Here is a 144,179-nt window from a genome sequence, read left to right as displayed (position 1 = left end):
AACCTCCTGGATTCATGCTTCTCAAAGGAGCCAGGCTCACAACCAGGCCTCCTGAGATGATGTGTTCCTGGTGAAATGGGTTTGGTACAGTCCTTTGAACGAGAGAGTTTGTTTAAGGTCATACTTTGATAGCTTTCTACAGGAAAGCAGCTCTTGTGAAGTGGAAACATTCTCTGTTTACCAGTCAAAAGAGCACAGAAACATACTACTTTTTTCCCCTGCTTCAAATTCCACCAATACTACTGATCTCACTCTATCACCAAGACCTTGATCTCATCCCAGTACTGCAGCAATGCCATTCCCACGCCATGTGACCACATGGTGTTTGGAGCAGTAGGCTCCTTGCCGGCTGAGCAGGCATGTGGCAGCAGGGACATTGCTGTTGTACAGCAAGGACATGGGCACGAGCACAGCTACACTGCACAAGCTGCTGCACCAAGAAGAGCCCTGTGCCTCAGTGCCACCTCTTTGTGACCCAGCTAGTGACATCAATTAGTTCGTATTAACACCGATGAGAGTAGAGCTCTTCATGCTGCCCGCGTACTGCATGCAGTGTCAATGCTGAACAAGTGCTTTCAATATCCCAGCATTATACACAAGGTGACACAAAGTCTTTTTTTCCTGGAACCAGCAATATTTGATGCTAGTGCAGAGTCGTTAATTCTGTCTCAAATTATATTCTGCAGCTTCTGCACTTTTCACATACGCAGGCTGACTCCGGTTGATCTGAACAGATTAGTTACTTACAAATGTTAAGGTAATCCATGCAAATAGATTGCACTGAGGCTGTTTATTACACCCTATTTTCTTCCCCGCACCTGCTATGGGTTCATGATTTGATTTCTCATTTCTAAACAAATTTTACAAGTAAGTGGAAAAAGTAAATAACAATATTCTATGCATGTTTAAACTAAATTTTTTGCATCTGTGTTACACTTTGTGAAGGCTTTAGAAGAAACAAGCATTTCCCCCAAGCCTTGGCAACTGATTACTTTCAGAGAACAAACTCCCCCTGCCCTTCTAGTTCAGAAGTACCCTCACTGGATCGCAGGCATACAGAGGACACTGTATATAGATAGGATCTTCAGAAGAGCTGAAACATTATTGTCTCCTGGAAAAGAAACGGCTCATACTCGCCCTGTGCAGGGCATGGAGCTGGGTGCTCTTTGCTTAGAGGCAGGGCAAGAAGCAGTGCTGTTCCAGGGCAATGCTTTGTTGCACCTGGCCAAACAGGACAGCAGCTGCCTGGCACTCCTCCTCAGCTGCCCAAGTGTGAGGAGGAGGAGGAAAGAAGGAGATGATTTCTAATCAGGTTTGAGGCCCACGCCTTGCAAACGCTGGGTTTCCCCAAGCAATCTTCTACTGTTTGTTTATGCCTAAAGCCAGCTCTACAGAGAGGAGCAGGCTGGATCAGCAGCAACACTAATCCACTGCTTTATGCATGTGTGGGTCCCACTGCTGGGCGCCTGCCGATGTCCCCAGAACCACTACTGAGCCACCCAGCCAACAGGCACTCACTGCTGCTGCTGGCCAGAGCCAGCTGAGATGAACCACTGCTAATGAGCAGCCCAGGGCAAGGCATCCAACACAGGAACACCCCCTTGCCATCAGAGCCCCCCTTATTCACGCATTCACAGCCAAAGCACAAAACATCCTGAAGCTGGCATCAAACTGCACATGCCTAAAGCCTCACGGCCACTCCCGCTCCAGAGTCCAAGTCAATGGACAGAGCAAGAATCATCCAACAGAGCACCTCCAGAAGTGAGAAATCAAAACAGCACACCAGAGCTGGTGATGAAGTCACCCTGTCCAGACTGGGGGTGGCAGAGTTTCAAGCCCCTTTCCTGGAACACATATAATGTCTCATATGTGTGCTCTAAGCAGTAAGGCACCTGGAAATACAGAGCACACAGGAGGACTCAGAGCAGCTTGGAATCTCTAAATGCATAGCAGCCTAACTACCTGCACCACAGAGCATTTCAGCTAGCAATATTAAAAGCTTCTCTGTTAGAATGAGGGGAACCTTAACAATTGTTATTATTAATTTTAGAATAATTAAGTGAGAAGCTGTAAGGCTATCATTTTCTCAGCAGGACGACAAAATCTTTCAGCTCTGTGAAATGTTTTACTGTGCCCATATGTTTGGCTACAGCTGAGTCCGACTATAAAAGTATGACATCTTTTAATTACATTTTAATGAAAGCTGTAACTAATCCAATAGCTCATTTGTTAGTACCTTGTGGGAGAAAGAAAAGCTCAAGAATGACCTCAGAATTCTTGTTTTTGGAGTCTCTGAAAAGATACAGGATGGCAGTCATACCAAATTCCTGCTAATAGCCTACAGCACTAGATTTTATTTACATATGACCACTAAGAACATCTACGTTTAAGCAAGCATTTAAAGGTGCCGTCCAGTGTGTCTTAGCAGGACAAATGCTCTCCACCATTTGTCAGCTTTCTCAAATATTGAAGGCAGCATAAGTTATTCAGGGGGCACATGTTCTAGGAGCAGGTATGGTCTGAGGGTCTGCCCACTGACTTAATGGAGCTTTGAATCAGAGCTTTACCAAATCATCTCCTGTTGAGACCTTTCACAATCCCTTCTTCAACACAGAGAGCAGGATCATTTGGGCTATTACATATATTGGGAAAAAATTGGTTTTGAGCCTTCAATAGGCATAATTTCCCCCAACTCTGAAAACTGACATCTCTTTTAAGATCATCAACAATAACCTGACTTTTAATACCTTGCCTGCCATCCCTATAGACAAATATGGTCATAATATTCATAATCGTTACATATTTCTCTAGAATGAGTGAACTGTACTTTAGCCTTACATTTAGAAGCTCAAGGACAGTCTGGAATTGAATACATCAAGTAGTGGGCTTAAAAAAGGAAGAAAAAAAAAAAGCCAGAAAACCTTGCAATTTCAACTACTAGGAGAATAAAAATACTTCAGAAAGAAAATCAAGCATTTGGTGGGCATAGTTTGGCCCCTAGTGGATAGTAATTCTCATTGTCACATTGAATTGGTAGACTATACTTAAGCAAAAGCCAGGACAAAATAACCGTGGACACTAAATTGCTTCAGCTTTGGAGATGAAGCTTGTTTCAAGCCATACCTGAGATGAATTTGCAGTCTACTGACAGAACTGGAAACTAAACAATGTTTGCCTCCTCAGCAGGACTGCCAATATATTGAAAATCCACATCCAGAAAATGAATCCTCTCCTCTTAAGCTACAAAATGTCCATCTGAATTGAAAGGTCAGTGAATATTTTCCTATTGCTTTGCTAATTAAGAGTCAACTAATGTTCTTAATATGCCAAAAAACAAGGCCCTTGTGCTTCTCATGTTTAGCAAAAAGCTCCAACAAATACTCTTGATGTACCAACATCCATAGCATTTTTGTGGATACGTGCCATCATTCACCCCAATGAAAATGATGCCGTTTGCTTGCGATTATAGACTCCTATTGATTTCCAATTTTCACCAGACATGCTCGAGCCCCTTGGGATCTACGCATTTGTAGATCCCTATCAGTCTTGCACTGAAGAAACAACGTGGTGATATAATTGGCACAGTGTAGCAGTAAGACTCTCCCATTCTGCTTTCAATTTAGTCCCTTACTGCTGTTTCTTGACAGTAGATTTCTTCTTGGCGTTAATGGCCTCATAAGGTTCTCAAGGACCAGATTAAACTTTAAAAAGAAGTATATGTATTAGGTCTTTTTAAATTTAATAGCCCTTCTCCTAATAGGAATGCTATATCCAGAGCTGACTTTGCAACGTAACATTGGCTTTGTTTGGTTTTCTTTTACACTGGCAATAGCAATTAATGTTCTGTGTGTTCCTTTGCTGCTCAGACACAATGTCTAGTGCACTTTTGATCAAAGCATTTAACATCAGTAAAGCATGCTCATAACAACTGCATATTTGTAGTATTAAAATATGGCATACATAGCCTGAGGTTGTTGCAAGAATGATATTTGCACAGACTACAGTAAAACCAAGGTGATGCATAAATAATCTTCTTCAGTAAGGTGAAAAGGGAAAATGCATCAGCAGTATTTCTGTTTAAAAAAGCTCTTTCAGCACAGAATTAATTCTAGCCCTCCTCCACTGATTCTCCTCCATAATACCTGTGCTCCAACCTGACAGTTTAAATTGCTAACAGCGTAGGGAACTTTAATCATGCTGAAACAATGAATAACAAAGCATTTGCACAGAATTCTGGAGAAATCAAAGCAGATATGTTTGTAATTATCAGCGGAAAGTGGAGTAACATTTATTGTTGATGTAGGGCTCCCCTACATGTAGCAGATAGCCCTGTGGAATGGTGCTGGTTTTACATGAGTGAAGTAAAAACAGTGCTTTTAGCATCTTTGCAGAGCAGTGCTATTTACAATGCAATAAGGATTTCCACCAGGAAATGAAGCCTGATTTCATGAAGGCACAGCTAAATACTTATTTGATTCAGAGTATTTGGAAGTTTAGATACCTCAGAAACATCTCAGAAAGGCAGCCTTTGCAGAAATTATGACTGAACCACTGTTTCCCCAAGTAGAATCTGAAATTGACTGTATGCTAAACCAACAGCGCTTGATCAAACCATCTGATGCACGGCTTTTCTTACAAGGCAAACCCACCTGAGGGACACACAAGAGATGCTTGTCATCTACTAAAGGTGGAGGAAATGCAAATACCCTTAGAGCCTGTGTGGTTCTAAAGCATACATATTTCCCTATGTGGGCAGGAATGCATTTAAACAAGTGTCAGATGCTGATTCCTGGGAACAGATGATTACGAATGTCTCACGACTGTGTATTCAAGCGTATGCAAAGTTTTATTACATGTTGTGGCCACTGTTAGAGCTAAAATAAACAAAGTGCCTAAATATAGCAATGAGAATCATTATAACCATATCGACCTAAAAAAATGCAAGCAAAATGAGGCCTGTATGTCAAAGTAGCATTTTATGCTAGATGTGCGAATAGAGATGATGGATAAAAGCAGTTTGGCTATACAAATCTTTCTTCAAGCAAGAAACAATTCAGAGATTGCTTTGTTGCTTTTTTTGTTTGTTTGTTTTTAAAATGTGTAAGTATATCTCCCTACAAATCTCATTTAGCTGAGTTGTGACTGACCGCTTGGAAAAACTTGTTCCAAAACAAGGTTCCTACAACACAAGATGATGGAAGGTAAGATCAGTTATTAAGATGAAGATAACATAGTACGTGTGGTCTTCAAAAACTATCCAGATAGTAAGGAAGAGCTGAAAGAAGAGCATACAGTCAATTCCTGTATTTTTAAACTAAGTTTTAATTGAAGAAAGGACTAATATAGAAAACTTAATGAAGTTACTTTGAAAGAGCGTATCACTAATGACAACCTGATTTACTCTTCTGTTTTTGTGGTTTTTTTTCCTCCCCAGTAACAGAGTAGGGCACAAAGAGAGATCTTTATGACACTTAAGTAAGAGCCTTATGCAACCCCCCACAGTCTGAAGAAGCATTCTTCTTCCACTGAAGTTCATCAAGATCAAATTAAACTTAAAGAAGTGAGATTGAGTAGGAATAAGGCAGCAAGGGCCAGGACTTCCATATCATTCCTGAAGGCTGGAACATTTTGGTGTTGTTTTTTTTTTGTTTGTTTGTTTGTTTTGTTAAGACATATTTAGAAAGAATTCTAGCTAAAAATATTGAGAAGGAATGATTTCCTAAGATAGAACCTGACATCTTGAGCACTTAAATAGCAAAAAGCTCAGATTTAGTACCAGTAGTAGCAGCTGGTATATTTATCCAAGAGACTTAATACTCAGCATGGAGACTTGAGGATCATGCATGCTTTCTCTGAATGAAAAAGAGTAATTCCTTCACTTGAAGCACTAGAAAAATCACAAAGAAATACAAGCTCACATTGACTATAGCATGTGACCTTACTGAGAGACTGAAGAAAACAGTTATAGGATGCTCATCCTGTACTCAGTTTCACGGAAATAGTTGCTCTGATGTAAGAGCCAGTTTCAATCAAAATACGAATCATTAGTTTTGAAAGATCTTATTTCAGTAGTTGGTTTGAAAACCTCTGAAAAGGATTTTCTTGAAGCATGTATCTGAAAGTTCAACCAAGTCAGAAAAACATGCTCAAAGGCTCTAAGTTCAAAGGCAAGCTCGAAAACAGATCAAAAATATCAAATTATCAGGTGAAAGCATAATGAAAGTTTCTTATTATAAAGAGAAGACATAAAAGATCACAGAATCTAACTTGAATCTAATCATGGTGATGTGCTAAGAAAGGAGAGTCTTGAGGGATGCACTGAAGATGATGACCGGCTGGTGGTGTGTATGATACATCCTCACATCCCGCAGGCACCACATGTCCCCACCTGCAGGTTCAGCCCACACCACCACTATCAGAATTACAGTAAAATAACTTGTTTCAGACTCGGGTCTTTTGAACAGCAGCTGAGTTTTAGAAACAAATAATTTTTCTTGATAAGAACAAATGATCATGACATTTTAATTTATTTCTTTGAAGTACAGAGGGGCCACTTGGTCAACTGTGCTGCGTTCAGGAGTGAGGAAAGCAACATTAACAGGTCAGTGCCATACAGCCCTCATATTTCCAGCAAGACGGGCTGATGGTAGTCCTTGGCTTCATCAAGGTGACATAGGTGGCGGATAAATGTTAATTTACAACTAACCCTGTACTCCTAACACAACAAAACCAGCAGAGTGCAATTGCTGCTGAGCAGAGGCAGTGTCCTACATAGTAGATACACACAAGATGACAGCTCTCAAAGGGGAAAAAAGACTGAATGTGCTACCCTATAGCACGGTGCTCCACATTAGCCACAGTGCTGGCAGAGCAGCTAAGCCAGAAGCTCACATTTCACATTCAGATGAAAAACAGCTCTGGTGAACACAAGGTGGCTGAAAGTTCAGCTGGGTGTACAGACAGGCCATGCTTGCCAGGCTTGCTTTGACTGCTGTTGCCTACCTCTACAGAACAAGGATCATGCAGAACTGAAGCATGCTGAAGCACCATGTGAGCCTAGCACCTCAGCAGCACACCACAGCCACACTGCAGCATGGCCCTTCTGCAGCCTGTGTCCCTTCACACTGCAGCTTGGAGCCAAACCCCTGCTTAACACATGCTTGATCTTCTTCAAGGCTCAGCACGTTCAAACCTCACTGCTCACATTGCATTCACTCAGAGTGAGAGGGATGCTGCGCTTGTTGGAAAGCTGAGATAGGCAAACTGCTACAGACATCCAAGTTAGAATTCTAAGCGTAACAGCGCAGTACACTGCCAACCTGAAATCTGATTTAAAAAAAAAAAATCCAATTTATAGCATTTCTAGGTGTTGCGGCTGACTGAGTTCCAATGAACTCTTAAGAATCATTTTACAGTTGTATTTTCCTCTTCTGAAGATACTTTCCCGCTCTGCTGAGGTGGTACACACAGAGGGAAAAGGACCCGCTCCATCACGGGGTGCTGCTGCCAGGCTGCACAAAGCACATGGTTTGCAAGAAGCAGAAGGGAAACGGCCTCTAATCTCTCTCAATTACATTTGTCCCAGATTTAACTACAGTATATTTCAGACAGAAGCCAATTTCATATTCTTTACCCAGCCTATTACTTACATTAATGTATAGATAAATGTATGTGAAACATATGTGTGTATATACACATCAGTGCACACACTTCAGTTGCACAGGGAAAACAGCTTTACCAGGTGAGTGCCACATGACCTTGGTGTTAGAGCTGTAACTTCTACTCAGCAGCAGCAAAGCTCAGAGCATCTCACAGTCATTCAAAACAGATCCAGGTAGTTTTGAAAATCCTTAAGTGGCCTTACTCGTGCATTAACATGTAAAACTCAGTGATATAAATAAGGTGCTTTAGGAATCTGTTCCTACATTGCTCTCAACTCTGCTTACCTGTGATAACCTTCTTAAAGAGCCTTAGCAGAGGAGTTTTAATAAAGCAAAGTAAATGAGTTTGGATTGAGATCTTTATGAAGTACATAGATGATCTGTGTGAGAATTTTATCATTCTAACAATAGCAGATGTGAAATTACGGAGATACCTGAAATACAGCAGATAGTTGTTCCCCACCCCCACCTTACCAGTAAGGAAAGGCAGGACCTTTCCTTTACAAAAGGTTCGTCATGAATGTTTCAATTTGATATTTCAAATCCCCCTTATGCAAAGACGACTCCCATGAAATTAACTCCTCTCCGTTCACTGCTGCGTAACATCTCCGTGACAACTCTGGTAATTGCTTTCATGGGGTAAGCAATACTCAGAAAGCATGAATATTCCTTTGTGAAATTCAGCAATTACAAATAACTTGGAGGCATGAGCCCCAGTACTGTGCAATGGGTCATGATGCACAGTCAGCCCTTTTGAAACAATGCTCTAGCCCCACTTCTGAGCAGGAAAGCAGGGCTCCAGCTCATGAGCCCAGAGCCAAAAGGGATGCTCATGGGTAGGGGATGCTGCAACCTCTGTCAGAGAGTACCCTGGACAGCCAGGCATTGCCCAGGGAATGCTGCTTCAGTCCCATCCATCGCTTCAAGAGTGCCGTGACACAGTGCAGTGAGAGCTAAGAGGACAACGGATGCCATGCAACAGGCACACTGAGCATCAGCTAGGCTCCAGATAGAAACAACAGATTTGCATCAGTATTGTGAAATGGTTTAGGAAATTAAAACAGTTCTCATACCTCCAAGGAAGAAAAAAAGAAGTACCGCTGCCTCTGATGGCTCACACAATACAGCAATGCCCGGATCATCTCAAAATTAAATATGAGTTGATATTTGAACTGTTTGGGCTTCAGAGCCTCAGCCTCTGGCATTTCATAATACTTAGGTAATAAGCGAACAATCTTATTTTATCAAAAAAGGAAAAAAGAAAAGATAGATGTGAGGGGGTGGGGAAGAGTGCAGAGGAAATAGTGGCTGCAAAATGGAATCCACAGTTTCAGACACCAGGTCTCATTAATCTTGCTGATGAATAGGATATTTATGAAAGGAGACCCCGCAGTTGGGAGAATTGAAAGGAAATAGTATGGAAAGTGAAGCAGCAGTTTCTTATGCTAGTTCTTATATGTTTTAAATTAAGTGGCTTTTGTGGAGGCTCAAGAAAAAAAAAAAAGAGATCCAAGTAATTTCTGCTTTACAGGAGGAATGCACGTGGAAGCCACTGATGCTCCTTTTGCTGCAAGCCTTTTTTGGCAGAGATTAGATCAAGAATACAGCCAAAAAAGGAATGGAAATGCACTGTTCGGTGATTAGTTTATGACATTCTACCCTATATATAGTGCCTATTTGGCAAACCTTCCTGCAGCTCTGTGTTTTTCATTGCAAGTGGCTTATATCAGTACTGACATCTTGCAGATGTTAGTAGCTTTGATTTTTTTCCCCCATGTTGCAAATGAGTTGGCATGGAAACAACTCTTTTCTGGCAACATGACATATGATTCAAGGCAAAATGCATTTAACACAGATGAATAGTTCAGGAATATGCCTATAACAAAAAGTCATCTTGAAAACTGCTTTGCATTTGTTGGTGTTTATGACAACTTTTTCAAGACAGCCTCAAAAAAATAATAATAATAATAAAAAAATCAAGTGTTTAAGACCACATACCAGATGAATTTTTCACTGATGCTGCATGCACTACTCTGTCCTTGATGAATCTGTTTTAATAACAATAGGATAATATTAACAGGAGGGGGGGGGGGGAAAAGGTTGTGTGGTTATTTTCCTGTTTTTGAAGTGCCACTGCTGCATTGGTTGCTCTATTTTGCAATGGGTCCCTCAGCCAGGACCACCTACAACATAGGGACAGTGGCACTGACATGAGCGCATGCATGGGTGGCTGCTTATGGCGTAGAAGCTGGGGCCAGGTTCCTCCAGACACCACCCCACAATGCCCATAGAAAACTGCCCCCTCACCTGTCACTGTCAGCTCCAGAGCAGCCGTAGAAAAGGACTGAGTGTCCCTTTTGGCTCTTATTGTGCTTTTGTGTCTCTTGTTTCAAGCAAGAGTTGAACAAACACTTGATGCAGCTAAGAAAAACACAGGGAGCCAACAGCTGCTCCCTGCAGCATGCACAGGCTTTACCTTTTAAGTAAGTGGAAGTGTGCAAGTCTCCAGCACAGTCCAAAGCACCCACATAGAAGCACAGAGAAGGCCTTTAGTGCCAGCAAGAGATTTTCAAAGCAGTAGGTAAAGCAGATGAGCCTGTAGCCGGGAGGAGAAGGGCTTGTGCAGGAGGCCAGGGGAAAATACAATGGGAGAATCCTTGTAGGCCACAGTAACATTGGGTGAGCAGGCAGCCTTTCCAGTCCCTGTCCAAACCTACTCCAAACTTCAAAGCTTTTGAAATATTATTATTACCGAAGGAGCCTGGCAAGAACTCACCTCAGTGATTTAGAGGAGTCTGAATTCAATAAAATTAGCATTTAAATGAACCCAATTAAGAAATGCTTTAAACTGAGCATGCAAGAAGGGAGTATGGGCGGCTTGCCTGTTAGAAAGCTGCGGAGTGCTAATGCACGAAGCGGCAAGCCCTTGTGGGGCACGGCAGAGAGGGGAGAAAGCACCAGGCTCTGTGGGAAGAATGCACCACCCATTAGCATACATAGATGCGTTTTTCATTTCATTGTCACGGGGAAAAAAATATTTTGCCTTATTTTTAAGAAGTGTAGAAATTAATTGCCAAGGTTGGCGTATAAAAAGATACTATTATCTGTTCGGCATCTATCAGAATGCTCAAAAATGGCAGGTCAGATTATTTTGCAAAAGCTACATAATAAATGCAAATGTCTGCCATGTCACGAGCATGCACTGAATCATCTTCTACTTAGTTTCCATAGCATGGAACAGTCCAACTGCAAGAATAAGAAATCTGAACAGACTCCATTTATTTTACTGGTATTTGAATGCAATTTTTCTCCTAACGAATGCGTCTGTTTTGGATGATAAATTGTCCATTAGAGAAAGCTCAAATGTAGGGTGTTTTTTTTTTTTTGTCTGCATGCTTTGATTTTGCTGCCATTAACTCAGTGTTTTGTTTACTCTTTGAATTTTATCATTGTTTCTGCCATCAGCCATGCAGTACCTAAAAAAAAAAAAAAAGCTAGAGTGGGCTTATAATCACAAGTATTTTAATTTATTAAATAAATGACCTAATTGCTTGCCTGAGATCTATTTTTCTTCTTTCTCTTGACCCTATTGAGAGTTAATCAGTTTCTTGGTGCTAATTAGATGTCAGCTTTAGTAGCCAGCTAATACATAAGAGATAATGACACCATCGTGCAAGACACAGTGTCCAACACATGACCCTGTTTCCTTAAATTATACCCTAAGGATTCATGAGGAAGTCTAAACACTTAGCAGTTCTGCAGCAGTAGCTCCTTCTGAACACCAGTAGTAGTAGAAAGCCAAGACAGCAGTGGAGAATTAGATACAAAATGCAGCTTTTCAACACGCAGTGCTTTTACAGAATTTACAGTTGCTGTGCTCTTGTCCCACTTCATGATTCCATCATGCAGTGTTTGCTCAGTATAAAAACAATGACACGAAGAAGGCTTAAATAGTAATTCAGTATTTCAGTTTTAGATTAGTGGGTTGCTAGATGGAATGGAATCACAAAGCTTCCTCAGATGCCTCTCTAACCTGCAACACTCCCCTCACACAAGGGAAACGTGTCCCCAGGGTGCCCGGGACATAATGACAGATAAGGTGAGAAGAGTGGCAGCATCAAGGACATGCAGCATCACAGGACTCATGAAGGGGAAATCTTCCTTACCCAATCTGATAGCCTTCCACAATGGAATGATTTGCTATGCAAATGAGAAGAACAGCTATCTACCTCGACTTCAGCAAGGCTTTTGAAACTGTCCTAACATCCTCATAGGTAAGCACAGGAAGCATCAGTTGATACTATCGCATGGCTGTTTTCTGTAGAAAATGCATAGGCCACAGTCATCACAGCACAGAGAGCCAGATCGAGGTGAGCAGCACAACCAGGCCTTCTGTAGAGGATGCTGTGAGAATAAGTAACTTCAAAAAATTCTGGAGAGCCTTTTCGCTGGTCTTCTCTTCTACCAAATCTTGCAGCCCAATCCAGGAGGGCAAACCCCAGCTGGTAAGAGCCTGATATCCTCTGAAAGGGCCTCCAGAATTCAGACACATCTTAGTTACTTAAGCAAGCTCCTGCATTGCCCACAAGCTTTTCAGCAGCTAAAGGGGAGCACAAACTTTTGCAGCAAAACATCTACAGATCTTACCCTCCACTGGGACAACCTCCCCAGCCTCTCCACCGTGGTGCTCAGATTCACAGTGCAAAGCAACAGCTCTTAATCCAGTCCTTTGGCATCAGAAGAAGAAATTACCTTATCCCTATAGGTAAGGATTCCCTAGTAGAGCAAGGATCTCAGACCTCTTCATATAAACTCAGTGAATAGGCCAGTAAAAAAACCTGCCAGTATGGAAATGCTGATCAGAACTGGAGTTTTGAAATAACATTTCTGGATCAACACAAGCTCTCAAAATGTAAAGCACATAAAATATATATTTTTTAAGTTAGCTGTCACCTGATAGGTTATGATGGCAAAAATCTTCCAGAACTGAGTTGACCTTAATGCATAAATGTAGAAAGCAGTATAGGGGAGACGCAGCAGAATTGTGAGCTTTTTGTGACTGTTTGCTCTCAAAACACTGCGACTGGTTCTACACCTGAAAGTCACTAAATGTATTTGCTGTTTGATATTTTTTAAGTGCTGTTATGCCTGAGAGGTGTTAATGGCTCATCCATTAGTTGTGACCCAGACTTCACAGCTTCACCCCTGACTTCATTAGAGCGATTGTGTGGGTTAATGCACTCTACTTTTATCTGGCAGTTACACCTCCCAGGTTCATTTGTATCAAAGCTGCTGTACAAAGGAAGGGTCCCCTTTGAAGAGTCGTGGCCTTGCAGAAGAATCTTTGAGCTGAGGACAATTCCTAGGGGGAAGGATGGAGTAAGATAGAAAACCTTGTTTTGGTGTGCAGAAAGCAACACGAGCTGCAGAGATGCACGATGTTCAGAGGTGGTCATATCTGACAGGAAATCAAGGGGCTCTATCATGGTTTCTGCAAGAGGTTTGTCCACATTTCTCAAATGACAAAAATATACTACTACCATCCCCTGCAGCAGACAAGATGGTACACAGCATCACCTTCAGTGCAGAAACACAACACGAATCTGGAATTTATGGACTAATAACTAAAATAACTGTACCCTTCAGGCACCACACAGCAGGTAGCTTTGGAAATGCCAAGTTAATAGCATGCAGTGCACAAGACTGGCTAAAGTACTCACTAGCTCTGCAAGAGCCTACATGCACCGATTCCTGTGACCCGGGAGAAGATGCTTTACAAATAACAGTGTGGTCCCAGGGATATGGAGTGCTGAGCTCACTGTGTAAGGCAAGCACCCAGAAAGGTCAAGGGGGAAGTAAATGAATTAGGCATCCTGGCTCATCTGCAGACATCTGTGTAGACACAGCATCTCTGAAATATTTGCACCGCGGCAAACCATCCACAGTATTGGAAGAAGAAATCTGTCTTGTTGATTACAGATATTTAACTTCTCTTCAGTCATGCTTTAACAATCAAATAGCATAGCACTCTGTTTCCTACCAACTTTCATAGGCAGCATAATGACAGAAGCAGTAATCCATCCCTTCACAGTAGATCAGCATCCCCAACAAGCCCTGAGCATAGGCACAGGCACATATCCCACAGAGACCCAAAGGACACCAAGCAGGGAAAGAGAAAATGAAGACAACTGTTCTCTCTTTTTTAAAAAATTCTGAGCACATGAAAATGTGGATCCTTAAACTAGATTTGCAGTAGCTGCTTGAAAAATGCATGTAAAATTCTCCATGTGAGAGAAAGCACTTTAATAAAGAAATATTGCATTGTTGAACTCACTGTCCCCAAATGAGCAAAATGGAGATTTCTTGCATTTAAGAAAAACAGAAATATGGTGACCCTGTTGCCCAGTGGTAAATTCAGCAATTGAAGGAGTTGAAGCACATCCCTTACTTTGTACCCAACTCCCTGAAGGCAGTGAGCAGAGCTGCACATCCCATGGATATGTCTTGGGGATAGGTATGTGACTGCCGCTGTGCTGCAAATCGGGGCACAGCAATGCATTGTGCTTAATGTTTCACTCCTAGGTCTGCTTTCCACTCAACTCAGGTCATACGTGCACACGTCAAGGAAGTATGCAAATATAACCACAACACATTTTATTTCTAATGTATACTAGAGACTCTGTTTCACACATTGCAGTGTAAATGTTACAGAAAAATTTAATAGAGACCTTAATTTCACTTGCAAGACTAGAACTGGGAGGACAGGAGTTAGATTACGGCTTAAGGATAAGCAATCTTCCATGGAGGCATGAGAAAAAAAATATCACTTAAGAAATGTGAACTGTATCAACATTCTGTGGGCAAATGAAAGGTAGCTCCACAGGAGGACTCTCATCCATGGTAAGACGAGGCATGTGCCATGGCTGTCTCATGCTCAGGGGCTTTCTGTGAGTCCAGGGGCCATTGTCCATTTGTATGTCTCCTAAGATGCCTCCCATTAGCCTTGCCCACACCAGACTCACATTGCTCTAGCAAGGGATTTTCTGCAACGAACTGGGGGAGGAGGTATAGCACCTAAAATTATGTTACTTGTCAGGGAGAAAGTTAATAACTGCACAAGAAAACTTTCTACTTGGTATTGCTAGAAAGATGCCCAAGATGCAGTATTACCCCTGAGTAGCTCAAACTATTCAGGACCACACGTAGCTCTGCTATGAATTATTCTCTGTAAATATCTACTATATTTAACCAAAAGAAAAACCTGAAATGGAAAGAAAAAAAGAGCAGCAGATAACATATTTGCCAGCAGCCATGGGAAATAGGAACCAAAAATATAAAAATTAACCCATAGCCAAGTAATAGATTGCTAATTAACAAGTTCTTGTGTTTATTTACTGAATAGCCGATAAGTTAACCAATACATGCCTGACCTTTTTAGTCATATTTCCAGCTAGGAAAGTCATGGCTATTAACTGCTACCAGGGTGTCATGGGATTCGTGTTCAGAGGCTTCCTTTCCACTTTGTTGTTGTAGCCTCTCATCTTTTACTGACATTACACACCACTCATCACGATCAGTGTCAGAAGCTATAACAGCATCTGTTGCAGTGGCAGCTTCTGCTGGATGAAGAGTCTCCCTCTTTACCTTAAATAATGTCAATCATTTTTCATTTTCAGCATTCAGACTTGCTCATCAGGTAGTAACAACACTTCCAGCTACACCAAACGTGATTTTTGAATAAACACTGGACTGAGATCATTGGAAATGATTGACAGCTTATAAACCACACTTTTCAGAAACCAGCAAGGAAAGGGGAAAAAAAAAAAAAATAAAAAAATCCTTCTCTCCTTCTAATGTTTCACTGTCATTTGAAAGAGCTTCTACCTGAGGGGGTGGTGGACAGAAACTTGATTTGTGACATGTGAAGGCCTTGCAGGTGGCTTATAGAATCCCCTGCCCCCTTCCCGCTTGAAGCCACACTGGAGAGAAGGGTAGTGTCAGCAGTTACTTAATGATCTTCATTTTCCTTAATTATCAGGCACCTAAGTATCCAGTTAAGTTAGTCCCTATGGAGTAGCTGATATTCATTATTCTTAGCACAACTATCCTCTTGTAAGCATTGTCTGTACATTCTCTAGGGATCATTCTCAACAACAGCAGTCTCGGATGCACCTGTGTCTCCAAGTGCTGATATCACATGCCAAAACGCCACCCAGACCCACCCTGCCCTATGGGTGCAAGCGAGGACCCTAGGGTGATGAGCTGCATGCATAAAAATGTTATTTCTGAAAGCAAGCCAAGCAGAACAGATCAATATGAGCACCAGAGAAAAAGAACCTACAGAAATGAAAAATGTTGGCAATCTGTTATTTCCAAGGAAATAAGACTCGCCCCTGTGGGCAGATGTCTATTAGTCTGCACAGGAGGCTGGTGCTGTGCTGCCTTACAGATCCACCTGCTGCTCCTGCAGGTCAGGGGCAGCTGCTGGGGCTGCTTTAACCCCAGTCCTCAGCCACTGCACTATGCCTGCTGCCACCTGAGGTCCAGATGTGTAAGTGGGCTTGCAGCCTCTCTAGAGGAGAGCATGAGTATCCCAAGGAGATGGTATGAACGTGTGAAACACAACTCAGAGAGAAACTGCAGACAGTTCAGCAATACAGAAAACTGAAGGTATTTGCACTTCTCTGCTTCCTGCACCTGAACTTTTAACTCAAAAAAAAAAAAACCTCAAAAAAAAACCCCAAAACCTCATCATTGTTTTCCAAGGTTTTCCTTAAATGAGCTGGGTATCAGCAGCTGTCATCTCACAAGCAAACCTCAAGATCAGTGTAGTTCCCCAAAGCTGTACTCAGTTTACATAGGATTTGTTTTGTCTCTTTTGTTCTACTAGGGATTAATCAGCCACTTCCTCAGAAAGCGCTTTCTCCTCCCATCGTGCCATCCCTGCTGTGGTAGGAGGGTCTCACTCAGGGCTGGGCACAAACCCAGGAGGAGAGAGAACCTGTGGGAACCATTTCTCTCCTTTGAGATTGCTCCTCAGTGGAAACTGCTTCAGCATTTTCCAGCAGACTGAAGGCCTCTATTGGGGGAGTCTTTCCTTTAAATAACCTTTTGGATACTTATCACCACCTCTCTCATACCATCTTCACATTATTGTCACTATACATCACTGTACAGATGGTGATATTTGCTGAAGGGGAAAGATAGAGGATATTTCTCACAAAAGAGATATTTTTCTGTTTCAAAAAAAGCTTTTGAGGAAAAAAATAAAAAGGAAAAACTATCTCCATAAAACTTTCCATATATTAGAAGACTGACTGTTTTAACTTTGATAAGCACACAGCAAATTACAGTACTTCCAGTCTTAAAAATGACAACATTAAGCCATAATGTGTACTTACCCCATTGATGGCTTTTCCCTCCCAGTTCTTTTAGCTCAGGAATAGGTTGTTGAGTTACAAAACCATACATTCAAAAAAGTAAACCAAATCCTCTTCTTAACCCTTCTGTAGAGTAATACAGTCTACAGGTAATGAGATCTGGGAGATCTCTCACTTCTGGTAGCACAGCTGAATTACCTTCACCTGTGCTCCCACAGCTGACTCATTGCTTGCTGGTTCTGGCTGTAATCAAGTTTCCCATACACCTTCTCACCACCAGAGATCCTTTTCACCTCAGGGATCAGTGGGGGAAGGAAGGGAGGAACAGGAGTTCATCAGTGCATCAGGTGAATGTAATTTCTAAAAAAAACTATTTCCATCCATCTTGCTCTTAACAGAGCTTCTAGTATGAACTTTACTGATAGTATCCATTGCTTCCTCCAGTCATAGCAATTTTTATCTCTGTTCGCCTTTCCAGTAGCTCTTGAGAAGTCTTCAGCCTGGAGTCAGGGATAGGAGTAGTGCCTTAGGTGAAGTTCCTCACCCCTGCCTTACATAAAGTTACAGTGTTAACACAATAGGGAGAACTTTAATCCCTAATATGGATCCCCATGTCAGTGTCAACAGATGCCATACAACCCACTGCTACTTCATGTGAATGTAATTTCTAGAAAAACCTACTACGGAAAAGGTTTAGGCTTCTTCAGACTGAAGTCATATTAAAATGCAAGGCTGGATTTTGCTGTTAGGTGGATGCAGTTTGTGTTCTCCGTTTTTGAAAACAGGCCTCCATTTCAAAGTGTTCCTTCTTTAGAGTGACTCTGAACGTCAGATGCAGGGCAAACAGAAATCTTTACAGTTTATTAAAGTGGACAGAAATTCCAAATCACCACTTTTTTGTTGCTGGTTAGAAAGAAAATTTGGATACTATGACTTCTGTTAAGGGCTGTGACTCAAAACCAGTGTGCCTGGACTTATATCAGTGACACAGAATTACAGGGTTATACTGTCATATCATAGAGTTATACTGTCTATTGATATTATTGAGCTTTTGAAAGTACACATGCAAATGCTCATTTTTTAAAATAGAACTTGCCAAAGAGCAAGCTAACCCTCAGCAGCTTTTCTGCAAAGTTCATCCAGTCTCAGAACTCTAAGTTTCATGGTTTGTTTGCCAGTGTTCAGTGTTCTTGGTTGTGTGTAAATGCAGTGAACATCTCTGTTCTCTAAAGTTTGGCACTGCAATTTTGAAAGTGATTGTCTGAAGAGCTGCTCATTGCATATAAATGATGAGAATGGGGCTGATAAAGACAAGAAAGGCCAGCAGAGAGTAACAGTAGTTATTACAACCTGTGATTTGCCAAATCTCTTAACTAAGCAATTTTCAGAAACAAGATAAGTAGCTTTACTCAAAACAAGTGTTGCAGAAAACAAATAAAAATAGTCAAATGTGAGATAATCTTAAGAGAGAAACAGAAGGTAAAATCAACACCAGTCTAGAATGACAATGTATTTTATAAACAAAGGAAGGGATGGGTTAGCCAATTCCACTTTTTAAAGTATTTTCTTTATTTTTACCAATATGCCACTTTTGCATTTCCAAATTTAAAGTTCAGAGATAGCATCTCCATAAATACTATTCAAGTGTTGCTTTATGAGGATTTCCCTTCATTTATTTTGTATTTATGCTTTATCAGCATTTTAGTATAAAATAAGTCTTTTAGGATGGATAAGACTGCCATAAGGAAAGCATAGTCAAAGCAACAATTAAAATTGATGAAAATTAGTCATTTTCAGTGAAACAGTTTTCCAGGTCAAGGATTACTAGCTGAAGAAACACTAGCTGAAGATGTAGCATTATAAATGGCCTTCTCTCAGCCACTTGTGTCGCTGGTCAAATAATTCATTTCTTAGTAAGAAATATGATGGTCTATTAGCAGAAAGAAAGATTGGGTGCACATTTATCAAACATTTCAGAGATGTATAAACATGCATATAGCATCCAGGAATATCCCATTATCCTATTCCAGAAGATATATGTAATCAATATTTCAAATATATCTAGTTAGTTTCATATGATTGAATTTTAAGTATTTCCTCTCTGTAAAATAGGCAGGGCTTTCAAAGCAGCAATGGTAATTTCCTGAAGTGTTTATTGACCAAAATTTGAAGTAGGTTTTCAGTGCTATCTAAATGGACCAGGCCAAAGGACAAGAAAAAAAAAAAAAAAGAAGTGATCTTCCACCAAAAGATGGAGACAAAAAAATCTTTCTAGTTTGTGTTACCCAAGTTCTGTTTAGGATCATTGGCTGTTTCACAGCAAGGAGAGCTTCCAAAGTATTAGCTTCCCTGTCCTTCTCCCACCAAAAGTAAATAAATAAACAAAAACCACCACCAGAAGCTTCTCTGCCAAAAAAGGGTAAAAATATATTTGGTGAAAATCAGTCTATCACAGGCAACAAATTGTACTGCATCTGGAAACAGAAGGAGGCATTTGCAAACATCATCTCACTGCTGTTTGCATCAAGTAAATATGCTTCTATTTGGTAGTCATCTGCTTGTTTCAAAAAAGAACTCTAGGGACAGGGAAAGCTCTTGGGCCCATGGCAACATTTGCCTGGTACTCCGCCGACAGCCCTCTTATTAGTCCATACTTCTTGCAGGAACAGGAGTGGTTTAGGGTAGAAGACTATCTTCTCTGTGAGTATCAATCATTAGAACTCACTGAGCTCTGAGCTTCGGGATGTATTACATTCCTTTCATAAAAAGACATTTTTCATAGCCCAAAATTCAAATATGCATTTTTTCTCCCCAATATCTCACATCAAACAGTGGATCTTTCAAGAGGGCAGTACAAGCAGTATGTAGTGGGAAAGGAATGCCTGTTGCAAAACCAATATTGCCAAAACATTTCTAATCATCAACAGCTGAAAATTTAAAGAAAATCTCTTAGCATGAAATTGTCCCACCAGAATTAGAGCTATTATTTAGTTATTCATTAGTATATTTGAATCAGGGTTTTCATGTGTGTGAAAAAGCTGCGTGTGAAAAAAAAAAATCAAATATTATTTCATGTTATGATCTACAAAGCTTGGAGTATGCAGCATTCCTTTCATTAATTCTGTATCTTGCCTCAGGCTTACACAATGTGTACTTCAACACCTTTAAGATGGTGGCTCTGTGTCAAAGAGTACATCTCTGAGTTCAGTCTGTGAAACGTCTGTAGGCATTCATATTGGACTTACAATATATGCAGAAGTATTGCTGGGAGTTGGCTTCATCCCAGCCATAGGGGTTTTGACTTCACTCTAGACAGCTTCAGAAGGGACTCAGGGATGAGTCACGTATTTTCCTTGAAGCAAGTGTAGATTCCTCTTGACAGCACTGCTAGATGTTTCTAAGCACAGAGTTTACCAAGAAGCAGTTTGTGTTTGCACAGAAATAGAAAAATAGAGAACCAGTTACTTTAAAGGTGGTGAAGTTATTGTACAGAAGGTGGCATAAACAGCAGGGCCTTCCCATCCTTTCTGGGAGACATGGGACCCTTTGCTGAGGTGCACTCACCCAAACAAGGCTGTAAGACCTCCTCAGGGCAGGCACACTTCAAAACATGCAAGGAGCACCTTTTTTCCTGGACATTTTCAAGTTCTTAAGACTCCATGTGATGCCTCTGGGGACAGAGGAGAGTTGCAGTGAGAGCCTGAAACCATGAATTGATGGAGAAAAAGGAGACTTTTTGGAAAGTCTTCCAGAAGAAATTGTCAGTACTTCTGTTCAGTCTCTCACATGAGACGTGCATGTGAAAATCTTTGGAAATTCAGGCAGGGTACCCAGGAGGAATAGTTCAGGTAATACTTTTGGATTTGTTCAGCAGCAGAAGAAAAACCAAATGAATGAAGGACACTGTGTTGCTCTAGCTTGAAAACCAGGCGAAATTTCAAAAAGAATAGGAAAAACATTTCAAAAAGAATTGGAAAGAGCATAGCTGCCATAGTTCATACCTGCAGAACTGCAAGCAGTAGCAGTGGTAGCAATGATCTCAGCAAAAAGTTTTAAGTTACTTTTCTGAGCAAAATGAGAGGTAAATCAAAAAGTGAAACATTACCATAATGTTTGCTCTTGAACTGAGACATTCCCATCTAATGAGTCAGCTCCTCTTGCTCCATTTGCCCAATGCTCCACCGGAATTTCTGCACTGCTCCATCAGTCACCTTCACATTAATTTGGTGCTGCTCAGCTCAGCTACAGCTGGACTGGAGGGGCATGTCTACCTGGTTGTTGCTAGGCCCATGCTGCATGTGGCCATGAAAATCAAGCAAACAAAGAATGGTAAATAGGAGCACAGGACCTGATAAACACTGTTGGGATGTGGCCCCAGCTGTCTGCACAGGAGGAGGTGGACATTAGAACAACAGAGGGAAGCATTTCTGGGTGTCTCTCAACAGAAATCAACAATGTACCTTCAAGGGCTCCATCTGCACACCCTTCTCCAAAAGCAAGAGTCCTTCTTCCTTTGTGCTTTGTGTGACCATCCATACATTCATGTCACAGCAGGAAGCTGATGCACATTGCTACTGATAGCGCAGTAGAAACTTTAATGGGGTAACAGTGTGAACTCAGTATGTATTGGAGGAGTATTAGGCTGGTGTTTCAAAGAATGTTTACCTGACTCCTGTGAAAAAGGTATTCTTTTGGGATCAAAGAAGACTTTTTGTCTTTGCACGTGCAAGTAGCTAATGGATGCTGTATTTTGCCTTAAGAATTTTACTCCTCACATTAGCTCTAAAAGGGCCAATAAACAAGAGAAAATAATCAGAGACTTTTCAGTTGCTAAGGCAATGAATTAATCAGTATATATGTGTTCAGCATATTCACACCATCCTGCCAAGGTCTACAGTTCTAGGTGTCCTGCTATATTTTTGCCAGCAGGAGAGAAGGGAGCAGAAGAATTGGCAGAGAAAGGAGTGTCATTTAGGGCTGTAACAAAAATTTTGGAAGGAGAAACCAGCACCTACACCACATTCATGTATTATGTGATATTATAGCACGCCAGCAAAATATGGCTTTTTTCCACTGTTCTGTGTAACAGCTTCATTTAGCCTAATTATTGGGTATAAAATCCTCTTGTCCAGTAAGAGATGATTTCTCCTCCCAGAGTTGTGAATTCAGCCTTAACTGTATTCAGTGTATTTGATCAGATCTACAGACCCTGAAGCCTCCACAGCTGACAAGGCATTGCTTCACTCAAATCATTAAATTTCTGTCTATCTCAGGACTCAAGTTCTTTAAAACCTTCTTCGAGTAAAATGCAAACCAGCCAAGCAGCACCTACATCATTTCCAAACCCAAGAGCATCAGTGCATGCTCGGGAGGGCTGAGGCTAGCACAGCATAGTTGATGTGCCTAGATAAGCCCACAGTTTGTAAATGTTTTCCATGCTGATCTGGCAGTCTGGCTTAATGGCTGTAAATTAAATACTGTGATCACTACTGACACGTGCAATTAGCCAGGAAAAAAAAAAAAAAAAAAAAAAAAAAAAAAAAAAAAAGGTTTTGGGGTTTTTGTTCTTTTTTTCTGTTTGGGAGATCAAATGAAGTATTTAAACTGTGTGGTGCATTCCTGCTTACCTATTTAAACACCAGAGATGAAGTCTTTACTGAAGTCCTTCACAAAGACCAGCAGTTAGCCAAGAAGCCCTTTCTTTGTCTCTTTCTTCAGCTATGTGGTCATGGGAAAATTTAGTGAAAAGCATTTGCACAGTTCCTTCCATGAGCTGTTATGCTTCAGACCTTTCTCTTCCTCTCATGCACATAAACACATCACTCTACAAAGCAAAACCTCCAGTTCACATTTCTGAACTAATCTATGCGTGCAGTTGTGGGTGGTGGATGATACATTCCTGCTTTTTAGTTTGGAGCTGCTTTTGTTTCATAAAGAATCTTACCTGTTCTATTCCCTGAAATGAAGGTTAAACATCCAATGAGGTTTAACCCAATCTGAAACCAAAAGGAGCCTGAAAGAAGGAAATCCGTGGCCTGACCTGCAGTGTTGTGCTGGAAAAGAGCTGTACAATCTATCACCTTAAGCACACAGCAGGTTATCATCATATCTGGAGTCCTGAGCCTGGTCCTTACCCCAATTCCAGTATGGCTTTGTGTGAATGTAAATCTCCTTATCTGTGAAGTGAAGATAATACTCCTCTAGCAGAGTGCTCAGTATAGCAGAATTAAATGGGTAAAGTTTATAAAGTGTTTTATACATCAGACAAAGTACATATAAAACCTAAACATCCTTACAGAAAGCCCCAGTAGCTGAATAACAGAAAACTAATAGGGAGAAAGGCATTACCAGCCTGGAAGAGAGAGCAAGTCTAGCCCTGAGCACTAGTTCTTGTGGAAAACCAATTTAACCCCTGGGGAGAATAGCTCTGGGAGGGAGGTGCAGGGTGGCTGCAGGGAGTGGAAGATCCTGGACCAACTTTCTTCATCCCTGCATCTCTCACCAGAGAGCAGGTTCCTGGGAGAAAACCATGTGCCTGGAGAATGTAATCAAAAGCCATGTGCAGCCCATTATTCAGTCTGATGCAGAAAGCAAGCCTGTCGTCACAGACACAGCTGGGTAATGGGTGCAGGCAGAGCCACCCTGCCTGCCCTACACACACAGGGGACCACAGCCACAGCTCTGCCAGGGCTGCAGAGACATGCTGCTGGGAAGCAGGGGTTTGATTTACACACAGCATTAAATGCCAAAGGCATTCAGAGCTCCCAGTTGTTGGCTGAAAGTGGAGTGGTTGTGAGCGCATGCTTGTGCCACATGGATAACTGAAGCTGTAGCTCTCTCTACAGGCTTCACGCACAGTCACTGTGCAGCCAGAGCCAGCGTGGCAAAAGCAGAAAGCCTGTCCCGTGCAGTAACCCACCAGTTTTCTCCCAGGGATCATGATCTTCTCCCATCCGGCTCAGCATTGTTCTCAGCATGCACTTGGGTTAAGAGAGTCTCAGTGTAGTACGTCTTTATCATTCTGCTGCGGTGAAAAGCTGCATGAACAGGTGGAAAAAAAATGAGGAGAAAGAAATAAATTTGTGGCCACTGCCTGCCCTCAGCCTGGTGCTCCCAGCAGCAGGAGCTGGCCCACACCGGGCTCCTGGCTGTGCCTGCCTGGTAAATGTCAGAAGAGCAGGACTGGGGCTGGAGTAGGGACTGAGGCTGGAGCAGGGCTGGGGATGGAGTGTGCCACAGGCCCATACTCAAGGCGTACAGGGACACAGACTGAGAGCTATCTAACCCAAAGCATCGTTAGAGTACACATAAGGCTATAAACTTCAGCACTGCTCTCTGCTGGGCCTGATGCAGAGCCCTAAACCATGCCTTCACAGGGTGTTGTGGTGCCAGGTGGAAGGCAGGCAGGCGTGGGGCTGTAGGGACCATCATTCTGGGCGATGCAGCAGTGCAATGGGGAGATTAACAGCTACTTGAGCATCCTTGTGCTCATCATACAGGAGTGAGCACTGCTCTCGGAGGGGACAGGGCGGAGGAGGCCACCGCCTCAATACAGCTGGGAGGAAGAAGAGGGCTGAGGAGAAAACAAGGCCAGATTCAGCTTCAGTCATTCATGCTATCACAGAAAGGGATTTTGATGCTTGTTGTTCAGGGCTTTTTTGCCAGGGTATTTGGGTGCTTTTGTTTAGTTGGATTTTTTGTTTGGTTTTTGTTTCTTGTGGGTCTTTTTTGTTTTACCTAATAAATTCCAGGGCTGTTATCAATATAATTCGATGATTCCTTCAGGTCATCTCATTGCAATGGATTTACTGGGAACACAAACCACATATTTAGAGCTAAAACGGACACTTTTCTTTTTTTCTTTTTTTTTCCTATTGTCCAATTATTTATAAAGTTCTCTGTGAATCTTGTAAATACATTTTTTTCATTTCCCCTCAGAGTTTGTCTTTCTCTTTGGCAAACATTGATTTTTTTTCATGTTTTTTTCCAGTGAACCTTGAAATTAAAATGTCTTTTTTTGTTTAATTTCTTTTTTGTACACTGGACTCATTGTCAGCACAGCAAGAGCAAGGTGCTTTGTTAGATTACTGCTGCTTCAAAGCTACTGAAGGGAAGAGTTGACCACATTTTCTCATATATGCGTGCTTCCTTAATAAGTTGCAATTATTCTCTTTAAAACACAAAGTCAGTCCCAAGCGCTCAGGATTTTAATGAAGCATTTACATTTTTTAGTATTGCAGAGTCAATTTTAACCAAATTATATCAGTTTTAAGAATTGCAGAGTTCTTTGTCCTTTTAGTGGTGTGCCAACATGGCTATACACAAAAATAGGAAGGATCGCAGGCAGAAAGAACATCTTTTATTAGACCAGTTGTTATAGCTGGGGGGGGGGGGAGTAAAAGCTTTCAGACACACAAGCCCCCTGAAAGCATTTCTGCTTTTTTCAACTATGTCAATTGTTCTAATAAAAAATATTACCTCTCTTTTCAGATCTTGTCTCTCTTCTACCCTTCTAGCTCTGCAGCTACAGCAACACTATTACTAGTAGAAAAATAATTGTATTTGTACAGCAGAGAATTCCTTTCATCATTTTCCATGTGTTTTTCATCAAAACTACTGTCTGTTCCCTTTTGTACAGTAGAGAATTTTTTAAAGTATTTTTAGAAAAGAACCATTTTTATGATAATTACTTTGTCATTTTATCTGCTATAGCAGAATTTGTCTCTATTACATGGTCCTGACTAAGAATGTTTTTTTTTTTTTCTTGGGCTAAATAGGCAGGGCACTATAGGTTGTGAAATTAAAGCTTAAATTATAGTAGGCTAAAGTGGTTGGACCCAGGGACACAGATACGTTTGTATCCTTAGTCTGCTCATCATGCCATCAGAAAGTTAGGAAATTCTGCCATCTTCAAAATATTCAGCTAAAATGACATCCTCCATAAATTAAAAGGGTTTGCTTTAGCTTTGTGACCTAGGGTTATACATTATGCTAAGCAGTATAACCATCTATGTTCAAAGGCTAAAGAGCAGGTAGTAAGTGTTTAAAGCAGCAAGAGTCATGTTTAAAAAAAAAAGTCTTTAAAAATGGATTGTTCTAGGCTATAATAAACTATGAATTGTAAAAGGTTAATTGACAAAATGATACTCATCTAACGCCATCTCTGTAATAGCAGTCATTGCTGAATCCATAATTCAGGGGTCTTGCTGTATTGACAATTACATTTCCTCAAAAAGTCTCTGGTTATTTCCTCAATATGTTTAACCTATGGTAATTAATTATAGATTTACAAGTGGTACACAGTCTGATACAGGTACCTGCAACCACTGTGCTACCAGCAAGAAAGGAAAATGCCTGTCTGCAGCCCAAGCTGGCCCAGGTATTGGTATAAAGATTCATGCCATGAGCTGACCTTTGCCTTGATCACCATCCGAATCAAAGAGACAGTGCGGGCTATGGTAATTAGCCTCATTTCACATTTGGCATTCAAGGAAGGGCAGCTTTGCCTCAAGGTTGCTGCACTTAGGTTCAAATCCCATTTTTGCAGAACCTCTGATCCACAAATCTGACATATTTTCCCCAAAACCGTATTACTTATTCAATGAGATACAATATGTTAACAGTGAAGAAAACTGGTAAGATTTTAAGAATAGTAATAAACAGTCAAACCTCTTCCATGTGTCGATTCTCAGCGTGACAGAGATGCCCTTTTCCTGATATAAAGATTCATTTTCATTTTATTTTCTAAACACACTACACTAAATCAGAGCTATTTGTTTTGTGTTGTCGTGTGGTTTCTTTTTAAAGCAACAGTTCTCAACAGGATGACAAATGAAGTCCCTGCTATTGCCACTCTGCAGGAAGGATTTGCCAAGCGCTGGCTAAGTCAGTGGCTTTTGTGAGCAGAATGAAGTGAAGCACGTTCACTTCTATCCCCGCCTGCTGCAGTTTGTACCCAAAAAAAAAAAAGGCACAGACTTGATAAGAAGAGGCTATTATAATGTCTCCTTAATTACAATTCATTGCTTTTATTTTTTATTTTTTTTTTACAGTACAAATTTATCAGCTATAACAAAAGATGTTTAAGAAACAAACCTTGTCAAAATAAATGAATTAAGAGCATTCATCCTTTCCCAGAGTGTGAAGAAGTTTGTAAGGTGATAATGAATTCTGTAATGCATTAGCCACACTTCTTAAAATGTGTGTACCATTTCCTCTGTAACTTGCTAAAGTTTTGTCATTCTCACTGAATTTCCAGTTATGGGCACAAATTAACAAGATTTGATTGTAATTGGACTTCAAGCAATTCAACTATTTTCCTGCCAAAGGCAGGATGTTTTCTCTGTGCAGAAGCCTGTTAAAGCTGCGTGAAATCCATATGAAATCCATAGGCATGCTACCGTTGGGCTTTGCTGTATTACTTGGCAGTGTTTTGCTGTAGAAGGTGCTGAGCATCCTTTGCTCGCCAGGATTCTGCTACAGCTTGGGTTGTCCCTGCGCTTTGCCAGGAGTCCTGCCCCAGGATCTTTTGGGCTACACTGCCAGTGGCAAGTCCATGGAGGACCAAATGCAGCTACTGTGGTGTTACCAAGTCCACCGTTACAAGTACTGATTTCTGGATGCAGCTACATCCACTTCACATCCATCATTTTGTTCCTGCACCCTTGAAGGAACAGGGTACTATGGTATACACAACAGATAAGTGGCATTTCTGCTCCCACTCCAAGTAGCACTTCCTAAACAGCCTGCAGACATTAAGCTGTTTCCCTGTCTTCCTCCTCCATGATTTCTTTCTTTTTTTTTTTTCCTGTAGAGAATATCTTCTATGCAATTCGTTGCCATGCTGGTGTATTCCTCTGTATTCTCATACTCTCCTCCTTCCCCATACCAGATAGCCTTTCCATTCATCATCAGTTCACAAACTTATGCTCATTCCTTATCACAGCCTCAATCTTGATCTTTCTTTTAAATATTAGAGCTGTTGAAGACAGTCACTCTTCTGATAAATTTTGCCTTTATGTGTGTAGTAAATGAGCATCCGGCTGTTTCTCCATGTAGTGAAATCTTTCTAGTAGCAGCATGGAATGGCTCATTTAGCATTTCATCAGATTATGCTTGTAATACTTAACACAAAAAATAGATGCTGATGACTCCTCCTCATCTGAACCCAATGGCCCAAGTAGCTGCTCAGATTCCTGGAGCCTCTTGGCACTGTAGCTTTTGTTTCTAAAGCTTGATAGTAGATCCAGCAGATCCTGTTTTTCTTTCGTAAAAAGGATGGCACTAACACTTTGTCCTTGCTCCACTGCCAGCCTCAGGCCGCTGCCTCCCTGCTGCCATACCCTGGACAGATGCTACACTGGATCCAAGCTCCTCCAGCTCCAGGTCCTTGTTTGAGAGCTTAGGTTGAGGCCTGTCCTTGTGACTGAGTGCACACATATTTGAGAGATGCCCTGTAAAACAGGGAGTGATTCACTGAGATATTCATGAATGCAGCAAACACACACACACACACACAAAATTAAGGAGCTTAGCTGTTTGCAATCCAGCTTACATGGGGCTATGGATATCTTCAATCTGTTTGTCTCTGCTGTTTAGAAACAGAGATATGCATAAATCAATACTACTGGTAGTCCAGCTAAAAATTCTAAGGATCAGAAATGTGAATTAGCAGGGAAATACAGGCCGTGCGATTCTAGACAGAGGTATCTGAGATAAAAAGTAAAAAGTGTAACGCAGTTATTAATAAAAACAATGACCCCAAACAAGCCAGGATATTGGCCCTGCTCCAGTCTTCCAATGCTCACTAGCAGGATGAAGGAAAAACAGCACACACAGAGAAGAACTCCTAGAGAAATATAACCCAGTTATTGCTGAAGTATTTTTGCACTGCACTGTGATGCAGAGACTCAGGCTACTTGAAAAGAAAAGAAATGTGGAAATCCATCCTACATGGCTCCTTCACAGCCTCACAGGGTTGTTTCTGATGCTCTGCTACAATGCACAATGCAGATGTAACGCTTCCTATTAGATATCTCACTGAAGCTGCCATATTTGCATTAAAGCATACACAATTTTTTAGCTAATAAAGTTAAAAATATTTCTTAAATTTAGCATATGTCCTACCTGTTGGCTGAGAAGCAGTAGCAGTGCACAGAGTTCATCATGCCCAGGGGTCACAGTATCTCTCCATCTCAGAAACGTGTCCCTCCAACACGTGGCAGGTGCCACTAGTAAAGGGCAGAAGGGACTCTTGTGTATGCACAAGCACAGCTCTCAGTTTCCCCATCTTGTCTTACCAGTGTGCTCCCCTGACACTGGGAGCATCTCAGGAATGTTCACCCTCAAACTTGGAATAAAATACATCATTCTTCAGCAGCAACAGTTGTTCCCATCTTATGATGATATTCAGTGGTAGCAGCAAGCATCTGGAGGTTAAGCTGTACTTCCTAAACACTTGATATTTGTAGCTATGGAACTATTCATAAATTGTTGTGTTCACTGAAAAGGATTCACAGCTATAGTTGGAGAAGACCTTCAACAGGAGATATTAGGCCATAGTGACCCATATAAACAAATTCAGTAAGCTATAAGAAACTATTGCAATCTATTTAAAATATTACTTGGGCATCACAGCACAAGAAGAGTTTTCTGACAGTTCAGTTAGTCGACTGAAGATCTGCTTCCCATCTACATTTAAAAGCTATTCCAGTGAAATAAACACGTTTTTTGTCTGCTGGAGTAGAGCCAGCATGTGCTGCTACTGTGCTTCAAGTGCCAACATTAAAAATGCATTACTTTTAGTACATATAAAGGGAACATACAAACATCTCTGAAATCCTGCAGCTCATAGGAAAACTCTCCTTTACATAAATCACAAACAAACAAAAAGTTTGGTACACAACTGAAAAATACACTAAAAACAATTCTCTCTAGCATGTTATTTATAAAGTGTATATACCAACTATAGGAAGAACTAAAATGATTTTCACTAGTGACGGCTATGTGTAATTTAATACCACCAATGAAAACTAGAAGTAGTTGAAGCAGCTGGGATGAACTCCAAGCACTGCTCATTTTTCAAGTTTTGAACACAAAAAATAGGAATTAAAAAGAGCTCTTGTGGCATCTCTGCACCAATAGCAGCTATATATTCTGGTGGAAAAGGTGAAAAAACAAAACTGTGTGGAGAGAAAACAAATGCTTCCCCACAACCACAGTATCAAGCTTCCCCTGAATGGATTCATTTTTTCAACTCAGTCTTAAAAGTAAAGTGTTGTGTACAACATAGATGTGAAGAGACACAACACACCTTAAATTTCACATCTCCTCCCCTACTCTTTCTTTGCACAGTGCTGTCCCTGGCATCTCACTCCTCATCAACTTCTTTGCTCAAAACAATGTCAAATACATGCTGACCTTGTACCCTGCAAAACCAGAAGCATCCCATAGCTCTGTGTTGATTTTTTTCTTATGAAATCTCTAGACTAGGGGAGAGCATTCACAGTGCATGACTTCTGCTGACCTTTAGAGAAACTTCTCCCAAACTGCTGCCTCTTACACTGAAAATATCATCTTTCCCTCTGCCTGATCTATATTTCTTGTTGCAAGCACAGCAGAGGTATCTTGAAGAAAGTACAGTCCTGAAGAGCACTATAAACTTTCAAGACATGACATCCCTGGACCCAGAAGAGCTCCCATCCAAGAGACTGGCAGCAGGAACCACAGCAGGCCGTCATCCTCATGTTCTTTGGGGAAGCAAAGGAAACAGTAAGCCAGCTTTGCTCTCCATGCATCACTCACTCTCAGCTTATACCCCTGTGAAAAGGAAGCTGATGGATTTGTGAAGAGGTCCTGTGTTTCTGTTTCTCCAGTAGCCTGGGGAGCTGTGTGGTTTGTAAAGTCACCAGTGCTGCATGTGATTGGAGATGAAAACATGCTCCCAGCAGAAAAGCTAGAGATAGCTGAAGTGTAAAACTGGAGTGAGAATGGAACAAGGCAGCTATCTCAACAACAGCATGCAGGACACCAGCTGCAAGCAGCAGAACAACCAGTTCTCCTATTCCTGGGCACAGAGCCAGGTGATGCTGTCTGGTTCAGTTGTTCCTCATGGGACCTTTGAAAGCCGAGTTCACACTCACTAGTTCATCACACCTACCTTTGCTCCAGGACACTGGTTTCCTAAACAGTCATTGAGATGTGGTTTATGAGCAACACATCTATATAAAACAAAGGTCAGCACAGCATTCATTAATAAATACCGTAACAGTCACACTGCAGGATACAAGTGCTGCGCTGGTTACAGGCTATTTCCTCACAAACCTTCCAAGTTAAATACATAACTTCTCATTAACAAATTGCCATTAGTCTCAGATGTCAGCAACTCAAACAGCCAATGGGATGGTGCCCCAGTGCTCAGCAGGACTCCCTGCCCACGCACCGCAGTGTGTCATAGCAGGGCTGCAGCTCAGTATGGGAGAGCTCATCTCAGCTCTGCCAGCCCTGGGACAGGTGCTGCTTGGGCAATGCCTTCACAGGGAAGCATGGCCACCCAGCCTGCTGCTGTGTGAAATGGGCAAACTGGGTCTGGTGATAAGGCAGACAGTTCAGACCAAGCTCGTCTCCTTTAAAAATAATAATAATAATAATAATAAAAAAAATAAAGGCCTGTTCATGACTTTACATTCATAAATACTCTCACAATGTCAAAGGATGGGGGGGGGGGGGGCTTCATCAATTCATTAGATCTGCTGCCATGAATTATTTATATGCAGTGCTAAAAATGGTTCTGAAACATTACAAGAATTCAATATCAGTTTTCACAGTGGGATTTCATCATTTTAGCACTGGAGCATAATAGCCTAATGCAATACTAATACGATATGGTGCTAATAGGGTACAATGAGAGTTCTCTCTAATATGCAAACATTTCCATGTTGCATTATTATTTCTTTTAAGTTAATATGATATGGTGATAATATGATGAAATGAATTAGTTTCATATCATTGTTTGCATGAGTTGCGCATATTAAAAGAATATTTCCCCCCCTCCCCTTGAATTCACTTGGAATGAGCTTGAAAATTTACCCTGTAGTTATTCTTATGCTAATGAGGCTGTTTAGTAGGAAACACTCCCGCTGTTGCTTAGCCAGCTGAAGAAAGAACAGGCATGTGTCACCTCTTGCTGGAATAAGAATTTTCCTGGCCTACTTTGAAAGCCTCTGTCCTAAACACTTCTGCTTTAACGTTTCCCACTTGTTCATAGATTCGCTATATATTTGTGATAAATTCACTGGTCAGTATTTATCAGAAGAACTTCTACATAAGCAGATATCTTCCAGTTCAGCTCCTGCCTCATGGAAGACGTGGGTAGCAATGCACTAATGGCTCTCAGAAGCACTGGCTGTGCAGATAACCACAGACACACACCATGTCTGTTCTGCTTTGGGGTTGCAAGGTGCTTGCTCCATCCTGAGGGCTGGGAAAAGCAAGGCAGCAAACCCAAATCCCAGCCCAAGGGTTGCTTGTGGCCCTCCTGTCTCCCTCTCTACATTATGTGGCATTTTTCCAAAGTTATAGGAGATATAAAAGGCCAAGTTGGCCAAAAGATTTTACTCCCTGCCTCAAAAAGGAGAATATCCAACAACCTTGGGGAAAAATCCATTCTGCTCTTCCTGGAAAAGCGTCCTCCTCCCTGGCTCATCAGAGTGACTTGAGGATCACCTAAGTTCCTGCTGTGGTGTCAGCCCTGTGGGGAAAGTATTTGGGACTGGCCCAGACATCCTACAGATACAGTGGCATCCCATGCTGGCATGAGCTACAGAGCTTGGGGCAGCTGAAAAGTCCTGTCCCGATCCTCTGCAAGCATTTTTCCATTGCACTGAAATGTAGAAAGTGGAGTAGATGTAATGCAACTATTTGGCCTATTTCAGAGGGACTCCCATGGCTCACAATACTTGTTAATAAATTAATAAAAAAGTAATTTAATAAAACTGAAGTGCTGAGATTTTCTATCTAGGGATGCCATAGCATTCCCATACAGGATGGTGAGCAACAGCCTCGTCTATCCTCACCCCCACGTTAACCTCACACACATTCAAGTATCACCTTCAAATCCCAGCAAATCCAGCTTTTCTTGCTTGAAATTCCACTGGTATGACCTTTAATTCACATGAAGTTGCCCAGGAAAATTTACACATGAGGTTAACAGTTCATGTACAACACTGAAAACTTCCACAAATGTTACAGGAGCTTAAAATGTCATAAATAAAAGAGCCCAAAGTTTTTTAATTATCAGATTTCCAAAGCTACTCTACATAATTCCCCGTATAATCCAATCTTAAACTCAGAAGACATTCATGCAGATGACATTTTCTCTCTGTTTTGAATGGGGATTATTTTTTAAGAGGATACAGTACCTGGAAATATTTCGATAGGTCTGTTATTTAAAGCATATTTAATGGCATTTATGTTTTAATCTTCTTACTGACTAAACTTCAAAGAGAGCTGCAAGTAATTCAATATGAAAGAAATAATTAGTCATTAGTTAATAACAAAACAGACATAAGTAAAGAGTCAGTTGGTTCATACACTGGACATAAATGGGAATAACAGACAGGGCACTTCGGGGTACCACGCTTCCTTTGATTAAGATTTTGAGTAAGTAATTGCATTGTCCACATCTTCCTGACACTTTGGAAGGTTTCTGCTGCTTGCGGACTTTGGCTTCACTAATCTGGCAACCCAGCAATCACAGACACTGGGCCAAATTCACCAGATTCCTTATAAACCAGCAGATTAAAGGAGCCATTGCCAGGCAGAGAAAAGAGGCAGATAAATAATTTTAATGACTTTCATTCACCACTTTCTAGCCTGAATACAGTGTAGCACAGTCCAAAATCTCTCAAGAGGTGACTACTCCCATTAACCACAGCTTACAGAAAATTGTACAAGAACCAAACTGCAGGTACTTTGGACTCAAGAGTTTTAGAAACAAACTGATTTTAGCCATACCAGTTCAAACCTGCTTCCTTGGTGCTGAGAGTCAGGTACTCAGCTGCTGTTTAGCTGTTTCCCTGCTCAGTAGTGTGGCTGATGCTCTGCTCCCTAAACTCTGTGTATCCTCATTTTCTGCTTCACCCCTGAAAGAGCCTGCAGACGGCTCCCTGCTTGTTTTTCTTCTCACATTCTGCCTAACCCTAGGAGCAAAGAGCTACTCTGTTAGAAGTAAAGGTGTTAATTAGTGGTGAACCTGTTTAACCCAAATGCTCTTTCATGCAGCTTCATTATGAATCCCAGAAAACCTCAGATTGTAAAATGGCTATGATTTGCCTGGATTAGAGCAGATACTAGTTCTTTTGGAAACAAACAAGTGCTTTACCAAAAGGCTCTTTCCAGTGGTCTCATAAAGTGGAGTCTGCTGCACCCTCCCCAGGAAGAACTAGGTGTACCCTGAGGCAATAAAACACAGGTATGGCACAGCTTTCCTCTAGCCCTCTGAAGCTGTGTCCTAAGTCAGCAATGGAAGCAAGGAAGAAGGGAGAGGCAATAGCATGCAAATAAGAGACACTGGCTCTGTCCTTTTTCCAAACTATTATCTACAGGTCCCTTAGAGAGGAAGCTCCTGGACAGCCCACTATGCTATGTGTCTACCTGAGGAATAAGCTCATGCTGATCATCACAAAGCACACAATAGAAGAGATACATTTTAAAGGTTTGGATTCGTACTTCTACACAGATCTGATTTTATAAAACAAAATTAAAAAGTAAATAAATAAAGCTTTCCTGTGGCCAAGACAAACTGACGTGATTTCTTGTAGCTGTCAGTGGAGCAAATAGGTCTCACAGAACCTAAGTACTGTAAGCCCTGCCTTTATTTTGCACTGAAAATCATTTCTTGGTGTGACCATTACCATTGCTTGGTTACTTGTAGAAAACAATTCCGACTACCAGGAAATAATTATGAACAAAGCCCAGTTAATTATACAAGACATCTCAGCTGCCCTAATTAAAGATCAGTTCAATACTGTTCACTTGGTAATTTTATTTTTAATTGTGAATAGATTTAGTAGAAGCCTGGCTGATAAACAAATAATGAGATTTGTGCTCCAGAAGGAATCTGATTAATAAAATTATTCACCAATCATTTATTTCCTCTGGCTTATATCATTCTTCCTTCTCCATTAGAACTGGAATAGAATTATAGGAATTGCTTTAATTGGTTTCAAAGACAATGTCCCTTCTCGTCACAAACATTCCACAGTCCTGGGCCTCAGAGTTGAGGCCTTATTTATGCAACTATGACAAAATCAGGAAACAATTCAGTCAGGAAAATGCTAAGTCTCAGATGCAGCAAAAAGTCCCGAGCAAGTCAGTTCCTGGATTCAACATGAGAAAATGGTCAGGGCAGGAGACAGAGACCAGGCAGAGCACCAGCTTCCAGCAGTCATCCTCACCTTTTCCTCAGGAGAACACACACAGAGCCTGCTGACTACCAGACGTACTGTCATAAACCCAAAGACAGGGCTGCAAATAGAAGAAATTAAGACTTCCTGCCATGGCTACAGAAATCAACCCAAGGATATTGTCAGAGCCATGCCTGGAGTGCACAGCTGGCATGGAGCTGCTGAAGGGCCACATGGACAGGATGGGGGGAAGAGGAAGAGCCTGATGCATGAAATGCCTGCAGCTAAAGCCCACAAACCGTTTTATGTTGCCACTAGATCAACGATGAATGACTGCAGTTAAAGTGGAAAAACAACTTTACATATGTTTCCTACTACAGTCTGCCAGCCTCATATTTTAATGGTAAACTGAAGCAATTTGCTTCCTTTTTTAATGGAGTATAGAAGGAACTCGAGCATAATGTTTCTACCCCTGTATGATCAATACCTTTAACACACTTATAAATTATTAATATCCTGCTCACAAAAATTCTTCTGAAGAAGCATAATCACTCAACACAGCACAAAAGAAAAAAGAAAATTAAAGAATTAAGGCATTTCTTTACATTTTTAGAAGTTTCCAGCAGCTTCATGGGGTAGCTGAAAAGCTATACTGTATTCAGTATAGTGTATTAGATGTAGTCTACTTATTAATTTTTCTTCCTTCCATGGCAACATAAAGGGACTTGGCATGTAACTGTTTAATCAGTCAAAAACCCATGCCATGATGACTGTCTCATTACATTCCTCCTAGAAATGAAACTCTCTTCCAGATGAGGAAGTTCAGGGTAAGAGGAAGGGGTTGAGCTGCCTTAGAAGTCAGTGTAAATCAGAGTTATTCAGGACTGGGGCATGCAACAGAATACAACATTCCCAGTTCTAACACCACAGTACTCCTCCTGACATTCCAAAACCCACAGAGAGGACACATCTTATTGCTAAATAATATCATGTGCCGTATTGACTTAGCTGCATTTCATGAGCTAAATTACCAAATCAGATAATAATCTTACAAAACATGTTTCATTTTTTAAAATCACTTCTCATTTTCTGAATCAAGAGGAGGGAGATTTTTTTTTTGTTCCCAGTAAGCGCCATTCAGTATTTTCTGCTAAGTTATAATTAGGCCATCTTAGCCAAAAACAGCAGCATCAAACTATAAAGCCCACAACTTTATTTCAATTTTTCTTCTAATGGAGAGTAAACATGCTGCCACACAAGAATCAACAACTCAGAAAGTCGCCTTAAGCTCTCAAGTGCTATTCCAGAGAGTACTAGTAGGATTATGGGGCTCTCCTTTGTGCATCTTGTCTCTTTGAACAAAAGATCCAGTAAAGGCAGATCCACTCAGATGTCATACTTGATCAGATGAAAATGAACAGTAAATATGTTCTTATCTAACCAAGAGATGAATTATTTGATCAAATGTTTTGAAGGCAGGTTTTTATGTATCTGTACTCAGCAGGCCTAAGATAACATTGCTTTGGGCTGGTAAAATAAAGCAAACAAAAACAAACAAAAAAAAATTAAATCTCACTTGGTCTTCTTTACAGTGATTCTGGGGTTGAACAGGTCCACAGTCCCTAGCAGTTACTGCTCTTGTTTCCTTAGGTCATGATAAGGCTGGAGAATACATAACCAACATTGTTTCAAAGTATTCCCTGGCTTCTTACAATCATTTCCTTAGAAAGCATCAATGTATATCTGAAAACAAATGCTGGATTTCAGCAGCCTCTTGTGTAGCCTAGTAAAATAGCAGGAAGAAAAACATAATTAGCCAGATTAACTTCTCCAACTCAGATATGTTAACAACCTTCGTCAATACAAATATGAATAGGCATTATAATGCTATAAAATGTAGCTTTATGTGTTTCATTTTTATTTTTTGTTGTTTTGCAGAGCCAGAAGGTAGTGCAGTTGCCAACACAGCCAGGAAGTCCGAGCAGAATTAAATGCAAGAAGCCCTGTCACTTCAGTGAATGCTAAGAAAGTAGCTGTTGTTATACAATTAAAGTTCAAGGTTGCATCTATAATAGGCTTTTCAGCGTATTTGAAAGTAGATTTAAATTGTTACTCACCCCTAACCTTCTTAGAGATTCATGGTGTCGAGTACATAAAACGGAACAAACTGAAAGGGCTATAATACATTTACTGAAAGAAAAGAGTCTTGTAGCTAGAGAAAGAATGTTGCACTGGGAAACAATAGGGTTTTGGAAAAGCTGTGCTTTGTGAGAGGAACTTTCCTTTTCCACCTTCCAAATTATTCTTATAAAACAGTTCTACAGAAACATAGCCAGGGTCACTTATCAGTTTTATAAAGATGGTTATTTTCTATTCATTTATGAGATTAAGTGGGAAGATGAATTTTTAGACTTGATTTAGTCATGAAATGTGTTCATGATTTCCATACAACACTGGTAAAGATATGGACAATTATTATTTTTTTTTTCCTTCCAGTAAGTTAGATAGTTAAAGAGCTGTGAACACCAACTGGTGCTCTCCATAAAACTCTGTATGTCTAGAAATGCAGCACATTCTTGAAGGCATCTCTGGGAACTCCGATAGAATAGTGACATGATTGGAGTTGTTTTTGCTTTGATTACAGGATGTTTCTCACACCATTCATCAAATACAAAATGACGCGGGAACTCTAACTGAAGAGAATAGACTGATCAAAATCCCACTTGTTTCAGAACTTGCAGAAAAGATGATAGAAAAGAGGAATAGGAAAAAAAAGAAAAAGAAATGCTAGCAGATAAGCCTTCGCATTTATAATGTCACAAAGAAAGCAACAGAAAGTGGAAGAGGACCAACAGTGGCTAATCGTATGTAATGGCATAGCATACAAATATTTGCAATGTTTTGTGTGTGGTTTTTTTTGTTTTTGTTTTTTCCAATTACTTTCCAAATTCAGGTTTCCCATTACAACTGTAGCGCCTCTGTAAGTTCCACTGCCCAAATTTTCATCCAGGAGAGGCTGAAATGATTTATCTCGAGATTTAAAAAATACAGCTTAAGAAGTACATTTCAGTCCAGTCTGTTCCCTTTATCCAGAGCATCTGGAAAAGGATGGGAGTATTTAACTGTCCTAAGAAGTTAGTCTCACAGTCTTTTCAAGAAAGTCAAGAATTTGAAACCCTACTACATCTGTGCAAATTTTTACTGTACTCAGCACATGGATTTTAGGCAGAAATCCAAAGTGCCTGAGTATTTTGTGGCCAGCAGGCTTTGTAAGCTTCCTGGATGCTTATCTTCTTAGAAATAAGAGGTTAAAATCTTTTCAGTAATTGCTTTCTAAAGAAACTTCTGTCCCACAGCTCACAGACTTGACATATCTGTCAAATGCAAGTTTACTGAAGAGGCCTCATTACTGCAAATATATTAGTGATATTCTACATTATTACCCCAAATTGGTATTTGCAACCCTTCCTGATCTATGAATTTCACTGCAAAGAAATGTTTTATATATGTGTATAAACATACCATATGTACAACGCTACAGGTTCTCAGATTTGCATATTGTAAACTTTATTATATACACTGAAAACTGACTGATGATGAGTGCTACTCTTGTAGTCTAATTTCCTTCTAATCCATGATTTGAAAATTCCAGCTAATGGGCTCATGACAAGATTAAATTTGGGGTAGTAGCAGACTTAATCAAGAAAACAAACGGGATTCATTAAAAGCTGGCACTTGTCAGATAATCTTTGGAGAGTTCTCACCGCAGTCTACACATCCCCATCAAAAAGAACAAAAAAATATATAAGCAGAAATCTTCAGCTGTTTTTATCTCAAGCTGTTAAGCCAATTCAGTGGAACTTAATAACAGAAAACAGACTTAGTTAACAACTTTAAATTCCCTGTTCCATGTCCTCTTTCCAACTCATTATACTCTTTTCATAGGTATTTGCAGTAAAAGGTTAACTAGAAGCTTCTTCTCACAGTTGAAGACAAATTGGCTATAGTTTCTATGTCCCCCTGTAACACATAGCTTAAGACTTCATTGCAATGCTGAAAGTATTTCTTGGGAAATACCACTAAGGTATCACCCACCTCCAAGAGCTATGACCTTGTTAAAATATGCATGTAATTATTAAATAACAAATAACTCATAGAAATCAGTAAATTATGCCTTTAGCCAACATACTGTCAAAGATAGTGGTAAAGCAAGATTTATACTGCAACAGGTAAACATCCGTCCTTGTTCTACTTTGAATTTAAGAGCAATGAATAAACACATACAAAGTTTCAGTAAGCCTTTTCCACTTCTCCTAAAAACACACACCATCCACTGTCACTGAAGTCTCTGTAAATTACCTGAATTCTAAGGACCAAATAAAGACATCACTGCTGGCTGCAGAAAGGATTTGACCATGCTTGGAATCAGGAATTTTTAAATGCATTCGGTCTGTTTTCTAATGTCCTCTCTCGGCAAAGGCACTTTACCTTTTGCTAACACCTGAAGTAACACTGCTAGAATAAAGGATTATCTACCATCTCTTTCCAGCACTTGCAGGAAATCTGACTCCTGGTTCATTTGCTCTTATTTGGTTCACTAATACTTCATTCTGCAAAAGCTTATTTACTCTTGCTACCACCTCCTAATTACTTCAAGGAAGCCATATTGTTCTCTCATCATGCTTTTTCCTAGTTTTTTTCTGAGCAAGACATATTTTTTGTTAGAGTATCCAAATTCCTTGCATGTGGGTTGCACCTTCTGCAGCATGCATCCTTACAGCGTGTCTAAATTTGCTAAGGCAATTTGAGCATTATCTGATTGCTAATTAGTGTGCTATAGTAATTCTGACCTTTAAAAATGGTCTTTTATCCCCACTGTTTCAGAGGCCTGCTGTGCTTATGCTTCTTACGTGAATTTTCTCCATCTATGACTTCTGTTGTCAGAGAACTCAGCTCATTTAGATGCTGCTCACTGAGGTTGAGAATAGCACTGGATAGCATTTTAAAGTTGGTTTTGAAGTTGTTTGGGTTATTTCCTCCCCCTCCCAGTTGCTTTCAAGGCTTGATTACCTCAGTTACATCCAGCAAGCATTCAGATAGTTGAGTTGTTTGCAGTATCAAAACATGCTGCCAGCTGCCTCACTCCACAGCCATGCAAGAGGCCTTCCCCTTCAGCGAGAGAGTCCTGGCATGTGTGGAGTGAGAGCAGGAAGGGCAAAGACCACCTGAGAATTACAGAAAACCTGTTCTCAAGTTCCTCCAGTGCACTGAACCAGTGTGAGCAACCCCACCTCCCCAGGGTGGCCTTTCTTCACAGATCTGAGGAGCGTCTGAGAGACGCACACTGAGCTGCCACTTCTAGAGACGATGCTTCTGTCTCCTGACAATGCATAATCCTTCTGTGCATACGGCTTCTGGCCAGTGCTCTTCCCTGACAGATATTAACAATATGGAAAAGGCTGTAAAAGGTTTATTATGAAAGCTCAACATGAGAAGTTCCCCTTTGCAGTGGTGCCCTCTAAGAGGTGCAGAACTGCATGCAACAGTGCTTCTGTAACCATAAAAATAGCTGTTAAATTAACTGGCCTTATTAGAATCCCTTCTCTCTTTTCATGATTAACACAGAAAAGGGAAACAGAAACCACTATTGCAGTGCTCACTATGATCCCACCTCAAGGAAATGCTACCCTGCAGCCCGCTTGCCCTTCCCCAGTCCTCTGAAGAAGCCACATTTCTCAGCACACTTTAACACAGCCCACATTTTTGGATGACAAACCCCATGAAACACTACAGGTTTACCTCATACTCACATCACACATGAGAAATAGGGGAGAATAAGAGCCTTGCAGGAGCCTCATCAGGCTCTAAGGCTGGGGCAGGGCAGCAGAGGTAGGCACCGTCCTACCTGCAACAGACCCAGGTCTCCCTGAAGGCCAGCAGTGGAGGCATAGTCAGCCGAGAACTGGGGGCTGCACCCAGTCCTCTTGTGCCTGGCAGAGGCTGCTTCCCCAGCTGTGTAGGGGTCTTTGCAATGAGAGAACAGCTGCAGCTGCTCACTTATCACAAAAAAAAAAAAAAAAAAGAGGCATGGAAAACTGCCATATGGGGCAGGGAGTCATCAGAATAAAATGTCAGTTTAAGCAAAACCTGTGACAAGGTATCAGTCCCTGAGAAGTTTGATATTCATTTATGTTGTCAAGGTCAAACTTTGAAAAAGATGCATACTTCATTCCAACCACTAACGTTACTGTGAGAATACTCACGCAGGCCTGCCAAGCTGTCCTTTATGAACCAAGCACCAAGGAGGTTCCTGCTATGCAGCCTCAGGAGCACTGAGGAATTCCAAGGGTTTTGCTTGTCATACTGGTACCAATCAGTGAGTTATCTGAGGCATGTTTTGCAACTGTCAGAAATCTGTACCTGTGTGACACGACACAAAACAGAAGAAAGCTGTGTATAACAGAACAGCTACAACTACATTCATCTGAAAACAAACAAGGCATATGATGAAAAAGAGACCTACTCCAAAACATGCTACTGGAGAAGACCAAATATGCTGTTGATGCTTTTTGTAGTTTCACCAGGAAAGTCAACACATAGTCAACACAATATCAAAGCCTAAAGAGTGCAAATGGTCCCTTTTTAGTCCTGAGAGATTTCTATGTTTTTGTTACTAAAAATGTAATCAGTTGTATAAATACACAGAGCATAAGAACATGCATACATGAGGCACACATCAAACACTACCCGGATATATCTTACAGCCTTTGGTTTTCATAACGAATTTCTTTCTTCAAAAGTCTTGACTGCAAGTTCAAACTACTTGTTTCAGCTAAAGCTGAAACATGATTTTGAAGATATCACATAAGACACAATAACTTTTCACAGGAACATCAAAATGGGAAACAACATACTGACCAAGGGAGATTGTGTTGGGCAAAACGACATAGCATGCAGATATCATTACGTACAGTAGGGTATTTTATTGTGCCACATCAGTGTGTAGTTCAGCATACTTCAGAGGAGGAATAGAGCAAATTAATTATAATTTACCCTTTGAATATGACTGAATATAATCAAAACTCTTGTAATGGGTTTTCTGTGGCACTTCCCAGTGGAAAGATGCTACATGAGACACCAGAACCAATGTATTTCTTGGCTAATGAAAAAATCTGTGCTGTCATAAAACATGTCCTTTCATTATCTACCCAACTTCTCTGAACTGACCTCCAGGACTTCCCTTTCAAGTAGCAGGCATTAGACGCAACATGGATAGCTGTAAGCCATAGCTTGTACTGCTGCAAAACCCTTCTGTGAGTAACAGAGCATGTACACATGTAGATATCCAATCTACATGAACAACAACATTCACAAATATTTCCTGTTATCAAATAGAAGTTTGTTTTACATCTAGCTGTGTTTTATCTATTCAAAATAAAAGTCTTCCATAAAGCAAATTAAAAAGAAAAACAAAACAAAACAAAACAAATATTTTAATCCAAATGTTAAGGCTGCTCTGCAGTGTCTTGGTTTTGGGGTGCAGGAGCAGATCTACCAGGTACCACTAAAACTAAGATCAGCTTAAAAAATACATCAGGTTTTCTTGGGGCAACAGGTTGAAATGCTTAAACACATTTTTACCTGAGTAGAGGAATGGCAGAGTACTGAAAACTGAACCAAAAAGGACTGTAGCCAACATGTCCATGCCCCTACCACCTTCTACCATACTTGCATTGGCAAGATCTGGGGTGAGATCTCCTTGTGCAGCTCTCAATAGCAGTTCCATATTGGCTTTGGTGTTAAGTTTTCCTTCAGGTGATAATGGCAGTTTTTCAGCTCTTCAAGTAGGCTAAACTCCAAGAAAGTTTACCCAGGAAATGTGAAGTAGGGAAGAGACATAAAGTTGTCCTTAGACATTACACATCCATCCTTACTGTGATAGACACTGCAGATAATTTTCCTAGCAGGGAATTTCTTGTGAGCATTTTCCAGTGAAACATTATTAAGTGTTCCTGCCAAAAGCAATTTGTTACAAAAAATGTTGGAGAGATGGAACCAAGACAAATTAGCCTCAGGATTTTAGATACAAAGATATGTTCTTTTTGTACTAATCCTATGACTGTGGATATCTTTTCCAGCACACTTGAAAGCAGCTTCACATGTGCTGAACTTACTGTCAGACATGCAGGATATCCTTCCTCAAACTTTTAAACAGAAGAAACTGCAATTAATAGCACTAAAACCATTTTAAGAGTTTTGCAGCCACTCTTGCTGCAATCAAAAGATGCATCTCCAGCAAAATTAAATAAAATATTCTTTCAATTTTTCAGGACAACACAATAAAACTTTTTCTACCATTTTGTAAGTTGTAGCATCATGAAGAACAAGTACAGTTACCTTGTTTTGAAGTTTTCCTTGTTGATTACAGAATAGTTGAGGCTGGAAGGTACCTTTAAAGTTCATTTGGTCCAAACCCCTTCTCAGTGGTGTTTTTGTGCAACACAGAAAGTGGCACTATAGAGACAAGCACACGTGCATCCATTGAGACACTCCAACAGCACCATGGGGTGGTGGCCCTGTGCCTGTGCTCAGCATGGTTCCCCCTAGTGATCTTCAGAGCAGCTTTCTTGCAGTCATTTCGAGCAGGCTAGGCCAAACCCAACTCTTCAGACAACAAACACACAGATTGCTTCGAGCAGCCTCTCTGCACTCAGCTGTTCACTCCCTCAGCCCCACTCCCACCTGTCCTTCCTACTTACTCCCTCACTGTCCAGCTTTTCTTTCACTTCCCTCATCTTTCTGTCACACTGAGGCTGCCTCATCACCCCGTGCCAATTCTTTCTCTGTTGCTTCCACCATGGTTAGGCCAGACCCACTCCACCCTCCCTGGTCTGAAGCAGGAGCTGCTGAGAGCAAGGGAGGGCTCCAAGCACAGCACAGACCTGGTTAGTAACAGCCCTATGTACTGGCAGCTCCTACCTGAGTATTGGCTCTGATAGTAGGGAAGTCTGTCAGCATCATTCTAAGGCTGCAGAGCTCTGCCACTGTGAAATGCTTTGTTTTATTTTGCATGGCTCCATTTCGCACACTGATGCAGCTGGCTTAGCCTACTGTATTTCACTTTTCTTAATTGGATTTTGCTCATTATTCCTGAAAACCTCCAAAATCACAGCAGTATTGTGCAGCCTTACTCTCCTACAGCACTGCTCCAGTGCCATCAGTCCACTAGGAGCAGAATGCTTCTGGAGAGAGAAACCCAAATGTGCATGCCAGGGGGATGCTTCACCCACCTGGGGTGGTTGGTGAAGCTGCTGCCTCTGCTGAAACAGCCCCAGGGCTGGGGAGATGGCCTGGATCCACTCAGACTGAAGGAGGGAAAGTTATATTTGCAGTGAGGAAGATGTGCAGTTACAGAGTACAGGGAGAGGCGAGCACTTACTCATCTGTAGGGCTGGGAGTCCCAGGAGAATTGTTCCCCAGCTGTACGGTGGGCACCCAGCTCCTGCCACCCTCCCAGCATGCCTCCTGGCTGCTGCTCCCCTGCTTCCTGCTCCCCCTCTCCATTTTGAATATAAGGCACTACTTTCTGGAGGAGTGAATTATCTGATACTTATCTCTGACTCCAAGGCCTGTAGGTGCAATATCCAGCTCGTGAAGCCCCTGGACCTGTAGGAATTTATAGCAGCAGATTGGCAGTGAGTTTTTCTGCAGGTTGTTTATATTATCGTAAGCTGCTTAGGAGAAAAGCTTTAACAGAACACTAGATAAAAAGAAAATGGGTTTTAAAACCCCCAGTAACTCTTTTTTTTTTTTTTTTTTTCCTTAGCTTGTTCTTGAACAAAAAGTGTGAGCCCTGGGAAAGAACCTGCAGGTACTTTCACAAGGGACTACTGCAGAATGCAACTGAGTGAAATAGGCAAAAGGTCCTCTGCTCAGCCTTTGGCAATAAAATCTGACTGAAAATTCGGGGGGAAAAGCAGGAAGAATTGAAGGCAGGTAACAAGTGCTGGCACTCAGAAATGTGAATAAATAATGGGTCTTCAGTTTTTCTGCCAGTTTGATCCCACAGTATTACAAATCTTAATAGCTATTGATTTTTTCTATATTTTGCCAGCAGTCAACAGAGAAAATTCATTCAAATGAATAACTCACAAACATGCTAGAAGTTACCATGGGTGAAGGAAAGACCAAGTGTTGGGAAGCTGACTAAACAGAATATTTGCTTAAGCATTGTGCTGAATTCCTGGTCAGCAGAGAATGACCAACAGCAAGTCTAATGAAAATTACTCAGACTTAGGGCAGAACTAGAGCAACTGTATTTCATCTACACTAACACTGAACTGTCGCCTCTTTGGAGACAAACATATTTCTACTTATCACCTTTGAACTGCACCAAAGACTTGTCCTGATGCAAGAAAGACAACACCATGAAGGATTAATGTATGGTCTCATGGGTAGCACCAAAATGGCAGCTTGCACTAACCTCTTATACCATCATCAAAGAAGGTTTCCTTTTAGGCATCAGCCATCACCTGAAGGACAGATGTTTTCTCCATGGAGGGAAAAGATATCCCTTGGCCAGACTCAGGTTCCAGCAGAAAGTTTTCCTGCAAAATAAAAAATTTAAATCAGTCATTTGCATTACTCATAGCTAAGGATGATATTGAGAGGGAAAGAGAAACCTGGGAACAGCAGGCAGCTTCCTTGAAGGGAGCCATAAACAAAAAAGTGAAAGGTCATTTGAGTCCTTGTGCAAAACATGATACAAAGCCTGGCAGTTCTCAAATGGTAAAAATAACTCAGAGCAAATTCACAGCTCATAGCAAATTGAGCAGCAACAATTCCGAGTGTACTCAATAGAAGACTACATTTTTTCAATACAGTCTAATAATTTATCATATTAGTTGCTGTATAATAGCAACCTATTTATTTATTGACAGCATGATTAGTTAGGATAGATAATTAAGACTAACTAATCAAGCTTTCAGTCATTTTCTAGGGGAAAAAGAAAAGAATGAGAGGTTGCTTTTAGTGCAGCCTTGTTAAGCTAGGTTACACTTATGAGCTCTAAACTGATCTGTTCCAGCAATGACCGTTCTTTGTCCCCATGCACAAGGCAGATGAGCATGTAAAATAATGGTCTTTGGGATAATATTGCCCCGTGCTACAAAGAGAAATGTCAAGAAAAAGTGGAGAAGCAGAAGAAAGGGTATGAACAGAGATGCGGGAAGGAGCCTGAGATGCAGGGAGCCAGGTAGAGGCTTAGGCTGGAGAAGAAAATCTATCAAAAACTTGGGAAAAGATTTTCAGTCCTCATGCTGCTGTGCTCAGCTGGAAAGTTAGAAGCTGAGCATTTAGAGTGCTACAGCTTGCTTTGGAGACAAGCAAGCAAAGGAACCTCAAGAAAAGAAAAGTGATCCTGTGACGCTAGGGCTTGGGGCGGTAGATTGAGTTCACAAGTAGTGAATTTAGGGTTAGGGTTGTAGGGTTGTATCCCAGCAGGATATGGGCTATTGCTCCGTATTGATTTAGTTAACAGGGATAGTTGAACAGCAGGCTGAAATGGAAGAAGCTGCGTGTTGGCAGTTCATACTGAAAGTTCTGATCTTTTACTGTAGAAAAAGTAAATAAACCTCCAAGTCATTGATCCCTATCATACTGTCATCCATTCACTTGAGCTTCATATATCAGGCTAGCTGACAGCATTTGTGAAAGGATGAGAGTCCCTTCGCTTCAAAGTCACTGCACAGAATTGAATGGCAGCTTCTGGGCATGTGGAATGCGAATCAGATGTGTCCTGGGAGTAAAATCTGCTCCGGCCCTCTCCAGCAGCTATGATGAAACACAAGGCTTAGGTGAATCAGTGGAGATTCTCCCTGGCTTCAGGAAAAGTGAACACAGATGGCTCCCTGCTTTCTTCAGCAGTGGCCCCAAACAAGCACCTGAAAATAGACTCTGACCTTTCTGATTATACAAGGCAAACTTTCCTGCTTTTTTAGCTGCTGATGTTGAGCTTTCCCAAGCAATCTCTAAACATAAAATAGGAGCGATTTTAAAAGAAAATGGGTTCATCAGGTCAATGGTAGTGTAATTCTGGAAAGGGTATGAAAGTAGGGAAGTAACGATAATGCACGAATTGAAAGGCTGATATAATTTGCCATGGCTGCACTGAGGTAAGGAATAGTAAATAAAACTTCCTGTCTGACTGGAACATAATGAGTTCCTTACCTTTTAACAGTGGCTACAAAATAAATTAAAAGAAAACACATACTGCTTTTCTTCTCTTGCAGATAGCATCTATTTATTAAAGTAAAAGGAACAGTGACAGAGAATACTGCTTCTACACAACAATACTTGCATTAACTCTGAAGTCCTGACAACTACCCAGAGATGGTGGAGGAAGGGGGAATGACACTGGCTTGAGAATAAAGTGATTTGAAATTGCCACTGATGGTGAAATAGGGAGAGTGATAGACAGTAAAGACTTGTCCATGTATTTCTCACAGCCTTACTTGTGTTGAAAGGAACAGTGATTTTAAGAAGGAGGAGGGAAAGGATATTTGAAGGCAATTATTGTTTCTGCAGAAGAGATATTACTGTTAACTGCATCCAGTGCTTTTGTAACTTCATAGTGCCTCAGCAAAGAAAAACTGCTATGGAATTGTGGAGTGGACTTGCAGGAAGTACGCAAACAGACAGTGGATGACAACGAAAAAAGAGCAATGTCTATAGGATGTCCAGTAGCCAAGAGGCATCAGTCTCAGCAAGCCCAATGAAGGACACACAGCGGCTCAGTTTCTGGAATATGTAGTAACTAGATGTAAAATAGCACTGAAAATATAATTTACCCAGCTGGTAACTGAAATGTGTAGTTCAAGCTTCTCTGAAGAGGAATATGACTGAAAGCAAGGAAAAAAACCAAAAAGATGATTTTTAGCTGCACACAATAGACCTCTGCATAGTTACTTCTCATTCCCTTAAACCTTACCACAGGCAGGGATCAATCAACTGATCAAGGCTTCTGCAAACTACACACTGAAATTCTTCTATTTGCCATCTAGAGAACAAAATGGAAACTATGGTAACAGAGCTAGACCTGGTAAGGTCCATCAAAGACCAAGAAGGTAACTCAGCCTCCCCCCATCTGGAGTCCTTGACCTCTCTGCTGCAACTCCCCACAAGAGGGACACTTCTTGCAGGAGTTCATACGGAGGTTCAATTAACAACAATTGCTGATTTTCAATTGCACTGCACTCGGCCTCCTGATTTAAAACACGCAGTTCAGGATACAACTCTCAGAAACTTTTATCAGGAGAGACACCAAATAATCCAAAGCATTGTGATCTTAGTTGGTAATTTTAGCTCAGTGATTTATGTTTACCTCAATCTAAATGTCTATGAAACACATCTGGAATCTGTGCCACTGCTGTAACTCAGAAATGCAGGTAAAACATATTTAGATACAGAGGATATACTTCTGAGTTTACTACTATCGTGAATTAGCATCATTTAGAGTTTTGAAGATTTCCTTTCTTCTGATACCACAGGATAAGAAATTTACCTCTCTGGCACTTTTCCCACAGGAAGCATGGCAATTTTTATAATACACTCACAGGCAACTTACTGTGACATGACTTAAAAAGTAAAGCTCGTTTTTACTGAATATAGATTTTTGCAACATGGTAGAACTCCTGTATGTCTGACGGCATAAGGAATAGTTTACAAAATGTACCATGTGGATTTAAAGAATCAGATATAAGAATCTGATTTATAATTGTCTTTTTGTTACACAATTTTGTGGGGGAGAGGGAGAAGGGTTTCAGTGAACCCCTAGAGACAAAACAGACCATGTATTTATTGATTTCAATGAGGAGGGGATACCTTTCACCTTTCCAAGCTAATTTTTTAGCTCAAACTTCAAGTGTTACAAGGATGCTTTTTTGTTAGTGAAAAAATAGCAAGCAGCGTGGCAGAGTGCTGAAGATGGTGTGAATCCGTTCCTCTCCCCAGGGGAGATGCTGACACTGGGGAGGGCTGCCCATTCTGTGGCTGAATTTAGCTGGAGCTTGGTTCCTACTAGCATCTGGCAGGACAGGGACTGTGCCTGTAGCATTGCATTTGAGCAGAAACCCACCTGCTATACAATTGGTCTAGAGACAAGGGATGAATAACAGAGTTAAAGTGAGGTATTCACACCTAACATTTTTGAAAGGCTTTTTTTAAGCAATCACGAATGTCTTAGATTGGAGGGAACTTTGAAGATCATCCATTTCCAACCCCCTCCTGTGGCAGGTCACCACCCACTAGAACAGGTTGTCCTGGGCCCATATAGCCTAATCCTAAGTGCCCCCAGGGGCACCCACAGCTGGATTGTGCCAGGGCCTCACCTGGGTACCTAGGGAAAAACACTAAGATCAGCAACATAAAAAACTTTAAATATATGCCTTTTTAGCATCAGTATAGCATATGTTTTAAATGTAACAAAGAGAGATAACTTTCAGCACAAAACTAGTGCATCGTCATTTGGAAGATTTATATGTATGAGAGACTATAAAATGAAAGAAAAAAAAATATAAATCAAATCTATTTCAGGGTTGAAAACAAAATCATAAATAATGTGGTTTTCACACATATTTTCTGATTACCCACAGCTCCAGAATTTTAAGAACTACTGTTAGAGAAAGGAAGGAAACAGCCAGATGCAATCTAAATTCCAGCTTCAAACAATTCCAGCACTTGTCATCTAGTATATCAGGCCACTAATAGACTGTTAGATGTCCTTATCATAGTAGCAGAATGATCAGCCTCACACCAAAATGTTCTCAGAACTGTCAGAGCTAGTTTCAGTCTGGAGATACCAGTATCCCATTAATTCTTGTTCTCAGTGGAGTTCTTAAAACACCGTGCAAACTGAACGTATGGATTAATTGCAGGAAGAATAGATGCTATCACTTACCACTGAAATATAACTGAAGTTGCAGAAAAGGCTTGTAAGAAGAATTAAAAGGCACAGCAATTTCCTTCAATCAGCTTTGAGTTATTACATGCTACCAATTTTCATTAAGACTTTTTGTCTGCTACCAGACCATAGAGTGCTAGGTTAATTCTAGATTAATTGTTACAGCCTGTCAGATTTCAGGTCACCAAACTTTCACAGTTCACTTATATAAAAAGGAATTTTTCTTTTACAGTTCCCAGATATGTTATTTAAAACTTTCTTCCTTTCTTGCAGCATCTGTGCAGTGACATGTGCTGGTCAGAATGACTGCAGTGCTACCACTGCATCTTTGTGAGCAGCAGTGATGTCTGGGTAACTTTGTCAGGGCTTTTCCACACATGGCATGGTCAGCAGTCATGTATGTACGTGTGCATATTAACTCTCTGACATCTCACTGCTGTTAGTTTGCAAGAGTTTTGGCGTCATGCAGAGTGTTTGTACTATGCCATCATTACCTCTTTGGGTCATGGCATGCCTCATTATATGTATGAGTTATATTCTGTCTAAATTATACATAAATAATACATACATGCAGAGTTTTCAAACCCTTGATAGAGTTGTTGGATTCTCCATACACATGCACACAAGGGGTATGTAAAACTAGTTTAGAAAGTTCTACCACACTTCATATGCTTTTTCTTGCTACCTTTTTTTGTTGTTTTTGTGGGTATATTTCAGCTTTTGTACATTTAAAATGATATAGTAGTGTATCAATTATAATTGAGCAGTAAAAAATGATTACTTATCCTTTTGCTAGATGCGCAGTATGCATGAGTCAAAGCAAAGATTTGCAGGCTGCAGAGAGATAATTTAAGAGTATAATGGCTGTTCCTGTTTCTTCATGTTACTAAGCTTGTTTTTTCCCCCCTTTCTAAATGTTTGTCATATAATTTTTACGGTGTGTTTTTCACCTCTGAAAACATTTTTAAGACATTATAATCCACCACCTTGTTCCTATTAAATGTCATTAATCCCACAAGTTGCCATTTAAACTGAATAGTAAGTTCTACAGATTCTCTGTTTTGACCTATAAGAAGAGGAAATAAGGGACCACTGCTTGGTCAAGACCAAAGCAAACTGTGAATGACACCCTAGTGGGGTTTGATGGTGCACCCAACTGGAAGGAAGCTCAGATGCTGCACCCTCACAAAAGTCTATTTAAAAATACGACTATCTCCATTTTCAAACATCAGTGTAAGATCTGAAGTGCAGAAGGACACACTAAATCTAAAATAATAGTGCAGAATTCTTCCACTCTGAACTGCTGCCTGGATAAACTGTTTAAAGCTCTTACCTGTTCCTGGACTTCAGAAAACTGAATGGTATTTCACAAACCCAGTTTTCAGGTACTGTGATTTTTTGTAAGAAGGTTCTTTCCTGTGTTTCTGAAGCAGCAGCTACAGGCACAGGGCTGAAATGTGGAAAAGCCAGACCACCACCTTTTAACATCATCGTTATAAAAATACCAGCCCCCCGTGCAGCTTTACCAGCAGATTTTTAAATGGCAGATTTGAGTGTTGAACTGTCCTTTTGTTTTTCTTTCTCCTCTCACAATATCACTTTGTCAGATTTTCATGGGAGGTGATGAGAGGAAGGAGCAATGCCATAAGGATGCTGCTTGTGGGGTTGTGATGCAGCAGGCCCAGCACCCACTCACCATTGGAGCTGCTTCCCATCACCAGGGCCTCTCACACACATGCCTAGTGCTGTGTTATTATTCTGTACCTACCTCATTCGGACTGCAGTTCATTCACACCCTTCTGCTGCAACTTTCCACTTTCAGAGGTTCTCTGCAGGACAAGGCCATTTTTGTGGCTGGAATTTTCTATTTCACTTGGAAATCTGTTTCACATCACGTTGCTCATGTCTAAGTCATTGTAAAAAAAAAGGTTTGGTGGAACATTACTGTTGAAGCCATAAATAGAATAATTTAGTCTTTGTTTTTATTGGTGCAGACCAACAGAGTTCTTAATTGCAACACTGACCTGGTACCAAAGAAAAGGCCAGCTGTGCCTAATCAGCCAGGGGCTGGACTAGAACACACTGTAGAAAGGAAGTGGAAAGTAACGCCAAAATGTTTTAAGATGTAAAATGACACAACGTTCAATGAACACTTGCCAACATCATCTCTAATTACTGCAGTGATTAAGTAGTAAAGAATTTGGTCTCTAGAGAACTGCAGTTCTGAAGGAAGCACAGTGCCATGTGTTACAGAATTTTTTCTTGCAAATCATTATGGAAATCCTGCTTTCTGTGGTTCTCCTAACAAACTCTTTCTTTGCAAAAACCATGCTTCATTTGTGAAGTGCAAAGGGAGTGTGTCTTGCCTGCCTCTGAAGATTTACGTCTTTATTGCCTTATATTCAACTTGCCTTTTTAAAAAATCCTTTTATGTCTCTAAATAAAGAAGCACAGAAAGCAGTGTGTATTTGCATACTGTAAGCGTTCCTCTCATCCTCACTGAAGAACAAACAGAGAATAGGGGAGGGCTAGATAAAAGCATCAAGACCTTAACACAGCACGGCAATGGTCTGACAAACGGCCAGAGAAACGGCAATTAATGCAAGACCAGTTTAAAATCAGAGTCCTAGGGGACACCTTAGAAGACTTCATTTAGAAGCACTTTCATTTCTTTTTTATCATAAAGCTCTTAACCATGAGATCAGAATTTTCCAGCTTATAAATACAAAGCACAACAATTAAAAAAATAAATAAATAATAAAAAACCCTGAGTTTTAGTAACAAAAGTATTTGAATTGATTATAACATATGGGTTATGTTTAAACTTTTTAGAACTCTGGATCAAAATGTCTATTGTACAGGCAAAGTGTATATTTCACTGTAGCATGCTCATGTTTATTGTGTTTTATTCTCTCTGTGGGTGCCTCTTCTTTATATTCAGTAAAAGAAGAGGAAAAATCCTCATTCTCTTGCAGAGCTGAGAGACAAAGAACAGCAAGGGAACAACCATAGTTGGTCCTCTCCTCTGTTTGGTCCTGTTTTTTTTCACATCTGATCCGTGTCTCTTCCTCCTACTCCTTGCTATACAGAGCTTCCAAACACACTATTGCCTGTTCCACAAAGAAATATTTAGCTTTCACAAAGCACTTTTATCAGTACATCAAAGAGACACAATTATCCCCATTTCACTGGTGCGAAAACTAAGACACGATCATCATCTGTACGGAATATGCACAGCAGGGATATATTCCCAGAATAAGAATACCATATGTATACATTAGAAAGGAGGTAGTAAAGAACAGGGCATCTGTGTCTGTTGGGCCATGTTACAGAGCACAAAGAGGTCAAGAGAAAGAAGGAAGAACAAGCATTGGGCTCCTAGCACTGCAGCTCATAGGCTTTCTCTTGTCCTAACGAAGATACAGAAATGTTGCTGCAGAATCAATCATAAACAATTTGAAATAAGACCAGTTGATATCACATATAATTCATAGAGAAAAATAAAAGTGATTCATGTGCAGGAGAAACATCAGCATAAACAGTTCTTGCCATTCAGCTGGACACTGCTAGGCTGACTATGCCATGTCATCGCATGTATGGTAAAATGCTTCAGTGAAGTGAAAAACAAAATGACGTTATTTTTAGCCTGACTACAGTAGCAAATTAAAGTGCTTCCTCTTGCTTCTTACTAGATATGAGTTTAGCTGGAAAGGCAACAGATGCTCTGAATTTCAGCGTTTAAAATGAGACACTGAGATGCTTCCTCCTCAGCCAAGTCGCTACAAGTCTGTGAGAAGATGCTCTTTTTTCCTCAGCATTGAATAAGATGTTAAACTTAGCTTTCTAAGCTCGTTTCATGAATCATTCATGATCAAGTACAAATCCTCACGAACTCACAAGCTTCCTGGACAAGAGCACTGAACCAGCAAGAAGAATATTTAGGAAGGTTTAATGGGAATGACAAAACAGTTAAAAATGTGACTAGAGAGATCATAAACAGTAAGTGAATTCATTGGACCAGACAGAACACTTATCAGCTGGTTCAGTCCCATTTGTACTATCAGCAACGTTGAGTATAAAAGTATTGCAGATTTTGCAAAGACCTCCAGATTCTCAAATTCTTTCTATATTTTAATGCATTTGCAGTTGTTATTTCTGTGAAGGGAATTGTGCCGTACTGTTGCACTTGTGACTCACTGAAAATCTGTTTTGAGACTTAACAGCATGATGCTGTAAGTCATGCCAAGAAAAACACTAATCTAGGATAAAATAGCACGCATTGTGTTTATGGTGACCAACTCACCTGTAGTAAGTTTTGTCTCCAAAAAATTATCTGAGAAGATAACGTAGAAATATCTGAGAGGATTAATAGATTTAGAAGAAAATGGGATAGTTGATAAACATCGAATGTTTGGGATGCACTAAAAGCAGAAGTCTCTGTGCTATTTTTACTGTTCCCATTTATGCTCTCACTCAATTATAAGGCACACACATTTCTGTGGCATCTGCTCCCAAGCCTCATTATCCTTCCAGGGGTGGCAACAAAGGGGTCATAGAGGGTTCTGGGGTGTGAACGATACGGGAAAATGAAGGTGACAAGATCTTAGAGATTGTAAAGGGAACAAAGATGATGCACTCTGCTCTGGCAATTGCTGCGTGAGGATTATGTTATAACTACCCTGCCTTCAACAAGCAGCCTGGCCAGTGTGGTGAGGCTGCTGGGCTAGGAGTACCCAGCACAAGGCAGTAAGCAGCGCTGCCTGTCCTGGGTGGGAGAGTCTGACCCTCCTTGCACTGATTCTATCTGCATAGCCTTTGTAACTTCCAAACTGGCCTTGTTGTTTTTGCTTTTAATGTCTGCTAAAAGTGCACAAAAACTTAAGGGCAAATACAGAGGTTGGTTTCAGATGGTGATATGGAAGAAAATGTGTAGAAACATCTTCACAGGCTCTAAACTCCTCTAGGGCTACAATCTTCTAATACTGGGAATTCTCGCATGTCAATCTAAGGTCTTTGTTTCTTCCAAACCACACCGGTGTTTTCTGGTAGCACTATAGCAACCTCCTAGAGGCATCAGTCAGCTGGGGACCTTCTGCAATTACCTATCAAATAGGACACGAGAGACCAGGAACACAGCATTCTGAGCAGCAGGCTGCCAATCTCTGTCCCTACCCCGATCTCTGTCCCTGTCCCAAAGGAGAAGAGAAGAGCAGTTCTCTCATTCTTTTCAAGTCCCCTAGCATCTCCATGATGCTTACAAAATACAGGAGCTACTGTAATCAAAGACCTCGACCATAGCAATTTCATAGCAACTGAGTATGCCCAAAATGCAACGAGGAGTGAGTCTCCTCTACAGCTTGCCAATTAGTGTTTTGTCCGAGGTTCAGATATATTGACAGAAATGACTTAAAATGCTCATAGATAAAAATAAAAACATTCAAGCTTAATCTAAGAAAACAGCAATGCTTACACGTCTTGAAATTAGTCAGTTATGTCAAACATCAGCTATTCATAATTTCTATTAAATCAGCTCTGCTTTTCTTTTTAATTAACCACATTAAAAGAAAGTCAGGAGGTTTTCACATTTTAAGCTTGTTCACTTCTAAAAATCAAAAATCACATGGTTCCTTAACTGTTCTAAATTGCATTTATACAGAAATGTAAGTAAACTTTCACCTTTTGAAAGAGTAAGATCTATGTATTGGTTTGAAAAGGGCACTAAATGGCTCCTGCATTTAGGACAGGATGGCAAACCCTTTTTACTGCAATGTCTGAGATTATACTGCTGGCCTTTGCTGTGATGTCAAGCATCAGCCTTTGTGGCACGGCAATTTCCATTCTAGGAAAAAAAGTTGATATTTGTGGAGCAGATTGCACTGAACAAAATTTGCAGTCTCTGATGCCTGCTAGTGGGACATTTGTTACATGCTCTGCTCTGAATGTAGTAATACATATTTCAACGTGGCACTGCTTCTTCAAAAGATTAAAAACCTCTCAGTCCTGTGAGACTTGTGTCAGCATCTGATTTCATGTGCAAGGTAATCTTTAAATATTAATATGGAGCAAGGTCACGCTCTCCTTAACCCCCAAAATGGAGTTAGTAAATCATGATCTGGCAGTAGAAATATATGGGGCACATCAGTATTTGTTTAGGGCAAAATCTAAATTTAAATTAAACTAAATTGGTTACTGGCATTTTTATAATTGCATGCATGTAATATATTATCTGTGGGCAGAGGGGCAGTATGGATAGCCTTTGAAGCTGTAGTTGAAAAACATTTATTAGAAGGATATTAATAAAATCTCCTGAATTGACAGCAGAGAAAGTGGTATCTGAAAAACCAGTTAGATAAATCTAAAGTGGGAATTCAGTAGCTCTTGGGGCAAGTCAGCTGCTGTCAGATCTCTGTTGACTGCAGCTGAACGAGTCATTTTACACCAGATGAGCGGAAGCCTTTTGGGCTCTCATCTAAGCTGAACCACTGATTTATGGCATGACACTGGTAGTCTTTTTGACCTCTTTATATGACATTCATCCTACCAAGGAGCAGGGGGGAAGGGGAATTACTGCACTTTGCTGGAAACTGGAGGATGGACCCAAACAGACTTTCCCTAGGCAAAATAAAACATTTCATAGTTTAGTTTCTTGAGAGGGGCTGATGGGTTCGCCTTGAAATTCTACATACATTGTCATTACATGTTATCTGGAGCTCAGCTCCCTATGCAGCTGAGGTTCATGCCACACATAACTAACCACATTTATTTTGCTGCCAGGGGATCTCCCTTGCTGCAGAGATGGGGAATGGCTGTATTCTACAAAAAGAGAACCAGTTGAACTCTGTGAAGAGTCAGTGTTGTGAGACCATGACCTTTCATACAAAATACTTAGAGAGCAACTGAGCAGTGGCAGAGTCTAGGGAGGGATAGAGTCTTCATCTGAGCACTGGGAAATAAAGGGAGACAAATTATTTAAATTTAAAAATCCAGAAAGTTTGTTTGTTAAATAGGGAATGAATGTGTGATCCTCATTCAGAGCAAGGAACAGCACATTTGTGCTTTAGCATTCAATGATTTGAAGTACTGAACAGGCAAGATTTTCCTTAAAGAAGTTATCTGAGACACAGGGTCTTAATCAGCTAAGTAGCTTCGTTTTTCTCTCTGCTCTGCTTCCTGAATTTGCCAATTATTTCAAATTATGAGTATAAATATTGTAGTGTGGAATGTTGTGTCCACTGGCAAATGTGTTAAGGCTTTTAAACCTATTTTTCTTGGCCCTTTTACTTTGATCTGAGCTTGAAAGTGTTTTCTGGACCTCATCTGTGAAGGTAATGGGTGTTTCAGAATCAGGTGATGCAAGCTGCATTACACCAGGCACAGGCAGGTCAGTGAAAAGCAACATGCAGTTAATTCTCTAACCCCACCAAGTGATCAAAATGTTTCAATCAGTCTCTGTCACCATTTGGGTTCCTCAGCTCAGGGAAGCCATATAACATGGGCTTAATCAAGAAAGAACCTCCCAAACCTCATCAAACATTAACCTACCTGGCTGTGGCTGCCTCCAACCTGCCTGCCACCTACGGGTGCTCAGGGATCTGTGAGTTTGCCCGAAAGGCTCTGCAACAAGAACAAGAAAAAGCCTCAGTGGACTTACGCTTGTCATACAGGTCCCCACCAGAGGGTCCCCACCTCCACACAAATCTTCCTTAGAAATCCACAAATAAAAGTTGAATTAAGACTTTGCTCTCATATATAACAATTGAATAATAATACTGTGCAGTTCCTTATTCACAGATGGATTTCTTCTTTAGGTTCAGAAATTACTTTCAAAGCACGTTTCCAATTTTCACTAAGCAGCTATTGCCCACCAAAAACTCACTGAAGTTATTTTCTAATGTTTAAACATGTATGGAAACACTTCTGCCTGGCTTTGCCTCATAAAAATCAAACTCTAAACAACAGAAGTCCTTCCTGTGAGGAATATGCAGGTGCAAAGAAACAAGCAGGAGGGCAATGAGGACACTGAAAGAGAAAAGGCAAGTTATCCAACAAAACATAAGACTTGGGAAAGAGAAGGGGGAGAGAAGAAAATGTATGGCGAAAGGAAGAGGAAAATGCAGCTAGGCTGGGCCTGGAGCACCCACAGAAGTGTTTGGAAGCAAAACCTGCTTCAGGAGATGAGTTGTCCCTTATCAGGAGCAGAATCAAGAACAAAGCAACAGCAATTAGCACAACTTTTAATATTTCTCCAAAGCACACAATAAATGTTTTTGCCCTTGGGAGAGACAGAGCAAAAGACAAGCACAAAACTGCCAGCAAAATGCAGAAGTCTTCGTCACACTGTGCAGGCAGATGAAGTTATTTAGACAATCCTGTATTGTCTTCTCTGAAGTAGAAAGAAAAAAAGCTGCCCAAAGTTTCGCTCAATATTTACCTTTTGGGTTAATAAATTGTGATCCTGACCTCAACAAAAGTCAATATCTTCTGATTATTATACGCAGGCACCTTTTATTTGTCCTCACTCATTGTATAATGAGTTACTCGTTTCCACAGGCAACTTCACTTTAATTTTGAATGTCTGAATTGAACAATCATTTATTCTCCAAGGCAAAAGACAAAATTGCTATAAACCAGAGCTGAAAAATACAGAATGGTGGTGCTATTTCTGGTGAATAAGTGAGGTTGGGCAAGGGGACAGAAGGGATCAAGGATTATGCACAAGAAATAGTCATTTTACATCCTCTTCTAAACATCTCTGAGTGACAAGGCGCAGAGAAGGGAAAGCTCTGAACTGTGCTGTTAAATACAATAAGGCTGCAAGTGCAGAAGAGAAGAAAAGACCACAATCTGGCCTAACTCATGGATCTGTTTTAACAAAATAGTGCTAGTCTTTTACCCCAGAAGATCCAAGAGCAATGCCAAAAAATATATGCCAAGGGCTGCAAGGATGGGAGCGTGTGCATGCCACACAACAAACCTGAGTGAAGGTCACCATATCTCGATTCTTCCTAAAGGCTGGGCTGGGCCAGGACCAGAGGGAGAAACTTCAGGGCGTTACTCTCACAATTATGCAATGTTTTATGCAGTAACACAAATGTGCACTGTGCTTGCCTGGAAGAAATCAAAGCAAAGCCTCACCCAGCAAGATCAAGAGTCAGCTAGAATCACATTTTTCCACTTCAACTTCTCATTTTTCTAACAACTTCCACTGAGTATAATAAAAACATCCTTTGGGCTTTCCAGTCTTGTGATACTGGAAAGATTTTCACCCACATAACTCACAGTTTTCTTTCTTTTTTTTTCTTTTTTTTTTTTTAAAGTAAGTTACTTTGCCAGTTTAAGTCTGTCTGACTTGACATTATTGTACTATTAATCACATTGGCAAACAGTGGCAAGAGCAGCATGCCTCTAGTTTAAGCACAGCACTTTCTGAACAGTGAAAAGTCAGGAAGAACAATTATGGCCAAAGCAACCATCATCTTTGTGAGCACCTAGCTAACAAATCCCATAAAGACCCATCCTAGCACATTTCTTCTAAAAGTCACTTTCTCTATCTGTGTGGTGCTACCCTGGTACCATGCTACCTTATGCTGTAAACAAAAAATGGCACTATTTAGCACTTCCATAAATATTTTTATTATTCTTATTATCTGTTAACATGATTCTTACCTTCTGTAACATTTGAAAAGAGATATTTAGAAAGGTTGGAGTTACTTTACCTGAGTTTCAGGGAAAGCAAACCATCATAGGTGGATTTTCACATTTATTTCACAAAGCCAGTTTACAGCTCACTTGCTATAAGCAACTCCCACACAGAGATCATCAGACATAAAAAAGTCCTTAGACAGCTCACAGACCAAAAAGCAGTTGATTTTCTGAAACAAAAATACAAAAAAATAAGAGGATAAAAATCTATTTTCCCCAAAGAAGTCATAACTCAGAACTGACAATGCAAAAACTTGACGTATTAAAGGTTCATTTGATATTCTAAGACCCGTTCCTACTGAATTCAAACATCTTTCACTATTAACATAGTTGAGATCCTTTCTTTCCATCTAATGACCTGTATCAACAACTGCCACCAGCATCATATCAATACCAGCAAGAAGACATGCTATTTGGTGTGCCATTAAACAGCATGTGTATCCATAGAGGAAGTTTGCAAACTATCTTATGAGCCGAAACCATTGAAGTTTCTGCAGGTTTGAATATATTGGTGGGCACTTTGTGGCCATGGAGGGTTTTAATCAACAGCCTTTATAATAGCTTAAAAATGGAAAGTGATTTTGTGCCAATAGACAGAAACAGTAAGAATTTGAGCAAAACACAGGCAGATACTGTTGTTTCTGAAAATCCAACATGCACTCAGGGGAATGCTTACTTTGGAAAAGAATTTGTCAGCACAGAACAGAGCAGATCCTGGGCCAAGGTTCTGGATAAAGTCATTCTCTCTCTGCCTTCTGTATCAAGAAGTTCTGCTCCCAGCACAGTGCCACTCTGCTAGAGGAGCCATGCACTGCATGCAGTATGAAATGCTGCATAGAATGCTGGCTTGGGTTTGTTTCTAAATTTCACAGCAAGACAGTGCAAAGAGCAGAGAATATTCTTGATATGATTATTGTAGCCTGAGCTGCTAAAGAGATTCAGTGAAGTACTCTAAATTAGCTGAAGCTTGTGAATACTAAAGAAGTGTAAGAGGGTCTTGGTGAAGGAAGGCAGTAGGCAGATGGTTTCCTCAATGGAAAATAACGAGTGGTTTTTGTTAGAGGCTTTTGGAAGGATGAAGGATCATTTCTACTGGCAGCCAAGATACTAAAAGATATAAAGGTTACAAACTAGTAATTCAGCAAACTAGTAATTCAACACTTACTTCTTCAGGCACTCTGACTATGGTTTATACGTGATTTTAATTAATAAGTTTAAAAATTTGAGCTGGATAGATTTCTGTTTTCTTCTGTGCTCTCTTTGTTTTTCCAAGCAATAAACTAAAATATAATGCACTCACCAGACCATAATTGAATGGGCTAAACAGCAAGAATCATAAAAATACTTGTTTACAATACAAAGTTTGGATTAATATTAGCAAGTGTTTGAAAGCACTGAAATAACATTTGCAGTCTCCTCCTTTCTAGTCAAGTAAATTCTTGCTTTGTGCAGAAAATAGCATTCAATAAAGAATACAATCTAAATTTTGAATTATATAAAAATCACAACACATCTTTTTGCTCCTCTAAGATTCAATAAACAGTTCAATAGATCTTCTTTATTCCTTTCACCCTTCTGGGAGAAAGAATGATTCTTAGGCAAAGAGCTTGCAGGCCAAATTTCAATCTGAAAATAATCTTTATAGCTGAGTTATAGAACAATGAGAATAAGGGTTTATGATGTGAAAGTTGATGTAGACTTTACTGCTTTGGCATGATTGGTGAAGATGTATTAAAAATAAATAAATGTAAAACAAACCAAAAATAATCAACGCACAAAGGTGTTATACCAGTTTTGACTGAATAACAGAAGCTGTATGATACCATGGTCAAATAAATCTAGCGTCTTAAACCACTCCACCCTTATTATCTCTACCAAAAGAAAAATGTTTATAATAATACATATATTGACTTTTGCTTTCTGTTCAATAACAAGATTTACTGCCCCACTCTTCAGTCAATTGTAACCTCTTTGGGTCAACAAATCTCTATACTGATCTCAATAGAAGTCAATACCTGCTTATTACTCACCTCCACATTTAGACGCCTATCACACATTCTTATGATATTCCCTTGACAAGAAGAAATGACTACTTTCTGTTTAGTTTATATACAAAATAGGCTTAAGTAGTTTTCATAGAGAAAGTCAATACAAAGCTATGAGATGGTGCTGCATTTAAGGAAAAAAGTGTTATATATTAATTTTCTGTAACCTGTAATTGAAGTTGCTTAGCTTCTGTGTGCTGTTTCCTTAAAACGTCAAAGGCTGACCCTTCTTGTAAATCCTATTTTCTTTCCACGTGAAATGCAATTGAGCAATCTGATATTTTGTCCTCAGTAACAATGAAAGGCAAATAACAGTAAAAATTAAAAAGATACTTGTAAATAATTATTCAAAAACAGACATGCCAGTTCAACAGAGAAATGTAACAACTGCCTTCTCAGCTACATTTGAACAAGGCTAGCATAAAAAAATTAGTCTTTCAGACCACTATCACACCTGAGTTTGTGTACGAATCAATGTTATGCTTTCATAGAAGGAAGCTGTCTTGAGACATGCTGTTCAGCCTCTGAAGTGTCAAATGCTGTGCAGACATTCAAAACAGGATTTCATGTCTTATATATAAATAGATTAAATGAAAATGTATTTATCATACAATCCAAAGGCTTATCTAGGAATCTTAATATTGAGCCAGCTAATAAGGAATGTCTTTTAAAGCAGTATATCATCAGATGTGGTTTTGAAAACTGGATTACTTATTCTCTTTTGCCTGTGTTGTGAATGGAAACTACGAAGAGGCTGGTACAGAAGTCTGGAACATATGGCAAGGGAATGTCAAAGGCAGCAGAAGTTACACTGAAAAGCACCTCTACGAGTGTGTCAGGCTACAGGGAACATCACTGCACTGGTCTTCTGGTCCTTTCCAGTTGCACATACAATATAATATTAGTTGTATCCAACACAGAAGACAACAGATGGAACAATGACCTTAACCTTGGGTATTAATATTTTGTTACCCTGTCTTTAAATCCTACTTTTTGAACAACACACATGCAGAATATTTGGAGGGAGGGAGATGTTGCAGTAAAGGCCAGAAGTGGATACTCAAGACTTAAGGAATTTTTTATTATTTTTTATTTTTACTTTTATCCTAGTCAGATCAATTCATGTAACATTTTTTTGGACTTGTTTAATGTTAGACATTCCCATCACTACCCCATAACCGCCTCCATTATCTGAGGTAAAATTAGACTATGCAGTTTGTTAAAGATTGTTTTCTTGCATTTGTCAGTTAAATCCTACCCTGAAAAACTGGATAAAAATTAAGAGAAAAATTTAGATGCAGGTCAAGTACAGAAGGTCCCCAGTCTCCACTTATTGATATCATTTTTGTGTATAAGCATAGGAAAAAAGAGATATGATGCAACAGAATCATGTTTGCACTTACCTGAGAACTGGATCTGACTAACAAAAAAGCTAACTCAGAATTAAATAGTTTTTCAGGACAAACAAAATCAACATTATTTGTAGGATTGGATAGTAGGCCTAGAAAAACATTCACAGCTTTTTTAAAATAGAGAAAGCTGTATTGATTAGCAAAATGTAAGGCATTAGACTGTATGGATAAACACAATTGTCACATAAAGAAATCTAGGTAGAGAAACACCAATAAAACTCTTATTCATCTAATTAGTGAAAGAGGAGAGTGAAAGGGCAAGCAAGGTTAAAGTGCTCTGTCTAGTGCCTGATATTGCTACAGGATGACAAGACATTCTTCACGCCCAGCCTTAATGATGTCTCAGACCATCAGGCGAAGGCTACATGCTCCCTAGGCATGGTGCTGCAGGAAGCACGCCCTGAGAGCTTCCCACCACCCTACCTGATAGTCCCACCAGAAAAACAGCACCCCCATTTACAACTTCACGATTAGAGATCTGGATCACAGAGACTTTTGATGCAAAGCACATGTGAGTACATAACTAGGAGAAAAGGTAAGTCCAGCTCCTCTGCTGCAGACAGCCATGAGAAGGCGGCGCACAAGCATGTCACTGAAGAACACATGGTGGGATGAAACCAGAATTGTAAACAAAAATGCATATGGCCCAGAGGAGCTGTATGGAAGCACTCCATGTATATCAGATACTGCAAAGATCCATCTAACGGATTTTTAAGAAAATGTTGACATTAGGCAACAATAGCTCCTGTAAGAAAAAAATAAAAATAAATAAATAAATAAATAAATCTAGGATTTGGTTCCTATTGTAGAAAGCAGTGAGGTTTACATTTATTGAACCTGATCTGTGATTTCCTTCGCAAGAACTGGTATTTGGTAAAACATCTCCAAATTAAAATTTGAGTGCATTTTTATGTGATAGTGATTGAAGTGGGTGGATTTCAGAATACTGTAATATGAAGAATGACAGTAATCAATGTAGATGAAGTGCTGGTAAGAACACAACAGAAATTCAGCAAAGATCAAGTGCCAGACTGAAAGAAGGTGAAGGAAAGAGGAAGAGACTAGAGAACATTTCTTGAAAGCAAAAATAAGGTTGAAGAATGATCATTAATGTACTACTGTCACAGGTTACCCTAAAATCTACCAGCACCCATGACAGGGGTATAGACGGCCTGCAGGGCCGCTATCCCAAAAGGAAAAAAAACAGGGAAAAGGAAATAAATACAGCGGCAATGATCTAAGGAGGCACACTGTTTTACTAAATACTATATTGGAATACAGAATAACACAATATAATGCAATATAATTGGAATTAAGGCTAACGAATCAAGTAAAATAAGAGAGAGTGAGTCCCGAAACCGAGAGGCCTACTGTAACTCTAGGCGAAACGGCTGGAACGCTTCCACACACTCCCCCATGGCTGGCAGGATCCGAGAGAGCGAGTCCAGCACTGAAGTGAGATTATATAGTCCTGGTCATATGACTGACCGTGGTGCTCCCTGGGACATGTAGTCTTCTTTCTGTGAGCAGCAGATTCGTCAAAATTATCTATGCTTAACATGATGTTATGATGTGGAATACTGATAGCAAAATTACAAAATTGCAAAACCATGACAACTACTGACACTCCACAGTTCCAATGAGAATTGTGCAAATGAACATATGATAAAGAATAATAATCATGGTTGGGTAGAATTAGCCAGATGGGAAGAGGCAAAGGGCCACAAGAAGATCAGTCTAATAATGGAGACAGCCTGCCCAGACTGTAGCAAAGGCCTTGGAAGATGCTCAGGGGGAAGAAATCTCCACGGAGATTCATGAAAGCTATTCCTTATTATTATTTTGCAGAGATCTCTACCCCTAAACAAGCCCTAAGGCCCTTTCAGAATCTCTGAAGGTCCTAGACTATGAAACCTGTCTTTGAAACACATGAGCGGTGTCTTACCATGCTAAAGGAAGTGAGATATCTTCATGTCTGCCTGCCACAGCCCTGCTACCATACCCAGCAATCTCCTGTGCATTTTAAATACCACTTACCTTTAAACCCATTGCGTTTCAGGTTTTGGTTTCAAAGTATCTTTATATAATTAACCAAACACATGATTATAGATCAGTGTCCTTATAGAACAGAGAGGCATACGGAAAAAAGAGGAGGGGAAAATACTGAAATGTTTGGGTTTACTCCATTCCAATGCACACACCTCTTATTTTCTGAAACAGAGCTCAGTTTGGACACATTTTATATTTTTTTTTTGGTCACTATTTGCAAAGCCTTAACTCCCTCATCTACTAATATTTATAGCTGTAGAATTAATGAGATTGATCACAGCTAGCATTTGACTTGGTAACATTTTAACAGAAAACCTTCAGATGTATTAAAGATCTCCTATCAGCCTTTCAGAAGAGGTGATGAGGCTGATGGAGCTACCTGTGGGGGTTATTGCTATAGGAACCTCTCAACTTCTAGCAGAAAGCAAAACATACCGTTGTGTTACGTATTCTGTTCAAGTTTCTTATTTTGAAATAGTTGTGATTGTCACCCTTGACCAGGTTCAAACAAGCATTTTTATCACAATGTTCCTGGCACAGTACTGCAAGCTACTTGCTTGTGAGCAGTTATCAGCTGGCAAATATTCAAAAGGAGGTTGGTTGATTGAAATTATACGCCCACAGCTACACAGAAACAACAAAATAACCAGAAGCAGCCAAAGGCAGCAAAGAGTCTCTTAAAATATATATTTTCTAAGAAAGGAAACCTATTCAAGCGGAAGATCTGTAAATCCCACATCTTTGTTTAATATTTGATCATCAAAAACTAATAATTAAAACCAGGAAGGTTAGGTTGGTCAAGTTTTACAGCTGAGTGCCCTCCCTGAGCATGCTCAAATCAACGCTTACGAGATTAATTTATAAGCTCTTCAAATTCTGAATCTCCGAGGTTTATGCTGTCTGTGCATTGTTTGCATAATGCAGTTTTACGCTGCTACAGCACTGCCTATAAAGGGATTATTTTCGAATTCAGCACATTAAGGATATAGCACAATTCACAGATATCGCACTGCGTTTATGCCTGAGATAGCAGGTAAGGTGTCTCTCGTTCTGATTATCCGCGAAGCAAACATAGGAACATGGATGTTCTGGGAGAGAGCGTACCCTTAGTGAAATTAATTCCCCAATGATTTTATTAAAGTCTGCAAATTGCATTATTTTCCCATCATATTTGAAATATTGCACTTCCTTAATGCTTGCTCTAACCCATGGCATGCCATCTTCCCCGGGGTGTCTAGACATGGTGTCTTAGATTTATGTGTATGATCTCAGTGTGTTACAACATCACTCCTGACTAATGCATTATTACAATACTTACATATATTCCCAAGTGTCACTGTATTGATTAGAAAATCACCAATCTGCATATGCACACCATCTGTGCTTCAGAGAAGCAAAACATGCAAGATAACATTTGTGTTACTCAAAGGGAAATTCACGTACTACTAAGAGAACAAATGGGTACACATTTTCTTCTGCTTTGTTTTGTAAAGTAACAAAGAAAATGAACACTGTTTTCACAAAACAACAGCCCATGTCTGACAGTCAAAAACAGAAGCATTTTCCTCAGTACACAGCAAGATCTACCTTTTGGAATGACACGCAAACAATCTACCATTTTAGAGATAGCAAATAATGCAGAAGCAAAGCATGCTGCTGCTGCAATGAATTTTAAAATCTCAGCTCAAATGCAACAAGGGGACTTTTCAGCAGAACTGGCTGTAGTCAGCAGTGAGTCCTTTCTCAGCTGAAAGCTCCAAGAGTGGTTGTAAAAGATGAATGAGGCCTTTGCTTACTGGGGTGAAATGCTTTTAAAGGACAAGAATCTGCTTATCTTTGATTGATTGCTCAGTCTGATACTTTCCTTTATAAAGTTTATTGACTACAAGCCCATAAATCAAAGAAAAACAAATCACAGGTTCAATTTTGGGGGCATTGACATCCTGCCATCTTGCAGCAATAGCTTAGAAGTTGCAGGGCAGGGAAGAGGAGGAACATGGGGTCCATTTCAGATAAACCATTACTTTAACAGTTTGTAAATGACTATTCATTTACCCCGTTATTTTTTTTTAAGTCCAGAAAAGATGCAGACAGCCATGGAATGCCAATCATTTTTTTGAAAGTCCTTAACAAGTGAATTTGCAATGGACAGACACACTTTCCAGTGTGCTGCTGTCTCTCTCCAATTCTGCTAGTTGACTATTGCATTCCCACACATCCCTCATCCTCTGTAAGGTTTCTGTGCTTACAATTTAGACTATCAAAGCAAGAGCCAGAGTTCTTTCCCAGAGAAATGAAGGTTTGAGAAGCTCAAGATCTCTATATTGAGAGCCTCCCCACTCATGTAGAAAAATATTTGCACAGAAGGAAAGCACTAGCCATAGATCTTGCTCATATGTGGCACACGGTACAATATGACAGCACAATAATATAGATTAATTTGTACTGTTGACCTTGATGCACTATTCTATTGTGTCTTCTTTTAAAGTCAACACTCAGGTCATTAGAACATCTGGTGTTTAACAAAAAATCCTGTTCTGAAGTGCTAAATGTGTTGAAACAAATGGTACTGTACTATCATTATGCAGTGCAACCTCTCTGTTAGGGGTCTAATTTCAAGGCTACCCTGACTGAACTACATTATTATTAGTGGTTTTATAATTCACATCTTGCCACAGTACATAAAATACCTCATTATCAAAAGTAGCCTTTTAAAAGCTGGATTGGGTTCCATGTAAGCAGGACTGACTGTCACTTTCCTTTCATTTTATCTTTAGAGACATCTGGAAAGGCTCAGTCTGCGCACTGCTGGGCATGCTGGCCCCAGCCCAGCAGAGCACTTTAGCACACACATGTTTTTATACACTCAAATAACCCCCTTTGTTTTAGCAGAACTTACTATTAGGTTACGTGTGTGTTGCACTACCTTGCTGAATGCAAGAAGTGGGTCCACCACACCAGCTAGAAATCGCACAGCACTCAGCATTGCCTCCTCTTCATTTCACACTCTTATTTTCAGATGGTGCTCAAATCTACACTGCACAGGAAATGGCTAGTGCAGCCTTTTAGTGGAAGACTGAAGATCAGGGAGATGGTTAGTGGCACAGAGTAAGCAGCTTTGCTTCACAGAACTATCACCAGGATGTTAAACATGCAACGAGAAAAAAGAAAAAGGTAGCTATTCCAGTCTACAGTGTCTGCCAGCACGTTGCCTCCCTAACACTGTTGCTTTCCTTACATTTCTCTCCCACCACTCAGCCTGCTCTTTGCTCCCCAGCAGAGCTTCTCCATGCAAAGAAACACTATCTCTACAACGCCCCAAGGAACCTCACCACTTTCTTCAGAAAGGACTAATGCTTTTCAGTGGTCTGCTGACCTTCACCTGACCTGAAACAGATCAAAAGCTCTATCATTAGCATTTCAGCTTGCTCAGTGGGCAGAGAGATACCTCAGCCCAGACCAAGCTCCTCCAGCTGCGCTGCATTTGTGTTATGAGTCAGGGTGAGCTGACTCTGCTCCACCTGACAAATCTTACCATCATTTGCATCCCAGCAAAACAAGCATAAAGCTCTACTTGTTCATCTGATTTATATTTTGTATGCAAGTACAAGCAGAAAGGAATTGGTCCTGAGAAGTATACCAGTAGCTGAGTGCCATGTATCTGACACAATTTATTTTTTATCAGGTGGAAAAGATCCTCATAATGAGGAGCACATAAAAGTACTACCAGCTTCTATGAACTAAAACATATGAATCACATTGCCTGAGGAGAAGCCGGTATCCCCAGCTTTTAAGGGGGACACTGCAATGGAGAATGTGTGTGTGTGCATTTATGAAGAGCTGTGCCTGCTGAGTCAAGCAAAGAGGTGGTGGGAAGCTGCTCAAGATTGCTCAGCACAGAAAAGTAACAGCCCAGAAAATACCTTTGACTCACAGCAGGGCTGGAGGAGAACTGTTTTACTGTGACTTAGGCCAAGGTGAAATCATTTCCAGTTGTTTTAAATTAGGTTTGTGCTACAAGGTCTCAGCTGATATCCATGAGTAGTTTAAATATGGTTACTAACATGAAGAAAAAAAGACTGACATTACTGAATGAGAAGACAGTATTGAGCAATCAATTGCTGTAGAGCTAATCTCATTAAGTCCTTCTAAGATGTCAGCTGTCAGTCTGCAGTTGGCAGCTGCAGAAAACTGAGTGCAATGAATTAGACATCTTTTAAACCTTTTTTTTCCCAGGCCATCTACCTGATCTTTCATACTTGTTTGTTCTGCAGTTTCTTAGAAGTTATAACTGCTGAAGGAAGTAGAGAAAATCCAGAAAAAAAAAAAAAAACCACTCTGCTCTCCCATGCAGCTCCGTGCCTCTAGGTCAGTGATTAACAAAGACAAGGTCCTACTGCAGGGAAGCTAAATGGAGTTCATTATGGACATGAAAGTTAGCAGGGCCAAAAAGGTGAGGCTTTAGGAAAGAGGATGAAATAAGAGCCTAACAAGTGTGGATTTTACTTCCTCGGTACAATAAGGACAGCTTTTAACTACCAACTACTCTTAAAAAAAATCTAGGTAATAGTGATTTTAAATAGATACCATATACTGTTCCTGCATTTGCTCAGGAAAATTAGTATTATAATGTATTACTGAGAAAGTTCTATTATGCTGCCATAATCTTTGCACTACGTGTCTTGCAGACTGAATATTTGTTGTTGCGGCTTTCTGGAAAAAACAGGAAAACGTAAAGGAAGTGAAATATCACTTCTTTAGAGTGGTATCATGTGACCCTGGACAGAGACAGCCACCTCAAAATCACCTCAAAACTATGAGCTTTTCTCACTAGCACTCACTGCTGAATTGCCAAGGAATGTCAGTGTTTCCTGGCGGTACATGCCCTCAGCAGACTTCCAGAAGGACACCATAGACAACTAAATCCTACATCCACAGACAGAGCCTTGAGCTACATCTAGCAGATACAGATCTGAGAGGATTTTCAGGGCTCTGAAATATGTGAACCACAGCCTGTGTCTCACTTGCAGATAATTTCGGACCAAATGCTGCAGTTTTGGACACCTGGGCAATGTAATGGGAACCAACATGTACTTCAACTTGCTGTATTTATCCCAAAGATCAACTGTGAGTAATTGCTCACTACTGGTCTAAAATGGACTTTTTAGATCTTTTTGTAGACAACAATTAGGAGACCACCTGTTGTCTAAGTAATCTTCAGAACAGACAGGAAGAATCAGTTGTTACAGCAAGTTAATGTGGCATCAACTTGTCTCCAACAGCCTGTCAATGGAAGGGAAGCCAACAAGGCTTCTTCCATCCTGGCAGACGGAAACTGCCTCCATTTGCACCACTGTGCAAAAAGATCCATCAGCTCACTGTTACAGTGGGCGCACAGTGAACATCCCTGGAGAACTTCAACCTTGGCATAGAAGACATGGCAAGAAACAAGGCAGGTCTGAGCACAGCAGAAAAGAAAAATGAAAATGCAAGCTTTTGGTCACCTCTAGCACTTCTTAGGACATTACAGATACTTTTTTCTTCAGAATGTGATAGGTAGTTTGAAACAGAGTTCTGTTATTCAAATATCTTAATTATTTAGGTGAAAAATTTGTTTGTAATAGAGGAAACAAACAAACAAAAAAACCATACCTGACTGCCGCATGGTGATAATCATTATAAGAACTATTGCTAAGCCATGTGAGATCTTGAAAATATCATACTTCAGCGTCGCTCCCACTGTTACACGTTCTCAGACTTGAAGAGAAAATGAAGAACTGAATTTGTTATTTTGCTCAGATAATAACAGTTATAAAAATAGATTAACTGTCAGTATCATGAATTAATATCACAGTAGTACAGAGCCTCCAATAACAGACTTATGCTATAAGTAAAGAAGCAAGAACACAGAGCGTGTGCTTTGACCTGGGAAAGGATCACCACGTTGCTGCCGCAGACAAACGTTTACATAAAATGAAATTCATGTTTAATAATTCTGAGTGCTTTCAAAATCTGCATTTTGTTTGGTTTTGTTCTACATATAGAGATAGCTTTTGATGTTAAAGCATAGCATGCCGGCTACAAAAGCTGCTACTCAAGTTAAAAATCTACAGCTTTTAGTTCATGGTACAGCTTTCTTTCTTTTTTCTTTTTTTCTCTCTTTTTTTTTAAAGAATCTCTGAACATCTAAATGATAACATGTTTCAAGTAGCTGCTCCTTCCCTGGAGTTGAACAAAATTGAAAAGATCAAAGTTAGTGCAATCTTGTTCAAAGGTGAAGAGGTGAAATCTTATGCGTGCTGGAGGATCAGAGCAAACAGAAATGTACAATGCTTAGTGTGCAACACCTGAAGCTCACTTTCATCAAGGTACCTCATTTTCATTTGAATTCAGAATGCTTTACATTTTATGGTAAAATAAGGAACGGCACAGGAACAGAAGGAGCCCTTCCCCAGCATTGAAAAGTAAACACCAGTAAAAGGTGAAAATGGCCTTTTTTTTTTTTTTTTGAATGACTAAATTCTCCATGTAAAATTCTATATTCCTTCTTTAAGTAGCATTTATATAATTGAGTAATATGAAGCCATTACACCCATGATGTTTCAAGTATCATAATGCTGTTGATAGTTGAAGAGTTTCTTGAAAAAACACTGTTTTAAGGGGGCTGCAGAGAGGGGCATCTAAAAAGGATATGTTTTTTTCCCCATAAAATCTTCATGTGACTGATGTGCCCTGACATAATGTATCGTGATGAAATACAGCTGCCAAAAAAGAACTTCAAATGATGCCCTTTTTCTGGAGGGGGAAAAAAAAGTGATAAGAAAATAGGCACCTTTTCAGCAAAAGCTTTTAAAGCTTTAAAAGCATGGCAACCAGTAAAAAGGTTCTTAGGTAAAGGCTTCTTTACTCAATTTTGTCTAAGTACCTAGGAGCTAAATGGGGGGAAAAGGGTACGGAAAAAAATGCTCCTGCCTCTGTGAGAACTATGGGGCACCCAAGACACAGAAAGACATGAAGATTTTTATGTTCTTGTCCTACAATGTCATTTTCAAATACACTGAAAGGTCAGTTTCCAAATTATTGGAAATTGTTCTACTTTACCCTAACAGTGCTGATCTGAGAATTTTTTAGCATAAACCTGAATGTGAATCAAAGTGGTCACATGCATGCAAACATTCAGAACCCAAAAATCTGTGTTTCAGCTTCTGAATATGCAGAATTACTTTCACATGCTTTCCTGTCCTGGTGCTGCTGTTCTACAATACTCTTAAATTGCAACCCGTACTCCACTGCCTTAAAGCTGTAAGTATGATTGTATATATTGTTTATATTGTCTATTATGGGTCAAACCTTGACCCAAAAATCAGGTCTGCTCAAAGGTACTATAAAAATCTTTTATATACAGCTCTCCTAGGAGCAATTCCACGCAGTTATCAGCAAAAGCACATTTCTCAAGGATTCGCCGAGCTTGTCCACACCCAAATTCCTGCTTTGCTTTCTTTCAAATCTCAACTCTGTTAGAAAAGCCTAATAAAAAAATACTGTTTGGTCTCTCAGTGACAGCTCTAGAGAAGGAACCCCTGAAAATGGACCATGTGGAAGCATTGGGGTCTACAGGCTGGGCATGGTCTGTGGCTAAGGGACACAAAGATGGCAGCAAGACCCAAACATTGCAACGATATGTTCAGAGAGTGGCTACCTTCAGTACAATATACGTGAATGATCATACCAGATAGAACTGATTCTTTTGATATATTATTCCTTTACATTAGATCAGAAATTATGTTGTTGAAACTCAGAGAACTTCAGGAATGTCAACTGGCACGTTTCTACCAGTTTTCTTCTTGGACACATAAACATGTATCTCCAGCTATCATGAAATATGATCTAAAATCCATAGAAGCCTCTCCCAAAGGGGTGACCTTGAGGACACACAATTTGTTATTTCCTACACATTTGTATGAGTCTTAGATGGTTTGACGGGGCTCTGGGCAACCTGATCTAGTAAAGACGTATGTTTGGTGGCCCTGCTAGGCAGGGGGGTTGGAACTACATGATCCTTGAGGTCCCTTCCAACCCGGGTCATTCTGTGATTCTGTGATTCTGTGATTCTGTACTTGACAGTACAAGGCATAGAGTAGAATAATCAAGCCCCCATCATTTCCTGTTAATCTGTGTTTCAAATAATCATTTTTTATTTTGCCACCGAGGTACAAAAAGAACTGATCTAACTCCTGTGTCTATAACCAGCCTCCCAAGATTAATCAGAACAGATAACTGTGAAAGTGCTATAGATAGACTAAATCTCTTGACTACAGAGACCCTCTTTACGATTTAGAAGAAATGACAGATTGACACAAAATATGTAAAGATCAGCCAAGTCGTGCAGAAGAGGGTGGCTGACTTGCAAACAAAGGTTGTGCCAATTGTATGTTTTTATGCTTGAGTTTGCTCTTGCATTTTGGTGGCAGGCAGTCAGTCATACTTGCTGTTTCAAAAGGGATGATCTGCTGGGATTTCAGGTTTCTTCTGAAGTAATCCGCAGAACAATCTTCAGTTATTTCTTAAACCAAACATTTCTGCAGCGTTCAGATGCTTCCAGCAAAGCTCCCAAGCTTCCCTACAAGCCCCTATTTTACATAAATCACGATGTGCTGCAAGCGTAAGGGTAGTTTTTAGTCACCAAAGACTATGCCAAGAGCACTTTGTTTGGAGGCACAGTTTCTATTTCCTACATAATTCTCCCATCTGTCTGTACAACAGAAAGCCCTTAGAAAGCATTCAGCCAGTCACTATTTTGGTACTCATGACACAGACAGAGTCTGGTAAGGTGGGATAATAGGTCAGATGTATCAAACTGTTATTGTTCCTTTCTGTATTTGTATTTGTTATGGACTATAAACCCTGATGATCCAATAAAGGGCTGTGACCATGAATCCCAATTGGCTGCACAGTGCTATTTCATGGTGGGGCGAGTCCAGCGGTAACAAATTCAGTCAACATAATGATTTCAGTTTCACCGTGTTGCTCTGCTTCCTGGGAACCTGCAAAGATAAGCGAGTGTGTCACAATCATAAATTCACACATACAACCTTAAAATATCTTATGGAGCCTTAAGTCTCCGTGAAATGTCAGACTAATAAATATGGTGATCATACTTGCTATTTGGCAAAAATATTAATTAACTAGGAAAAGTTAATAAAAATATATTCCCCAAAATTATGCAACAGACAAAATATTTTTTTCTTATTCATGGTTATATGAATGCAAAATGCTACGGATTCTTCATCTTTAATACCTAAGGGATTTATAAACATATTGCATCCATAAAACTTGGTTCATCAGTACAGTACACAGCCCAGATATCCATATTTAATTACTCTGAAAGTAATTTACTTGTACAGATGGTGGCATTAGAAGGTCTTACTTCAATTTAAATTACTTCTATTTGAAAAACAATGTTATTTTGCTATGAATCTTGAGTGAAGAATTCACTCTTATTACAGATGAATAATACCTGACAATCGTAATTAATCTGTGACTTATCTAATGCTTCCTCAATAAACATTTTGTTACAGATTTCACACAGCAGAGCAGCTCCTTTGCAGGAAGCAAATCCACAGTGTATCTGATTAAAACCTGCTTGTGATGATGGGCCTGCTCTAGGGGTAAATGAAGGTTAGTGGAAGATTTTGTTCAGCACCCCTGGGACCTCTCTCAAAGGAAAGAGGTGCTGTGGAACAGTTTGCTCTTCCTGCAGGTCAAGCAGGGATCAGAGCTCAGGGGAAGCCCATGGGGTAGCTGGTCTGGGTGTCAGGGTGGTGCACAGCAGTGCACACCATGACGCCTGGCAGCGTGCTGCAACACCTCTCACGCCACACTGGGGGAACACAGATGGCCTGCTTGTGCTTGTGAGGCTTCCTGTGCGGCTCTGCCTGTGTCAGGCACTGATGGCCTCAAAGGTAGCATGTGTACCATGTGCCACCAGGGTTGCCATGGCGGGCATTCATGTTTTATTGGATAAATGTCCACAGCCCACATAGGGGGCTCCCATCTGACCCTAAAATGTGCTTCCTCTCCTCTGACCATAGCTGAATAAGGTGATTTTTCAAGAGATGACATGATCTGAGGGGCTCAACCAGAAGAAGGAGCTTTATTCCTTTTATCTACATGATTTCATCCTCATGAGCTGGATTTAACACTACAAATCACCCATTGTGGACTTAATGCTGGAAAGCATCTGCATTTCCCAATGAACCCTGTGGGAGCCAGAAGCACCCACAGCAGCTCTGAGCTGGGGCAGGACTGCCAACCTCAGACACCTTTGTTAAATTAAAATCAGGGAATCCCACTGTCCCCTTTCCCTCAGAGCCAGGGTGACACAGCACACTCAGATACAATGCTCCTGCTGCACTGTGTGGGGCTTCAACCTATCACAGATCCATGACACCCACACAAAAGGCAGTAGGATTAAAAATGTTCTATGGTGTAGCTGGTTGTGCGCAGTACTTACATTCACCAGACCAAAAGACTTAGGTAGAAAGGATAAGATGTGGCACTGGAGGCATGTTGCTGCAAACATCTCCATTTATGGGGACAGTGCAAGTGACATCAAGTCCATGGTTAGCTTCATGGTCTCTTGGGCAACAGCAAGGGTTGCAGGGTGCTGGGCAGCAGGCTGGGGATCACAGCACACATCCGTGTTGGGAAGGAAAGTCTGCCAGGAACAGCACTGCAGAAAGAAGCATGGAGATAAATGAATCAGAAACCTGTAAGGGAGTAAATAGATGCAAGGCATAGGATGTTTGTAGCTGAACTGCTCTTAATTACAACACTCTTCTTTAAAGCACACTGCTTTAAAGCACAGAACATCAAGGCTACAATTTCTGTGTTATAACACAGTCAAAATCCCAAAAACGAGGAAGCATCTTACCAGTTTCATTCCTTATTTTCATACAAATTAACACACAAGTTCATTCATATACAAAGTCAGCCCCAAAACAAAAGAGCCGCAGTAAATTTTTCAGCAAAATAATCCTTCAGACACTGATAAATCAAGCAGTGATGACGCGGGGTTATCATCGTATCATTAACAATGGCACCACAGTTAACAAGCCTTATTTCTACAAAAAAACATTGGTGAATAATCAACTATCAGTTTGCACTTTAAATTAAAAAAAGCATACCTAGTGTTTCTTGCCTAAAAAAATGACGGAGTGGAAACATTGCTTTCTTGCTGGGTTATTTTCATTTCAGGAAGAGAAATAACCGAGGGGAACATGGAGAGAAGAATAAATAACCAGGAGTGGTGTGAGGGGAAAAAATCCTTCATTATTATGCTGTCGCCTCTGCGTTCTTGCTATCGGATTCCTCTCCTGTCCCACACTGTGCAGAGCCACTTGCAGGCAGGGCATCCTCCAGATGAATCAGCACAGTGGCACGTGGACTCTCTAATGTACATCAGAGGCACAGAAGAGGTGTTTGATATTATATTTATGAACAAATCAGAGGCAAGACCTTGGCAGGGTTGTGTTTTTTGTTGTTTTTGTTTTTGTTTTTGGAGGAGGAGAACTAAAGGAAATAAGACTGCATGTCAGTTTTGGACAAAAAAACACTTCATCATCTTTTTTAAAAGTATATTAACTTCAGCCTCTGTTCAGCCTCATCCTCTCTGATAAATTAAAATGGCATATACATAATCTGTAGATTTTTTCTTGATCCACCTCTCAGAAAATACAACATGAATGACCACCCGTTCTAATCACAGCCCTCATGCCTGTCACAATGGGCAGAGCAGGCAGCAGGGCAGGGCTGCCTGGCAAACCCCACTGGATGCTGCATGCTCAGCCCAGCACATGGCCCTCTTAATGCAGGAGGGGGTCTGTGCTGGCAGCAGAACCATAATGATCAACTCACTTTGCTACTTTGCTAAAGAAGCATTGACAGATGATGCCCACAGGCCAGCATATCACCACCTTCTCACAGACAGAGCCTCATAGTTGGTTTTCTCCTGTCTGTAAAATCTCATCTGTAAACCTTTTCGTTTTTTTCCTTTCCAAAATAGGAAAACTAGATATGGTGACCATTGATCAAACAAGCAATAACCCTTAAAGTCAGCTGGGAGAGAAGACAGAATCTGAAGGAGAAGGAGGACAAGGTAGCAGGCATCTTCATTGTACATACGTACTTATGTAGTCAAGTTAATAGACTGACCTGGCCTTCACTGCAGAAAAATATTTATCAGATCTCACACCACTTATTCCAGTCTTTTGAATCTACTTGAATTTTTGACCATCTTTTCCCTGGGCAGAATACTTCAGCAGACAGCTCACCTCACCAAGAAAATACAATGGAGGTCATTCCAATTCCTTGCTGGTGGTTTGTCACACTTTTTAGTAGATGAACATCCAAGTACCATCTTTCTAGCCTCTTCAAAGGAACAAACTATTTTGAGTAGTTCATTTGTTTGGCTTTTAATTAGAAATAGGGTTCTGTGCTCAGTATTCCATCACTGTTGGCGATACAAAAATGCATAATTAAATAAAAGATTGTTTTCCCCCCATGTTGCTTGAGTGAGTAAAAATGCATACAGCAAGAAAAGGATGCAGACTTCAGGGAGAGAGAATGAATGCATGACTCAGAGAGTGAGTATGTGTGGGTATGCCTGCACATAGGGATGCACCTGGAGATGTATTTTCCCTGTCTGTACATACATGGACTTTCAGAATATCAGACTACTACAGTCATACTATGCAAGTCTTTGAGCAATTCCTCTAAACCAATTGAAAATGTATTTAAACTGCAGTAATGTATGTTTGCTGGTTTTTGTTTTTAAGAAAAAAAAATCAGTAATGGTAATTGAGATTGATTTGGATTTGGCTCTGTACACAGACTGATTTTTTTTACCAAAAACAATCAGTTGTTGCACTATTAGATTGCTTATCACATCTCTATTTATATTACAGATGCCAAGTTGAGTAATTAGATATTACTTTCAGATATTATAAAAAATACAATTGAAATAAGGTGTTCTACATAGCTCTGTACACAGCACGTCTCTGTGACGCTTGCTGTTTTTCTCCAATAAAATGTCTGTAAAATGCCTAGTCCGATGCTGCATTACTTGGCTAGAAACTAACCCACTGCAGAAAACCAAAACTTCTACCAACTGTATGAAATTGAAAGGCAGAGGACTATGACCCTTGGTATTCTTATAAAACAGATCAACGTAATAATAGTAATTAACAGTATATAATTTAAAATATGCCAGATGCGTGGTGTAACTGCTGCGAGAAGTTACTGCAAGGGAAAGGTGTTGCTTTCAGATTTGGAAATGCCTACTACTGACTAACCTCCACGTCAACATGTTTGCAGCTCTGCAACATCCATTTCTAAATGAATTACTTTATGGAGGAAACCAAAAGGCAGAAAACTAAAGAAATAGGGGTCAAATTCCTCCTGTGAGATCTACCTTGTAAAATTATCCAGAATGTAATAATACCATGTTATTGACTTAAGCACAGTTCCCCGTGACATGCTGCAGCTGACCTGTAATTTTTATCCTACATGTTGCCAGCACTATTAAAATGACACTTGTGAATGTAAATTAAGCTCACAAAGGGGACAGATTGTATGATTCTGGTTTCTCTCAGATGCCTGTAGGCTATCACAGGTTCCATATGTGAAGTAATTATGTTCACTGAAGGAAAGAATAAATGCTGTCAAATTGTGTACTGAGAGAGAAAGCAGCTATTATATTGCAGTAGTCACTGGAGCATTGCCTCAGAAAGTGGAAAGATGTATAAGAAAATAATAATAAAATAGAAAAACTGGCGCGGCACTATATTAAATATAACCTTTAAATGAGTATCTGCTTTTGAATATATATTACAGAAAGTTAGTGTTTCACAAATAAAAGCATTTCAACTCTTTATTCTCATTTTCTTCCTCGCATCTAGAGGGCAGGGGGCAGATCACTTACCGGGAAGAAGGAGCAGTGAGACCCTTCAGCTCCCAGTGTGTACCATGCCACCCATCCACTGCCTGCTCTCACCAGTGCCCAGCCCACACCTGGCACCGAGGGCCCTCTGTGCTCCCAGCCCACACCAGAAGGCCCATGAGCAGGGCTGGGTGCCAGCCATGCCCATGGGTCCAGCTCTGAGGCAGTACTCTCTCTCCTGGTGAGATGCAAGCACTTTGCTCCACTCCTTAACAGAACCTACCCAATGGCAACAAACGACAAACTCATTTTCTCAAAGTACAACACAACACAAAGTATGAAGTTTTTAGGCAGTGCTGTTATGCTGGAACTGCTTTCTCCTTCAAGAGCCCACCTCAGAGAGCACTGCTCACCAAACCTTGCCTTCTACAAGTAGCAAGAGGTAACAAAATAGCACCGGTACACCCCACCAAAGCCAGAGCTCACAGAAAACTATTTTGTCTGCACTGCTTTATATTTCTGGTTTGGTGTAAAGAGAAACTATATTTTCTTTTTGAGGAGATGTAGGAAAAAAATCTGCCAGCTAGCAGTCTGTCCTTGGAAACTATCTCACCAACCTCACGCTGCATTCCCCATCAGGGAATGCAGGGCACCAACTACTCACCACTCATGGCCCAGGACCGGCTCACAACAAGAAGACAGAGTTCAGCAAAGAGCAGCATCCGGGCACACGCTCCAACACAGATCAAACCTTCTGCCCAAGCAGTCAGCTGTCCGTCTTCCATATTCACCAGCTTCTGAAAAGAGATGGCTAAGGGGCAGGGGCCAGCCTACCTGGGCAGAGCATAACTTGAGCATAAGGCAAGGCAACAGAAGTAGGGGCAGGGGAGTCCTAAGCAGAGTCCCATGGCCTCCTTCTTAGGCAGTGCCATGGCACTGGGACACCCTGCCAGCAGATCCTTGGCACGCTAGTGCTGGGGAGCTCGTGAGTCCATGAATCGTTGCATTTTTCAGGCTATTAATGCCAACCGAGCATGGATGGATTGGCAGATAGATGGGCAGACAGACTGCCTGCTTTCAATTAACTGCAGAAGCAGTTGTACAATACACTTCAATTTCTTCTTTAAATAAAAAATGGAAATCAACTACCATTTCCTAAGAAGCTCCAAACTATTAAACAGTTGTTCGCAGGTAGCTCATGTCATACGTGGGAGGCTGAAACGTAAGGTAGAAATGAGAGGTTTTCTTCTAGTTCCAAGTATTGACAGCAAGGATCGTGTATGACTCTTTTGGATGCATCAAGGCATAAGTGAGGTGAGGATCATCCAGCACTATTCACTAGATAAACTGTTACACATAAAAAAAATAAAGTCAAGCGAAAGATCTTGCAGTTGTGGCAGGAAAGAAGGAAAGACATGGTTCGCTCTCAGCATTTTAATAAGGATTTGTGGGGTAATGTTGTGTAAAGGTAATACAGCTGTAACTTAAACAACAGTAACTAGAATCAACTCTCCACATTAACTGACCTTTAAATATTATTGTCCCTTTCAGTTTACCAAAAAGACATTTACTTCATGAAAGAGTTACTCAACTCTGTTTAAAGATCCAGTGGGCTAAAATATGCTAAACTGACATTTAGAATTATATAACTCTTTATGATAACTTATATTATTTCCATGTGATTTGAATGTGAGATTTGGGGAAAAAAAACCAAAACATTTTGAAACCATTTCAAATGATATTCAAATGAATTGCCTGGACATTCCGGTTATCTTCAGTGATATCAGGACCTTTCCCAACAGCTGAGTAATTACTTCCTTATTACACTCAAGGCAAGTTGGTATCACATACCCTGCCTGAGATTTAAACCTGAATCAAACAGGCAAAGGAAGCATCCACACTGACATTTTACATACCTAACCGCATTTTTTATAATAAGGAGAGCATCTGTGCTGTATTGCTTTGATAATCTGTGAAATGAAGACAACTGGGAGCACCAGGAAGAAAAAAAAATCCATTCCAGTAAGGAGGGGAAGGCAGAGGGACTTAAATACAGATATACGTACTGTTTCTCTCATGTCTCTATTGCAGCCATCTACCAGGGCAGCAAGGCACAGCATGCCCTACCAACCCACACAGGGCAGGAGTAAGGAGGAGGAAAGAAGTTCACAATCTGATGCCCTTCAACTGGAACGGTCAGCCATGACAGCAAATGCACAAGCAATCCTTCAAGGCACAAGACAATCAGCTGCCCCAGTTGAAAACAGGACAGCGCTGCTTTTCTTACCCTGCAGCGTCACTTTATACTCTGCGAATCCGCCTGTCCCTGGGCAATACACACCACAGCCCAGCAATCCCATGGGCAGGCAAGTCCCTTTCTTCGGGCATCCTACAGCCCCAGAGGGAGGCAAGTGGGAGTCCCAGGGAGCAGACGTAGCCCCAGGGGCACAGGGACACTCTGCACTAGCTGCAGTTCATCACATGTGTAAACCAGTGCAGATTGCTCACATATCAAAAATACAGATAAATGAAGACATGGTAAGGACAAGTTTCACAATAAATACCATTCAGAAACACATTTACATGGCCTTTCTTATAGGCTTTCATAACAAAATAGAATCACACGGTCACTTACGCAACAATATGCAGCTAAATGGTTAATAGCAGAACACGCAGAGACAGCAAAGAACTGAAGCAAAAGCAACCAGAACAGCTCCTCTTGTGGGAATGCTAGAGTACTACAGTTACAGCTAGAGCTAAAGAAGCAAAGATAGAAAGGATGGATTAAGTAATAAGAGGGAAAGAGTAATTTAAAAAATAAAGTCCATAATATTTTCTATAAATACATTGTGGTTACAACATGCTCATAGGATGTGTTTTAGGTTCAGGTCAATTCTAGCTTCATCTGCAATATTTTTAACATTAGTAATCTAAGGCAGACAAACTTAATTTTTAATTGGATACTACAGTTCATTTCAATTCAGCTGGCAGCAAAGAATATGCAAAATCAAAACAGAAGACTTCAATAAAAAGCATGAGATAATCACAGCGTATCTAACACTGGCTGTAGAGCTACTGTAGAAACGCATCATTTATCAGTGCTGCATCTTTCAATGGATTCAAAAAGCGTATTATCCTTTTCCTGATTCCAATATTTGCTTAGTGAGTTCTAGTAAACTCTATGTCGTATATTGTTCATCAGACAACATAAACAACTAATTACATTAGAAATCCACAGCGATAAGAAAACCGCACAATAAATACATTATATCCAGGCAACAGTAGAAGCTAAGTTTTTATTTCATTTGCTGCAGATTGCATAAGTTGGTAAATGCTTTCTGGCAAGTGTCCTTCAAATCTCAAAAACAATGCATCTGTTTTATAGCATTAACTCATTTTCTATTATATTTGTTTATATCTCTGCAGTGAAACCATATTGTTATTAAGGGTATCGTTATAATAGAAAACTGCATTAGCTTTTAAAACCCTGTTCTATTTTATGTGTATATAAATAGGAACATTAGGATCATGTGAGATTCCCATTTGTCCTTGCTATACTCTTGACACTGGTAAATATAAGTAGAGCATCAAGATTTACCAGCTCTTAATATATTGCCCCTTTGATTAGCTGTGCAGAAATCCTTACTTTTACGTTGCAAAATCTCACCCTGATGGTTATGTGCCTAAAAACGTGCCATCATATTGTTCCTCTTCACCTCTGATCACCAAGGTGAGTCCACATAATTCTTTATTGGCACAGTACCATGGTAGCAAGGTACATCAATGTCCGCCAGAAGGCTATGTTTTGAAGACAATTGGGTGGCTGATGACAATGAGGTGGGTGCATCCAGACAGCACCAGGGGAAACACAAGCTACGCTGTTGGTCCACAGCAGGCCCAAGAAATGTGCAGAAACCAAGTTTCAATTAGGGTGGACTTTGGGCAACCATTCCTCAGAGTGCAATCCAGAAACCCACTCCCAACACCAAAGGGCCATATTTTTTCCCTAGATAAGATGGGATCTAATTTCAGTGCCTGGAACTCTTATTATTACCAAACGCTGTTGTGTTCCTTCCTTGCTGTCAGAGCATCCAGTAGTTCAGGGAATGCAACTGTGTGTGATTACAGAGCAGCTCCCTGTCAGATACACCGTGTAATTAGGGCTGATATGTAGCACTGTGCTCTGAGAAAACCCAGAAGAGTTGGGTCTAAAAAGTTCTGTGAATCAAGATAATTACAATATTAATCACAATCCATTGAACTAAAGTGGAATTGAATACAAATTTTCTGTTTATATAGTATGCACTGAATGACAGTATGTTAGAAACAGCCATTTTGGTCTGGTTTCACTACCTCACATCTGGAGAACATTATCACAGAGTCATCAGCCACTTGGCCAGCACCCAACATGGAAGCAGTTCTCTTCTCTTTCCCATGAATACTGGTGAAACATGCACGTTTCTCTTGAAACATTTTCTTAAGGAGTTTCAATATTGCACAATTGGGATGGGAGAAATCACTTGTTTCTGTTTAGAAAGAAAACAAAATTTGATCGAAATGAGTCCAATTTTAAACATTTCCTCCTCAAAAAAATACTGCTATTTATGAGAGTCCATGGTAAAAGGCAGTCATTCCAGCTATTTAAACAATATAATTAGATAGCATTTCGTACTATAAGAGACAGATTGCACGGAAGTCTGAATCCAGAGTGCCCTTGTTCCTCTATAAATATGTACACATAACCTATCGCTAGTTACTACCAATTTTATATGAAGTGTCTTTGGTCTTTATTATGGTTGCCGTACTTGAAAAGAGCCTCTTTACTTATGAAGAATCTTTTTTTTTTTTCTTTTTCTTTTTCTTATAGTATTGTAAAAACACAGTTGTCAGCATAATATCCTGACATTCAGGATACCAGCCTGTCTCTACTGGAGTCAGATGTGAAAATAAATAGATATTAAACTGTCAGTCAATGAAATTACAAAGTCAAGAATGGCTCTAGCTGAGATCCTGTGTGTTCTGTTTGATGGACACAGGTGTTTAAGTGTTATGAAATCCTGCAGAGTCTCAGAGTGAATAATGCACCTTCCAGTGGTCCCGCATTAGCCAAAATAGCTGCAAGTAGCTTCTCTGTCACCCTGAGCTCCCAAACAATCGATGTGAGCTCAGAAAGGGGCCAGAGAGGCCTTCCAGACTTATCAGACCTAAAATCTGAGAAGTCGTACAGTTTGTGCCATGGCATATGTTCAGGAATCGAAGCAACACTCCTCTAAAACCGCGAAGGTTAGCTCCGCTGGCTTTGCATACAAATCTGAGGCAGATGCCCCAAATCCACATCATTTATTTATTATTTGTAAGGCACTTAAAGTCAATCATCTGTCACTAATAAACATTAACACTATTAAAAATTAATGATCATCCTACAGCATGCTGAGACAGATTCTTCCTTCTGTTTGATGAGTATTGGAGCAAAGCATGCTGCATTCACTTACTGACTCTTAAAGTGTTTATGCGTTGTATAATCTTGTGATTTGGGCTCCTCCTCCTTGCCCTGATGACCCCCTTCTCTTGGTATGCCAAGAATTGATCAATCTAGTGAGAGAAGCTTGAAAGGATAGGCTTAGATACAAATACGTATCTGCAGAAAAGAAAATAAATCACAGATTCAAGGTTATCACAGAGCACACAGCATAAGCCTTTGTGATTACAGGGCTTTTTGTCTCGCTTTCCACTCAGCACTAAGTAATGCGGTGCCTGCAACGGGGGACACGAATGCCTGTGTTTGCTGCTGTATGGAGGGTCCCAGCTCACACACCACTCCAGAGGTGGACAATGAGGCTGAAATAACAGCTCCAATGAGACTTCCCAAGAGCCTCACAAGCTGGAACAAGAAAAGGCTTCCTGAAGTGCAACTGAAAGAGGCAACTTCACCAAAGGTCTGCGCAGTGTCGCAGGGCACTTTCTTCTCTTAGTGGGTGGGAGGCAAAGCCCACTGCTAGAGATGAAGAAACAGCTTGCACCTTAACCCTCAAAAAGGACATTTCCTCTAGAAGTAAAAATGATTCCAGGCCCTTCATCTTTTGTGTTCAAATTTCAAATATAAATCTCGGGGAATACATTTTCACTCTTCTATCTTGCACTCACAGACCTCAGAAGAGCACTGTTTCCTAACACACACACACACAGTGTTTTGTCCTTCTCTGAATTTTAGTGATTACTTTTATTTGAGACTACAGTAACTATGTTATAAATGATCACTCGATATATAGCTGATTTTGTTTAAATGCAGATAAATAAATGTAATAAACCTGCATTAAAGACCTGTCTATGAGCACACTCACGAAATCAAACTAACCTCATATTTCTTTGAATAATATAAAATCTCTGAAAACAAGCTAAATGTAAGATCTCAACACTAACGATATAATAAGAAAACTCACCAAGGCAATAGACATATTAATCTTCCCCTTGCAATTTGCAGAATAATATTTCACTGTCAGATCATTTCTCATAGAGAAACAGTGACTTAAGTAAGATCTGTAGGCAGGATTCAGAGACTGTGATCTCTTTGCTTCCTTTATTTGCCTATGTTTCATTACTTATGAAGATTTGCAAAGAGTAGCTACCAAAACTAGAAACATACAGACAGGCTAGAAAAGCACGGTGCCACAGAAGCACGCTCACCAAGCCAAGGACAGGAGGGGATTGCGTTCCATACATGATGCCTTCATGTCAGCTGCTGCTGTTACAACTGAAACTTGGTGCCTTTAGCAGAACACTGCTATACAAAACTAGTTCTGCCTCTCAGGGAACAGCAAGTCAAGAAGTAATGAGGCTTTCCTGCAATTTCCTCAGCATCTCTGTTTTTTCAGCTCCTCCAGAGCATCAGGGACTGATCCACTGCCTGGTACACCCTTTTTATACGTGCACATCTACCGTATTTCCACAGAGCCACACAGCCCAGGGCAAACCCATGAGCTGTGACCGTGAAGCCAGAGCTCATCCACACAATCAGTTGTGAGCCTTACACACACCAACAGAACCCAAGGAAGCTGTGATTTAACGCTTCTGAACAAAATTAAGCCACAAAACCTTCTAAATCTCAGGCTGAAGACCTTGCTGCTTTGAACAATACTTTTTAGTAATACCAATTTGTCCTGCTGCCATTCTCTGCTGCCAACAGACTTCTTCTTAATTTGTCTCTTTTTTAGTTCAGAATTCACCCACTGTGAAGCTAAGTTGTTCTTTTAAGGATAGTGGAAATTACAGTCAATAAAAGATATATTAAAGCATCATTATTCAAACATAAAAATGCTACGAAATTGTTAACCAGCTTTCCCTAAGGTGAAGGTGTTTATTGCTAAGTTTTTGCAGCACAATTACATTCAAACAGACAAACGCTAAGCTAAAATAAAGCAGTTATTTTCTGAATCTACCGAGGAGAAATGGAAAAACATCTTGCAAGTAAGCTGCCTCATAGCAAATGCTTGCCCTAAAAGCTTTTCTATTAAAAACAGTAGATTTTTAAGAATAATTTTGAGAAAATGAGGCAGCTAAAATACGACACCTTATTTTCCCTTCTTAAGTATGAATAACTTGCACTGAATTTCTGCAGTGAGTAGGCTTGGAATTTATATGCACTTCTAAAACAAAATTTGATGCTTTTTTACATTATGCTGTGCAAGCCCCCTTCCCATAGATTTGCTGCACAGACACACTGCAGCCACCACATGTCATGTGTATGCCAAGCTGCCCACACCCCCCACCACTGCTACCAGGGCCTGCACACTGCAGAACCTCACAGGCATTTTACATGAAACTGAAGTGCATTTTGTCTGGGGCAGCGGTAGGCATGACACTCAGTACATCAACAGAGGTGCAGGGCACTGTCAAGTGTCTGGCAAGTTGGAGACCCCACTGACCCTTCCCTATAGCCGCCTTTATACTAGGGCTGAAGTGGCACCAGCCCACACAAGCAAGTCAATGCTGCTACCAACACACTGGGGACGTTCAGAGGAGACATAGTCATGGACATCACATGGGCTGCTGGCACAAATGAGTCAGAGGAGAACAGAGATGGTAGCAGCAGGACATGACGCAGCCCACACTGAGCTACAAGAAACAGCAGTGCTGCAGTGCCAGTATTTATAAACATAACCGAGGGCTGCTGTCTATCTCTTTCATACTATTGCTGGACCACAGACTATGGGCCATCTGCCCACAGATGATTATCACAATCTGTGAACAATTATAGACAGGATATTTCTTCTTAGGAAATGGTAAAATTTACAAAAATGGCACTAAAAAAAAAGCCAGAAAATAGTCAAAAAACAAGCAGCAAATCTATGGCTAGTCACTACACAGGGCCCACAATCCCAATGATGCTTTATTCCCTGACTGCTTCCATCCACAGCCACAGATCACAGAAAATTTCTTCTGCTGCTGAGGCCATGGTGGGTGTATCTTCAGTGAAGCTCCTGAAGACACAAGCACCTGGAACAACTCTCCAAGTCTGGAAATTTGAGCCTGCTGCCAGATGGAAATAGCCTCTTCCATCATGGGACAGCCACTGCAGAGCAGACCTGCACACCCTGGCTGGGAGGCGAGTCATCCCTGGAAAGCTCTGACATTGTTGTACTGAGCTTTCTCCAGGTGCCATGCTCCAGGCAGGAGCCTCCAAGGATGCCCCAGATGTCAGTCCATGATAAGGGAGCAGCTGGGAATGGCACCACTGGGCTAATGCATCAGCCCACATGATCCTACACAAAACATGTAAAGAGTGAAGGAAACCACGCACATGCAAAACATCCTGCATCAGCCCCCAGTGCAGCCAGAGCAATTAGTGGTTTGTTACAACAGCGCAAAGGCACTGAAAGTAAAAATCCAACAGCCTTAAAACAACAGATACTCTCAATTCATTTCTAATTTATGCATTCTTGTCATATGAAAGCCACTTGTTTAAGCTGCTTTTCTATCTATTTGCAGTCTGTTCAGACACACAATGCTCAGTAGGGGTCTGTCTCCATGATTCATTGGCTCAGATTTCCTATAGAGTTTACATGATGTCTACTAAGCCCCATACAGCTTTGTATCCATTATAACCAGGGACAAGCAAGCAGGGCTTGGGAGTCTGAGCATCCATCTAAGAATAGCTTCCTGTCTTCCAGCTTTCTTCACAACAAATGAACAATGGTTACATTTTACAGGCTAGCACTGCATGGTGAGGGGAAATTATAGGAACTTGTCTGAGTTAAATAAGGGAAGAAGCATTTAGAGTGAAGCTCCTTAAATGAGCAGGTCAATAACTAGTTTACTGAGACCAAGGCACATAGCTAATGAGAGAATAAAGAATTATTCTTGTCAAGAGAGAAAAAGATGCTGCCCTGGTTTTGTGCTAAATAATTACATTCATTATGTTTAGGACAGCCCTGCAAGTGGTCTTTTGCACTTGTAAATTCATTAGCAAAGCTAATAGGCAAACTACTATTGGGGCAAATTTAAACGATTGCAATAGGATGGATGGTAAAGATGGGGAAAGGTAGTATGTGAGCTAAGAGCCAAAGTCAGCTTTAAGTATAATTGAATTTATCTTCTCATCAACTTTAAGGCCTCCTTCTGGGCTTGAAACAAGGAGAGGAAAAGCCATTGAAACTGAAAGATATTCACTTGATTGGATTTGTTGCTGGCTTTTCCAGTTTAACCAAGCCATTTAAACCAACCCCTTGACACATGAGAACAATTATAAATCCAAGAAAAATTAAAATGTTAACTAAATTGGTTCAGTGTTTCCAATTGATACAGGAACTCTAATGTGTCGTGAAGTCCCCCAGTAGAAACTCTACAAACTAACTCAGCTTTGCAATTTATCCAAAAGTTAGTGAAACTCTGCTGGGCAACAGGAAGGTAGGATATGGCTTCTCTAGAGAAAAGTCCCAGTCACATGAGAGGTTCAGACGAGCAGTGGAGAACAGGGAGAGCAGCAGTGCATGGCTCCATCTTAGCATGCACAGGTTTCCTCCATAGATACATTCTCAGATAAAGAAATTAGAGTCCAAAAAAACATCAAAGGAACTGTGGACCTAAGTACCTCTTTCTTTAATCACACCCTGCCTAGACTGTAACCACAGAAGCTCCATAGACAGAAATTCATCTCAACAATGGGAAGTGTTAGAAATCAATTTAGAGGGGCCAAGGAGCACAGCAGCAACACATGTGGGACTGTGAAGGCCCCAGTGGCACTTATAGCAGTGCCCACAGGAGCAACCATCAGCAGATGGCCCTCCTTTCCCAGGCCCACAGCATGGTCTCTGCCAGAACAGACCACTGCTGTTCTGGAGCTGTAAGAGCAGAAGGAACTTCTTGGTTTTTTAAAAATGTTAAAATCTTTTTCAGCATTTTAGAAGTGAGATACGAAAGCGATTTGTTTTTCCTGAATATAACTTTCTAAAATGAAAATTCATCACAATTGCAAAAGGATACTTAATAAAACAAGAGGGGAAAAAAAAAATCAAAAGATACTTAATTCTTTTTCTTTGGATGTTAGAATAAAACACTTCTTCCCCCCCCCCCCCCCTCCCTACTTTTAAAAAATCTATTTTAACTGTCTCATTCAGGTTGAACTGGGTCAGGTTCATCACTGAGCCAAAAAGCTGCTATATATCAAATCTTTGTACATCTGTTTGAAATGGACAGAGTATTAGCTAAAGGCATCCAGAAAGTAGCTTTTCAGTAATTGAATTTGGGAAAGACAGAAAAGAAGTAACTGCAATGAAGCCCATATCTGGGGGAAAAAAAATCTTTGCCAAGTGGAAATGGGAATAAATGTTCTTGGCTACTGCTTCAGCCTGAAAAGCCAGAAGGAGCCTGAGGCTCCCCAGTAAACCTAGTTTAAAAACCTCCTCAGCTGATCTCTTATTTCTTCTGGCTAGTTGCCTTATCCAGACAAGTCAGAAATTCAGGATTTAACTCTCTGTGGGAAATTGGACAGATATTGTACCTCTGAAGAAAGAGAGCTTAATTCTCTAATTAAGTGTTGAAAGACTCACCACCTTCATCATTTCTTTTGAAAATGTCTAAATTACCCTGGAAACCGTTCCCAGCTGCCATCTGAACAGCAGCAGGACTTCTCACAAACATGGGCATACCACAGGTGCTGCAATTTGACCTGCCTCTCTGAATGCATCTCAAATGGGTCTGATAAATACAAACTAACAGTTTCCCAAGGAGGGCCCTTGGTGCCAGGAGCTACTTCACACCACCCTCTGAAACGCATAAGCTGGTCCCTTGTGCCCAGCCACCATGGTCTACCTACTCTGCCAGCAGGCCTGACTGCATGGCATGCTACGTGGAAGGCTGCTGGAAAATGTGGAGAGTTGTAACAAGAAAACTGGTGATCAGCAGTCTCCTTTCTCCACCTTCTTTTGTACAGCTATATCCATCAAAAGCAGACTAGAAAGAAAGAAAAAAAAAAACAACAAAAAAAAAAAACAAACACAAAAACAAACAAACAAACAAAAAAAACCCCTGAGATATCCAGATAGCTTTTTGCTAATAAATTTTTAACTAATCATTTCCACAAGAAAGATTAAGGCTGGAAGATAACCGTTAAGAGTGCAGGAAGAGTGTCAGGAAGTGTTTCATTGAGGACAAGCCTAACAAGCACCAAGTGGGGAGAATCTCACAACTTGTTCTCCCAAATGTCAAGAGCAGACCTAGTCTTCCTCATGGGATTTTTTGCCTGCTATTAAGCAATACAAACACTTCTACTCTTTATATTTAGATGGTATAAAAGTTCAATTACACTCAAGGGACAGAATCATAGAATCACCAAGGCTGGAAAAGACCTCTAAGATCATCTAGTCCAACCATTCCCCTACCACCAATATTTCCCCACTAAACAGTGTTCATTAGTACCACATCTACACATTTCTTGAACACCTCCAGGAATTGTGAGTCAATCATCACCCTGGGCAGCTCGTTCCAGTAACTGACCACTCATTTGGAGAAGAGTAAGTTTTTCCTAATATCCAACCTGAACCTAACCTGGAACTTGAGGCCATTCCTTCTCATTCTATCCCTAGTTATCTGAGAGAAGAGGCTGACACCCACCTCACTTCCTTTCAGGTAATTGTAGAGGACAATAAGGTCTCCATTGAGCTTCCTGTTCTCCAGACTAAACAATCCCAGTTCTCTCAGCCACTGTGAGAAGATGAGAACAAACTGAGCAATCTGCCCTGGCCTTGCTACCAGACAGTTTTGAACTGGATGTCAGCCTGAGCCCTCCAGCAGTCCCTTCCCACCAGCTTACATGGTATGTAATTGTGCGACATGAAATCTTACTCAAAAATCACACCACCATCTTCAGGCAGTCAGCAGCCATAGAAGCAGACCTTACACCCATCCTTACCCGAGCACATGGCATTTTGGTACACTCATATTTCTGCTGTATCAGACAAAACCCTGTATCTTTCCATTTTACTTTTTGTAACCCCCCTTTCCTAGGAGAGTGTAAGCATTTCAGCCACATAAATCTTTAGGCCTTAAAAAGCCACTTTTAAGTCCTTTCTTAATGGTTTCTCAGAACAGTAAGCTTTCTGAAGAGAAGAGCAAGAAACACCTCTTATCTTCATCTCCATCAATTCAGATTAGTATTCCATGTTCACTATTACTTAGTTCTTTCTGACTTCCTGATATCTGCAGCTTAGTAATCTTGTCCAAAATCCTCTCCATAGTTTACAAGTGTGGATTTAGTTCTTATGTTCACTGACTGCTAATGAGGCATCTTCCTGCCTCAATCCTGAATAAATTTAGGCACCTAGTGTAAAATGCTCCTCCCTACTGCTTTCCATTGATTACACAGGGAATTAGGATCTGGCAGCCACTGATAACAGCCATGATGAGATGCTCACTGCTCTCTTGATCTTGTGAACTTACAACAAGTGGTCAAAACATCACTCGGCATGAGAAAGAAATACCTCCCAGTATCAGTAAGGATCCTTCAGTATCTGCATGGATCTGGAATTCAGCTTCAGACAGCTCTAAGCAGAATGCCCAGGCACACCAAAGCACTGACACTTCATCACACCTCACTCACTGTTTCCAGCTCCTGAAAGCACCTGAAAGGGCAGGAAACATAGGAACTCACTCTGGTTTATGACATGCTTGTGACAGAGCCTCCAACTTAAGCTGTGCCTTGCAGTCCATGCAAAATAAATTCAGAAACAATCCTGGACATGTCTCAGTTCTCATTGTTCATCACCTTTGAAAAAGAGACAGATAGAATTATAGCACTTGCAGGTTTCCTATATGCAAAGCCAGACTACAGGCTTAGAGGAGGTATCAGACCCAAGGAAGGAGCTCTTGCTCTATCGTACTCCACCTCATAGATAAAAAGACCACAGATAAAAAGATCAAACAGCATTTTGTGTCTAAAAGAAGAACAAAAGAAACCAAAATATATTTGGCAAAATAGATCTAACTTAGTGATGGAAAAGCAGGTTAGCACATCCTTAGCTGAATTTAGTTATTTTGTTTAATGCAACAAATTATACTATAATTTTATATGAATTCTATATTTTTGACCTTTAAAACCAAGGATAATCTGTATCCTCTAAAATTTAAATTTCTCTCTAACAATATTAATGGCTGCCCACAGCAGACACAGCTTTATCAGAGGGGATAATATTGAAAATTTGAGGAAGAACATCTCTGTCTAACTAACAAGCATACCTGTAACTGAGAAATTGGTGTTCTTCCCAAGGAATAAGCAAAAAAAATGAAAAACAATTAAAATCTGAGGTTAATTCGGTGATCACTGAATAACGCGTGAAATGCTTCTATAGTGAAACATGATTTTATAAGGAAGCGTATGCACATTGCACCCTACCACAGCCTGATAAAAAGAAAAATGAAGGAGAGTATGGTACACACCGCCAAATGGATGACGACTTCATATAACTTGTTCTGAAAGAAAGCAGCCTGTTGTTTACTGCATTTATCGACAATCTGTGAAAGTAGACCAGAAATCAGTCTAATTACCAGAGTGCCAGTTGTGCTTGTTAACACCAGCTTTGTGACCAAATGTTATTCCACAGTTGTCACATCACAAGAAGGTTTCATTACTAACATAATAGTGAACAAGATCACATGCCTGGCTATTGATTGATCTGCCGCACAAAGGAAGGACGTTGTTGTCTCTATTATAACCAGTTACATCTTTGTCTGCCTGTGTAATATGCGCAGGAATGTATCATGAGCAGTTGCTGCACTGTTTCCAAATTTCTTCCTGTTAGCCCATTAACAGCCCATTATGATTTGTAGGCTTTACCACCAGAGAAGAAATGACCTTGCCATATTTCACTCTTCTATAATCTTCACAGAGCTGTTTTCATCACACTTACTGTATTGGAAGCCTATAAGGACTGAAACTTTTTCAACATTTGCTTTATATCACTTCTGCCAAATAAAAAAGAAATTTTAATTCTTTTCAGGTGCAATTAGGTTATGCTGCAGAAATAATAAAAATATGCATCATTACTGCAGTTGAATAGTCCTGCAAAGCTGTATCTTAGACTGGAGCAATATCTACTAACAAGCACCTCAAGCAAAATGAACTAACGCTGACACTTGGACCATCAAGATATTGCTTTCCATTCACTGACCATCCATAAACACAAACAACAACTTTCAGGCTTGTTGTTAATATTAAATAACAGTCTTGTTTATTTTGCTACAAACTCAATAAATATTATAATTTCAAAGTGGATTTGTTTATCATTGTGAGCCTACAGAAAAACAAGCATGCCTCATCATCTTATCTGATGATGAATGATTTATCAGGCAGAACGTGAATCTGCTTCTAACTGAGTCTATTTTCCTGTTTATGCTTGTTGAACAGATACAATTTAATGAAGAATATAAAGTACTTAAAAATCTGTCTACCATTAATAGTTTAATTAAACTGACATGTACTTCAAAAACAGAGAGACAGAAAACATTAATTTTGGCTATAAAGGGCATGGCATTATTAAAGTGCAATTAAAAACAACATTCACTCACAATTAATAGCTAAAACAATTTAATTATTCAACATTTGATTGTCAGTTCTGGCTAACTTAGCCACCCCAAGGAAGATATGTTCTTTGGACCTCTTTAATGTACAGCTACCATTACACTGCAGTGACCCAAGCACAGGCTACCAAACGGCTCCTGAGCAGTACTGCAGCATAAACCTTGATTGAAACTGGCCAACTAGTTCCACAGTTATTTGAGAGAAGGAGCTGGAAGAGAGGAGCAAAAAAATCAGCTCATCCACACAGGTCTCTCTCTTTGTTTTTGACTACCACCAAGTTCATGAAGAAGCAAAGTGAGAGTTTACAAAAAAAATTCCCACCTAAAACAGTTCTTTCTCAGCAAATAGCAATGAAAATTCTCTTGGAATTCAGCCTCTGTTCATTGTTGTTTTATGAACACTGCAAAAGAGACATTTAGAAATTTCGTTGGAATTTTAGGGTCAGAGAAAAAGACAGACCCAAGACTTGACATATAGGACCAGTCTAAAAACAGGGATGTTTCTCCATAAGAGAGATGTCAGTACTTGTCTCAGAGTGGTAGTTAGAAGAAAACTCATTCTTTTCCAATTTTAAACCAAAAGCAGGAGAGTGGCATTACTACTGCAAAGCCATCCATTTGCAATTGAAATAACCATGCCTGACTTCATCACTCACCAATACATGAACCACTGGGCAACTGACCATTCTGGCACATGGGCTTGAGAAAGTCTAGCTTCAATTCTGTTCTTCTGAGAAACCATTTCATAAAATAAGTTACATACAAGAAGGAAAAGTCTTTCTGCTTACACTGCCAGCAGCTGAGCCAGACTGATCCTCCAGGATTAGAGAGAAGGGTGCACTGAGCCTCGCATTGCCTTGCAAGGATGGCTTCCACTTGGGACATGAACTACAACCAGCTCCAGACTCCTCCGTCGTGCTACAAGTCAGATGATGGTGCAGCAGAGAGCTTCATCTGGAATTCTGTGGCAGAAGAATTTGTTGGAAAACTGCAAGGGGAGAAAATAGTTTTATCATTGGTTTTGTAGACAGTATTTCAGTGACAAAGCGATTTGTTACAGTGCATCTGTAAAAAATGTGCATAAAATGAGAGCGAAAGTAATCAGTACAAAGCAACGAATTTTCACACTTTAATTTCTCCATGGAGGAAATTTGTACTTATCTTTAATTTATCTGTGGAAAAAAGAAATGAACTAAGAGGGAAATGGTAAAGTGTGGGAGTCGGTAGTGTTCACCAGAATCTATTTCTTCAGTGTCTTCCTCCACCATTCTTTTTCCCAGATGCCCTCTCTGTAAATCTAAGAGCTGGTTTTACACCCATGCCAAGCAGGGAGGGATTATTCTTCAGGGTCTGGGCTCTGCAAGGTCTAACCACATTAAAACCTCGCTTAAATTCTTTCCAAAACGTGTTACTCCTAAGTGACTGCAGTCTACAACAGACCAGTGGAGCAGGGAGAAGAGAGGGTGAAGCCTGCAAGCAGATTTGAAAAAAAGCCCAACAAAAAACTAGAGACAGGGAGATCCTATTGACCATATATACCTACAAGCTACAACTAGAATCCCTTGTGCCTGAACCAAGCTTCTTTGCTTGCATGTGATTTTGCATCAAATTGCTAGCCCCATCAGTAATCAGATGTTTTCAAGTATGGAACAAAACACCAGGCAATTACCGAGCTTTATTTACTTCATGGTTTATTCGCTGTTTTGTGACCAATGCAGCCTGGCAATTCAAATATTTTATGAAATACTGTATTAATTGACCTCAAATCTCAACAGTTTTCTTTAATGGCAGAATATTGCATAGGATTTAATATTTTGTGTTTGTGTATGTGTATAAATGTTGTATATATACATATATCAAACCACACGCATTAAAAATATTTTTAGCTTTTTTTTTTTCCAAAAAAAAAATATAATCTTTAGTAATATATTTAAAACTTCCATTTATGAAGATGTATTTTGATTTCTATTTCTTTCTTTAATTGTGCATAATTACATTAAAGTATTATGAACTTCTAATTAAAGATTGCTGAAAATAAGACTTATGCAAAGCGTATCTGAAGCACTCCCAGACACAGAACCTTTAAGGAGAAACACTCTCCTTAAAGTATACATTGGCCTAAATTACTTAGCAATTGAAATCAAGGCATTAGATGTAGACTTTGCTATTATTGTGTTTAAATTAAGCTTGAAATGCCATACAACTGAAATAAAATCGTGAGCTGAGCAGGGTATTGTTTGGCTTCTGAATATTAAATGCAATCAAAAGGTAATAGTACTTATAGGTTTTTCATATACAAACAGATTTATGGAACTGATGAAAACCATTTGCCCATTGAGTTTCAACAATCAGGATGTTTTCTTCTATGAATAATCAAATAAGTTTACTTAGGCAGCTTCTGTAGTTCAATGCTAGTAACATACAGGGTCTATGCTTAAAGAGATACTATTCAGTTAAAAGATACGCTTTTAAAAATCAAATAGCTTCACCATAAATTTCATTTAAGAAAATGAAACAGCATCTTGTGCAAAAAAACAAACAAGGTTCACAGTGTTCGTAGCTGATAAAAACAGCAAGTCAGCAAGTTCCATTGTTGTTTCTAATGAATTTTACCTTCTGGCTTGCATACATGAGAAAAAAAGTTGCAACGCTTGAAGGTAATCACATTTGCTTCAACAGATCAGTTTCTTTATATACTTCATTTTCTGGAATTTTGTGAAAACACTGCTGTTAATTCCAAGTTCCCAGAGAGCTTTTTTCACTTCAGAAAATCTCTGAGCTGTTTTTCAGCCTCCCTGATTCCTCTAAGCCAGCTGCTCTCTCAGTGTGAGAAGGCAGTTTATTGACCCAGAATTTTCTCACAACAGCTTTTCAAAAATTAGGATTTATGAGATGTGTGCTAAGAAAATATGCAAAAATGTACTGCAAATTTTAGGGGCCTTCGTGCCTTCTGAAGACGCATTATGTCTCTCCCATTCTTTAGTGTCATAAGAATGCTAAATAAGGATAAAGAAATCCCTTCCTTCATGGGAGGAGAAAATAACTGCTCACACCCTTAAAATACCAGATCATGTCAGAACTGTGGGAAGGTTTCTTATGCTGCCGGTTGTGGCTTTATATCTGTGCTCCACTTGCCAACATTTTGGGTAGTATTCTGAAGCTGATTTTTGATCCTTTAAGGACCTCCTATCCTCTGGGCTCAGGACTGTCTCAGCATTGGTAATGCCAGAACAGCAGCTGGTCTGAAAGCAATCTGGATGAAATTTCACAAGAGCAGCTTTTCCTGCAATATTTTAAATTAAATAAAATAAAAAGATAAACACAGAAATCAAGCACAGAAACCTTGGACGGCAGCACAGAAAAAGAGGAACTTGGAAATAAGCTTGTGTAGAAGGACTGGGGAGCCAAAAGGAAACCCAGAATAAAACCTGAGGAGCAAAAGGCTGACAGAGCAGGGAAATGTATGAGGAGGAAGAGCAGAGACAGTGAAGCACAAACAAGAGAGGAAGATAAAAAATAGTGGTGAAAGGAGGAGGAGAATGAACAAAGAGTGGAGTTGGAGGAAACATCAGTAGGGAAAGAGATTCAGTAACGAAGGTAAATTAAAAACAGAGATCCAAAATCAAGGCAGAAATGTTTACAGAGCTAAAGCGCTCCTTATAGAGCTCCACTGAATCCACAGGAAATTAGCTGTGGGGAAAGCCTGGGAATCACAAGGAGCGAGGCACACACATCCTTTACCTGGGTTCAGGTTAGCAGAGCTGTGCTATTTATAGCAACCCAAAATAAGCATCCAGCCAATTGGGAAGGATATCGTGTAGTTACGGCCTTCTCTCAACTAGCAATGTAATCTCCTTCTTTTGTGTCCTGCCTTTCAGAACAGGAGGAACAACAAGGCAAAACGTAATTTACAGTCTTGGTTTATCTGTAGCCACAACCCATCTGCTTACTCAAACCACAGCAGAATGTGTATATGTGCATGCAGAGCGATGGCTGTCATTAGACCAATGAAGTTAACCAAGAGATAAAAGCCAGGATCAGATCAGTAATAAAGTTTACACTTCATTATAGATGTCAAAATCCTTGCTGATTTTTTTTTTTCCATGAGTATTTAGCTTATTGAATTTCACAAGCAAAATTGTCTCCAGTGAGCATTCAGCAATCAGTAACTTGGAAGCTGTAGCATTCAGCACTGAAACCTGAAAACAGATATTTCCTTAATAAATTTACAGAATTAGAAAAACTGGACATATTAAAATACACCCCTGCATTCGTGGCTCTACAGTGATTGGATTCGCATCTCATCAAATTTACATTGTGGAATCTGAATGTAGTATGATTAGGCATTATTTTAACACCTACATTACAATACAATTTAAAATAAAATGGCCCTTCATATTGCACTAATATCAGTGTTTTAAATAACAAAGGGGATTTTTTTAAATAAAGGAAAGGATTAGCATTTAGTTTCAATCAGTATAAGCAATGCTGTAGCAGTTGGTGTCTCAAAGATTCAGGATTTTATTAATATTCCAGAGATGCATTTGTGTTGCCTCTGGGTACACTGAAAAGCCACTTAAACTGCACTTAAAGCAGCACTACAGGATCAAATTGATGTGCATCAACCATTTACAATAAAACTTGATTATTATAAAGGCATACATATTTGCATAATTACATGTTTGATTTTTTGATAATGCAGCATGCACTACAAAATGTTGCTTCATGTAGAAAGGCATCGTCAAAAAGCACCATCTGCTGTAGTGTTTAATGCACTGCAATGTTTGAAGGATTCTGAAGGTAGATTTGTGCGAATCAAAGGGGAAAGCAAAATAGTTTTGGTGGAACAAGAGGCTGAGGGCTGGAGGATGGGACACCACGCAATCTGGACTTTTCATTTGGCTGTCGTCTGTTCCTCTCTGCTTATCTGTAATATAATTGTCAGGGGGAGAAAGGGAAAAGACAACAGAGCAGCACATCCTCCAGTCTTCAGAACAGAATGTAGGAGTCAGAATTTGAGAGCATTTACCGTAAATATTTCTGAGGTTTGTACTCAAAGCAAAAAATTACAGTATCTAATGTACGTAATGAAGTAATTGCATTGATAAGGACACTGGACAGCACACACAGTGGATTCTGACACTTACAACCCTGACAGTAATTAATCATTTTAAAAGAATCTCAACTAACAACACAAGAGCTTAAAAGATGTAGAACTTGAAAGCAAAAATATATCCATATTTCCTCAATTCAAAAGGAGAAACAACCCACTTCTTCTGCAATATCTGACAACAAACCCTAACAAAAGGTTCCTTCAGGTCCAGGAAATCCAGTGTTGAGACTGTAGAAGTAAAACATACACTGGAGTAAGAGAAGCAGCAGGCATTTTGAGACAGCGCACTTTGTCCAAGGTTCTTATGCCCTAAAAATATGTATAATTTTGATTAGCACACACCTATCATTTTAATACCTGAGGCTGTTTTACTCCAAACGGATTTTGAGAAAGACATTAATCGAACACAGCTGTAGTTTTTTTTTACTATTCTGCCCTCCCAGCTAGCTTGCATGTACGTATCCAGAACACATGAAGAAATGGGTCTGCTGTGGCTTTTTCCTAGGTTATTGCCACCTCTGAGTTGGGCTGTGAACGTTTCTGGACACTGTGCTGAGTGGTAAAGCACACTACAAAGCCAAGACAGGGAAGATTTGGCAGAGAAGTCAATAGGCATGTACTAGCCTGTTGCTTCCCAGTAGGAGCTCATTCCTGCACAAATTGGCCTTCGGTAAGCAGTGTGATTCAGGGCTCAGGGACTGGATTACAAACTGGAAACCAACAGCCAGAACTTAGGCAATTCATTTCATTTCTCCATGCTTTCCATTATCCTTCCTCCTGACTTTCTCATGTCACATCAGTTGAAACTGCATAACACTTTGGGTCAAGGATTTTTTCATAATACAAGTTTCCAGCATGTTGGGCATTATGCAAGTTTTTATCTCCATTTGTACCACTAGGTATACCAGGATATAAACAATTTTATCGTATGCCATTAAATGGGACAAATATGAATTCAATTAAAAATCATTTTCAACAACACAATCTGATCATAACATCCAGCACTCAATAATAGCATCTGTCTTTGTCCAATGACTCAAAAGATCTTTAGAAATGGACAAAATCAGGCCCGGAAACCCAAAGGAACAGTTTAATGGAGTATGAGTGAATGCAAATACATTAAACCTGATGTGTTCAAACCTCATCTTGTATATATAGCTATATTCACTGAAACCAAATGACCATAGAGCTTAAAACTCTAAAGCTGTATTACCGACGTCTTAGTTTGTGCTGTATCTGAACTAAATTTACATTCCTACCAAGAAAATAGCCCCCGCTGTATTGTTATGAGACAGATTTTGTTTCACACAGCGAGGCAGAATCTGCTTGAGCCCTCTGTTGTACACAAGAGTTTTAAATCATCCACATCCCTTACGCTGGCTTATCAAGTACAATTATAGCTTGGCATTCAGAGGTGCTGAATGCTCACGTTCTCATTGACTTGGTGCTCTGAAATCCAGTCCTTCTGAAAAATCAAATCTTGTGTATTATGCAGAAGAGTATAAAACATTTCTTTAAATTACTGCTGTTTGCACACAGTTCACAAAATCTGAGAAATATTTATCCTTTGGTATTGTCCCACACACTTCATTTTCCAAGTCGAACTGCATTAAAACAGAAAGCTGTGCTGCTGCTTCAGCCTGCAATTGAATCAGAACCTGCACAGTTTTCTGCTCTTCAGGTACCCACACTGAAAAGACAATGGTGTATTTGCATCATAATACTGAAAATAGCCCCAAACTAGGACAAAACATCAAAAACATCTGTGTTTCTTTCCCACCCTGAGTGCATTTGGTCATAGCACTGAAAGAGAAAATAAAACCAGGCAGGCAAACACAAAATCTCTGGAAACCACGAGGTTCCCTTTTGTGCCTTAGTATTTCTTCTCTTGGTGAGCTTTCCTAACAAAGTCTGTACTAATCGTTGCTGGAATCAGCACAGCGGTGACTGCCAAGCACAGGCTTTTTCTCCACCCCTCCTCTGCACTAGGCAGACAGGGTTTTTCATTACATATATCATTTTCAACTTGCTGCAGTGATTCCACAAAGACAGGAGGATTTAGAAAGCTAATGAATGGGGGTGGGGAGAAAGCTAGGATTGGAGCTCCTGTGTTAATGTCTAAGGCTACATACCCTGAGTGGCTTCACACATAGGGCATTGCCACTGATTTTATTTTCATTGCATGGCACTGACAGACTTTGACAGCCAATCATTCAACTAAAGTTAATAAATCAAAATAAACGGTGCTGGGGGGGGGGGGGGGGGGGGCATTTGTTTGCTTGAGCATTTAGTGCTACAGGATTTAAAGCAAGGCTCACTGGGCTTTGCCTTGCCCAGATTGCTATTGTGTTGCAATGACAGCAAAATTGTTCATCTTTCTGTTGCTAATTAAGAGCAGAACTGAAGAAGAACATGTTTGGTCTGAATATACCATAGCATCAAGGGACCTTTTGCCACACCATAATGAGATGCCATAGATGCTGCAACTCACTACTATCTACAAGTCTCTTGTTTTATTATTAGAAAGAAATTCATCTCGCCAGTTAGTTGACATAAAGTTAATCATTTTTAAATAAGATTAACCTGAAGGAGGAACGCACACACAAAGACAACAAAAAGAACACATCCCTTCCCAAGGTCCCTACTACCACAGAATGCTCCATTTCACTGATATCGATACTGTTGCTACAATACAGCAGTTTTGTATGTCTAACCCCCTTTCTGCAGACATGTCATCAATATTGCCCGCCACTTGGGAGAACAGGCTGTACTGATTACAAAATACTAGCTCTATAAATCTGTTAATTTTAATGATAAACCAGGATATTTTAGACTTTCATGTCCCTGGAGATCCAGGAACAATTGCAGATTGATTGTGAACCAATTAAAGACCAAAGAGCTTCAAGTTGTGAATATCATTTCTTTTCTTAGAAAAAAAGAATTGCCTCGTTCTTGCCTCTCTATATAATAACTTAGGATATGGGGGAAAGTGATAATTCAGATCTGAATGGCGAACCAGAACTTTCTCAAACCACAGCCACCAGCAGATCCTACTCAGCTGACTCTCTTGTGACTGTTGTCATTGGTACCAGGCAGACAGAGAAGCAAGCACTACATTGGTGAACATTGGTGTACAGATTTTGTTCTTGATGGGTATTCTCTGCAATAACTCAACACAAGTTAATAAAAGGCAGTTATTGTTAGGGGTCTCACTTGAGTCCTAACTGCAATAATTCCCCCCTCTATCAAACTGGTACAGTGGAGGTCCCCCAAGATCTGACTTGAGACTTTGAGTTCGCATTTTCCAGACCAAGTGCAACAATCTGCTCCCACTATATCAGGGGGACACTGCCTCAGGAGCTGAACGGAAACTACATGGGCGAGTTGATGACTTTTCATTTATGTTTAAGAATAGGCCATTCCCTGCAACTGTATTCTGCTGCCAATGCTCAGTTAATAGGCTCCTGTAGTGAATAACATCATGTGCTCTGTCAATTATTAATAACTTGACAAGCATTTTCACATCAGAACGCTGCCTTGTAATGTGATGAGCCTGTATCATATTAGCGCATCAAAGCTCAGACTGGGAACATTAGTAGTTTACTAAGTGAACTTTGAACAGAATTTATTCCCCAAACAGTCTGCTGAGTACTAATATTCACAAATTTTGAAAATAGAAAATGTTTCTTTATTGGTGATGTTTTTACAGTATGTTTTGTGTTTTAGGTGGTTGATTTACTGCTACATTGCATTTATTCTAACAAAGCATTGATCCTCTGTCTCATGCATCAGATTTAGTTACTTCTTTATTGTATAATTTCTAGGTGACAGTGGCTATCCAGGACAGAAACAGCTGATGGATCTAATTTGATTTTGCCCTTATACAAGCAGAAGTTCACTTACTAGTTCACTTACTCAGAATTCATTGATCACTCGAAGGTCTTCTGGGATTGTGAAATCTCATTCTCGGTGTCTTTTCCAATTGTCAAAGCACAGACTCGATACCGCATCTGACATCCTTGCAGCCTGCCTCGTTCTGCATAACACAGCAGTCAACCATGGGGTTACAGTCAATGATGGAGCTCTCATAAAGGATGACAAGGCTAACTCCTACTGACTTCAGACACGGCAAAAAGGTAGATCTTTCTGAAAGGTGGGCTTACAGATGATAAGCAAGGGGCAGCTTGCTGACAGCCATATATTTAAACAAGGGAAAGAAAGAAGAGGAAAAGGAAGATGGGACTGAAAAAAAGGCAGTAGCAAAAGAGAAAGAAATCACAGAAGTAGTTTTACATGAAGATCCATGGGTCTAAAAATGAAAGAAATTGTACTATTTAGCATAGCAAGATGATTGAATTCCTTTATCTCTGTCTTACTGTTCCTAGCTAAAACACAAGATAATGTCTTGTGCTCAGCCCATTCAGTTCAACAGCGAGACAGCAAGCCTCGCAGAGATTACTGTCAGAACAATAATCACTTTTAAAGTGGTTGTAAAGATCTCCTCGTCACTAAGCGCACACAAAGAGGCAAGAGGAGGTTAATGAAACTTCAAGAACTGTTTGTGTTCAGTAAGGTTACTCCATCCTGAGTTTTTGAGAGCAGATAAGCCGGAAACGAAAGATATTGGGAAGGCGGATGACATTTAAAAGAAGCAGTATTAAAATTCTCCTTTACAAGAACTGTTTTATCAACAGCAGATACATTCATCTTCATCTGGAGAAACACCCGATAGCTCCTGAGATATGTGGCAATTCTAAACCATGAGCTAATACAATTTTTCAAACATGCATTGGTATTTAGGTCACCAGTTTTGGAACAAATGCATTCATTACCAGATACAAGTGAGTTTCTTTCACAGAAACAAACGTTAGAATCTGCACACAGCTGCTTTAATCGCAGATCATTTTCTGCAAACATTCAACAGTCTAATTTCAAACTGTTTGAGCACCTGAGCTTTCATTTCCACACTGAAACAGCCCAAATACTGCCAACTCTGTTAGGCTTTTCTCTGATATGCACTGTCCATCTTCTTTTTAGCTCATCTTTGGAAGACACAAGGATATTTTGCTCTCTACATGTTTGAAACCCAACTACAATCATCAGCTGCCACTTCATCTATTCATAATCTTGTTTATGTACAAATAGGAGCTAATGCACCATCAAAAGACTTGGTCAATCGTTTGAAAATGGTAAAACCATCAGGGAAAAAACAATGAGAAATTACACAACAAGTAACGCTGTATTTAAAACTTCCCTGCTGGCTTGCAGGCTATGATACTTTTTTTCACAACTGCTGCTTTATTTCAAATGGAATTTTATTTAATCAAAAAGAAAGCAAGGCTTCTGAGAAAGAGCTGAAGCCATCGAACAAAAGATGAATGATCCCACACTTAACATCACTACTCAGAGCTATGATCATTCACTATTCTGCTACAGCATCCTGAGCAGCCTTAGTCAAGTCGCTTAGGGTTTTTGTGGCTTAATCCCACATCTTTGAGATAAGTATGACTTAGCTGCCCTATCTCACAGGCACACAGTGAGGATAAATACATTAAAGAAGAATAAATGTATCACAATATAGCGATAGGAGTTCAATACCTTCAGTACAGAGTCATTTATCTTTTTGTCTCCCAGATCAAGTACAGTTTCTAGGTAAAAGCCTAATATATTGATATATAAAGAAAGCAAACAATCTCCAGCCATACTTTCCTATATATGAAACAATGAGCGAAAACAAACCTGGAAGTGTAGAGTGAAAATAATGGAGTAAGAGATAACAAAATTTGTTCCATCATTACAATGGGCTTAAAGCAAGACTAATAGCTACAAACTAGACACAAGTAAATAAATGTATTAATTCCAACAGAATAAAATAGAAAATACAACAGAACAACTGTATATCAAATTCATATATAGATTATACAGATAAATGTGTTGAGAGAAATATTTAACAAAAGAACTTCAAGTTATCTTGTGTAAGAAATACACTAAAATTTACTAGCATATGAATTACACACTGATCACTGGATGAAACCTCCATATTTCTTGCTCAGCACAACCTTTCCATAAAATAGCTTTATTAGAATATAGCAATGTTAGAAAAAAATGTGAAAGCAATGTCTATAGCTCCTATTAAAAAGTCAATCACATGTTTCATAGTGATTATAGAGTAATATACAGTAAAAAATGAGTTTTCACCAAATATTCAAAATTATAGATTTATTCAGACTCCTAGAGAAAAATCAAACTTGTAAATTGTGTAGATTATATATCCAATAAAATATTTATTGTTGCACAACATATATTGTTAACTGTGTTGACTACTTTTCACCAAGGTGCCAGAGAAATGAAAAATTAACCAATGCAGAATATATGACAGCTTTTTTTCAAGTCCTAGAGCTAGTTCATGAGCATACAAAGCAGACTGTATTCAGAGCTGTAATATAGAAATTCCTCTACTGGAGCTGAATACCTGACAGCAGAACAAAACAGAGAACAGCATTAAAGCCATGTAGCTGAGGTGCTGCATGCAAATTCAGAAATACCTGAATTAGTAATGTTGAAAGTCTAGCTAAAGTAGACAGTGACTATGTAAATGAATGTTTTAATGATATCTTACTAGTTTATGGACTTATAAGTGCATACATGGAGCCTAACTGAATCCAGGAAGTTTGGCTAATACACAGATTAAAATATCTATGGGTTTACACAACAAATAAATACTTGAATATACTTCTCTCCAATTTCTAGCCTATGAAATCCACATACCAGGTGTGAGGTAGACATTCTTGTTTCTGCTGGTAATGGTAACCACAGACAAATAACTCCCCATTGCCTATAATTTATTCTTTTTTAAAATTTAGATGAATATTCATTTAAACTGTGGCTACGGGGCATCAAGCACTGTTTGTACTATAAAAAGGATAAGGTGAGTGCAAATAAAAATGGTAACACATGGATTGCATCTCAAGCTATTAGTTACTAAGCATCTTAATACTGGGACTTCAGACATACCTCTGTTCTCATACTTCCTGTTCTCCTCACATTGAGATTACCTTGGAAATTTCCCATCACCAAACCACCAGCAGGTTGGTGGCACTGAGCAGTGGTAGAGCTGAGGCTGTCATCTGACCTGTCCTCCCCATCCACAAATCCTAATAGCTAAAAGGAAAAAGTAAAATAAATAAATGCACTAATAACCTGAAGCAAGGGGATTTGTCCCTGCACTTGCTGTTTTTGCTTTTTCAGGTTTGTGCAATCAGAGGCATGGGGTCAGTGCATGTTGTCCTAACAAAACTCTGAAAAGGCAGCATTTGAGCTCAGTACTCCTCTGTACCTGCCATCCAGCTGGATCTTCTCTTCCAGGGGACCAGGTCACTCCAGCTGGTGTTCACTCCTCCACAGAGACTGTGCATAGCCCCAGGCCAGGGCACGGTCTGCCTTCCATACATAGCCCTGGCTGCAGCACTGCAGTGCTGAAGACATCAGGATGAGCAGAAACCCCGGTGAGGTTTTGGGTTGCATTTGGTAAAAAATGGCCATAATTGTTTTACTTCAGTTTTGCTCCAACAGCAAGCACCAGGTTTGCTGCAGTGCTGCTTTCTTATCACCAGCCCCGGGGAAAGCTTACACGGCTTCCATGGAATACCTAGTTTTGATCTGCATGAGAAAGACTCATTTTAGCACCACAGCAACGCCAAATGACATGGCCATGTTGAACGGCACATTCAGATTAGATGTTCTCTCAGAAACTTGCAGTTATCACATTTTTAAATGCTTGTTCTGTCAGCATTTGAAACCTGTGCATTTCCAGAATCTTTTTTGATTTACACTGAAGCAGCTGGATTATACCATCAGCCAGCAGGAACCTGATACACAATACTGGTATTGTCTGCTTGTTCCCAGTGTGTGCAGGAGGAGATGGGGAGCACACATGCACCTGAATGAGAAAAAGCCCTATTCCATCAACTTTCTGCTTAGATAGACCGCAGCACAGTGTCCTGCTGTGTACCTGTAGGAGTGCAGGTCCAGATCCGAAAGTTGGATGTCTGAAACTAGGTCCTTACATCAGTGCTTGAGATGACAAAAAAATAACCATTTTCTTAAGAAATTTAAGCTGTTGGACAGCTTTTTTGAGGCCAGTCAGAAATGCTGTGCATTCAGTATTTTTGAATGCATCTAATTTTAGGATCTCATTTTTAGAAATCTTGGACTAGAAACAAACCCATCTTGGTATTTAAATGCACTGCAGAACGAGAGCAAAAAGTGAACAGCCCTGGACTGCTGCACAAATGAGCAGGCTGCAACCCAACAGAGCAGCAGTTCCACCCTCCCTACCCGGTGGTGTGGATGGAGTTTCACAGCTGAGGGTAAAGACAGGCACAGCACAGGAAGTATGCAGCATTTTATACACTAAGTGAAAAGACTGCACGTATTATACAAAACAAAGATTTACAGTGAATGAAGTCGTGCATCTCCAAGGAACAAAAGTTTTATAAAAGAATAAATGAAATATATCTATATATATATATTGTTTTTCCCTGAAACTCCAGAGACCCCCAGAGACTTCAGAAAATTATTAGTCAGACCAAAGGCTGCCAGATGCTGCCGGAGCCCTGGCTGCTTGCCAGGAGCTCACGCCTTTGCAAGAGGGCAAGGAAGGGCGAATGGAAACTGAAGGGTACGGAGCTCCGCAGAGAGACTTTGTTTTTGTTGCCATCAGTTTCGTATGCATGTCCGCTTCATAAGACTTTGGTTTGAGACTCACTTATGTTTTCCACCTAGAGATTTCATTATGGGGAAATTAGAGAGATTTTTCTTTCTTTTGACTATTTCCCTGACTGAAGCATTTTGCAACTACGTAGTGCTCTGGCACTCATTTAACCATGGCTAGCCCTATGTTAACAGACACAACACTCCACAGATTGTCTGTAGCAAACCATAGACTGGAAGACCAGTAGCAGACCATAGGCTGGAAGAGCTTTCAGTCCCTTACTTCTTGAATCTTTTCATTTGCCCCACTAATTTCCAAAAGGAACAGCTCAATTATTCTTTTTCACCTATCTCCAAACATTTTCTAGCTTGCATTTTACTATCTGAATCCCAAAGTTCACTCCCAGTCTCCATATGAAAACACAATGATGTGGAGCTTTCACAGAACAGATGCCCATTTACAAGAAGGATTTTACCACCAAGAAACATATTTATGAAGACATTTCCATCCTCACCTCTAAGATAGCCTCCTTTCCAGCCCCGCTCAGGACTTACACATGCTGTGCATTCTCTTCTCATCCATGTGATATACCTGCAGCCAAATGAGATGTAGCAAGAAGCACTACTGGAACATTAAATGATTTTATTTGTCTGTGTTTTTCTGTCTATCATCAAGTGGTAACACACAAAAATTCCTCAAATAATGAATAAAAATAATAAAAACAAAATTTGGAGTCAAATTTTTGCACTCACGTTAAGACTGCTTGTTTGAAACTATGGGAACAGTTGCATGGACAGAGCACGGACTCATTGAGTTCATGACAGTTAATTCTTCAGGGACTGCTAGCAGTATGTGACAGAGGTCTGTGGAAATAAGAATCACACTATTCTGAAGTACAGGAAAGACAAAAAAAAAAAAAAAAAAAAGCTCTCAAAGTGAGAAGGTGTAAGGAGATGCAAACCCAGAAGGTAAGTCTGACTTTCACTAAGTAAACTTCCCTTCTCCCCATGAGCAAACAGCCCTGAGGATCAAGTTTTTGTGGGATTTTCTCCTAATCTAGAATTTACTACTGCCAAAGCAGCCAGCCCCAGGTGCAGTAGTAGAAAAAAACAAGTTGCTTAATCAGTGGTTTAATCAATTTGGCAAAATGTATTACTTTTCCAATGACACAGCTTGCTTTTTAAAATGATACAAACCTGCACGGATTAATTCAAAAATTAGTTAAAATAAGTGGTTTGTCATTGAGAAAGCAAGAGTTTGGCCTCCTGAAGGGTGAGTGAGGCTGAAGTATGCCTACCAGACAAACACACAACATGCTGTAAGGACCTAAATAAATAACTGCAAGAATGTGCTTTATACTGGTATTAAGACGGAGCTGCTTGCATTGTAAACTGACTGTTTTTCAGACATTAAGTAGTAACAATACAATAACTTGAGTAATTCTTACCCTTCTAATTTCAACTGATGAGAAAAAGCTACATAATATTGTTTTAAGAATGCAAACTGTTAGCTTTACAAGCTCCAGCTCTCCAGTTAAATCCAGAGACATGGTTCAGGATATTCATAGATTAACCTTCATTTAATCCCAGATTCCTACACCATTGCATTAGTATCATCATTCAAGCAGGTGATGCTAATCTACAGAATGAATTACCATAAGGAGATATTTTCCTGTGATTTAAGGAAGCTCTGTTGCTACTAGCTAAATTTTCCATGAAATAGGCAGGCACATCTACACGAGCATGCATACACGCTCTGTCTGAAAGGAGCAGCTCCCCCACCTCCACACACAAGGCCCCACTCGCTGTGACATTCCTCACGTCCCCTTCCTGGGGCACCCACCACCACCCAGCCACCTGTGCAGGCAGACATTCGGTACCAGGACGTAGAGCCCACCCTGCAGTTGCCTACAGCAAGATTCAGACTGAGCAACTGCTATCTGCAGCAGCTTGTTAATATTATAATAGTAATTTGCAGCACGTGAATAAATAAAACCACGTTATCAGTCCTCTGTGCAGACCCTGATTATGCACATGGATACTCTATATCACAGATTATAAAGGAATGAGCATTTACCTTAAATTCTAAAACCAAGTTCTAACTTCACCAGGTACAGCTTAATACCACAGCGCTGAGACACGAGACAGATGGGATAGATAGATCTGAAGTGCTACAAATAAAATCTAAAACTGAACTTTTAAATATTCATTCTGAACTATAAAGAGAGCTGTGGCTTTTGTGCGCTACAGATGGCTTGGAAATTCAGTGCAAACAAAGGACCAATTTTTGAATACTCATAGCTGTTCTACTATAACAGCTGGAGGCCCAAAACTCCAGGGGTTTGAGATGATTCAACTCGATTCTCTTACCTGCCAAATTTCATCAAAGCAACATTGCTTTTACCATCTTATAGGGATGAAAGAAGTATGAATAGTGTGGGGTTTTTTTAATGAAATGTGGACTGCTTAAGCTTGAACAAAAAAAAAATTACAATATGAATGGAAATTGCAAGGTAAAGGGAAAATTTTCTTTTTATCATGGACTCTGAAGCATAGTATGCGATGAAATCTGTACTTTGTATAGATTGAAAGATTAAATAGAAATATTTGGTAGATTTAGATAAATGAAGGAAATAAAACAAAAAAAGAAATAAACATAATACAAATCCCTGCCAGTCATAATCAGCGAGAAACTGCTGATTGTCAAGTGCAGCCTTAGGTTTAAATCTAGGAGAAATACGTGTTTCTTTGTAAGGTAGCAGGGCACGACCTCATCAATCAGAGATTATCCTCTGCATAATAGTTTATAGAAAGAAACCACTAGTGCCAGCTTTTCATCTGCCTTCTAGACAACAGCAAGCTGATACAGATACAGCTGGAAAGGCAATAAACTCATATAACTCTGTTGCTAATGCCATACGCTGCAGCATTTACACAGCGGTGCAAGAAGGGCAGCCTCTGTAGTGAAAACCATACAAACAGTTCTTTTTCAATCTATTTTCTGTTGCCATTAGCCACTTCCCAAAGCCTTTGGCTTTAGAGAGATGCTCTCTCTCCTTTTGCATACAATTGAGCTTTTACAAGAACCAAACAGAAAAGTGAGATACAGAAGCGGAGAGGGAGCGTCCCTGCAGGGGAGCAGGGACCGCCACTGGGCACAGAGGACCCCTGAACTGCAAATGATCTTCCAAGTGTACAATCCATGGAGACAAACATGCAGTGCTGAATCACAGCTAGCAGTCAGGCTTATGGATATTTATGAGGCACCGCTGCCAACCACAATGAGGGAAAGGGAAAGAATCAGAGGGGAAGGCGTGAGATGCTTGATAGAAAAAGCTAAGAGTTGTGTAATGACAGCAGATGCCAAGAGACAGTAGTAGGCTGATACCGAGCAGTCGGTGAAAAGTAGAACGGGCTAACATCAAACAGGCTATGCTATCGGCGATATCAGGGGACATAGCAATGGAAGGATGCATCCACAGAGAGTGGCTGGCATGAGATGCTAGGGAGAGGATGGTTGCTGCAGCAGTCTGGATGGATGGTACTGCTGTGATTGTCAAGATTAGAGAACAGGATGTTGTGAAAAATCAAGATAAGATGGTAGGAGTTAGGACAAGCATTTTAATTGCTCCCAGCCAAGACAGAAGTGGCAGCTTCAGGCAGGGAACCAGCCTGGCAATCTCAGAATCAGCACAAGGTCAGAGGGCTGTGACCTTGCAAGAGAGAAACAAGTTCCTAGCACTGCCTGCAGACAACAAGGAGGATGTGACAAGGCCCAAGGAGGCAAGCGGGAAGAGTAGGGTCTCTCTTTTGGCTGGGATGGGTTCTCGGATCCATCAGAGCAAGGACTTCAGCCTCTGTAGGTGGCATCCTGAAACTGTGGCTTTGTCTCTGCAGCAAAGGCTAAGAGTGGGAAAGGAGCAAAGGGGAAATGGGAAGATGCAGCAGTTCAGGCAGCTTTTCCAATGACCTCTCTGTCCTTCTGAAAGTAACAGCTTTCCAGGACAGAGCATCCCAGCAGGACACTTAAACGCCTTCAGCACAGTACAATATTTGAAGATAAAAACCATACAACTTTTCATGAATTCTGCCTCCAATAAAAACATCTTTATTGCCCTGGGCTAATGTGTAAGTTAGTGAGAGATTATGGTTCAACTTCTATAGCCATTTTATGTAATATAAAAAAAAAAAATCCATGGGGACTTTGTCTGTTAGTCCTCTAAAATATAAAATACAGTTCTAAGCTATGCTACCCACCATGGTATATGCTATCAGCTATTTTTCTAAACACTCAGACTAACCACTGTCAGTCTAAGAAGAGTCAGACATCCTGACTTAATCACCTCCTTGTGACTCACTGCACCGTGCCCCTTCCTTTTGAACATATATAAATCCTAATTATTTTTTAATCCTTTGCTAGAACACTGGCAAAACGACTGCTATGCTTGCGGCATACAAATGTGGATGTGCACAGGAACCACAGCTAGGATTTCAGAGGCCCTCCAGCCCAGGGAGCTGTGTGTCCCCAGCAGCACTCAGCACTGACCCCCACCTCTCAGCAGCAGTTCTCTTCTAACCTCTCTTGTTCGTCTTCTGTGGGGGTTAGCAAACATTACAGTGGGGCAGCAGCCTCGCCATGCAGGAGGACAGTGGTCAGTTTTACAAATGTCTTAAACCAAGCCCTTAGCTGAGTTTGGTTGTCTGTACAATCAATTTGCCAATGTCCTGAGGATAACCTTTGAAACCTGGGATTATTCCAGTGATCACAAATAATCTGTGCATCTGGTTTAGGATACAGCTTAGGTTCTGTTCTCCTCTGTTGCAAAGGCTTGAAACATAGCTATTTATAATCAACAAAATGTTCAGTGAGAACCAGGGCGAAGACACATTATGTTTGTCAGTATGTTGCCTCCTCTAAAATCAGAAACATGACAATTCATGCATTCAAATCACAAGAGGCAGCTGGACTCCTACCAGTTTGCCATCTAATGCCCTTCAAATTGCCCCAGATGTACTAACAAAGCCAACGTGGCCTGTGAATGCCTGTCCCCAGACAGCTCCTGCAGGGATACAGGTTGGGACCAGAGACCACACAGGGGCAGGCGCTATCCCATATTTCCCTGTCTTCCATTCAGAAACACAAGCCATGCACTGCCACAGTCTCAAAAGCCCTGCTCACTCTTGGCTCCTCCAACAGCAGACCTAGATGGTGAGGATACTGACTGTAGCTCACCCACACGAACAAGACTCTCCTAGTCACCACATATTAAGTTTGCCCCTCTTTTGTTCAATAACAATACGTGACATTTCATTTCAGTTTCAGAGAAGTCTGCCTATCTCATGGCTGCACCACCACACACTGGTCCCGAAGGCTTCCAGTGTCCGAATTTGCACCTCCCGACACAGCAGCAAATCCCAATGCCACCTTCCACACGCAGTTTTATTGAGGTCAAAGACTGAGGGGACAGCAGTTCAGTAACATAACCAGTATGGCCTACAACTACATTTGTTCTTTTTGCTCCCCCTTCTATCTTCTGACTTACGCCAAAGAAGCCTCTTATCTTTTCATGATAAACCAGAAATTATCACATATTCTCAGCAGGATGGATTCATACCACATCTGTGGAGCACCCTGGAATCCCAAAAGAAATCACAGAATATCTGGAGTTGGAGGGGACCCACAAGGATCATTAAGTACAGCTCATGCCACCACACAGGGCAGCCTAAAAGTTAAACCGTAGATCTAAAAGCATTGCCCACAAGCTTCTGGAAAGGACAGGTCCAGTCCCTAGAGTTGTCCTTACAAGGATGAGAAAGCTGAAGCTTTGAGGCCCCACTGAACACAAATCACTATTTAAATGCTAGCTTCTGTATTATCTTCCATCCTCAATTCCAGCCAACTGCTTGAACCATGAGCATCTTGCAGCTCTTCCTCCTGAGCTCACTCTGCTCTACATTCAGTTTCCTTTCCTGTCATGAAAATAAACAAGCCAGAGGCAGCTTATGCTGCCTACTTTAACGTCCCAATTCCCTGGCCTATGAAAGACTATCTGCATCGCAGCGTATTTCTGTCCAAGCCTTTAGCAGTTAACTCTCTCCCAGGAACTGAACGTTACAGGGGAAAGAAGCACTTTAAAAGCAGGCTCCTTGCTGTGGTTGTTCGTACACCAAATCACTGATGTTGGGAGACCAACATGATAAACACGGCCTTAGCAGCTTTCTATGTTATCATAGTAAGCTTAAAAAACCTCTCTTACAAAACATACTTTAATCAGAAGAACTTTTTAATTTGCAATTTTAAATGTGAGCATGTTATAACTTGTAACCGAACATTTCTATAAAGATAATTACATATGGCAAGACAGAAAAACTTTTTAAAACATTTTCTCTTGAATGTGTGCCTGAATTCATTTACAACTGTTGCTGCTTTAAACACTTCAGGCAGAATAAGTGGATGGCACTAAACAGCTTAGCTGCAATTATTATGGAATGTCTGAGGTATAATTTCCCCTGCGGTTTTGTTAGGCGTACAAAATTCATAATTCTGATTTGTGGCAGGTACTTATTACCCATCGCAGGTGGAGATATGCAAATATTATTCTAGTAGGGGTGAACAGCCTTTATTTCAGTATTCAGCTATTAACGAGATTTGTGAGTCTGGTACTCCGGGGCCATTTAATTAATTAGATGGTACAGATAAAATATAAATTGTTTTGTAGGCTACACGATTCCAGTTCTAGAAGATGTAAAATATGGCTGAATGAACTTGGTATGGACCGATTTGTTGTTTCATGTATGGCAGAGGGTACAAGAAAATCCTGCTTGTTATTTTTATCTATAACAATCGCAGGCAGAATCCTTCTATTGTCAAGTATTGCAGGAAAGAGTTGTTATTTATTTATCAATACCATTAAGAATGTCTATCAGTTAAGCTTTTTATAAAAACTGCTGGCTTACATAAAGCAAAAAGAAAAGCAGGCACATTCTTTTATGCAATGCCAATATATGCATGTTTCAGAGTGAACACACATTTTGAAGACATGCAGGTTTGGCAGGGTATTATTGTCTCAAGGTCAGACATTTCTGTTTTAAATAAATCATTTCCATGGAGCAGAGAAGCCAAACTTTACAGAGGAAAATGGAGAGGCAATCTACTGCATCATCTTAGCATCTAGATTTTTAAATAACTCTATTAGCTGATTAATTCATGTAATTCCTTTCCCCAAGTATGATCTCACAACAACTCCAGAACATTTATGGAAAATCTGGAACATGGGCAGTGGGGGAGGAGTGGGGAACAAAAAACGACAACAAAATAAACACCTTTAATCCCTAAAGCGATGTCTATAATGGTCACGATAACAGTCAGCATTTACCAGGAGTTACATATGGTAAACTACGTGGTGAGAAATTTACCCTGCCCTTATATAGAGGAAATAAAATGCAAGAGGCATGAGACTGGAAATTGTTAGCAAACTGCCAGCATTTAAAGGCAGGCATTGACCATTATATTAGATTTAAATTGCGGGTAAAATACTACACTGCACAATTACAGTACTCTAAACATTGAATGAAAACCAGTTACTTTTACTGAAGTAGGAGTATAATCAGCAGTCAGTCTTATTGGTTTATTGAACATATTTTGGGGTCCATTCCAGCTGTCTTTATTAGCTCTAATGCAAATGATTTTTACACTGCTATTTTGCCAAGCCCTGGTAGCTGTAGTACTGCAAACACACCCCACTGTTTTCTGTCTGCTGGAGATTTACTGACAAATATGATAAAGAGTACATAAAATGAATAACAACATAAAGCTTGCACCATACTGGAAAATGAAAACTAACAGGAAGAAATTATACTGCAATCATTAAAAGCCACTGCATGTTTTTCTTCGATATAACTCAAAATCACGTGAGTTCAAAATTAAATATCGGGAACTGCTTTGGTTGTTTCACTGTAGAGTGAAAACCATGGCTGCCAGGGAGCCACATCACGCGCTGTTTCAGTGGGGCCATACCTCAACTCTGCTCCTTTCTTGCATCCCTCATGAGCAGATCTTGCTCCTTTCCTGGCCTCTGTGGAGGTTCTCCATGCTTGACAACAGTGGGAAGAGTCTGGTAGAGATGGAAACAGGCTGGTACAGACCAAGCAGAACAGCAGGTGCCTGAGTGAGGTCTAAAGTATGAAAGAAAAGGACAGAATTTCATTCAAAGAAAACACTTCTGACTTTAGAAGAGTTCTGCACTGGAGAGGTGCAAGCCTGATCACTTTGAATAGGGCAAGATAAGACTCAAGAGCCTGGATGCATAAATTTTAGAATTTTAACTGTAAGACTGACAGTAGAAACAAGTCAAAGGGAGGAATTGACTGGGATCTGAGGAAAAAGGGTCAGTCGTACCTTGTGGGTGAAAAGAATCGATCAGGTAAGATATTTGCTGTTGCTCAGTTTTCAGTGAGAAAAACCAATTGTGATTGCAATGAGATTCACTGAATCTGAGGAGACTGCAAACCCATGGAGATGTATAGAGAAATGAGCCATAGGTAAACAAGTCTACCAAAGGAGATTCCGAGGTAGGGGTCCCAAACTGTGGGTTCTTTGGACACAGATAGGTCAGTTATCGGCTTGACTGAACTGCCAGCTTTCACACTGAAAAACGTGGGAATCTTGATGCTAGTGCAATGACAGTGCAAGAGGTGTGTTTTCATGCTGCACTTGTGCCAACACCTGAGAATATGGCAATATTAAACACAAAAGCAAACCCTGTAAACACACAATATGGGCTGAATGAACAGCTTGCACAGACAACTACAGTGAAAAAGGTGGAAAAAAATCTCAAAGGAGAGAGACATGTTTTGTTAAACACAGAATAAGATAAACGACAACACTATGTTTGGAAGAATCACAGTAGAACCATAAGGAGTATCTAAAATGTTCATACGTGGGGAACCCAAGTTACCTGCAGGCTTTTGACAAAGTGCCAAAGAGTTAAAATCACTCCAATCCCATCTCTCATGGCTGTGCAGATTAGCAGGATATGGCCTGCATCTGCTTCACATAACAGCAAAATGCTTGGGGTGGTGGTGGGGGGAAGATGGAGGGAGGAAAAAAACATATAGATTTCCAAAGAATAAATACAGCAGAACAACATTCTGGGTTTAAATGCTTTAAATCGGATAAACAGTACCCCATGGGTAGAACCTGTAAAAGGCCATTCCTAAAGAAGATGAAATCTAGAAGGTATTTTTAATTAAATCTTTCCAAGGACTTCATAAAAACCGAAGCCCAGCAGCAGTGTTCCATGTAGTACCGCGATGACAGCCCTGAGCTACACAATCCAAAATGGAGGAGGCATTCCAGCACAGAACATTTTTTTTTTTCTCCAGGTATGCACACACAAACACATCATTAGTTCAAAATCAATGCACAAATGAGAGATGTGATCAGAGCATTACATTTATTCACAGTAGCACAGAGAGCACTGCAATGAACCTAAGGCAGTTCCTGAGAGGTGGAGGAGAGCAGCACAGTGGCGGGCAATTGATTCCTCTGAACACAGAGGAAACGGCTGCCTGCTGCTAGGTGATTATTACCAGCATTTTTACAGAATAATGTAAGTAAGCAACATTTTAGGTAGCACTGTAATATCCACCAGGCATTGCGTTTGCAAAGAGATAACAGAGCAAAACACGCATCTGAGGAACCCCTGTGGTGCCTAGGGAGCACACTGGCAGGGAGCTGGGTGCAGGTGGTGTTCCCTCAGCCACGTGCCCACCAGTGAGCTAAGCACAACATGTAGACACAGGGTGGATAGCTGCCCTGTGTGAAAAGCAAGAGTTTTTGAACAAAAGCTATGACTTGAGATACCTCCACTACAGCACATGCCTGCAATCAGGCTCAGCATACCTAAAGGGCAATGGGTAAATACTAAATTGGTGAACGGATCCTCTTCTATGTCTTAAGAGAGGTAAGGGAGGGATAGAAGAGCAATTTTAACATGGTAAGAACATCAACATGTTGCAACTGGACAGTAGAAATTCCTTTATGACCGCAGTGCTTTGGTACATCACACAAAGAAAAAAAACATATAGGCCTGGTAAACTAACCCCAAACAGACAGGCAACCAGCTGGGAGGAGCTGCAGGCACTTGAGACTGTGGCAGGCAGCATGGCAGGAGGGGGGCAGGACCAGCATAGTGGAGCAGGGCAGAGCCACATAGCGCAACAGCCACTGCAGCACTGCTGCCAGGATGAGCAGATGCACCCACTCCATGTTTTGCCAAATATTTACCTCACCAGCATGTGAGCACAGCATTTCTGCAGCCTTGTTGTTTACAGGGAGTACTGGCCATTGTAAGGACTGACTGTCTTTCTGGAGAGCACTAGAAATCACTCTAAAGCTTTGTGCCGTATGTATAAGTGATGAGCTGAACCAAGAGCAAAGGGAGTACTGCAGAAGACTCAACATTGCCTTGGGTGATCAATCCATTCCAATGATCAGCCTAAAGCAAACCAGCACCCAGCCCCATCAAACTATAAGTCTGTCAGTTCTCCCTCTTCCCTGTCTCCTGCTTACCCATATACAGTGCTCTATAAGCTGCATGCACTTCTAGCACAGCTCCCCTGCCACTGATGTATGGCAAGGATGCAAACAGGACCTTAGCAAGGTGAGGTCAATTGACACACACACTCTATGCAAGCATTCAAAAATTAATGCAACTGATCTTCTGCTTTCACCTGATAGGAAGTAAATAATTGATCTTTGCAATATGAAAGCACCCAAAAGAACAAACTCAGAGCTGCACACTTTTACATGCACCCTCAGCTCCCCTTGTCAAACTTAACAGTCTTACCCAAAGGCTGCAGGGAGATTTGAGAAACACATGTTCTCCCTGTATGATTTAATCATGATATGAGTAAAAGGTGGATTCTCCAAGAAGCCAATGGCTGTGTTGAACATGAAACAGCATCACCCAAACCCCTGGCACAAGTCGATGCTTGATGGATTATATGCAGGGAGACTGGCAGTTCTGGGTGTTGAAGCCTTAATCTTTAACACACAACCAAGGATGTACAGCCCTACAGACAAATCTTGTACACCTGAAAGCCTGGTACAGTACCGATGTTCCTCACCCAAGGGGTAAGCATGCTTTATAAACTAAACATTGTTTTCCTGATTTTCCCCCTTTCTCCTGACAGCTCTCTACACTGCTACATAAACATGAGCTCCTATAAAGCTGCTACAAGAGCCCCATGAGATAAAAGCTAGGTTGCTCAAGGATTTTTTCTCTGTACGGGCATTGTTCCACATACCTGCCTGCCCCCTTCCATATGCAGCAACAACAGTGTGCCAGGACTTCCGTCCTTTGTATTGAATAGGGGTTATAGGAGAGAGGAAAAGAAAATAAACCTATCAATACAACAGATTTTTCCTAACTTCTTTGCAGTTGTCTTTGGGGGGTGGGGGGGGGCGGGGGGAGAGAAAAGCAATTCCTCTGGGACAGAACGTTGTTCAGTGACCCTAAACACAGAGCGTTACATCAGGTTACAGACAGCGACACGATACAAGCCAGAATCTGCTGATTATGGCTAAAGATCTGTTGTGCTTCTTTTAATTCTTAGAAATCTGTTCCATTTTATACACCATGCACACCATCACTGATTCGTTGTATGGATGAAATAGCTTGAACGGTCTCAGCTCAGAAAAGCATTTCTGTGAAGATGCTGAAACTAACAGGTTTGAAGGTAAAGAGGTATCATACTGCTCATCTGTTTTTAAGTCTGTAAATTCCAGGTGATAGTTAACCTTTTTGTTTCATGCAGCAGTGTCTTTTCAGTAGGGACCACACGCACCAGACCTTCACAAAGTTCATCACCACAGGAGGAAAGTTCCCAAAACCCTGCATAAAACCACAGTGTTTCAAACCTGAACTGTGTACTTAACACATCATATTTAACTACACCTTCCAGGAACAATTCTGCTCTTCACTGGAAAGGGGTCAGCTTTCCCTCTTGCCCTATGGGGAGGAACATTACCCCCATACTTGAACTCCAAGCAGTATTTGAGCAAAGGATGATGGAGAAGCTTTGTATAGCTGTGACACTATATTTTCAATACATTCAAGAGTAAATTTTGTGTTTTACCACACCGCTGCACTTTACAGAGCATAGCAACAGTTTCAGGAGAAAACCACGCTTTTGAGAACTTTTCTTAATATTTATCCCCAACTTTTCCTTCATTTGCCTCAGGCCTTGTTCCTGTCTCCAGCTCAGACAATGAATTATTCCTTTGTCTTTTTGCACTGTTCATACCTTGAAGGTACTATTGATTAGGAGCAAGTCCTTCAGGCCTTTCCACATTCTATACATTTCTTGGTATCGTTTCCACCAAGTTATTGTTTTTGTTGTTCTGTAGAAACTGCTTTCTCCTCCTGCCCTTCCACCTTCTTTCCAAAAGCTGGGAACAGGGGAGATAGAACTGTTAATGCTCCTCTGCTTACATCAGTATTTCTGTTAGCCTCAGCATTAATACTGGCAGCAGTTCACACCTAACTGCAACTCCAGGCTTGCAGATTCTGCCTTCTCAGGCTCATGGTAACCTACAGCAATCGCTCTAAAAGGAAAATAATTCTCAAAACTTCCTTAGAAATGGCACACTGGTACAACCCCTCCTACAAACAAAGCAAATTCCTCTTTGTTTTAAGAGAATTTATAGTAACACTCTTCATCACCATTCTGCCAGTTCATTCCTTAGCAACTGTCTCGCTGCAGCCCCATTGGACAGATGAATACATTTTATTTATATTATTATTTTACATATACAGTTCAGGGAGAAATACCACAGACAAACAACCAGCTATTCTTCTCTTGTTTTGGTGCATACAGAGTTCTCCCCATCTAAGCTTTATTTAAAGTATTCTTTCTTCTTTAATCTTGATTGTTATCTTTCTTGGTCATACCCTGTATTCTCAGTAAAATCACAATCTTTCCCATCTCAATCCCCCCTTTACCCTCTGCCTTTTGCTCCCATTGAGCATTCACTCCTCTGAATGAAAAAGATTGAGTTAGATGAAAGATAGGGTTGCATTTTCTTCTGTTTTTCTTATTATTTTATCAAAAGCTTATCGTTTTCTCCAAGAATTGAAGTGGCACTGAGTATTGTCAAAGGCTAAGAGTAGTTTATCACATTTCCACCTCAACATATTACAATTCACTTGCATGCCATCTACTTTTAGCACATTCTAAATAATATATTCTATGCCCTGAACAACATGCTGGAATGACATCAGAATCTCCAGCAGACATATCTACCTGAGCGCCCGTGCAGCTCTCTGTCTGTAATATCCTGTGCAACCCTTTGCAGCATCAGCATTTCTCCTGGAGCATCTCCTGAAGGCTGCACTTGGATTGCAGCATGTCACAGAACAGATTCTTTCCTTTTGGGCAACCTCAGCCCCATTTCCCTGCAGTCAGAGTCTGCATCACCCCGCGCATGCAGTTTCTTGGCCACAGGGCACTTTGTCACAGAACTCATGTTTTGCCTCTCCTGGGAATGAGGAAAAAGTGTCATTTTGCCTTCAGTGCTATGTAGGATTTGCCAACAAGTTACCCAGAGGGGAATTAAAAGCAAACAAATCCCAAGGCAATTTGGAAGCCTCAGTTTCCTCCTCAGGTTCTGGCTGGTATCTTCTCTGCACAGCTCCAAAAACACACTGAGATTTTGGCATGTCTGTGCTCATATGTAAAAAAAGAAAAAAAAGGCCTGTGTCCCTGCCTTTTAACAGCACAGGCAGATACAAAAATGTTGGTTTCTATAAAACAGTGATCCCATCTAGTGAAACATAGTTTTGTGGGGGTTCTTCTTACTTATTCTTAGCATCCCAAAACACTACAAAAATATTAACATGCACCATAAGGTGGCTTTTTTAACTATAATACTATCAAACACTTCTGTCCCTTTGCATGAATGCTTTAAGCGGCCTGTCCTAGCAAAAGCCTGCCTCTGGAAGTTATCACGCTATACCTAGAATAAAATGTTGGAAGTGTTAATGGCCACATTCCTGTCTGCACATTCCAGAAATAAAATAGTAAAATAATACAGTCAAAATGTTGTTTTAAAGGGGAGGAAAAGTGCATTTGTTGGATAATTCAAGTATTTGTCTACAGAGATACAAAGGTTTTAACAGCAGCAATACTGAGTGCTGAGAACATCAGTCTCCATCATTATTAAAGGTGCATCTGAATTAAAACTGTCAAAAACTTGCAGATGTGAGGAATCAGATGTGCCAGTCCAGCATCTCCAAAGCACTCACTCTGTGTTCAAATGTGCCATCCCTTGGAAGACTGCAATACCTGAGAGGAGTTTCTGTTTGTAATCTTGAGGAACATTTGCTTAGGTTTCTTGCCTACTTTATACCAAACATAATGAATAGTGAACAAAGTGGTTATTTAAGGGAAATATTCTTCCATGATCAAACTCACAAATCAAACTGCAGCAGGGAACTGTGTAAAAGTAAGGGAGAAGAGAGAGCTGGTGACAGCAGCCCCATGTCCCACAGTGTTATGGCCCCTGGGATTGCCCACCCTCATGCAGCACCACTCTGCCAGGGCACTAATACGACCTCATTATTACCCTCAGATTAATTATTTACCCTTTTTTCATCTTAAATCTAAACCAACAATCTCTTGGCAGTATCCTTCAGCCCACAAATTACTGCAGGTCACTGAGAGATGCTGGAGGAGCTGTACAGTCTACATTACCCTGCTACAGCCTGCAAGCATGTGCTTTGTCATGTCTGCCCAAGCTCACTGCCCCCCATGCAGCAAGGCTGGCAGACAGGCAGCTGCCTTCTCCCTGTCCTCCAAACAGGAGGCTGCTGTGCTCCAGTTGTTTATGCCATATGTGTGGCTTTGGTGCACCAGCTATACTGGAAGAACGAAGGGAACACCCACCAGCACAGATTATTTCAGTTGATATTTTTAGCAGAAAGCAGAGATCTTTTCCATCACCCTGCCACAAAATAACAGCATCACATCATAGACCAACTTACCCAGAGGCAGAGGGCTCTTGTTAAAGCTTTCTGAAAGGGAAATCACTCAGTGCGTGGCATGGTCCTGGTGGTTTCTGCACTGCCTCCAGACTGACTCTCAGGTTAGCTGAAGTGTCATCTGCTGTTGGTGAGGTCTGCTAATGATCCTGTGCAAAAATAGAGAGCATTGAGATCCTACAATCCTTATCCACTGCCACAGGTTTTTTGAAGCTTTGATTCTTGCCATCGATATTAAAAACCACAGTAGCAATAAAATCACTTTGTTTTCACTGTAGCTTTTGCAGCACACATACATATGCAAGTTAGGTATCAGTAAATAGTGCATCTATCTAATATTTGGTAGCTTGACGCATATTTCTTATTAGTCTTTGGCAAACTAGCCTTGAAAAGTTAGCAACTTACTATCTAGGAGTTTTAAGAGAAACCAAATTCAATCACAGATCTGTAAAATAATTTGGGACTGAATGGAGGACTTCACATCTTGTCCATAAGCAATACCAACAACAGAGAAATAGCTACAGGAAAGGATAAGCCTATTCTTGGAACGGCTCTCCTTGTGTTTCCATTAGAGATTTCAGATTCATTTGGATATCACTGTTGTTTGGCTTTAGAGGTCTCATATCTGGAAAACTATGTTTTGCTAGTTGCACCACTAAAAAGAAGTAGGAAACTAATAATGCATCTGTTTACACATGAGAGTTATACATCAGAGACAGCATGTCCCACCTATGGGGAGCACTCTGGGGATCACTCTGACAAAAACCTGGTCAAGGTGTGTTTAAAGTAGATGATAGGCATAGACATTCTATGCAGAACTCAGGGGCTTGCACCTCATGTAAAGATTGCCTCTATCTGATGGTACGAGCATCCACACCAAAGCAGTTCAAGCAGTAGTAAGACCACAGCTTAATTAGTTACAGAAGAAAGTCTTTTTTTATTACTTTTTACTTGTAAAGCAGATTTTTATTTTTATTTTTTTCTGGTGTGCCAACTGCAAGCCAAATATTATCAATAAGACAAAAGGAATATTTTGGCTAACAGTCCCTTACTCTCTTCTGAATGTCAGCACATGTCCCCACTGGCAGATTCCAGAAATCCAGGGGCTACCAGATGGCTGCATAGCAACAATGCTCAAAACACGCTCTGAAAGTTAAAGAATCACAAAGGAAGGCAATGAGTGGGCATTTCCAACACATACTTGTAGTCACTGCTTTTTTGGGGGGGGGCTGGATATCCGAGAACATCACCTGGAACTGAGTGCCTCCCAGCCTGGTACAAAACAGCTCTGCACAGAGCTTGCTGCAGATACTACTCAAGATGTACATAAGACAGTGCCATATTTTAGAAGAGCTGATTTTAAAATCAATGTAATAGAAAAGAATAGAAAATGCCAAGAATATTTTTCTTGCACTGTTTTCCTTTGGGAATGCTTTATCTCCACATACAATGCTCATTTGGGTTTTTGAAACTTCAGCACAGGGGTTTTCTTTATACTTAATTAGGCATTTTACATATCCCCTCTTCTAAAACTATACTCAACTTATTTTATAGCTAAGATTTTTTATATGTTGATTTTTTCTTTGCCTTATTTGGTATCTTTCCCTCTTAAAAGCAGCATTACAAGAAGTGCTCCCAGTCACAGTTGCACAGTTCAGCCATCAGGGATACGTAGAAATTCTGCTCTCTAACTTTCCTGGGTAACATCTTCGTACTTACTGAGACTGCTCCAGTCCTATCAAGGCAAACAGGATTATCCAAGATAATTAACATTTCTATAGGGCACCAACAATTACACGCAGATTTGAAACCCAGAGTACAAAAGAGCGGCACCAATTACCATTCTAGGAGGATTCTCATTTATTACCATGTTTACTCACAAACATAAAATTAGTGTTGCCTGGATTAAGATTAGAAACAACACTAGTTGCCATCACAGATAAAATCCCCCAAAGTGTATTTCAAGCACAACGCATGCAATTTCTCTTAAAATATGAATAATAATGTAAAAAGATGCATCACAGATAATCAAATGGAGAGTACGTTTTTCTCAATACTGGAAATGCAGCTACATAGAATAGAGAAAAGCCGTGGTCTTATTAGATTGCTTGCTAGCAATATACTTAAAGAAGAGGGATGATAATAATCTGTAGAACAGGGTACAATATTTAAATGACAAATAAAATCCGTGTCACTTCTCTTATTAGTTGCAAAGTCCAACTACAGAATCCAGAATCTTTCAGAGTCAGTTAGAAGATAATTTGCCTGTATGCCAGAAGTTGCAGGAAGAATACAGTGTCCAAAGGCATCAAAGTTGTATTTCAGTCCTGCAAAGACAGTATTTCCTCCCAAACTTTCAGACATGGCGGTAACCCAACCAGTAGCATAAAAATGTAATAAAAAAACATAAAACCATTCATTGTCAAAATCCTGAATGAGATTCTAAGAGGAAAAAAAAATAAAAAATCCTGTCAGCATTGTTTGGCATGTCAAAGCAACAAAGGGGGCCCAACAAATTGGCCGCACTGCAGGGACTAATTAATACATGACTGGAAATATTTCTTAAAATGGGGTCTTAATTGAAATCTATTCACTTCTTGGCAAAACAAAATACATTCTTCTTCAAGTCCAGCCCCAAGACCAAAGCTGTGGCAACTCAGCATGAGATCCCAGGAGGACCCATTCAAGCAGTCTGAGAACACCAGTACATTCCCAACTACCACAGGCTCCTGCCCTACCCAGCTCAGCCTGACCTGTGCCCAGCCTGATATTAGGTTCACTGATTTCAGCCTTCTTCTAAGGCAATGCAGACTCCTTCAGAGTCTTCACACTGATAATGGTGATCAGTGGAGTAGCTCTGAGGGACTGAGGTGGCCACCGGTTTTCCATATTATAGACAAATAATAATAAAAAGCACTATTTCCTTTTCCCTAGCACCTGCTAGGGTCTCAGATTTTCTTCTTGTCACCACGTTGATAGTAATTCATGCCATGCTGTGTCATGCTAAGCCCAAATCAGCATGACAGAGCCAGTAAAGGCAACAAACACCATTAAAGCAGAAAAGGGCCTGTGCATCCCACAGCACTGGTCTGGGGGTCTGCTTCCTAGAACCCTATTTTAATCAGTTACTGTGTTGTAGGGCAACTATGGAGGAGCCATAAGTCAAACCCCTTTCTGAAGGAGAAGTGTGTGTGTTGGGAGGGGGGTGGAGGGGAACAATAATATTTTAATACCAGAGCTAAATTTAGACCATGAGTTTTAAGTGGATTCTTAAAGTAGTGAGCTGAGTTCTTTCTCACCTCCTCTTGTTTACAGTCTCTTAGACTGGGATCCCACACTACCAGTGTCACCCAGTATGTCATTTTTTTCTCTTGGCAAGTAAGCACATGCGAAAGAAAAGGCATTACATTTATAATGACAGCAACAGAACTTGCTAACGTAGCTCTTACCAGGATTCAAAGGGACAGCTTCAGCTTTCCAACATAAAACACGATGTCTCTGAGCTTCACATGTGTTCTTCCACCCCGCCGAGCCCATTTTAAAATGCAGAATCGCCATAATTTAATATTAGACTATTTCACAGTACCATTCAAGTTCAGAACAGAAAAGAAACATTAAAAGCAGTGAAATAAATCAAATGAATCATCTGAAAATAAAATTAGGGCATAAATAAAACAAAAGCAAGGCCAGGAACAGACAGACTGTCTCCTCCCTCCCTCCTGGGACAGATTTCCTTCAGCACAGCTTCAGTCTCTCACTGAGACATTTCCCGGGTTCCCAGGGCCTGGCAGCACCCGAAACCATGTGGGGAAGCTGGAAGCATTGCTTAGTATTTGCATAGCTGGAGGTGTGAGGGCAGCCGTGCTCCTGAGTGCCTGTGTGTGGTGGCAGGTTTGTTTTAATTGTTGCTTTAAAGTATGCTTAATTTTCAAGCATATTTTTGTTTCTTTCTGGAACCTCAGAATGCTTCTCCCTCAGTACTTTATACATTGGCTCTCACTCTTGACTCAGTTTCCCACCTTCCAGCACCCGTGGGTTGGGCAAGTTCCTACTGGCACAAAGGGAAGGTCTGGGGGCTCCTATTCCTTGCTAGAGTACAAATTTGGGTTTGGGAGGGAATGGTACATTAACAAAATGCAACAGTAAAATGATAATTTGCAGAGGAGGGGAAGAGAGAGAAAAAGAGTTGTGCCAAAGGCACTCCTGAAAGGAGCAAACTTCTCTTCCTAGTAAAGGAAACCAAAGGTTTTTGTCATGTGGGAGCAACAATAGCATTTTTAACACTCCCTTTCTCGATAATAGCACCTGAGTTCTCTCAGGATTCAATGTTTACGCTCACAAAAATCAATTTTTCGCTTTTATTAAAAAATTATGTACAGTAAATTGCTGCTACAACACAATCTACGCTGTTTAACATACCCTGCTTTGATTTACTGTTCCATCCATAATCTGCTGATGATTAAGCTTCTCAAAAACAATCCGCTAGCCTTTCTAAGTGATATCAAGTTGTTTGTTTTTAATCTGCTGAAAATCATCCTGTAGACAGATGCATTATTGAAGAATTACATTTTAATTTATTTTCATGCAGTGCCTGTGACGGGCATTTGGATTAACAGAGTATGATAATGGTTCTTTATGCCTGTATCTATTCAAATCAGAAATTACCTGCACACACTGTCTCTGATGGTGGTCAAAAACTGTACAAAGAACTGAGAATAGTGCTTCTTAATATCACACAGCTCCGCCGCTCATCAATGAGTCTTTTTCTGTTCTAATGCTTTTGTCATGTATATGAAAGTCATTATGTAGTTTAGAAAACAGGAGATGAAGTGAAAGAGGAAGATCAGGGACCTGGGATGCATTAATATTCTACCAGCGTCAAAGATATTTCCCTCGAGGGGCTCCTACAGGCCACACTGTTATTACAGTGCCTATCCATTATCTTGTGCTGTACTTGGTATTAAGACAATAATGGAGAGAATAGGATTATGTGCAGATGATAGGAAATGCGAAGGCAATTCAGCAAGATAGGAAATGAATGGAGACATGATTCTTTCATCGAAGCTCGGGATGGTATAGCATACGGTAAGGAAGAAGATAAATGATGCAAAATGAAATCTTTACAGGTTAGCTAGGGTAAAATGAGTGTTTACATAGAATCTGACGAGTTTAACCTTTTTGGTACAGAATAATGCAGCATCTTTCTTTAATGCGCTGGTGTGTATTCCTTCAGTGGTCCGTTTTTGATCTGAAATCTTACTCTACACGCATACGGAAAGGACCTATGTTAATTCCATAGAGGCGGCCTTACACAGTGGATAATTCTTTCATTCATGGCAAGAAAGGGCTTCTATATTTCATCTCCTTCCTTCTGCTATACAAACAAACAGAATAAAATCCAAACTGCAGTAAGGAAGGAGCGAGCAAACCTGAGCTGTGGATCCCCTTGCTAAATGCTCAGGCTGTTTCACTACTGCACATCTTTTAATTCCTCTGGCCAAGCCTGTGCTGACACCAAGTAACACAGGCTCATCGTTTTAGGATGCCAGCAATGCATCACAGTGGTGATAAACAAAGACGGGACCAGACCGTGCCATTTACAAACGTTTCTCTGGCTTATGTCTGTCATACTTTTTTTAATTAGGATAAATCACACACGTGCATTTGTTATAACAGCACAACGCCAAAAGAGATTATCGCTGTTCCCTAAAGCACAATATCATGCCATTCCTTCCAGAGGGTGCTCAGAGGCATCCCTGCAGCGGTCAGAGCCCACAGTGCCAGCAGCAGCAGGGCACGCTGCCCAGGGCTCGGCCGGCACAGCCGCGGCTCACAGCCCACCGCCAGCCTGCGCCCAGCAGTAGCACGCAGCGCTGTCAGGCGAGGAAGCCGCCCTCACATCGAGCACAGCCCTGCACATAGAAACCCTCACGCCATCACCCGCTGCACGATTTCCTCGCAGGCCCGGCCCCGCGGCGTGGGCGGCCGCCAGCGCAGCTCCATGCTGCTCCCTGCTGTCTCAGCTCGCCAGCTCTCCTACTACTCCCTTTGTCTTGGCCTAAGGTTCGGCCGTCATGGCTTGGGTGTCGCCGTGTCTCGGCTGGCACTGCTGCTATCTGCTGTGCTGGTTGCCGATCATGCTACAGAATACACCCGTGAATTTGATGGATCATAGAAATACAGGAACGCGATAAAAACAGCAGCAGTGGAGCTGCTGTGGAGCACTCCTGTGTGCTCCTGTTGCTGACCACGGGGGCTCACACCAGGAGACTCCACTTACCCCATAATACCGCTTAAAAACTGCAAAGAAAACCGTCCACAAAGAAATCACAGGACAAAAGGGCTGGCTGCTGACTTGAGTGTTTAAGTCATGTTTATGTTTTAATGTTGTTTAACTTTACTTACAGAAGCATCTAATTATTATAGAATCATAGAATCTTTTGAGGTGGAAGGAACCCTTAAAGGCTGTCTAGCCCAGCCCCCCACAACAAGCAGGAACACCCACAGCTCAGTCAAGTTACTCAGAGCCCCATCCAGCCTGACATCAATGTCTCCAAGGATGGGGCACCCACCACCTCTCTCTGGGCAGCCTGTGGCAGTGCCTCACCACCCTCAATGTAAAAAAATTATATCCATTCTAAGTCTGCCCTCTTCTAGTTTAAAATCATTGTCTTATTTAAGAAACACCTTAGTGATTTTTCGAGGAGAAAACCCTGAGAGGGTTTTCCAAGTGCTGTGCAAAACAGACCACAGTCACCTTCCCACAAGTGGCTGGCATCCAGTACCGAGCCCCAAAACTCCCATGAGCAAGAAGCCCCCCAAAGTCCTGCAGCTCCCACCTGCAATGCAGGCCATAATCTGGGAAAGATGGCAGAAGGATGCAGTTTGGTCTCACAATGAAATTCCAGGCTTGAGGCTATTTTCTTGCTCACCTCCCCCAAGGAACATGTATGTAGGGTAGAAAGCTGAGGTTTATGGGGAGAGGCAATATCTTTTATGAGATCAGCTATTAGAGTTGGGGGAAAAGTAGACAAGCAAATAAGCCATTGTTAGGTCTGAAACAGAGGTTGCAAACTGCAGTAAAAGCATGTTGGTAAGATGTGCTCTGGGATGAAATTATTATGCTATCAATTAGATGATATGAGAGGGAAGGACAACTAGCACCTTTGAGCAGCAGGCAGCTCCAGCACAGGGAGCCACACTCAGGTCACTCTCTCCAGTGGGACAGAGAAGTGAGAAAAGGAGAGACGAGACAGCAGTTGAATATAATTGGAAAGTTAGCGGGAAGGGAGTGGAAATGACAGTATGTCATCAGCCCCTCTGTTGGGTCCTGCTATAAAGTATCTTCACTTGCAAGTTCTCTCTTTGGTTGTTTTGTAAATCTGCTAACACCAGACTAAACTATCTAACACCAGAATGCCAGAGCAAGCAGATTATTTTCTGAAAATGTGTATCCTCTGATGATGGTGTTTCTGTACTTTAGTGAAAAATAATGTACCAATGACCTGCTGATGTTTTTCTGCATCGCTTTTTCTATGAACTGTTTGATCTTTTCTGCTTTGCCTAATATATTCAAACTCATTACAGACTCTGTGATAAAGTCAATTCCAGTACACCTATGGAAAAGATTGTAACTTTTTAAGAAAATAATTTCTTCTGTAATAATTAAGAGATAAAAGTTTCATACAGATTTAATACTATTTGTCACAGAAATGAATGTCCTCTTTTACTTTCCTCTGTAGAGGAGATGTATTATGTATGCTCCTTGCCACAAGAATGATTCTGTTTCTAAACAAAGAGCTCAGAACACCTTTGTGAATGTGGAGTAATCACTAAACACAAACTACTCACTAACTCAACTGTGCATACCAACTCGCTGCATTTGAAGTCTGGAGGAAGGATAAAAATGCTTGGAAACACAGAGCGAGCAGGAAGATAACCCTTTGGATTACAGAAACTTGACCAAGTCTAGCCTATGACAGGGATCCAGCCCTGTTTTATTTGATCCAGCAGATATTAAATGTCACCTTTTTCCTGACCCCAGCAACATCCAGCTCTGACCCATCACCTCATTAACACAATTCCAGCATTTCCAAGCACCCAGCCTCTGTGGGCAGAGCTGTCCGTAACAAACAACCAATATCTGTAACCAATTCCCTTAGCTATAAAGTACATTAAAACCAAATTACAAACTGCATTTATTAAAACAGCTAACAAGGCCAACAACAACAACAAAAAAAAAAAGCAGAACTTCAAGATGAAGCATGCTTCATCAGACATGTTCCACTCCTGTTCACATGCATCTGGTTCACAGGGAGCACGCTATTAGTCTGGTACACCTGATCTGACACTCCCACTTGTGCTAATTTCTCTCCTAACCATGAGGAGTGCCAGCTGCAGCACACCCCATCCAGCAGCACCCTGAGTGCCCCTGCCAGTGTCTGCAATCTGTTTTCACAGCCAGCACTGAGCTGCTGGCACTCAGACCCTTCCCAGAAGGGGGTGCAGATAGTTGGGGGCAGCGGTTACCTCAGTTCTGAACCCTGTTGCTTAAGGCCCACTCACTTCTGTCCATCAAAAGAATTTAGGGGGATTTTTATTTATTTATTTATCAGATCTCTTTTTGCAGATCCCAAATCAGGCTGTATTTTGGTAGACATCATTTACTCTCCTCTGAAAGACAACATTTTCCTTGGCAGGTGACAAGCACCACCTCCACATTCTACTGTAGATGCTGCTAATTAAACCACAGTGAAATTCAGATAATTAGCAACCTTTTCTAACACGGCGGGTTACTTATTCTAAACCTTTTTTCCAGATGAAATGGTATTCAAGACATTTTAAAAATCTACTAATTTTTCAGACTCTTAAATGTATTTTCCATTCTAACAGGAAGAAAAAAAAAAAGAAAAACAGAACAAATCATTACTGAAAGCAGAGAAAGCGTTTATCACCAGTGTTTGCATTTTGCTACATCTGACCATGTGAACACTAACAAGAATGTGTTCAATCTCTCATCAGAGATGGTCTCTCATCATAAAGATACAGTCTTTTAAAATAACAGTAGATATTAAAACCAGTTTAATAGCTGTATCTTTATCAGAGATCCTTTTAAACTTTCAGCAATGTATTACATTACCAAAGTACGGTATGCTGAGGATGCTCCAATACTTAAACATATGTTGCTGATGCCTCTAAGGAAGTGGAATTGTTTAGATTAAGGATTAATGTAAAGGTGACATAATTACCTGAATGGATGCACCCAGTCAAATGTAAGAATATTTTAGAGTTAAAAAAGGGGAGCTTCGTTTCCAACTCTTGCATAAAGGGATCACCCACACCTGCCTTCTCACCCTAGAATATCAATGGCTGCTGGTCACAACAGTGGCCATCACAGAGAATACAAAAAACTCTTCCCTCCTTTTCTCCTGTAGTACAAAAACTGTCATTCCCTTCCAGTTACTCTCTACAGCATTCAGCAAGGCTGACTAAAAAGGATACACATTATGGCAGGGCTGCAGTACCATACCTGACCCTCATCCAGTATGCAGCACTTCATCCCAGCACTGGGCAGCACAGCTGCAATTTTTGCCTTCTGCTGCCTACAGCCTTTGAACACCCCTAACAAAAATGAGTCAGCTGTTCTGCTTCTGCCTCCCATACACACCTCTAATCACACTACTTCTTCATCAAGCTGGGAGATCGGCAGGGGTTAACCCTGAAAAAATTTACTGTAAAGGCAGCATTTATTGTAGTGGCAATTACAGAAAGAGAAAAAGCAATTTCGTCTTTTATGTGGCTCACAGTTTCATTAATGCCATACACTTTTAGCTGACTTGAGCTGTTATGCACTAACTCAAAAAGACGTGGTACGCAGTGTTGAAATAAGAAATAAAGAAATAATGCAGGGCAAACTTTAACTTCTCAAATACAGGCTTAATTCTTCAAATACCAGTAATGCTTTCATTTGACAGCTTTATTAGTATCCTAAGCTTCAGGCCAAACTTGCTATAAAGTAAACTGCTCAAACCAGTCTAAGAAACAAGAAAAAAAAAATCAAACAGACCTGCAAAGAATTTGTTGCTCCTCCTGTTGTAGCAGGGAGCTTTGCTCCTGATGCTTCCATAACCTCACGTGTGATGACAAAAGGAACTCAGATGAAAGGCAGCGCACCACGGCAGCAGCGGCTGTGAAGCAACACAGATCTTACAACATTCAGAGATGCTTCTGGGATTCTGCTGGTATTGTCACCATGTTAGGCAAAATTTCTCTACAGTGATAGGTATCATTTTACATAGCACAGATGATGGATTACACAAAGACTAACCACAACAATTGTTTTTCTCGACCCTCAAGATCCAAAATCCCAAAGTTCAGAATTCTGGGTAAAGAAAAGTCCCTGATGTTGCCCAACATGTGAACAAATGCCTAACACTTGCTCTGAGGCTTTCCAAATATTTCTGGGCAATGTAGATGCAAATAATGAATTATCTTTGCTATACTATGGGATCAGGAGGGGAAGGTGGGCAGCTTATGATCCACTTTTCATCTATCACTTCACATGGTTACATGAAAACGCACATCAAGTTAAGGACATGGCTACAGTTTAAATAAATCTAGTACAATACGTCTATGTCTAGAGGTTTTTCTACAAGAAGTAATTCAGGAAAGTTTAGATAAATCAACTAAACCCATGATAATAATACATGTAGGTTAAAATGCATTAAATTCCTATGTGGATATTTTCACTGAGAAGTGGTCTGACTTTACTGTAAAAGAGGATTAAGCTACCATGAACTGAGGCCATTCTCCTTCAGAATTAGATCATCCACAGAGCAGCTTAAAGCCCTCTAGCTTTGGTGTACTTACCTCACACTTTTCATTCATCAGGATTTTCTTACAATTCAACAATCCTTGGTTAAATAAAAATCTCCCCACTTGTTTATTTCTGGTTGAAGTTACAGTGCATTACCTGGTTACTTGGATCAAAAACTTCCTGTGGAAAAAAAAAAAAAAACAACAACAAAACAGAAAACAAACCAGCTAAAGCTGTTTTGCAAGTAGCAGAAACAGAGACATCCTTTTGTGGAGGAAAATGACAGCAGCATACTGGGAGCCTTGGGCACTTGACAGATCACCAACTACAGTGCTGGACTAAGCTTTTCCTAATCTTGAAAAGCAAACAAACAAAGAAACACAACTTTAAATCAATCTTACATCCCATCTGAAAGGATCTCTTCAGATAGAAAAAGGCAAACAAGGCAGCCCCATGGAACAAAGTTGCAATGGGAAGCATCCGGCAACTCTGTCCTCTAAAAGTAAAGAGTGGGGCAGACACAGCACCGGGTGCCCCTTGTCACTGAGCAGAGGATACATTTTTAGAGGTTAAATAAGATGCACTCTGAAATTTACCCATCCCAGGCTCACAGATGAAATGCTAACTAATGAACAAGGAAAAGCAAACATTTTCACAGCCTGTTACCAACTCAGGTGTTAGTTCATCTGAATGATAAATTTTATATGGCTGAACGAAAATGGATGCAATTCATGTTCCCAAGTAATACCAAGTAACTGAGATGTAGCAAGTAAATACAAAGAAAATAAAGTAAAAAAAAAAAAAATAATAATTTTTTAAAAAATTAACCAAATATTGCCCTTGATTGCTACTTGATTGGCTTCAAACTTATCAGGGAACAGAGAGTGCTAATGATGTCACAAAAAAAAAGATAATATATATATATATAGTTTTGTTTTAAACGCTGACTGCATGTAGTTTGCAGTCAGATCCAGATCAGATGCAGTCTGATGCAGTCTGCTCCATAGCAGACAGATGCATATTTGTAATATATATTTTGAACCACCATATCCACTGTCACTCTTTACAGATCTGAGCTAAACAGTGGTAATGGAAAAGCTTAAGAGAAATCAAACAAAGACAGAGCTCCTGTACTTCATTTGGAGAGTCTGCTGTTACTTCAGATCCAGTCTGGTTACTATCATCTCCATGCATCTCCACACAAATCTAGGTTCCTACAGACCAGAGCCTTACAACACTTCACCAAGGAAAACATGTTGCAAGTTCTGATGCATTCTCCTTCGCTAATGCTCAAGCTAAGCCAGAAAAAGCACTCCTAAAGCCCCAAAAATATAAGACTTTTCTTACTAGCTTTTGTATAGATTTCTCCTTGTTTGTGAGTTTCTCAACAAATGGACCCAACATGCTGGGACTGCAGTTTGAACTGCATTACATTAATTCATTTCTTTAGAATAAAGGTGGTTTTGGCTGGTAGAGTTGAAAAGTTCTGTACTCAATGACTGTCTGAAGAGCAGACTCCATTAGTCTGAAATTCACAACTCCATCACCCCATGCCTTTATCTGACCCAATCTGACTCCTTCCATGTCTGCAGAGCCCCTTGGCATCCCTCCAACCATCCTGAAATCAGGTATCCTAAGGAACAGTGAAAGAGCTCTCCCTGGAAGGGGACAGCTCCTTCTCCCAGAAGGAGACCCTTTGAGCCACAATGGTTCAAGATCCATCCCTCTCACTCTCTGCTGGGCTATGCTGTCAATGGGTCCTTAAACAGGACCAAGCTGAGATGTTCAGCCTAAATCACTGAACATATGCATGCCAAGTTCTTCTGTCTGGCACAGCCCGAATCTTCTGCATCACAAAGAAATATTACTTGAGGGCATGTATGTCTGCAGCCATTCAATCCATATTTCTCTTGCAAATTTTTCTTCAACATCTGCACCACTCTATGATTATCTCAGTGCCATTCAATCTACCTCTAAGTTGAGTTGCCTAAGTATATTTGCATGTATATTGTAAGCATTATACTAAATGAGATGGGACTGCCTGCGTAATCATGCCACGACTTCCCCTTAGGGAAGCCTGGTAAAATTATGTTCCATTACATTTGTAAAATACTACCCATTAAAAGCAGGAATAAAACTTTTATGTTCATGTGAAACAAAGCAGAAAAATTCTCCACCCTTTAACTTATATCAATTTTGATATGAAAGAAGCATTTTCCAGGCAAGCAGGGATTCTGATTTTAAGTTTGCCATGATGTGCTTCCAGCCTTGATTGTTTGATTGTTAGGCCTGCTTCCAAAATTCTCTTATTTTTTTCTTAATATTATAAAACAACGCAGAACAAAAACAGTTCATCTGCATTGAAAAGTACAGGCAGTAGTTTTGGAAAAATCTTTCTTGGTGAACTTACCTTATTTATAATAGCCCATGTCATGAAAGAGAAAAACGGTACTATTAAGTGTCCTTTCCTCTTGCAGCCGGTGAATTCATTGTTTTAATTCCTTGATGCTCTGGCAAACTTTCAAGTATGCCATGGGAGAATTTTAAAAATGAAGCATTCATTTAGAAGTCGCACAGTGGTGATATATACACACAGCTTCAATTTAAACCATTATTGCATACCATCCTTTTCCTTTTATAATAATCCATTAAACGCTTTCAAGTATGGAGAAGAAATAGCAACCTGTAGATCTGAATGGAGCCCAGATGACCTATAAAATACATCCTGCCTCACTGCCTGACTTGTTCCAGCTCTCATCTCTAATGGTTGCTATTGTTATTCTACCATCCAGACAACTACACACATCAATTACACATTCTTCTGGGTCACAGATACATTTTCTTAGGCAACCTTTTTGTCTTAATGCATGACGCTTTCTCTTCAACCTGTGAACAAAGTTGAAGGTCTCAATATTAAAAAATATTACTTTTTCTTAAACCATGTCGATAATTGGAAAATATCTACATTAAAATCGGGAGATACAGGTTTTTTTTAACTATTTTGAAGTACTTGTTTAGACCATATATTTTCTCCTATTACACCAAATGTGTTAAGCAGCTCTCTGTGTTGCAGGTGAACATTTTTTCTTTTGTTACCCCAGTGCCTGGCAGCATGGCTATAATTAAATGTCCTTTGCTTTCTTTATCTTATGACACTAACAATTCGATCAGCTTAATTGGACTTTCCTTGCCATATACGCAGCTGGCTCAAAAGCAAAACCTTTCCTCTGTGAAACAAACTCAAGATCTAAATTCTGTACAATTTCTGACTTTTTTAGAATCTTTGACTTCTTTTGTCTTTTTTTTAATGATCCTAATTTCAAACATTTCCGTTTATCTGCTGTCATGGAAGTGTAAGACAGCTCTCAATTTTCTATTTTTATTTGCAGGTAATAGTCTCAAACAAAATCCTCATTGGTACATTTCTAAAGCGGTAAAGGCATTTAACTTTTCAAGTTGATCAAGACAAATAGTTCTGGAAACAAAACGTACCACTTCCAAAGAACTCTTACACATCACATATATCCTCAAAATGTTTCTGTAATTGAAAAGATACAGTTGTTGTTTTAAAACACAAATGTAAAAAAAATAAAAATAAAAATCTTTCCAACAGTTCAGAAATCCCAGCTTTTGTGTTCCTTAATATTAGTAAATATTAGTAAATATAGTAAGATAGCACGGAGAACAAGCAAAGGACAGCTTTATGCTCTCTGCAAAGCATGAAGGAAATGGGCTATTTGGTAAATATTATGGAGGTGGTCTTGAAGCCCACCTCAGCAGGGCACAATGCCCAGGCACCAGTTTTGCCCATCCCATCTCCAGCAGACTGTGTTCAGCAGACAGTGCTATCAGCAGGGTCTCACCTCTTCTCCTGAGTGTTGGTGGATCACACCTAACCCACTGTCGCTCACTCACTAACTCACACCATGAAGATCATGTAAATTCCCACTCTCCCAAACTTTGTACCCTATCTGTTCTTTCACTTACCACATTTTTGATAGCTCTGATTTTATCCATGAGAGGACAGCACCTTAGAGCCAAGTGGAGTGCAGGCTGTAGCTCTGCACTCTTGCATTTCACCTGCTCACCAGTTTCATGCCTTTAAAGCAGTTGATAGGACCCATTTAGTAGAATCCTATTCAGATCTACAAAAACCAAGGAATAAATATTATTTTAACAGGGGTTTCTGGTTGGCTGGTCGGTTTGTTTGTTTGTGCAGACAAGGGGGTGTTTTAGGTTTAACTTTATTATAACTAAGCCTATATAAATGCAAATACTGTTTCTGTAGATATAATTTCATAAAGCAAAACTCCGCACAATCTTTAGCAGTGAAATTCAAGTGGCAACTGTGACAAGCAAAGAAAAATGAATGCAGTTAACTTCAGCCATCCCTGCTCATCTGAAAGCTTGTGTCAGTTCCTAAATAAGCTTTTCATTTTTCTATTCAGTCTGCTGATCTTTGTTGATTTACAGCATGAATGAGCATGGCACATTGCAACTTGTATAGTATATTTTTCCTAAATAATAAAGCATTTATTGCAGAACCATCAAGCCTGCTACTAGCTTTGAATTATTATAGCAATGAAGTGCCATGTTAACAACTCATTTACATTGTTGCAGAAGACACTGCTTTAACACCATATGTAATTTAATCTCAATCAGAAGGGACACCCCAAAACACATCTAGAACTGATGATAAGTTACAACTTGATGACAGTTTCCTAACCAACCTTTTCCCAAAAAGGGACTCTGTCAAGTTCATCTCACCCTTCACCATCCACAGTGTGCAAATTGCAGCCAAACAAATCACTCCCACATGGCCCTCAAAGCATCAGCAAACCCCAGGCCCTTCCTCTGCTGGAAGAAGGAGAGAAAAGTACATTTAGTGGAGATTTGCAAAGATCTGATTACTCTTATTAGCTCCTTGCCCCTGCTGCAGGTCCCCAGAAGAAGACAGTATCTCAGGAAGAAGCTCCTGCTTTTACATTAACATGCTGCATGACTACAATAATATAATATTTAAAAAAAAAAATAAAAGGATGGGGGGGGGAGGGAATATCTCCCAGGATATCTAATATTCTCCAGCTGTTAACTAGAAAAGATTCTGTTCTCGCATGTTCCTAAATAGGCTGGATGCTACCACAAAGCCTGTTTAAGGTAACCATAAATAAAAACAGACCAGACAAGTTTTCCTTTCCTGTAAAGATTAAATGCTTGGATTATACATAACGTTTGAGGAGTGATCCAAAATACCAGTGACTTAATGGTAAGGACAGCCTTGATTTGTTGAATAGGGGAGCCTGACTGGAACAAGGTGACTTCATTTTTATTGGATAAAACAGTCTTACGTGGAAACAGAAAGTACAATCTATAAAAGTACTATAAGACATTGACAAATCACATGCCTGCCCACTTCTGTCCATGGAGTTTGGTGGCAGAGGAAGACCAACAAGACAAAGAAAATAATGTTTCAACAGCATTGGTACAAGATCTTGACATTTAGTTCGGTTATTCAGTTATTTCAGATAAATATACTTATTTTTTAACACCATTTAATTTGTGCCCACATAAGTCCAAATTCTTCCTACATAATCTTCTACTGACATCTAATAAGTTGTAAGAAGCAACATGTTTCTAACTCCTTTAGCTCTCTCATGACCAAGATTTGCCTAAGAAATGCTTTATACCACATCATCAAGCACAAATCTTTGGCTGTGATTATTCAAGAATAATTTGACTTCCTCAGTCTTTTTTTCCTTTTTGTTTTTCTTATAAGGCATTTCAAGGCAGGTGAACCTATTAGCATGTTGAAATGTTACTGTCATTTCCTATTTCATTGAAATTGCTCATAATAGAGGGCAGATTTTTACTTCTTATCTATTTGCTGTATTGTTGGTGTTGTTTTATTTTTTCTATGATAGTGTCCCAGGATCAGCTCTGATGTTATTCACAAAAAAAAAAAAAAAAAAGTATTCAGACTTGAAAAAGCCTCCTACTTGAGTTCCATTTCCACCTCCTTCCAGGTGCCAGCTACAAATGATCAGAGCAGTTCACTGTATCAACTTGAGCTAAACAAGCCAGCAGCTCACGCCCTGCCACCAGTTGCCTCTTTCAGCCTAGCAAAGGCAGGCAAGCCCGTTGTAGGCATGTAAGCTATATCCAACACTCACTGCTCTCCTAACCAGCAGCAGTGAGGGGTAATACAGGCCACATAAAGCAGTAGCCATACAATATGAACTGCTAAATCTGTCCTGCACATGAGATTATCTGTTGTTACTGTGAAAAATCATACAATTGAAAGACTGTAGCCATAAAAACCCTATCTTACCAACCAATGGCATTTAATATGTTAATCTAACAACTTCAATGTCCCTTCCACAGGAATACACTTATTCTGCTTTATTTCACATAAATTACACAGTCAAAAAATTATTTGAACTGTGAGGCACAAATAAGCAAGCATCATTGTTTACTGGTTGACTAGATAAGGAGTTAAACGTCTAGAGGTGAAGTGGAGGACAATTAATGTACTAGCCTGCTCAATTATCATACAATGCCCACTTCTCAGGGAATTAGAGCTATTATGATCTACTCTGATGAATAAATGAGAAATTCTGCTCTCAGAGGGCAATGTAATAGTTTTGGAAATAATCTTTTCATGAGACTGTGGCTTTATCAGTTATATTTTAGAGTCAGTATAAACTCTTGTGTATCACAGGGTAGGAACTACAGACAAGCTTGTAATTTTAATTCTTGCTCTCATATAATTTCTGTTCATTTCTCATATGCTCTTACTCTAGAAGCCAAAATGAAAGTAACTTTGGTTTTTCAGGTCTTCTCCTTTTGTAAAATGTTACCGGAAATCCAATACCAAAATAAAGATATAAATAATGACATGAATAATACAAATTTTGCATTTGTATGCCAAATTGTTTTCCAATGCAAACAAACAACCACTGAAAAATGTCTTGGTGACATTCAACAGTATTGTAACACTTGAAAGATACTCAAACACAGCTTCAAAGATGAGGGGGGGAAAATAAGAGTATTTCTATTCAAATTTCACACAACCTAGTAAAAGATTTATTTGTATTAAATTTCATATAAAAATATTCTTTCTTGGTCATTTTGACCCAAATATTTTGCACCTTTATCAACAGATAACTGATTTTCTCCACAGCTGACAAGGTACAGAGTTCCATGGTTATTTTCCCAGCAGACAGAAGAAACCTAAATATATGATAGTTTTAAGATAGCCTGACCACAAAAGAAAGCTTTAGGAGACCCAAATAGTGGACCATATGTGATATCAAATGGGCAAGCCATTAACATCAGCTGTGAACATATTGTACCAACTGGGAATGAAAATAAAACATTCAACTACCAACTGTTATAATCTGTAAATAGTCAAACCAATTCCTCTGGGTTCCAAAAATACATGAACAGGGTGACTTGTTGAGGTCCCATTGTCCTGTTCTTAGGTAATGTGGTATATTTGCTCCTAGGGAAATATAATGCAGTCAGTGAGAGTTGATATCAGAGCCACTTTCAGTACTTTAAGGACTCCCGGATTTTTGAAACTATAGCTAAAAGGTTCCACACTAAGGGTTATGAAATGAAGAATTCTTTTGAAGTAACTTCTCCATGTACAATGAACTGTGCCAGTTTAAAAAAAAATCCCATTGTAAATTACATTGAAAAACTGGTAGTATACTAGGAAATTTATAGAGGGCACTAAACTGGTAAGAATTCATTGTACAGCTGGCAAGTGCACTCCTACCTACTAGTTGCTTCACATTTAATAATGCATGTTATGAACAGATGGATAGAATGTCAGTAAGGCTCTCCGTATCATCAGTGGTAATGAAATACTGGACTTTGAATGCTTAATAGCACAGAAAACAAAAAGCCTGGAGGAAATTTGTCAATGTCGTGCGTGCAATACTTTAGCAGTGCTTTAACACTGTTAGTGTGAGGCCATATGTTTCTTCTAACAGCATCTACTCTAGCTGGGTGCCAAAAAAAGTTTGACACTTTCTATTTTTTTTAAAGCTCTTGCAACATGTTAAGAGCAAATACCCTGTGAATCAGTCAAGCACAGTAAGTCAGCAGACGTGCAACATCATTACTCTTTTTATTCCGCTTCTCAATGAAAAGAAGCTAAGGGAACTTGCTAGTAAACACTGTTCTTTATACCAGTTTTAGTAATACGCTGGAAAGTAATCTCTTAAAAATTAAATATAGAAATAAAGGCACTGAATTCTCTGTATTAAACAGTAAATCTCATAGTCAAGAGTCGTGGAAGATGTAAAAGTGGAAAATATTACAAGCATAAGTAGAAACATACACAGCAGGCTCCTGAAATTAAGCACACAAGAAGGAATAAACTAAAAGTTATCTTGGGTAAGTATCAGCTAAAACATCTAGGGAAAACACTCTGGAATAGTCAAAAGGAAGCAGAGAAGAGGAAGAAGCCAATCTGAATGAGAAAGGGATGCAGGTATGGTAATAAACACACTAGGCACAGGATTTCACTGTGGCATGAATGGGGAAGCAGGAGCCCAGCAGCACCTACCAAGGCACTGGTGGCACCTGCAGTGGCGTTCCCATGCCATGCACCTCTCAGGGAACTCCATACTCAGAGCTTTGTAAGGTGTGATTTGCTGTTGCAACTAGCCCTCAGCAAGACATAGAGATAGATTTCAACTTCAGAAATACAACTGGAAAAATAAGCGTATGTTGTCAGCATAAATCAATGAGAGTTTAACAATTGATTTGGGTTTAAGAACTACTGGACTAGTGTCAGGTGTTCAAGGGGCTAAAAAATTCCTCGAGCAGCTGCAGTGCTTCCTGCATTATGACACCCACAAGTGTTTATGTTCTCCTCCATGTCTACCTCCCTCTTGCTGCCCTCCCAACGGCTCTGAGCTGCAATGTGCCTGGACACACTACCACCAGCCCAGACTCCACACAAGCCCATCTATTTCTCAGACTGCACAGGACTGCCACAAGTGCTGGTATCTTTGGTTCTTTTGCCACCACCAGACTAGGCTGCGAAAATGACCATTGTGTTCAAAAGTTATTAGAGAAGGCTGACAGTATTTCCTTGGAAAAGGAAGTTAGAAATAATAGCATCAACAGCAACTACACTTCCAAACGCATCGAGTGTATTTCAATTCAGTACAGAGCAGATGATTTTCCCTTCTGCAGCAGAGGGGGGATGCAGAGAAGCCACCTTAGACTACAGTAGAGCATTACCCTCTTCCTCTCACTTTTGCTTTCCTTGGAAATATCCTGAACCCTGACCACAGCAGTTACATTTACAAGAAGGAAGCAAATTTTTGGAAGTTCCAGAAGCACAAATACTAATAAGGGATGCAAACTTTCTGTGCAGCAGGGCACCAAGATGTGAGAAGAAATGAATAGCAGCAGGGGATCCTCATCCACCATGGCCAGAATATCTGTGCATCAAGAAGCAGAAGTAAAGCAAAGGAACAACTCTCAAAGAACTGATAAAAATATTCTAGCTATTAGATTTCTCTTAGCTAGAATCTCATGTGTATGCTGGACCCTGAGAAAAAAAGACCTGAAGAAAATGCTGTGGTACACATTTACTGATAGTAAATGTCATTCTCAGCCTAGAAGGTCTTAGGTAGGTTTTTCAAAACCAAAAGGATATTGATAGCTGAAAAAAGTTTCAAGAACAACTTCTTAAGGGAAAAATATAATAATCTATAAATATTTGAAGTGTGTAAAACCATCAAGGGAAAGGGATATAACTAGAAATAGGGGAAAGAAAAAGCTTAATCTCAATAGAGTATCAGGAAAATCTTCCTGACAGTGAGATGTATTACCTTGTGAATTATTCTCCCAA

The 144,179-nt window shown here is 40.3% G+C and overlaps 3 long non-coding RNA genes across 5 annotated transcripts; all 3 read right to left on the bottom strand.

The window, feature by feature from the left end:
* Window positions 1–27,045: 27,045 nt before the first annotated feature.
* Window positions 27,046–45,102, bottom strand: LOC140255545 (uncharacterized). The gene is made up of 4 exons (XR_011904499.1): window positions 44,736–45,102; window positions 43,843–43,959; window positions 41,709–41,865; window positions 27,046–28,494 (listed from the first exon to the last, which is right to left on the bottom strand). It is a non-coding gene; the product is annotated as an uncharacterized lncRNA (long non-coding RNA).
* Window positions 45,103–73,750: 28,648 nt separating this feature from the next.
* LOC140255544 (uncharacterized) lies at window positions 73,751–93,546 on the bottom strand. Of its 2 annotated transcripts, none has more exons than XR_011904498.1 (4): window positions 93,481–93,546; window positions 92,696–92,809; window positions 76,126–76,344; window positions 73,751–74,656 (listed from the first exon to the last, which is right to left on the bottom strand). It is a non-coding gene; the product is annotated as an uncharacterized lncRNA (long non-coding RNA). The 2 variants fall into 2 exon arrangements; XR_011904497.1 differs by lacking the exons at window positions 73,751–74,656; window positions 76,126–76,344 and adding exons at window positions 82,916–84,077; window positions 85,044–85,189.
* A 1,868-nt stretch (window positions 93,547–95,414) lies between these two features.
* On the bottom strand, window positions 95,415–133,678 carry LOC140255542 (uncharacterized). 2 transcript variants are annotated; one of them, XR_011904496.1, is made up of 7 exons: window positions 133,556–133,678; window positions 123,493–123,638; window positions 116,463–116,620; window positions 109,199–109,309; window positions 108,961–109,037; window positions 106,748–106,894; window positions 95,415–95,608 (listed from the first exon to the last, which is right to left on the bottom strand). It is a non-coding gene; the product is annotated as an uncharacterized lncRNA (long non-coding RNA). The 2 variants fall into 2 exon arrangements; XR_011904495.1 differs by lacking the exon at window positions 133,556–133,678 and adding an exon at window positions 124,542–124,674.
* Window positions 133,679–144,179: the final 10,501 nt, after the last annotated feature.

This window comes from Excalfactoria chinensis, chromosome 8 (assembly GCF_039878825.1).
Source record: "Excalfactoria chinensis isolate bCotChi1 chromosome 8, bCotChi1.hap2, whole genome shotgun sequence".
In the NCBI taxonomy this organism is placed as follows: domain Eukaryota; kingdom Metazoa; phylum Chordata; class Aves; order Galliformes; family Phasianidae; genus Excalfactoria; species Excalfactoria chinensis.
The sequence above is the reverse complement of the archived record's forward strand: the minus strand, read 5'-3'. Positions and strand labels throughout refer to the sequence as shown.